Here is a 119857-nt window from a genome sequence, read left to right on the forward strand (position 1 = left end):
CCACATTAGTCAACTTTCAGTTTCAAACAAGTTTGTAGCGATTATTTGCAACAATTTGCCTTATTCACCCGGTGGCCAGAACGAGGCTACATTGTACACTTGCCTTCACACAGTCCAGCAAATGGTGGTAAAGCACTCCGTTTGCAAACTGCAAAAAAAAAAAACTCACTGAAAAAGAAGGTGGTTACTCTGCCCATAGATATTAGAAAGCTATCTAGCTAAGCTAGCTAATCACTGGAGGCCAATGGAGAAACAGGTGTCCCTGATTGGAAATCAGACAGGTGTCTCTGATTGCCGGCAAGTGTTGCCCATAGAACTACTGAATTAGTATATATTATTTGATTGTTATATTATTATGTCTTATTTGCATTTTCATTTATGTTGATATTGTACAGCACTTTGTAACTTTGTTTTGAAAAGTGCTACATAAATAAAGATTATTACAGTGCTGGCCAAAAGTATTGGCACCCATGCTAAAGTTGACTGAAAAGAGGAATATAAAATCATCTTTTGGAAATTGATCTTAATGCCTTAAGTGAAAAATTAGGAAATATCTAACGTTTAAGGACACCAATTTTCTTAGTGAATGAATAATGTATCATAAATAAATAAATGTTCTTCCTTAAAATACAGGGGTCATAAGTATTGGCACCCCTATGTTAAATTCCCATATAGACAGGCAGATTTTTATTTTTAAAGGCCAGTTATTTCATGGATCCAGAATACTGTGCATCCTGATAAAGTTACCTTGGCCTTTGGAATTAAAATTGGCATGGGTGTTATTTCAGTTAGCCTATTAGCTGGTTTGATGCTCATTGAGTTCAATGCAAATCAAAATTAACGTAACGTAGGTCTTGAAAAAAGGACACTTAGGCAATGTATTTTTCATTTTTGTAAACTTAATACTTTTTGAGAAATTACCAAAACCAAGCTTTTTTTCCCTATCAACATCCATTAAAGGACAGGTTCGGTATTTTACACTTAAAGCCCTGTTTTCAGATAGTTTATGATTAAATAGAACGTTTAAGATTGAAATTTGGACACATGCTGCTGTCCTGAGAATTTTCGGTTTCTGTGGTAGCGCCCCCCCTCCTCCAGAACGATGCATAGGTGCACTGGAACAATCCTTCCTAAAACGCATTAAACTTTCGTTTACAAAGACGTGAAACTCACCGAGTGGTCAGGGGTGTTCGCTGATATGCTCACACAAAAATCGCTGCAAAAGACGCTTTCCAACAGGTTATTACCATGTTGTAAAATTGTGGAGCTATTTTTCTAAACGCCTCACACCCGTACATTCTTCCGTTGAGAGCTTGAATAATAGACACTCCAGCCCAGTTGGTGGCGATAATGCACCTTACACCGTCTTGCCAATTACAAGCAAATCACTGGCATTTCATTGAATACACTAGCCTGGGTGTGAGGCGATTTTGTGCAGTTCCGAATTGCGGGAAAATTCGTGGCAAAAAAAGTTGTCACAGACTTCCTTTCAACGATCCAGAAAGACTAAAGTTGTGGCTGGAATTTCTGGGGTTGGATGTGAGCACACCTGTTGAGAATCTGCAGAAAGCTGATCACCGTGTCTGCATTTTACTGAACTTCGCTGGAGGTCAAAAGAAATTGCCCAAAAAGCTCTTTCGCCTGAGAAATACAGCGGTACCCACATTACCTCCTGGGACGACAGAGTTGGAAGAACTTGGGGTAAGAACTTATTTGTTATGTCCATAACCTGTCATGTTCACATCATAAGCCTAACACTAACTCTAGCCTACATGAATAATTTGGCTACATGATTTTGTACGTTTACTATTTTTTTGGCTGTGGAACTTTCATGATGAAAACGTAATGATTCACGTAGGCTATCATTCACATCGTGCAAGTTCCAAGACATTTTAGCATTAGCCATGGTTGGACGTGACAATAATTTGGATAGCGTAGTAGCCTACGATACCGCGACTGCATAAGACTACAGAAAGAAAACAAACAACCCCATATCCGTTTCCGGCAGCGGAGTAATACCGTACTTCACAGCACATCCAATACAAGTCAATGGAGTTGGACAAAAACTACGATAAAACCTGTTGGAAAGAATCTTTTGCAGCGATTTTTGTGTGAGCATATCAGTGAACACCCCTGACCACTCGGTGAGTTTCACGTCTTTGTAAACGAAAGTTTGATGCGTTTTAGGAAGGATTGTTCCAGTGCACCTATGCATCGTTCTGGAGGAGGGGGGGGGGGGGGCGCTACCACAGAAACCGAAAATTCTCAGGACAGCAGCATGTGTCCAAATTTCAATCTTAAACGTTCTATTTAATCATAAACTATCTGAAAACAGGGCTTTAAGTGTAAAATACCGAACCTGTCCTTTAAACAATCTGCCTATCAACATCCATTACACTATATACATTACACTTTTAAACTATCTAATCTGTCTCAGGCTTTAAGCATACAATCTGGCTCTCTTAGGACTGCAGATCCTTTTCAACTATTTAACTATTCAGCCATTCCAACTGTCAGTTATCATCAACTATGCCTCGAGCCAACTATATTAAACCACCACCTACCTAGCAACCAACATAGCAACCATTGAAATAAAGCATCTATGTCAGTTTCCATAGCAGCCAACATGATTACCCTAGCAACCATCATATAAACAGCTTTATTTAGCATTGCAACAACCATGTCAATCTAAGCAAAACCATTGTAACTATCTCTACGTTATCTGTTAAACACTGTATGTTTTTGTAAACTCCTTGGAATTACATTTTCTAGTTATTATTACTAATGTAGGCTACTTAAACTTCACTTTAAACTATTAATTCTAATAGTATATTATAGAGTCTTTATTGTCCTATAAGGATATTCTTTTTCACACATGTGTTCTAATGATAATATAATGTTTATTGAAGACAAAAGTATCTACTAAGAAACATCAACATAAACAATTTGTGCCCAAGTCAGGCTAAGCTTGGTAGTAGAGGTAGTTACTTCCCTGTTGTATAAGCCACACACTGAAAGTCAAGTCCACCAAGACAATATATATCAGCTAAGCGGACAAATGCCTTTTCCTGAACCCCCTTAAACTGCTTGTTTATCCATCTTAAAAAATCTAGTTGGTATTGTTTTTAGATTTTACAAGAACACTAGTCTCTTTATACTAAAAACAATACCAATTAGATTTTTGATCTTAACAGAAGATAAACAACACTTGGTTAGAGAAACAGTTTTTGCAGTGAGGTGAATTAGCAGTTGTATGTGCAAAAACACAACTGATTCACATCATGTCTGCAATGAATATCTTGCAGTGATGCACTCAACAGGAAATCTTAGGCCCAATAAAACTGCATCAGTGCATTTACAGAAGCAAAACGTACAAATAAGAGGAACATTTTCACTCTCGCTGTGACTTTCCTGACACACTGAAAGAAATTATTCAAGGAAAAGAGAAACAGAGAACAGACATGGGGATGTGAAACTCAACTGGTTTTAAACACACTTTTATTCTCAGTGGCAGTTCCAACTGTTGCAGCATCAGAAATCTAAACCATCACCGAGATATATTTAGCTATATGCTAGAAAACAATTAAAAACAATATACATCATTAAGAGTGAAATGAACTAGAATTAACTAAACATTTTTTTGGTTTCCATAAATTAATCAACTAGAAGAGTAATCAGTAGCGTGCGGTGACCATACATTTTGGTAGGGCAGAAAGTCTGACTTTAATAGCCTATCATTTTGAGCTACATTAAAATTACATATTTTACAGGACTTTGCTGTATGCTTAAATCATGTCACAGTCAGAATTGTAGATCAGTAACCCATCAGTTAAGTTTGCACCGTTCTCATCACGTTAAACCAGCGAAGCATAGCAACGTTGCTATGGGTAAACAAAACTATTTTTTTTGTGTTCTGTCTGGTCTGCTAACTATCTAATATTTTTAAGTAGTTGGGTTTTATAACTGCAACTCAAGACAATTGGGTGTTATGGATAATTGTCTGACCACTCGCTGTAGAAACTAGGCTATATTATAGGATATATAGCTCATTCTGAATGCAGCAGCCTATGCCATACCTTTGAACACTGTTGCCTTCTCGTTTTTGCGCTGTCAAAAGATGCTATTAAATCCACTAGAAGCTAGCTACTAAACCAAGAAAGACACCAGGGTTAGCTAACGTATCTTCTAATTTCAACCTCTCAAATTGTTTTTTTTTTAACAGAAACTCAACACGGTTAACAGGTGCAACACTACTCACCATTTCTGCATCTTGATATGAAACGATAGGCCTAATTTATAACTGGCGGAATAATTTGAGCAGTTTTAGAATATGACCATGGGGCAGACTACTTTATGACCATACAGGCGTCTTTTAGCGTGGATTGCAATCCTCATTGAAGCCGCCAGGGTTATGCGATAAATTATTGAGGAATGCGATCGTCGAGGTGCCCTGCCCCAACATTGCATGACACATTAAACTCAACGAGAATCGCCACCATCATCCAAAAGTTGATGTCAATAGACCAAAAATAGTTGGAAAGCCTACAGAAACTACAGATAATTAATGTGACAATCACATTATTAAAAGTAGACTTGGAGCAATGATTTACTGAGGAACTATTTTTTGTGGAGGATGCTTCAGGTAGTTCGCTGCCCGCACGCTCCTGAGAGTAATTATGCTAGGTCTAGGTCAGTGGTCGCCAACCCGTCGATCGCGATCGACCAGTAGATCTTTAGGACTTGCCCAGTAGATCTCGAGAATAACAGGATTAAAAATCACCAAATTCCCACATGTTCGCCAACGTTTACAGGGCGTAGCCTACATTTCAGCGTGGGATAGGATAGCGCATGATTTATTCAAGACCTAGCCATCATAATGCGAGAAATTTCTGCATATGGACATATTTACAGTGCTGTCTGATAACGTTAATCTAATAATGGAGCAGCGTGAATGCGAGACCGGACGAACCAACTTCTAACTGACAGAAAATAAAAAACAAAAGTTTAGCGATCAGGAATTTGTTCTCCATTTGAAGAATGTAATCGATTGCGGACGTGCACAGACACGGAGTGCATTGTAGGCCTAGGCTTAGGTTACTTTCACTTTCTAGAGTATGCATTAATTACGTGAAAGATGCTTCATACCAAAACAGCGATCAAACATCAAATTTATCGGTAACGCTTTAGAATAACATGTGCTTATTAGGTATTAACAGTGCATAATAAGCAGTTAACAATTCATTACTAACAGTTAGTTAACTGTTGTTATCCTTTAATAATATTAACTAACTGTTAACATGCAGCTTGTAAGTGTTAATAAGCAGCCTTTTAAGTTACTTACAAGCATATTTGTTAACAGTTGTAAGTGTTAACAAGCAGCTTGTTAATGCTTGTTAATGGTGTATAAGACAAAGAGGTGGATAACTAATACGCTTATAAGACCTTTCTTACCTATTTGTAGTACATTTTGCAGCCCCCCAATCTAAAGCGAGGACCATGTAGCCTATAGTTCCACAAGCCCTACCTCCTATCTCTCTATATACTGTATCTCTCCATCTAGCTTGGTTTAGCTGTGAGAAATGCACCTTAAAAATTGTTGCAGTGAGCAGGAATTGAACCCCAGTCTCCCACGTCAAAGAGTGCATCGCTACTTGTTGAGCTACACTATTGTTCCTAATTTGCTGATGAAAATTTTCATTTTGATTCTATATTCCGATGTTCTATATCATACTAGCTATGCTTTTTACCAATATGTTTCTGATGGAAAAGTGGTGTTTAATTTCCTTAATCTTTGTTCAGTGAACGCATAAAACAGTTTGTCAGTTTGTCAGCAGTCTAAAGATATGCCAGCTTTGTATATAGTTTGGTTACCTAGCAACCGAGGCTTAAAGACGATAAGTGGGTGCATTCAAAGCTCTGGTTCAAAGTTGCAAACATAGGCGAACGTTCGTGATCGATTTGAAACAAGTTTCAGTTTGCCTTGAACAGAGGCGAACATTCGTGGTCTGTTTCTGCATTAATTAAACACCACTTTTCCATCAGAAACATATTTGTAAAAAGCATAGCTAGTATGATATAGAACATTGGAATATAGAATCAAAATGAACATTTTCATCAGCAAATTAGGAACAATAGTGTAGCTCAACAAGTAGTGATGCACTCTTTGACGCGGGAGACCGGGGTTCGATTCCTGCTCACAGCAACAATTTTGAAGGTGCATTTCTCACAGCTAAACCAAGCTAGATGGAGAGATACAGTATATAGAGAGATAGAAGGTTGGGCTTGTGGAACTATAGGCTACATGGTCCTCGCTTTAGATTGGGGGGCTGCAAAATGTACTACAAATAGGTAAGAAAGGTCTTATAAGCGTATTAGTTATCCACCTCTTTGTCTTATACACCATTAACAAGCATTAACAAGCTGCTTGTTAACACTTACAACTGTTAACAAATATGCTTGTAAGTAACTTAAAAGGCTGCTTATTAACACTTACAAGCTGCATGTTAACAGTTAGTTAATGTTATTAAAGGATAACAACAGTTAACTAACTGTTAGTAATGAATTGTTAACTGCTTATTATGCACTGTTAATACCTAATAAGCACATGTTATTCTAAAGCGTTACCAATTTATCATGACATATTGTCACAAACACTTACTCCAATTAGAAAATCAAAACCAAAATCATGTAAGTAAAGACTATGTAAAGTGTTGTTATCTCATTGACGCCTGTATAAGGGGGTGGGGATGTGATATTTTTGACCGGATACATTTGCCTAAATAAAAGGCCTTAAATTGGAAGTATTTTAGCTTTGATTTTCATTTGACGCTTCAAGGTAGATCTTGCCTTTGTTCAGGGCGAGGTTAGGGATCTTGGGCTCAAAAAGGTTGGTGACCACTGGTCTAGGTGATAGATTACCAGTAAATTCAAACTGCCCAATTGTGATTATGAATGGCAGGTGATTAAAGCACAGAGTAGTTGGCATTGTGTTTGATATTGTGAAGTTGATATTTGTATTTACATACTGTATAATTCCCTGTCAATTAGTCACCATAAATTGCTGTATTTTCTTCTTAAATCAACTGATTCAATTTGTTTCCATACACAGCACAAGCTTTTTTGTATTCTAAATAAATCACTGTACAACAATGTTGTAGCCAAATTCTTGGTACACATAGAAGTTAGAACAGGAACCTTACAAGAGAAACCTAAATCCATTTTTATTATTGAACAACACATCAAATACATGTAATATCTAATATAGACCTCTCCAATATAAGTCCCGCCTCCGTAACTTCCGTATCCATCCAACTTCCGGGCGTCGATTGTCTATGGGAAATAACATGGCGTTTCGAAATATCATACCGGTAAAACATCTGTAGGTAGCGAAGTAGAAAAAAATGGTGGGCCGATTGGCCTACACACTTCTGCCATCTAGTTTCCACTGGGTTTTTTGATTGTCGGTGCCGTTAAAGTAGAAATATATCAGTAAGAAGCACTAAGCTAACGCACGCTTCAGACGCCGCGACTCCCCCAGTCAAGGTTGCATAGCAATAGACATTTGACGACCGGAAGTTGGATGGATACGGAAGTTACAGAGGCGGGACTTATTCTGGAGAGGTCTATTAGCAATTGACCTGTCGCCAAGCGCCACCCTTAGAACGCTGATGAGCCAATGACAGTCCAGCCTCAACGGGACTCGGACATCAGCTCGGACAACTCCATAGTAAACAACAGGGAGCAGGCATAAAATGACAAATTAATGGTTATTTATGGAGTTTATTAACTCAAAAAACCCAGACGGATAACCATGGTCAAACGTTTTGCATGGGGGACGTGTAATACTGATAGCCGGTACCCCGAGATGCTAGAAAACGGGGTATATTTCCATCAACAGTAGCCTACAGGACGTCTCTCGCGTTTCCAACAGCTCGATAATGTAGCAGCTAGGCTACTAAGCCAACAACGTGGGCACAGGTTCCCTGTTAAATCCCAAGATGAAAATGCTCATTAACCAACTATATTCTTACTACATCAAATATTAACGTAACCTAACATATCTTAGTATCAATCTTCCACTAGCTAGCTAGCTAGCATTAACGTCAGTGGTTTTTGCAGGTGATTTGCACGGCTACTCGCCACAACTGCTCGTCACCTTGTATGTATTCTAGTTTTGAAAACACCCCTCCATAGCATAATTAAGTCCCTTTTGATAGCTTCTGGAGGAAAGTAAATCCTTTTATCGACCAAAACGTCCTCAAAGCCTGCTTTCATATACTGTCAGCTGCCATTGTCCACAATGTATTTCTATACAAGTCTGGTTTGTTTGTCCGAGTTTTCACACGGTAACAATGGGGGGCGGGGTACAAGTACAAGTGTGACACTTTTTTGCAACACTACTGCAGTGAGCAAATTATCTGCATCTTTAGGATGCAGATAAGGGCCAGGGGAAAGGGGGTTGATATGGATGCCGGTTTAATGAAATCATAGTCATAGACACATAGTCATCCTTAAAGACGACTACATAAGGAATAACTGTCTGCTGGTCATTATCGGAAACAGGGTGAAATTGACTGCAATTGACTCGAGTCCAAATGGTTGTCATTAGAACATTCCCTTGAACCTTATTCTTGCTCAAATGGCCAGCAACAAGAGATAGGGTAAGTCTTCCTTCACATAATAATAACAGTAATAGACCTCTGAAGTTCGCCTACAAAAAAGCAGCCATCTTTGACATCCTGTATCTGGCGATTTTTCCTATGGGAAAATAACATGGGGATTTTGAATTATCACACCTGTTAAACTCTCGCGGGGATGAAAAAGTCTGAAATGCAGACGTTTTCCTGAACACACTTTTGTCCTCTGCCTTCGAGTGGATACTGTGATCTCCGGTACGTGAAGGCGGCACACTTAGATTATTGCTACCCCAGAGCTAACTTGCAATGCAACTTGCCATAGGTAGTTAGCTTCAATTAACAACCGGATCTCCTTATATGGGCAAAGATGGCCGTTTCGGTTCTTTTTTGTAGGCAAACTTCAGAGGTCTATTATAATCAGTGAAGCAGTCCATCTTGCTGCTGGTGATGTAAACATGACCTCCTATACTTCATAAAACCATTCATTATATCCATAGCTAACAAGCTAGCTAGCTGCCAGCTGCCACAAAGTAAGTTAGATCTGCTGTTTGATGACACAAAGAGTTCAAATTTATTTGCAATTTTCATTGACATTATTCTGAAAGGCATACAAAGTTGGAATGACAGATAAATAGATCCATGACTCCCTTTTTCCAAACATTTAACAAATTGACATAAATTGCCTATCCCAATATCAAGCCTTAGGGCTCTATCTTACACCCAGCGCAACGCAAGTCTTATCTTACACCCAAGGCAATGATGGATTGTTTGCCATGCACTCCAGTTAAATTGAACATTGTGCCCATGGGCATGTGAATAAAACAAAATAGGTGTGGTCAGGTGCATGATTAAAAAAAAGTGCTATCTTACACCCACTAAAAACGCCACTGATCAAGAAAAACATGGTGTTAGGCGAAAGGCGCATATAAAGCACAGCTATTTTGAAAGATGAATAACCTTAGGCCGGCTGCAAACTGCCGGCGTGGTGTAAGCGTGTCAGCTGCGTGGCGTGTCCGTTTTCATTTCGGTTTCCATGTTAACAGGTTAGAGGTTGCACACTGCCTGCGTGACATGCACGTCTCAGGTGCGGCTCGAGCCGCGCTGAAAACGTGTGCATGCTAGAAATAGGACTGGCGCATATTTTTTACGCGACACACAAGTGTGTTTGAAGCGTTTCCATTCAAAAGAGACAGTGAAGATGTTTCAATAGGCAGGAGGGCCGCCGTAGCGCCGCATCATACTTTTCTGATGTGACATTTCGCACCTGACACACAATAGACATGCCACGCTCACGCCACGCTGGCAGTCTGCAGCCGGCCTTAGGATTTTTATTCAGTCATTCTAACATTATGTTGAGGCTATGTTTTTGATTGTAACCCCTTGTCAGTCAGTAGTGAAAGTAAATAGCTATGTGTAGAACTGTTTTGTTGTTGCCTATGAGACCACGGTGAAATTAATGAATGTGAGGGAAGAGTAAATGGCTGGCACCACCAAACGTTGATTTCAAATGGAACTAGGAATGCCCTGTTCAGAACTAAGGGTGTTGGGCACTCCTGGGATGGGAATACAATCCTGGAATATATGATGGAATTGACAGCAGATTAATTCTGATTGATTAATTAATTATGATGTCACATCCATGTAAAACCGAGTTGGATGCGTTTCAGTTGTTAACAAGTTGTAAGAACAAAATGCTACCATTTGGTAGCAAAATGTATTATTAGTAGTAGTATTTTACACAAACAAATGTTGTAGCAGCATAGCAACAACTTAGCGACATAGAGGTTGAACCAACAGAGGTTGGACAGTATTGTTTTCTACAACTGATGTAATAAAACGCAAATAGGACAGAACAGTGCATTTCTACGGCTCTCATTAACTGTTAAATGGGTGCAGCTATCTTGGAAATTTGAACTCGGGGGGTACTTGGGGTTTGAATGAGCTGACAAGTAGGATTACAACTTCAGGGGGCGTTCCATTTTCCATCCAAAAAGTTCATATGTGGATCAAGGGTGATCCAATCCAAAATAGCTGAGGTAAAAGAAAAACGGATTACCTGGTCCTAAATAGTAAAACATGGAATTTCCAAATCCGGATTGTTTTTTGAACAACAACTATTATGTATGGGACAAAAAAAAATCAATTCAGTGCTGAGCATTTTCACCTATGTGTGCTAGACATCTCTGGTTGTTTGTGTTAATTTCTTTTATGTTCTGCTTTTAGACAAAGCGTAAACAATTGTAGAAGAACCTCTTCTCCTCCGACTTATGCACCATCAAGCAATGGCCTTTGCTTCCGGTAGGAATGACTCCCAGTATTTTGTCAGCTGGAAAATAATAGAAAAATACAGTTCAATTATACCACATGTACCACCTCCTATGCAATGTTATGTATTCCATTGACAAACCAATATACCTGTTCTTGTGAATGTAGTAAGACCTGCAGGTATTTTAGCATCTGTTTCTTAAAATCCTTGGCCTTTTCTTTCTGTCGGAGAAATGCAATCATTTATAGTTTGCCCCTTTCTGAGTGTTTACTTAATACCAGACAGATATACCATTCATAAAGAAATCAGAGTTATATTAATATTCATAAAGAAATTAGAGGCATGCCTAAAACTAAATGACTTCTTAAAGAAATCATAGTCACACCTCAAACCAAATGACTTCTTTTCGAACAGTTACTGAAATCCTTTCAAAGTCTCTCTCATACTGAGTCACCCTTGCCTCCCACTGTGAATATAGGACAGACAAAGAAACTGTGTTAGTTTACATGTGTGGTCACATTTTCTCACTTGATAAAATACAGTATCTAAAGATATTTTGAATTCAAAGCAGTTTATTACATTTACAGTAGTGTACATTATATGAGCATTTCAAAGCCTTACCTCTGTAATTTCATCCTTAGCTAGCTGTAGCTTCTCTGGCTTGTTGGCCCATAACAGCTTGGCCTCAGCTTCACGTTTCTTCTGAAGTGTGTTCTGAGCATCCTGCCAGCGCTGCCACATCTTAATGCGCTGGTCAAAACACCCCTGATAGAAAACAGACCAGAAATGCACTAAATAACTACTTTTGTATCTGTATGTTTGCATAATAACCAGACAAATCTGAAAATGCATTTGAATTTGTATTCCAATCCATCTGAACTCTCTCCCATTGTCTGTGATTTCCAAAATCACCACAACCTTATCCTTTATGAGACGCATTTTATACAGTGACAGACAGAGCTGCACCCCTGAAGTAGCCTGGCTAACACCGGACCGATACTCAAATCTCATCTGTGGTTGAGAATGGGTCTGGGGACCTCCCATTCACTTCAGACTTCCAAGGATCCTAACCAGCAGAGAAATTACACTTAAATTTGTATAAAACTTAAGATACAATTTGTATTAAACCCAATCTTTTCGGAAGTACAACCAATAGATATTTCTTGTAAACTGACATGTTATTTGCAGAGGTGGAAAGTAACGAATTACATTTACTCACGTTACTGTATTGAGTAGTTTTTTTGTGTCTTTTGTATTTTTTAAGTAGTTTTTAAAATTGCAAATTTAATTTTTTACTTGATTACGTTTTGAGTGAAGTTACTGAGTAAAATCACGCCTGGAACCACTAGTGACAATGATCAGCATGTACTGTAGTCTACCATAGGGCACAAATCAAGCTGGTGCTAAGTCTTTCTGAAATAGATGGAGATGGAGGCGGATCACAAGATACCTCTTGTGTAACCTAAATTGTATTTTCCGCTCTTTCAATGGGTTGTCTCAGTTCGTTTTAAACACTAAACACTGTGTGCTCTGTGTGTTCACTAATTCACGGATGGGATGAATGCAGAGACCAAATTCCTTGTATACTGTATGTATACCTGATTTACAGTGGGGTTTCGTGTTTTAACATTTGTGCTCACCTTTCTTTGGAAAGAAGTTTATTAGCAGTAACTGAAACAACTGTTGTTTCCCCTCATTTTGATCTCTCTCTTTTTCCTACTTTTGCCTTTTTGGTAACCCGACTTGGCTTTCTTGGTGAAAGACATTGCACCAGCAGCATAACAATTAGCGGTCCACTACTAGCGATGCTCAACTACATAAACAAAATGAGATCGAATATGAATCGTTGTGCAGGTGGACTAAACCATTTTGCGCTTTAGCAAGGGAGAGTGGAAGTGACCTTAGACCAGGGGTGTCAAACTCATATTAGGTAGTTGGCTGGATTTATTGAAATGAGACCTCTTGGGGGGGCGTCATTATAATTTTTCTGCATGGGTATCGGAGTGTTGTTTGATGATATCACTTATGAGCAAACAAGTACAAATAATGCACTGCTGTCATATACCGCTATTTCTCTCTTAAAATACTCTACTTCCATGTTTTTACGCTTTTTCCTTCCTGAGGATGGTTTGTAGTTTAATCAATTTATCATATCATAGAGATATTGCTTATTACACATTGTTGAAAACAACTGGATGTGAATATCTTTTTTACTAATTTTCCCTTCCTACCCAAAACATCTGGCCCCCGGGCCTTATGTTTGACACCCCTGCCTTAGACAGTCTTCACTATTTTTTGTGTACAAAATCCAGTCAAACTTTACATTTCGTCTGACATTGATTTTGACATTTAATTTGGAAATGAAAATATTCAGATAAAATAAAATATATTCGAGACTTTTCAAGGGCCCTCTCCTCCATTGGTGCCCTAGTAATCAGTCCCACTTTCCCCCCAGTCCGACGCCCTTGGATCTGCTGAACTCCTTTCCAAATAGAGTTTCTCTCTGAAACTCAACATGGGCCTGCCTGCCTCAGCTGCCTGTGAGCAGCTTTTCAGTTGTGCTGGATTACTGTTCACTGCAAAGCGAGCAAGGATAAGTGCAAGGATGAGCGCAACTAACTTTGAAAATCAACTGCTGCTCAAACTTAAAGGAGAACTCTTTCACATAGATCTCGTTTCTCAAGGTGACCAAGTACTGTTGGTACGAAAACCCCCCCGAAAACAATCAGTTTTACCTAGCTCGAGTTTCTGCAGCCAGCAGCTAAGGCACCCAGGCAGCTACAGCGCTACACTCTAGGACCATGAACATGGGGGCTCACAATATTTTAGTACTTTTTCCACCTCTGGTTATTTTAAAATTCTACTAATGGAGAACTGGACGTAAGCACAGGGTACATATGGTGGTTGCTTTGCTAAATAACGTGGTTACTATGGTCCGGTATCGGGCGTGTTTGCATCGCTGTTCAGATCCGGCAGAATCTTTCAATACAAACACGACTTACGTTTAGCCAGATCTGCGCAGCGCCGATTCGATCGAACGTCAGATTCTGCTGTTTGGAAATTTGTATCGAAACTTGTAAAAGTGTTAGCCCGTGGTAAAAGTGTTCACAGGGTTGTAAATTTGTTTTAGATTGTAATTTTGTTTTATGACGTCATTTTGTGGACATTGTAAATATGCACCCGGAAATGTAAATTTGTTTTGCACTTTGTAAATTTGGCCCCGCAAAAGTACATTTGTTTTGCACTTCTCGGCCACCGTAATACTGTGACCATGAAGATACCTGTAAAAATGGCGACATGCGTAAGGTTTGAACAGAACCAATAATACTGATCTCTCTCTATTTCCTGTTTTTGCCTTTGTTTTTTGGTAACCTGACTTGGCTTTCTTGGTGAAAGACATTGCACCTACTAGCGATGCTCAACTACATAAACAAAATGAGATCGAATATGAATCGTTGTGCAGGCGGACTAAACCATTTTGCGCTTTAGCAAGGGAGAGTGAGAGTGACCTTAGACCAGGGGTGTCAAACTACAGCCACACAGTTCCAGGTTTGGTGGGTCCAATGGGTTTATTTCACATGAATAGTGTGAGCAGTCAAGTTGTAGCTAACCATTGGACTGTATAGTGTGAGCAAATAAATCGTGACCTTTGGTTTTACGTCGTATGAAATTTACAGTGTGAGTAGGTATTTAACAAAAACATCACTATAATCACACAGTGTATGCCCAGCTTAACTATAATATTTCTAATAATTTTTGAGTTTTCAGTGGCGTCCCATACGTTAGTGTCAATGACGATTATTCATACCCTAACTGCTCCCAGAAGACGAATGTAATCAGCCAGCAACTCAGCAAAAATGAAGAAATCATTTCCAGCCTGCTCCTGATGCAACTGTTCAATCTTGTCTTCCACTTCCGCCAGCTGACAGAGAACACGTGAAAGAGCTGTATTGTCCTCTGAGCTGCCCAGCATCCCAATACTTTTGGCAAACATCGCTGTATGAGCTGACAAGTCTGATATGTGAAGAAAGCACAAGTTGTATTCAGCCAAACAGTCTAGACTAAAATGATTTACTCATTTACTGATTCATTTTGTATTCTGTGTTCTTAACAGCATTTTCGCTACCATTGAAATGCAGAGAATTGGGGTTCTCACCCTTTCTATGATTGGCAAGCGAATCCACCAAGACATGAAGTTTCCTTAGCTGCTGGTCCTCACCCTCCACTTCCTGAAGTTTTTCCTCAAACCACTGGAGCAGCACAAGGAAAAATACTAACAAAGTAGCCCATCAACAGTCCAATATCACAGGTGAACCACAAAAAGCTCAAGATGGAAAATACATGTGTTTAAATGTTAATTTCAAGGAAAACAGTATAAAAACCGAGCTGAATCTTACATACTATATCTGATTCGTTCATCTTTATGGTCATTTTGGTGACAGCATCTGTGGCCCTGTTTATGATCTTTAAGAAGCCAGCGCCGCTGAATGCTTGTGTGTTCACTGCCCTGGGTAACTGGTGAAATAAAAAAATCAGCTTATGAAACTGGCAACTGTCAGAACAACCAACCACAGACAAAAGCCTCCATATATAACATAAGTAAGGGATAATGGACGGTTCACAGAAAGAATTGCATGTTCGAGGTGGTAAAACTGTACATAACCGAACATAACATAAACAGAAAATGCACCTCTTTTTGTATTCATAATATGTTGACATAATGATTACTGGGGGCCCAGCACCGAAGGTGGACTTTCTGTTTATGTCACATTGTCATGACAAAGACATCCTCTGGTAATGTCATCCTGTTTAATGTCAAGTTGTCTTAATAAGGACACTCCAAACTAATTTTTGGCCCTATCATGACAGTCTAAAGCGCATCGTCACTAGTCAAAAGCTTATTCAAATTTAGTAGGATGTTCAGTCCACATTGGGAGTGTTTTCGTTATCAAACGTCGAGTGCATGGCGCAACAAGGTGTTCCTAGGTTTCTTAATCAGTCATGGGTGTGTTTGGGGCGTAACATCACTTAAACCAATGAGAATGACATCTGTCATTCCCTTTAATGGCGCAAAGTGCGACGTCAAAGAATGCATAGGTATTTTGACAGTCAACGGCGCATTTGAAGGAGTCTGCTTGCGAGACCGTATGGAACAGTCATAAACCATGCGTCACTAAAATCTAGCATAGCCTTTATGCATTTGCACTCGTCTATTATTTGAAATAATTCGCAAAGTGAAACTAACTTCACCATGGTGTCAGTCAACGACAAGGCAGTTATACGCAGTAAGTTACTTTCACTATTGACTGACAATGGGTTACCATCAAAAACATAGGCTGGAAAAAGCAACACTTTTTCGAATGACTGAATAAATTGAATTTATTGAATTGAATTTATTTATTGAATTCTTGAATCTCCCCTTGGGGATCAATAAAGTATCTATCTATCTATCTATCTAAAACGTTTATCCTGCAAAGGAGTTGCTTATATCTCGTGATAGTGCGTCTTCAGCTGCGCTCTCGCCTAATCACTTTTAACAGTCATTACCAATTTGCAAATGCATTGTGAAATGCATTTCGTAATATCCTTATTCTAATTATGTTTCCCATTGTAGCCTAATCGTGTAATTTCTAATGTTTTGCATGGATGTGCGCTGGTGCACGTTCATGGAGGATAGAAGGATGGTGCGCTGTGCACCCGCCAATATGACTGTTGACAATGCGCTCTTAAAATAACATAAAACAACTCGCCATAGACTTCTGACCAGGTTTCTCTTGGTCAGTGGCATAATGCATTTTAGGTGGTGTACAATAGCGATTTTTAGACAATGCACTAGGCCACTCCCTAGGTTGTTAGTTACCGCACCACTGGGCGCATTGTTTAAAAAATAGACGTGCAAAATAAGAAAATAAACTTTGCGCCGGGTGGAAAACGTTTTACACCATGCGCCAGGGTGCAAAATAGGGGCCTTAATGTTAACTTATCATGACTAAGACAACTTCAACACTTTGATTAATGTCAAGTTGTCATAATCAAGACAACCCAAATAATGTCAACATGTCATCACAAGAACCGAATGACACTTAATGACAAGTCATACACGTTTATGACTTGTTTATAATGTTTATGACACATTCATGACAGTCTAATGTCATAGTTATGACATGTCACTCTTATGTAGATACCTGATATGTCTCATGTCACTCTTATGTAGAAACCTTCAAGTAAAGTGTTACCAAAATATGTTGTTCAATATGATGCAAATCCCCAGTGATCAACAATCGCAAGTCCAGTTTATTTATATAGCACATTTCATACACCAAGGCAATGTGCTTTACATAGACAAAAGTAAATAAAAAGTAGAACCATGAGAGAAAGAATAACTGTAAAATAATAAGAGTAAAATAATAAAGAGTAAAATACTTGTTTAAAAAATCTAAGAATAAGAATATGAAAATGAAATTAAAATAGAGTTAAAATACATTAAAATCATAAAACACTGAGTGCATCTGATAATAAGTAAGATCAGAATAAGCATTAGATCAGATCAGATCAGGAGAATGAACTGAGAACAGTTTTGTCTTCAGTCAAGATTTAAAAATCAAGGAAAGTGAGAAAATTAAAAACCACTCCTACCTCCTCTTTTTCAAGAAATTCTCTTACATCAGGGTCCTGCAACAGTGACGGATGACACAAAACCCTTTGGAGAAACCTGGGAGAGACAGATGGAGCTGATATGACTAGGTATTCATTCACTTTTAAGAAACCTGGGAGAGAAATATGGAGCTGATAAAGGCTCAGGTGAGGAAGATATGTGTGACCGAAATGTTGTGTTAAGTACAATAAAGTATTTGCATGCGTAAAGGACAGTGTGTGGGATTTCTTCAACAAACATTGGACAATAACCTCCACCATCATCAAACATGTTCTGAATAGCCGCATGACTCAGTCCACCTCACCGTGATCACAGAATTCTGAATTTAACCACTACATCCCTAAGTTTACAGAAACACCTATTCATTTTCATGAGTATGGAAATGAGGAACCTTAACTCTGGCAACAACTGCTTGTCTATTACATGGCCCAGAATACCTTGCATGTCTTTACAACAAAACAGCTCACTAATACATATTTTCCCATAAATATATGAATTTGCATACTTGTAACATTTTTAATAATAGTTTTGAGATATTGCCACTGCTCCAACACTGAAAGGCACTTTTAGAATCCTTGGATCAAGCCAAGTTCAACGTAGCGTATTCCACTGACTGCTCACGTAGGTGAAATGCACCGAGCAAGCACACTTCGCAGGTCCATCCGGAAATGCATTCTAGTTTTAAATCCAATTCCAAAAGATGTAGACAGTAGGCCCGAGGCAACATGTCTTCTTCTTCAGCAACATGTCTTCTTCAGAACTAGCTGAATAAACTGATATAAATGCTACAAGCAGAAGTGCATGCACAAAATGTACACGTTATAAAGGGCATAATAAACAAAAAATACTCCATTTATTATCTTTGAGTTCAGTTGAAAATAAGGAACTTTTCATATTGAGAAATATGCAGAAGTGCATGTACAAAATGTAGCCTAGGCCTACAGCACATTTCAATGAAGTGCATAATAAATAGAAATAGCCTATCTCCATTAACTAGGTTATGTTCAGTTCACCTGTAACAGTGTAAACAATGTTTAGCTCGTAGATTAAACTTGAAGTGCTTTGGGGATATTTTAATTCCATGTCGACTGAGCCGACACCGGCGCCGACATGAGTGCACTGTCACTAACCACGCAAATCAGCGCCAACATTTTTAACTGGCAAACACTGGATGAACAATGGATTGTATGGAGCGACACCGACAAAATAGAAGTGAATCATTATTTACACGGCAGCGACAAGTGCGATACTGGTGTGCGGAGTTGTATTAAGAACAATAGAATCTAATGTAACTGAATGTCAAAAGCGGAGTGTGCTGCACTCATGTCGGCGCTGGTGTCCACAGCACTTTATAGCACCATTCAGACAAGGTCAGAACTGCGTTGGTGTTTATTATCTCCATGACTACTGGCTAGGCAGTATCTTTTACTGTCTATGGGCAGAAGCCTATTAGGAAGTGTCTGTGGCAGTTTGAGGACAAGAAACGGTGCATCAAAGGGTCAAAATAGTACCAGCAGTGTTGAAAAATAGAGTTTGGTTTTGACATGTGTCTGTGCCCTTTGCACTTAAACTCAATACTGCACCAATTAACATAATTATGCTCTCAAACAACTGTTTGCTTCCTTTAAGTAATTGCATAGACAAGACAATATTTGGGTAACAAACATTGTACTACAATTGGCAGGGTATATTGTTCAGAACCAACCCAGAAACTATTGAGCAATTTATGTGTTCCCAAGAGTTTTTAGTATTCTTATCACCATACTACCCACTGATTAAATTTATCAGGATTTTAACTAGCTGGTTAGTACATTTTCACCTCGTCTTGCAGCTTCACAAGAAGCAGTTTATGGTTTATCTTTCCTATATTATGAACAAAGATTTTGCGACTGTGACTAGTTTTGATGTAGCCTAGAAATCTAGACGCACCCTAGCGGCAGCAAATGTAATTTGCAGCCAGGGTAGTTTAGCAACTCTCCGTTGGCTTTCGAGCTGGAAAAATCAAACTTCGGTCAGGCCAGCGTTTCTCAAACTGTGGGTCGCGACCCACTACTAGGTCGCGGAGACATGCCAGGTGTGGCACGATTTGACGTGAAAAACAGGAGTTTTTTAAATTTATTTTTTATGTGTAGCCTAGGCCCAGGTAGCACCCGATGCGCAATGGACGCACTGTGTTATTCATAGGGAAGCGCTCGTGTCAAGGCAGCTTAGTTAGTCCCGACCTGAATGAGATTTTGAACGAGGTTGTGAGAGTGGTGAATTTCATCAAGACCCGGCACTACTGTTTTACAGCGAGGCAAGGTGGCTTTCCCGAGGTAAAGAGCTGACGCGTGTGTTTGAGCTCCGAGTCGCCTCTTCTTGGAGGAAGAGCGCATGTTTGAATCTGCAAGCACGTTCACTAATGAATATTTCTTGACGAAGCTGGCCTATCTTAGCGATATATTTGGAAAGCTCAATGAGTTAAATCTCCAGTTACAAGGCAAAGACAAGCACCTACCTCACCTAGCAGATAAGATTACTGCATTCACCAAAAATCTTGAGGTATGGGACAGGCGCCTCGATCGCGACAGTATTATGCCTTTAAGATCCTGAGTGAAATCGCTGAAACGTCTGCTTCGGGAGCCACTCTTGTGATCCCATGTATTAAACAGTAGGCCTACATCACATCCCTGCAAAGTTTATTTCAAAAATATTTCCCAACCAGCAGTGCTCAGTATGACTGGATTATGGATCCATTTAATGCAGCATGTTGGTATTTCATTGAATATATTGTACAATGCTGTAAAATATTGGCCTATGCTTCCTAATATGTTGCTGGAAAACAGAGATATGTGTGTTTAATTTACAATGGCACATTATGTATTTATTTATTATTATATCTGCAGCACCAGCTTTAACTGAAGAGGATATATTTAGAACTCATTATTTCAATAAATTTGACAATTTTAAGCCTACCACTTTCTTAGAGCGATGAGGGACAGGTGGGGCTCGAAAATGCCCCCTTGATCAAAGTGGGGAATGAAAGAAAAAGTTTGAGAACCACTGGGTCAGGCCAATCACATCGTGTAAAGAGTCGGTGGACAGGCTTAACATATTGACCACAGAGTTGTAACGGTTACGCGTGAATTCCCTGCTACTTGAAAACAAAGAAGATGGATGCTGCTGCTGGCGAACAGCGGTCTTTGAATCGCGACTCGAGTTTTTTGTTAAGTTTGCCAAAAGTTTGATCAACTAACCAACTAGCTCCGCTGGTGGGAAAACGCATGGGACTCATGAGTTGTAGCGTTATCCCATTGCGTGCAGAGGGAATTTGAAAGACAATCGTTCATCCCGCCCCTCTGATTCAGCACTGCCAATGGTGAGTTCCCAGACACTACATCTTCATGTGGGTCTGGATCGTCAGGCTAGTTTTGATGTGCTTCTAAGACATATATGTTTCATAAGTCATGGTGACGGAGTTACTTGGTAACTGAGTAACAAATGTTCCTATTGTTAAAACAAGATTTAATTGTGTCATGTATTCATTAATTATAGTATGTTTTATCATAATGAAAGAAAAAAAAAGAAAAATACGACAGGCGCTCAGTCCAGCACATTCTCTCCGTAGAAATAGATCAAGCCTGTCAATCTGTCTCTATCCTCCACTCTTGCAACTCAAGTCAAGTCAAGTTTATTTATATGGCGCATTTCATACACAGAGGTCATTCAATGTGCTTTACATAAACAAAACCAAACAAAAATAACAAATAAAAGCATAGAAAGGCAATATAGTCAAATAATAGTTAAAAGGTAAATATCATAATAAAAAAGAAAACATAAAACACAAGGTAAAATAATAAAAAAAAAAGAATAATTAGTAAGCAAAAAACAAAGGCAAAAGTAGTAAAAAAAAGTAATAAAAGACAAGGTAGAATAATTATCAAGGCAGATTCAGAATTTGTAACTCGGCACAGTTAGCAGAAAGCATCTGAGAACAGTTTAGTCTTAAGTCTAGATTTAAAACTGGCTACAGTTGGGGCCTTTTTGATGTCATCCGAAAGTTTCACCATGTTTAGTTCTAACAGTAGGTTTTACTAGCAGGTTTTTCACCTGGGACCTAAGAGGACGAGAAGGTGTGTACTGCTGAAGCATGTCTGACAGGTAGGTCCTGCTCCATTTATAAACAAGCAATAGTGCTTTAAAGTCAATTCTGTGACTTACTGGAAGCCAGTGCAAGGACTTAAGAATTGGAGTAATGTGGTCAGTTCTTTTAGTTTTTGTTAGAATCCTAGCTGCTGCATTTTGTATCACCTGAAGCTGTTTAATAGTATTTTTAGGAAGGCCTGTGAACAGTCTATTGCAGTAATCAACCCAGCTGGAGATAAATGCATGAATGAGTTTTTCTAAGTCATATATTACTCAGCCCTCTGAGTTTGGCCATATTTTTGAGGTGGTAAAAAGCTGATTTAGTTATCGCTTTCATGTGGCTGTTGAAATTTAGATCACTGTCAATTAATACACCAAGATTTTTAACTGTATCCTTTGCCTTCGACCCTTTTGTGTCAAGGAGAGTGGCAACCCTAAGTCTTTCTTCCTTTTTACCAAATATAATTACTTCAGTTTTTTCTTTGTTCAGCTGAAGAAAATTTTGAGACATCCAGGTGTTGATTTGTTCTATACACCGACACATAGATTCAAGAGGACCTTAGTCATTTGGTAACAGAGCTAAGTAAATTTGTGTGTCATCTGCATAGCTATGATATGAAATCAAATTATTTTGGATGATTTGTCCAAATGGGAGCATATAGAGGTTGAATAATAGTGGCCCCAAGATCGACCCCTGGGGAACACCACACGTCAAGGACGTTGGTGTTGAGGTACAGTTTCCGATGGCAACAAAGAAGCTCCTTTCTTGTAGATATGATTTTAGCCAGCTGATAACTATGCTGCCCTACAAAGCAAAAAGGCAGTAACTGCATTTTTGGTCAAAAATGAGTTATTATCATTTTCATGACATTCAAGGCATCCTTTGTTATGTGACAAAACATCTTATCTCAAATGTGTGTCGTTTTGGAGAAAAATGGTAGTCGTTTGTACAGTAACTCCAAAAAGCCCTATGAAACAAAGCAAGAGTACAGTAACATCCATTACTGCATTCTTGTTATGTTTTACCTAACAAAAAATAACCGTTTTGCTGCGCAGTGAAGTTACTGTTTCCATGGTGAACACACACAGCTGATTTCGCGGCATCCTCACGACGGGACGGTTTTAACATTTGCGATTATAATACCCATGTTGTGTGAAAATGTCATCCAAATCCGTAGGCTACAGTACTTTTCGAGTTATCTTACTAACGAACCGTATATATATATATATATATATATATATATCTATGCTAACGAACATACAGAGACAGAAACAGCACCAAAAGATAACCTAGGTCTAACCTAGCCTAAAACTTCTAGCAGCTAAAGGCATCAGGCTATCCCATAACCAGGGCTGTACGTTAACTTTTTTTGCAAGTAGCACTGGTGCTACAGAGGTTAAAAGTTTTGTAGCACCAGCCACAAATTCTGTAGCATCGATATAAAACCTCTAAAATCTCTAAAAACAATCAGTTCATCACAGTTCATCAATTGTGGTTGGGATCTAGGCCTACTGCAACTGGATTGATAAAAGACCATGTACTTGTAAACATCTCACCTGGCTACATTGTGTTTGAGATGAACAAAAGCTATCAGCATGATATGTTATTTAGTTGTTGTGTTTTTGTAAAAACAAAAAAACAATCCCTGACAGTTCCATGCAGTCAAGACAGGTCATGCCATTGATTTTTTGTTAATTTTTCTTATTCATGGAAATCCGTTAATTTATTTTTGAATAAGTAAAAGATATGCTGAAGATTTTATTCCACTAAGATTTAATTCACGTTTAGTTCATATTTCTAAGTTTTTAGATTAGTGTAACCCTACATTCAACCTTATTGTCATTGCACGAGTGAAATACCGTAATTACAGTGGTGCAAATGAGTAGGCTAACTGACATGTCAAATGCATCCCTAGACTGTTCCATACACATAAACTACAGTAGGTAGCCTAGATAGCTGAAGGTCTGTGGCTAACGCAGTCGTAATTAAAGTGTCGTGAAGGTTTTTTCGGAACCGATCTTGTATAGGTTATTAAGCACTACTAAGCGAGACTGTTGCGCATGAAGTGGGCTCATATTTGACAGATAGAAGCGAACGTCCCGGTGGACTTTTTTCTTCTAAGTTTTAGATCTGAATGGTGTTGTTTGGATAAGTTGTTCGTTTTAAACTGAACTAAAAATGCAAAGCAACAAGGCGATTGCCACAAACTTCTACCTCTGCTTGCCTAATCTAATCACCTCAGCCCGGCCCGGTCGGAAGATACTTTCGCTTTAGGCTAAACATATCTATCACTTGTTTGATTCGCGAGGATAATTTGCTAGGTGTTGTTTGTTTTGGAGTTGGATTGTTTGGATACTAGGCCTACAAACAAGTAGACATAGTTTTTAATCGTGTAGACTGCAACTAAGTTGAAATCAAAGTAGCCTACATCGATTCCCCTCTCACAGAAGTAGTCTATACATAGCCTACGCACTTCAAACAAACAAACGTTTCACCGGGAGCCTACACCGGGCTCGTAACGAAGAGCTCCGTTCACGACGCGCAAAAACAGAAGACAGGTCTATTTTTTTTTTTTTACGTAGCCTAAGCGCCGCTATCACATCTGGTGTAGCCAGTTGCACTGATCACAGTAGAAGGTAATTGCTGTAGCCTCCCTGTCAGTCTCACACGCATGCATTGTATTGCAATAAGCAAAACTGTATACTCCAGTGCTACCTTGGTAAATCATCCATCGCACAAACTAATTTTTTTGTAGCATGTGCGATATGTCGCACTGTACAGCCCTGCCATAACATCCAAGCAGCCAGCGTGATCTTCTTCGCTCTTATTAGCCTACATGAACGGCCTCTTCTTTTTTCATAGGCTAATCATTCATGGCATTGTTGTCCAACAGGAGAATATCACTGTCCATAAACACAACTATCAGTGTAACAGTTATTCTTTAACGTGACAGGTGTCTGTTCAACTTAAAACACACTCTCTTCGCGGCCGCTGTTTGAAGGATGTCCGCTGTTTAGAGAAGTTAGCGAGTTGTGAGCAAAACGGACATCTTTCTCTTTACTGTCAACAAAAACAAACTTCTGCAGTGCGAGCCGGCAGGTATTTACGCCCCCCCCCCCCCCCCCCCCCCCCTTAGCTCTCAGGCTCAAACACATTGGTTCCTGTTCCTAAGCATTTATGTAGGCTATTGCACGGTTTCTTCTTCTGAATATAAAATTATATATTTAATTTTGATTCCCCTTAATCTGGTATTCCCTGCCTGTGAGCAATGTTGTAGAGGATGAGGACTAATAGGCTAACCATATGAAATGTGGTGAAATGTGTGGTCTTAGTTATCATCATAAGAGTTTGAAAAGCCTTAGAAACACTTAGGCAAAATGATTTTGTTTTGCTCTGTTGAATTGGAGTTTAACTTGTTTATATTGCTCCAAAGAAAAGTTGTTTTGCATTAACATTAATGGCATTTGTGGGTATAGCAGATACTATATACATTACAGATACAGAAACACCCCTAGACACACATTAATCTACTCAGACATAATAATGTGGTCCTATTCTAAATGAATTGTCCCCATTTGGGCCTTTATACAGCTTAGCAATGTGAGACGCCGTTACAGTACCAGGTCAGCTTTATTGACCTAAAATGGTCAAATTAGTTTGGGTTTGGTATATCCATGTTCAGGAAAACAAATGGTTCCAATTATTTCAAATACAGTGTATCTAACACACCCAGAGCCCAAGTTGTGGCAAAATAGTTTTTGGAGAATCTGTAGTTACTGCCTTTTTACTTGGCATGGTGCCACGTTTTTGGTAAGTAATACAAAGCTAGAAATACAGTAACTGCAAAATAGGGGTAAAATATAAAATTAAATATGAGGATTGATATGTACAAAAAATAAGCTAATATAAAGTAACAAAACAGCCACATGTGCAATAATCTACCTACAACTATTTAGGCTGGATGACAGGATAATTTTAAAGTCATTTTTCTCAGTTCTGCACTCTGCGTAGTTACTGCCTTTTTGCTTTGTAGGGCAGTATGCCTGTAAATCCAACCCAGTGTTCTAGTCTGTGTAGTAAAATATTGTGATCAACAGTGTCAAATGCTGCACTAAGGTCCAGTAGCACTAGGACTGATGTTTTACCTGAATCTGTGTTGAGGCGTATGTCATTGGAAACTTTAATGAGAGCTGTTTCAGTGCTGTGATTTGCCCGAAAACCAGACTGAAAGTAATCAAAATACCCATTTGATGTTAGGAAGGTGGTTAATTGATTAAAGACTACTTTTTCAATAATTTTGCCAATAAAAGGTAGATTGGATATGGGCCTGTAATTGTTTAGCATGGAGGCATCCAGGTTATTCTTCTTGAGAAGTGGCTTTACAACAGCTGTTTTCAGTGACTTAGGAAAAGTGCCAGACAGCAGTGAAACATTTACAATTTGAAGGACATCCGCCGCAGTGAGGTGAAAAACAGTTTTGAAGAAATTGGTAGGCAGAGTGTCTAAGACAACGGTTCTTAACTGGTCTGGCTTTGGGACCCACAATTTCCCATGTTCATGAAGTCACGACCCATATATATTTTATAGCGTTCAAGACAACAGATTTGGTGAGCTACATGCTAAGAAAGGCGAAGTGCCTGTAGGCCTATTTGTTTGGAACATTCTGTTTGCATACATTTGTGAAGTCTCCAACTGATGTCACCTTAAAGTACTTGACAGGTCTGTCTTTGACAGGTGTACTTTATTATGAGGCATTTTCACTCATGTTCCAGCAATTGTGGATTCTGCACCATTTCGTCTCAATTTAAGTCTATTTGAAATGGGCGATTTCTTTCTTTTTTTTTAACCACAAGCTCCGCGACCGACCCAGAATGGTTCCGCGACCCACTTTTGGGTCCCGACCCACCAGTTAAGAACCACTAGTCTAAGACACATGTGGAAGAGCTGAGATTCTGTACCGTTTTTTCAAGTGTTTCGTAGTCTATCAAGCTGAACTCTGACATCAAGTTTAGTTTCCCTCTGTTTGTTGCTGGAAGTTCAGGTTGTTGAATTTGTAATTGAGCAGATATGTTAAGTCTGATTTAGTCAATTTTACCTTTAAAAAAAGATGAAAACTCATTGTATTTATTAGTTGAGAGAAGTTCAGGCGCTAATTGTGAGGGGGGGTTTGTTAACTTATCAACAATGAAAAATAGAATATGAGTGTTATTTGAACTTCTATTGATAATGTTAGAAAAAAAAGGACTGTCTTGCTTTGCATATTTCAGAGTTACATGTGCGGAGCATCTCTTTATGGATTTCATAGTGGATCTGAAGTTTGTATTTACGCCATTTTCTTTCAGTCTTCCTACACTCTCTTTTTAGAAGTTTAACTGCTGGATTTTGCCTCCATGGTGCTTTCTGTTTGTCCTTAACTTTTTTGAATTGTAATGGAGCAATATCATCCATAATGTTTGCCATTTTTGCATTAAAGTGATCAAATAAGTCTTCTACAGAGTCTGACAGTTGACTTGACTTTAGTGAAAGTGCTTGCTCAAAGAGAGTACTCATGCTATATGTATGTAAGTGTGTGTGTGTGTGGGGGGGAGACTGGGAGGTCAGAAGACTGTTAATCTCACAGAAGACTGATATCTCACACAGAGCATGACGTTTATTGCCAGAAGATAATGCCTTATACAGACTTTCCTTCGAGAGGAGCAGGTAGAGGGGACAGTTGGTAAGCGTTCTTTTAGTCTTTGTAATAAACTCTGGGTTCGCTAACTACGTTGTTGGTGCTTCGTTTTATGTGTAGGGACCTTGAGCAAGCTACTGACGAGGTTTGATGCCGTTTTGAACGATATTACTGGTTAAAAAAATGCTATTTGGGAAGCATTTCGCTCATGGCCCTTAGCTAATCCACTGTTTGCTATTTAGGGCTATAGCGTATACCGGAGCAAGCTCTTTAGTGGTTGATCAACGAAAAATACGGTTTATGTGATGTGTTTTAATGTAGAAAAACTGACTTGATCAATTTTCGCTGGAATTACACTTTAAGGTTGACTCACTCAGCTTCAGCTGCTTCCTGTATTTTAAGATAACAGAATGCTTCAGTATGATTCCCACATCAACGTCAGGCATGACTGATTGATAGAGCTATACAAGAGCACAGAACATGTTTGTTACTTTTATTGTTTTAAATAACACAAAATAAACCCGAGCCACCATGTTATGTATATTGGACCTGAGGTTAGGTTACAACATGAGTCACGTGATAACCTATGAAGCAATCATAGGGCAGAACAGTTGAGACCGTTTTCGCCAAACTTTTTCTATCTATAAGTGTTATTAATATGAATGAAGTCAAATGATTTTACGAGAAAGTGCTAGATAAGTCTCTTTATTTTAAAAACAATACCAACTACATTGTCTACTCTTAATATAAGATTAATAACATTTAGTTAGATAAGCCATTTTTGCAGTGTACAGGCACTGAAGATTTCTAGGAGACTCATTACATGATTTTACTACTCTGATGGTTATCCAGGGGATCAAGGTAAACTGAATGCAGAATGTGTAGCCAGTTCACAGTTGATGGGTTTTTTCCATCAGCCTGACACACACATTCACTTACAACTATAGCATTACATAACAGTTGCAGTCCAAATAATTAAAAGCAAAAAAGATTTTTGCCATGTTGAAATTCCAAAGAAGGGGTTGACTAAAGTTGACCAGTTAAATTGATCTATTCAAAAGACCCTGGCATTGCAATGTTTTATGTACCTTTTGTACGTTATGGGGGCAGCCGTGGCCTACTGGTTAGCGCTTCAGACTTGAAACCGGAGGGTTGCCAGTTCGAACCCCGACCAGTAGGCACGGCTGAAGTGCCCTTGAGCAAGGCACCTAACCCCTCAGTGCTCCCCGAGCGCCGCTGTTGTTGCAGGCAGCTCACTGCGCCGGGATTAGTGTGTGCTTCACCTCACTGTGTGTTCACTGTGTGCTGAGTGTGTTTCACTAATTCACGGATTGGGATAAATGCAGAGACCAAATTTCCCTCACAGGATCAAAAGAGTATATACTTATACTTATGTGACATGTGCTCAGTTAAATATTTCAAGATGATACCTCTCCAGAGCAGCTCTCCTCTTCTCAACAAATTCTGCAGACGAGGGGTCTTCTTTCCCTACTTTCAGTTTTGTCATCCCTGTTGTAAAACAAGACACACTTATATTAAACACAAAAGTAATGAAACAAACAGTAGATGCAGATTTTTGTATTAGAGAAAACTTTTACCCAAAATGCTTTTCTCTGGTGGTGGAGGGACGATGTAACCATTCTGAGAGAGTTTCTCCGAGAGTTTCTCATACAGCCCAAGGAAATCACTGAAACGCCTTCTTACTACAAAGGTCTTGCTCTTAAACATTGGTAGTGTAGTCTGAGGAAAAGGCCTTGTGGTTAATTATTTGAGACAAGCAGATGTTGCATTCTCCAATCATTTTCATAGGGCTAAAATAGTAGGGATATCTAGTAGGAACATGGAAATGTATACAGAAGTACCTCAATTTATGGTTATTTAGTGTACAAAGGGCTAATGTACATAGATAAATACGTATAAGTGTTACAAATTAAAGTATTTTCACGTCACTGGTGATACACAATTTTTCTGATGTTTTGCCCCACATGCTGGTCATCTGACTTTGAGTTATCTGGAGGTAATTGCTCAGCACATACTTCACACGTCAGTTTGCTTTGAGCAAATGAGGGGGTTCGTCATTGCCTAGCTACAGTAGCATAGCAAATGCAGGTAGTGACAAAGCACGTTTTACATTCATTTACATTTACATTTTTTTAAGTTGCCAAAAGTTTGACCAACTAACCAACTAGCTCCACCGGTGGGAAAACGCATGGGACTCATGAGTTGTAGCATTATCCTATTGCGTGCAGAGGGAATTTGAAAGACAATCATACATCCCACCCCTCGGATTGAGCACTGCCAATGGTGAGTTCCCAGACCCAACATCTTTATGTGGGTCTGGCTCGTCAGGCTAAAATTTACAGTTGTGGTTGAATTTGCTGGTACCCACTGAGAGAATAATAATAATAAAAAATAATAATAAGCTTTATTTGTATAGCACCTTTCATACACAGAATGCAGCTCAAAGTGCTTTACATTTGGAGCATTTAACACAATAATAGAGAGCAAAGATGTAATAATTCAAACAAACAAAACAATAAATAAAACATCCAAGATTTAGAATTAAGTAAAAATGAGAATTCACAAGATGGTAAGGAGATATAACTAATGCAGTCAAAATAGGAAGACAGTGTAATTAGCAGCAGCAGAATGTAAAATAATGTGAAGAAATAGGCTACAAGATAAAAGTGAGTTAACTAAAAGCTCCCATATACAGGTATGTTTTCAGTTTTTTTGATGTTAACAGAATTTGTCTGTTTGATGTATAGAGGCAGGGTGTTTCATAGCTTTGGTGCATAATGCACCAAAAGCAGCTTCTCCTCTTTGTATGTGGAGCACTTTGGGCACAATTAAAAGATTAGCATGGGAAGATCTAAGGTTACTTTGTGGTTGATAAGCTATTAAAGGCTCTATATGAAGGTGCTATGCCATTTAGAGCTTTGTAAGTAATTAACATAACCCTAAAATCAATTCTATAGGAAACAGGGAGCCAGTGCAGTTCAGCTAACACAGGGGTGATGTGCTCTCTCTTCTTGGTCTTAGTTAAAAGTCTAGCAGCAGAATTTTGTATGAGTTCCAATTTCTTTATATGATTTTTTTGGAGACCAGTAAAAAGGTCGCAGTATGGCAATGTTTCTCAGGTGGGAATAGGCTGTCTGGGTAACTTTACTAATATGGGGCTTAATTAAGTGATGAAATTCAAAGCTATTTTCTCAGGTATAGTTGCATATTATTTCTGAGAAAAGGTTTTTCTCTTTCTGTGGAAGGGTACCAACAATTTTAGCCACAACTGTAACAAAATATTAAAAGGTGCTATAAGCGATGTTGGGTAACGTCACTTCTGTTTGCGTTTAAACAAAACAAAGAGCTAGCTAGCCTGCCCCTCCCTCCTCCTCCCTCGCAATTGAAACTCTCCTGAACGTGTTTTCCTGAGTTTCATGGTCCAGGCTGCACCAGGCTGTTTTTGTTGCCATTTTTGGAGCCTGGGCTGTCTACAGAGATTTTTTTAGTGTATTCAGGGGATAGGCAGCTAGCGGATGGTGAGGAGATGATTGCTGTATGTGACCAAAAATGTTTTAGCCTAGAAACTGCATATCATTAAACCCAACAGTAAATTAACTAAATTCCATAGCCTAGGTAGGGTAGTAACACAAACTTGAGAGGTGCAAGTCAGCAAATCAACTTAATATTCTACTATTATTTGTTGCTATGTGGCCATAGCATCACACTTGCAGCCATGCCTCCTTGTAGGCTACTTATCACATGACAGCTGCTGGTTGAAAGCTGTGTGTGTGTGTGTGTGTGTGTGTGTGTGTGTGTGTGTGTGTGTGTGTGTGTGTGTGTGTGTGTGTGTGTGTGTGTGTAAGGAGAAAAACACATAGGCTACGGAAAGCACTATACTTTGCGCACACTAACATGAAATACGTGTCTTATTTCAAAACAACACAGAAATTCTTAATGGATTTAATTGCCAGACTTTCACAGAAACCCGCTTCATCCCTCTCTGGTTTAACACTAGACCACAGACTGTAAAAGAAAACATTGGCAGCGAAGCATGGGAGTTCGGAGTTCGTACGGGTTTAAGCAAAAGTCTGTGAAATCCTTCCGACAAGTCTGTTTGCTGCACTGCCACATAGATATTGTAGTTGTCGAACAGAACTACAAAAGTGGAATGAATGAATGAATGTCGCCGCCAGCAAATTTCTCAGGGGGGAAAAAGCAATGGTAGAACCAATGAATGAACGAGCGTATAAAGCATATATTAAGACGTGACTAAATGTAATTTATAGATAGATAGATAGATAGATAGATAGATACTTTATTGATCCCCAAGGGAAATTTCAAGACTTTATGACCTTATATGGAAAATCCGGATGTTTTTTATGACTTTTTAAGGCCAAAACTTCTTATTAAATTGAAGGCCTTTTATGACCCCGCAGAAATTGAAGGCCTTTTATGACCCCGCAGAAACCCTGACTACAGCTGGAGAAGGAATTGTTTCCTGTTGTTCACCTCTTGATCTCTGATGACTCTCAGAGAACATTCTCTACATCTCTACATACTCTGTGAGGGTGGATGATTCAGTTGATTGACTAAAGTAGGCTACTGTAGGCTGTTAATTATTCAGGATTATTACTTAACATTTTCACTGTGCACTTCATCTAAATGAATGAAACTGATGTTTCCAAACTAAAAATGTTATTTTCTTCAGACACTATGACCGAGAGAGAGAGACATATTTCAATTTTTGGACTTCTACAGATTTTTCCGGTCAAAGTCCAGTAATTACCGAATAATGGGAACTCTTTTGATGTAAAGTGGCCAAGAGAAGTCTGTGCATACCGAGGAACTTGAAGCCATTTTTCCTTTTTTTTAAACAATAAGGCAAAACATATGTAAATGATTAAAGTTCTGTAATACCTGTGTGGATACTCTGTAGGCCAAATAGGCGTTGATTCCGTCACCTATATAAAAAAATAATAATTATAAATAAACAAACAAAGCCATGCTTAATGTAAAAATTACAGCATTTGTTTACATTTGGTAAATCTTTAAAATATCACATATAATTAATTTTTTTATATGCAAATTCTGTATTGTAGCAGCAAATAACATAATTACTGCCAATAATGTAATAACTTGTCAATAGCATTAAAACAATTCTGAACCAATAACGTAATAACTTCTTGATAATAATCTAACTACATTACTGACTGGTTATTATATAATTGGCTGGGTTAAAAAACCCTTCAATAATGTGATAACTGGAGTCAATAATGTAATTATTGCATAGGGTGCCTTTAAAGTTTTATTCATAAAAAGCTTTATTACATGGAACATTGTCTAGGTTTAGATCAGGGATGGGCAACTAGCGGCCTGCGGGCTGAATGTGGCCGTCGTCCTCACTCAGTGTGGCCCGCGGATCAATTATCGAATATCATTAAAATGCTGGTTTCACATTTTCACCCTAGCGGCAGCAAATTACATTTGCTTCCAGGGCTAGTCTAGCAACTCTCCGTTGGCTTGTGAGCTTGAAAAATTAAACTTCTATCAGGCCAATCAAATCGTGTATAGAGTCGTTAGGTGGGCTTAACATAATGATTGATGAGTTGAGTTGCAACGGTTTGGCTTGAATTCCCTGCTATTTGAAAACAAAGAAGATGGATGTTGCTGTTGGCCAACAGTGTGACACGAGTTAAGCTTTTTTTTAAGTTGGCAAAAGTTTGAACTAGCCAACTAGCTCCGCTGGTGGGAAAACGCATGGGACTCAGCGCTGTCCTATTGCGTGCAGAGGGAATTTAAAAGACAACCGATTATCCCGCCCCTCGGACTGAGCACTGCGAACGGTGAGTGCCCAGACCCTACATTTTAATGTGGGTCTGGCTCGTGAGGCTAGGTTTCACAGGTTTTTAGTGAGAACAGGCGCGCTCAACTTCCAATATGAGAGCAATTTCGGGTGCAAGTTATAAAGTGACAAATTAGAGTAGAAAAACCGCACTCTCAAGTTTTTTCTCATTACTTATTTATTAATGGCATGTCCACAGACGCGTTTCGGCCTAAGCCATCATCAGTGTGTAGTGTGAAAACCAAAATGAATGCTTTTTATAATTGAAGGGGTTAAGGGTTACAGGTGAATCACATTAGGTCATCAGTTGAGCTGCACCCAAGTACATTTATGCCTCCTGTATTCAATCCCTCGGTCCAGACTTTCTGCCGGTTGGTGGATCAGGATGTCTCTAACCGATTCACAAGAGATCGACATTTTTATCCAAACCTTTCTATCAGAGAACGTGAAGCCTTGTGGGCGCTTAGCGAAGATGTTTCCATTGTGATAAAGCCTGCCCACAAGGGTGGCACAGTTGTAATACAAGACAAAGACTCAGAGAATAGTGGTGTATGTGAGAGAGAATACTGTACATGCCCAACAAGTTTCATGCACTCCGGTCTTTCAGTGTCCCGGAAATCATTGACACAAAATCACTGAAGAAAAAAAAGAGCTAAACCTATATGACCACCGCTTCACTGCATTAATAAATTAAATAGAAGCAATATTGAAAATGCATTTGAGTATAGAAAATAGTATCCTAGGCAGATGGGTCAGGCCCTTGGATCTGCTCGAGGTTTCTTCCTACATGTATCTCCAATTCTAGGGAGTTTTTCCTTGCCCCTGTTACTCATGGGCCTTCTTTGATTGTTTAACACTCTGTAAAGCGCCATGAGACATGTGCAATGTTTTGGTGCTCTATAAGTGATATTAAAATGAAAATTGAATTGAAATTGAAATTATTTCATTTCTGGGATATTGCATCTTTTGTAACTCTTGTGACAACTGTTGATGACATATTAATAAGGTGATTTTCATGATCAGCAGATCAAATACAATACACCCAAATGTCAAGCCCAAGCATGACTGAGCTGACAAAAAACACTTGCTTTATGGGCAATATGCTGTATTTAGTGGTGGTGGTAGCGTAGTGGCTAAGGTGCTAAGCTAGCATGTACAAGCCAGAAAAGTTGTGGGTTCAATTCCCTACTTCCACTGTTGTGCCCTTAAGCAAGGCAAATGTACATGTACAAATATGGTTTCCGAGAGGCAGAGGACCTCGTCTGTGCTTATCCAGTATGCCATTTCACTCTAGAATTCAACACTGTACTGTACACTGATCAGCCATAACATGACCACCTGTCTAATATTGTGTTAGTGTCCCTTTTGCCACCAAAACAGCCCTGACCCGTCAAGGCACAGACTCTAGAATCTGGCACCAAGATGATAGCGACAGATCCTTTAAGGCAGAGGTGGGCAAACTACGGCCCGCTGCACACTTTAATCCGGCCTGCCGAGCAATTCATTAAGTTAACATAGGCTGCTCGCTATTTTTTCCTGCTATAGATGACGTTGTGGTTAGCTTTACTGCAAACTGCTTTTCACTCTTCTTAGAAAAAGTTTACAATGTCAATGTCAAACAGCATGTTACATAAGGATGATACGTTTTGGGTCCTCTCCATTGCAGCAAATCTAACTTGAACATTATGCTACTCCATTTGAATGGGAACGTGTCTAAGCGAACAGGAGAGGGAGAGAGAGAGAGTGGCAAGTTCCAGCTGGCTTGTCATTGTTGATAATAATCACCTTTTTAATATAAGAAACTTAGTAAGTAAGTAAATCATGAAGGCAACAGCAGGTCCCACTACTGACCATTTACAAACTGAGAGAGCACAGCCATAGGCACCACACTAGCCATAGGCTATGAATGGAGCTGAGAGAGCACAGTTTATCCACTCCTGCTTCAAAATGTCTCCATGGATTGCACTTGTTTGTCCATCCACTATAGATGCTTGATTGGAGGCCAAGTCAACACCTTAAACTATTCCTGAACCATTTTTGTTTTCTGACAGGGCACATTATCCTGCTGAACGAGGCCACTGCCATCAGGGAATACCATTTCCATGAAAGGGTGTATGGTATGGTGGTACATGCATCCAAGGGTGTAGGTTTGGTCTGAGCTTTGGTGGGGACACTACCCACTAACCCCCCCCCCCCCGAAAAAAAAACAACAAAAAAAACACTCAACTCTTTCACCAGCCACTATAGATATATAAAATGATTAAAATGTGCTACTGTCCAACTATCCATTATTAAAATGTGCTACTGTTCAACTTGATCTAACTACACTGTGTAGCCTACATAATCTGATTTTATGTAGGCTACAGATATGTAGGCTATATTTAACATTTACTTTCTATTTGGTCTGTTATGAAATCATGCCTATTTAAGCACAGCTCAGTTTTAAGAAACTTAAATACATGCATGCTTAGCATTTTGTGAAAATAAATCATTAAGGCTACATTGACAAACTCTTAACCGTGATCTGCCTGTATATTCTCTGATTGTAATATTTACAGATATCTAGGCGATGTAAGCACAGCTCAGTTTTAAGAAATGCAGCCGAAAGACCATGTTGAATTTTTCTATAATTTATTTAAAAATTATTACTCTGGAACAGCTAACTATACACGGGAATGCATTACACCTTTGTGTTCGGTAAGGTCTGCTGTTTATTCTGATATATGGTTTGTCTTGTGTTGCGTGAAGAGTGTGTAGGCCTACGATATTCCACCGAGACGAATGGATGTGGAGATGGGCGCAGAGAATAATTATTAAATCTCTTGAAGTTATTTTTCTCACGAACTGTTTATCACAGCAAACAGTGGCTAGCTAGCACCGTTTAAAAGCTGAGAAAAGGCTCTTTCATGTGACACATGTGTGATGAGTAGCCTACTTCTCGAGGAGTTCAACAGAGAAGAATGTGTGAATTTGGACGCACTTCATGCTTGTAGTGAAGTAAAGTAAACTTCAAATCAGCGCGATTTACCCTTATAGGCTACTGCACATTACAAGATCTGTACGAGGTGATCCGCAGCACTGAAGTGAGAAATGATTTAACTCTTTTTTCCCCATTTCAACCTGAATATTGGTGGGGACATTTCAGTCGTAATTTGATATTGGTGTGGACACGTCCTTCGGTCCCCACGCAAATCTACGCCCCTGCATGCATCAGTGAGACTTGGCCACCCATGACCCTGTCACCAGTTTTTCCTTCCTTGGAACACTTTTGATAGCCATTCACCCAGGCACCCATTTTTCCTACTTCTAACACAACAACTTTGAGGACAAAATGTTCAATTGCTGCCATATATATATCAGCCACTGATGAGTACCATGATAGCACGTAATAATCAGGTGTTTTTCACTTCACCAGTCAGTGGTTATAATGTTATGGCTGATCGGTGTCCAATTAATATCCATGGCTCACCACACACATTGTTTTCGTTTCCTTCCTACTTTTACAGCGTGTTTTATTCTGTTGTAGTGTTATCCAGTTAAATCCCAATCTTTATTTTTCAGTACTGACTAATTCAAAGATTGGATTTTCACCTCACTCAGTTCCAGTAAGCTGTGGCTTACCATTTTGTGACACTTACCGACTTTCTCTGGGTTAGTCACAGAGACATTAAGCTCAAACTTGTCTTCTTCTTCAACCTGCTGAAGAGAATGCACACACTGACTTAAATTAATTACAGTTAACATAAATCCCACCAAACAATGCAGCACTTCTGAATGAATAGTTAACTAATAATATATCTGATGTGTATACTTTAACTGGGCTACCTCTTCCAGTATTTTTTGCCGTTGTTCGGACATGCTTGAGGAAGTAGAGGTGGAAGAAGCAGATGGCAAGAGCCTGGAAGGTTCAGCTCTCTTTCTTTCAATTGCCGGACTGTCCAGTGATAATTCAACAGTGGCCTCTTTAAGGGGAAAAGAGTAGATGAAGGTCAAAATTCCAAAAAATCCTACAACATACAAATCTTGTTGCATGAAAGAACATCTGAGGTAAACAACTAATGCTGGCACAATTAGCACAATACCAATACAACCACATGGGTCTGTACCAGGCATGCCTGTAAACACTATCATCACCCCCATAACAGGTGCAGGAAAACCGCCATATTTTCTCTGCTGATAAATGCTTACAGGGAAATGGGTTATAGTAATACCCAGATGACAGAGACCATGCACAGACATTAACCTGTCCAAAATAGCATTTTTCGAGCTCTGAACCTACAATAATAATCAATAGCAAATATAAAAATATTTTTTAATGTATATATATATTAATGTAATATACAATACATAAAGTATATAAATATATATATAAATATACTGTATATATATATAGATAGATAGATAGATAGATAGATAGAGTTAGAGTGAGAGACAAATATAGAATTACAATCCAGATGTTCAGTGACCTTGAGGAAATGTTCTTATGAGGCCATGAACATACTACAGTGCCTTCAAAAAGTCTTCACTCCCCCCCCCCCCCCCCATAGTTTCTCTATTTTGCATGTACACAGAACACAAAAAAAACCCATTAATGAATCATTCAGGTGGCTAAGCCTGTCAGTATCACATTTTGGTAGGCCAGTTTTTTTTTTATTGTTAAGCTCATTGTTCTTGCTTGGTGTATATAAATATGACTATCAATCAGTCTGCTTACACTGTAAAGACCTGTCTGACAGTGCAGCAAAACACATTTTAATATTGGTCACATTGGCCACTGCCTTCAGGTCATAACTTCTCATACAACTGACATGGCACCAAGTCAATAATTACGTGGCAGCAATGAGCCTAAACAATACATGTACGAGAACAGAATAATGGATTCCCATTTTTTTGGTGTTGCTAATCCGCAAAATACACATATGTTCATATACTTTATACATAACCTTGAGAGAATGTGCAGAGATACGCATGTTTTCCTTAAATCTGTCGATTATATTCTCGAAAAATCACACTGCAAAAACTGCTTATCTAATCAAATCTAACCAAGTCTTATTAATCTTATATCAAGATTAATATAAAGATAATATTTAATTATTATTATAAAGAGACTTACTGTACCTAGCGCTTTCTCGTAAAATCATTTGACTTAATTTAAGAAGAGTTTGATTTATTTTAAGACGTCTCATCCTGAAAACAAGCCAATTTGTCTGCCAGTGTGCAAAGTGTTCTGCACTCTGCAAAGTGTTCTTTCGAGAGAGCGCTAGGTAAGTCTCTTAATACATTTTTTGACACTTGGTTAGATTTTTTATTTATTGAATTTTCTAACCAGTGACAACAAACAAATCAATGTTATATGCTTAACCTTTGGGTGTGTGAGTAGGATGACCCAAGTGGTGGTGGAAAAAAAAAGAAAATGTGCCAGTCAGGATGTTAATGAGGATTCACGCTCTTTTATTGGCAGCTCAGCGAAGAACAAAAAAGACAACTAACTTCAATAACTCAAAAAGGAAAACGAAAGAATAAGACAAAGATCATGAATCAATCAAATTAATTCAGTTTATTAACTCAAAATACACAAATCAAAATGTGCTCAAACAGGGCCAATTAAAGTCTGAGCCTTAAGTGCCCTCAAAAGCTCACCCTGCTATGCACTACATTTTCATGCAGCTAATAAACAGTTTTGAATCAGTTTATTGGGAATAAACTAAATATGCGTGTGTCTTGTAAACACCTTATTCTGATTGAAATAAACTGAAAAAGGCCATATTTGGTTTACACTGCGTTCCAAATTATTATGCAATTTTCAAGTCATCAACCGTTGTGTACCGAGTGTAATTTGAATTTTATTGAACAAACCTCCCAATGACAACAGTATTAAAAAAAAAGAAATAAAAACTCAAAATGCACTGTTCCAAATTATTATGCACAACAGCGTTTCAAGACATTTTATAGGTTGTAAAGAACTAAAAATGGTCATTTGTTGAATTTTCCTAGGATAAGTTATTTCAATCAAAAAACATCTTAACAGGCCAAGTTATATGTTAACATAGGACCCCTTCATTGATATCACCTTCAAAATTCTTGCATCCATTGAATCTGTGAGTTCTTGGAGAGTGTCTTTGCAGGATGTCAGAATAGCCTCCCAGAGCTGCTGCTTGGATGTGAACTGCCTCCCACCCACCCTGATAGATCTTTTGCTTGATGATGCTCCAAAGGTTCTCAATAGGGTTGAGGTCAGGGGAAGATGGGGGCCACACCATGAGATTCTCTCCTTTTATGCCCATAGCAGCCAATGACCCAGAGGTATTCTTTGCAGCATGAGATGGTGCATTGTCATGCATAAAGATGATTTTGCTATGGAAGGCATGGTTCTTCTTTTTGTACCACGGAAGAAAGTGGTCAGTCAGAAACTCTACATACTTTGTCGAGGTCATTTTCACACCATCAGGGACCCTAAAGGGGCCTACCAGCTCTCTCCCCATGATTCCGGCCCAAAACACGACTCCGCCACCTCCTTGCTGACGTCTCAGTCTTGTTGGGACATGGTGGCTATTCGCCAACCACCTATTACTCCATCCATCTGGACCATCTAGGGTTGCACGGCACTCATCCGTAAACAAAACTGTTTGAAAATTAGTCTTCATGTATTCCTGAGCCCACTGCAACCATTTCTGCTTGTGAGCATTGTTTAGGGGTAGCCGAATAGTAGGTTTATGTACACTTGCAAACTTCTTGAGTATCCTACACCCTGAGGTTTGCGGGACTCCAGAGGCACCAGAGGCTTCAAATACCTGTTAGCTGCTTTGCAATGGCATTTTCTGCTCTATAAGGCAAGACACTACAGGTGAATAGGGTAAACATTTTAACAAGCAGATATCACGATGAAACTTCCCCAGTTGATTACTTACATTAATATGAGAAAAACATGTATTACAAGTTTTCTGTCACGAAACCTGAGCATTGGATACAGCCAGGTTCAAAATTATGTTTTCATTGTGTTCAGATATTAGATAGGGAAAAATGTACAGAGGGATTAATGAATATCTACTTTTGTTATCCTGTCAATCAGAATCGATTTTTGCCATGTTTTTAGGCATAAAATGTAATGTAAGTCAGGCTAGAAATAATATATAAACAAACCCCTCTGTAAAAATCTTCTACATATAGTTAGGCATAAGTGTAGAAAGTTTGGTGTATGTAAGTGCTTCTGAAGTGGAGTTTTCGTGCTCAGAGTAGGAGAGGAAACTCATTTTGAGAAAACAGCCTTGAAAGACAGCCAATGAGATTCTGTTCTCAGTGATTGGTTGCTGATACAAAGGAAGTGTCCATATATGGATCACGTAGCGTGATACAGGAAAAACAGAGCTTTCCAACAGTACCACACATGATATGTTTTGGCTCACGGTCGCAGGAGTGCATGCAAGGTTAGAATGCTAACTTTTGCTGAATTTAGGAGAAATATACAGGCGCGAGTAGACACAATATAATGAAATAAACACTTAAATGTGTAAATCTGACTTTTTTTGTTGTAGTAGTGTGATAGAATACATGCTAAGGTAACATACTAGCTCAAAATCTCGAAATTGACCAGTGCATGAAAAAACAATGTTTTCACCTGCCGTGTCTCGCCTAGTCCTTGTAGGAAGCGTCCATTGTTTTTCCAACCCACTTTAGATTAACTTCCAACAAAATTACGTCTCACTGCAACGATGCACCATCTGGTGGACAAACGACTACGTATCACCAATACTGGAAATGCAGCCATGATGATGATGATGAATATTTGGTTTTCCATTAATCCTACTGAATTTGTAATTATGTATCGGCCGTTCTAATTGCCGATACCGATAGTACAGCATGTGCGTGCCTGTGTGTGTGTGCGTGTGTATATGTGTGCACCACCATCTACAGGGCAATGAGTGTACAGTCACTAAATGTACACATAACTTAATTTTTTTAGACCCCCCCATGGATGAAATTCTACGAAACTTGGCATACCCCCAGAGAATGCCCGGTTAATCATACACATAAAATTTGGTGCAGTTCTGAACATCTTAACTGAAGAGAGGGGCGATTAAAGCAGAATAATATTGCATTTTCATTTTTTACCGGGGGGGTGCAAATCACAAATGAGTGATTATGGGCTAGGTTGATGTGGGCCCTTGAGACCAACATACCATAAAAGTTTCTTCATCCTCGGTGCCACGGTTCAGGTAGTTATTTAGGAAAAACTGCATTTTTTGGGTTTCGGGGGGCCCAGCACGGAGGGGGTGTGGCCCCCGAGGACCAAACAAAATTTTTCCGTAAAAGTCTAGTGGGGCTACATACCCACCAAATTTCATGTGCCATGTAGCATTGTTATAAAACCTTTAAAATCTCTAAACAATCACAAGTAGGGCAGTTCATCACAGTTCATCCATTGCAACTGGATTGATGAAAGGTCACTTACACCTGTAGGCTACATTGTATTTGGGAAAAGCAAAAGGTATCAGCATACTGTTATATTTTTATTTATTTATATATTTATTAATAAACAAAAACATCTCTGTCAGTTCCATGCCATTTTCAACAGCTATCAAAAACAAAGGTCATTTTTGGATAGATGGATTTTTTGTGAATGTTTCTTCTTCTGCATAAGATTTTAGTCATCTTTAGTTCATGTGATACTTTATTGTCAATGCACAAATTAAGTAACAGTAGTCTGAAATGAAATGCTGTTTTACATCTAACCAGTGGTGCAAATAACTGACATGTCCAAATGGGCCTTGATGAAATGCGTCGCTAGACTCATACACATTTTAACGGGCCAAAGTTGAAGAGCTGTTGTCCGTTGTTGTTCGTGCAAATATACTGTAGGCTGATTCATGTTCCCTTGCATTGTGTAACTGAGGTCCATTGCTTGTCTGGCTTTCACCAGACCAAGCTCAATCTTTTAAGAAATCAAAAAATAAATAGCGGGCAGATCAGGCTGGGTTCACCCAGCCTAGTCCGATATTGTTTAATTTTCCGATTGAGATATCCACGCTCTGGCTATTCTAAATGCAAAAATGCATCAGGGAGTTATGACAAAACTGTAACTAACAAACTAGATCCTAATAGAAAGCTGTTAGCTTCCCTAAGCTACAGGTAGGCCTATAAGGTAGGCCTATTTACAACATAAATTGTCAATAGGCTATGCTGGCGACACAAATAAAATCTCCTTTGGAAACCAATGGCTTACGCCTTACAGTATCAAGCGGACTTAAACTGCCATATCGTGCGAAAAGTTGTAATAAAATTCACGCAGCTCCATGAGTCAAGGAAAGCGCGTTGAAGTAGCCACTTCTAAATGGGACCCACTACACAGTAGCTTAAGGTGTGTTGCTAAAGCAGCCATAATGAAATGAAGGTGTCATTGTTTGGATACTTCACACACACATGCTTTTTAATCTCACAGACTACAACTACCAAGCTGGAATCAAAGCACATTGATTCCCCTCTCACACCCTGCACGCACTTCAAACAAATAAACAGGCGTCTCAGTCTCACGCATGTATAGGCAAAACTGTATCAGACCGGTGTAACGTTGGTAAATCTTCCATTGCACAGAATGATTTTTCTAGCACGCGCAACAAATGACAGTCGAAAGATACAATTACAGTGCTGCTATCAATTTGCTTGGTATAACCGCATTTATAGTTTTCTACAAATGCAATCAAATTGGCCTCCATCACTCAACCAACGCTAACGGTAATATTATTGTACCTAGGTCCGTATTGATATTATAAGATTTACGTACCTGCAGTAAAAACCAAGCATGTCCGATAAACATTCTCAGATTTATTTCGGCTTCAAGAAGAAATGGGAATTACATTTCATGTGAACATCGTCCTATCCTTATTAGACGTTCTCTGCGGTAAACTACAGTCCTTGTAGGAAGCGTCCATTGTTTTTCCAACCCACTTTTAACTTCCAACAAAATTACGTCTCACTGCAACGATGCGCCATCTAGTGGACAAACGACTACTTATCTACTGGAAATGCAGCCATGATGATGATGATGAATATTTGGCTTTCTTTTAATCCTACTGAATTTGTAATTATGTATCGGCCGTTCTAATACCGATAGTATGTAAGTACCTGTGTGTGTGTGCATGTGTATATGTGTGCACCGCCATCTACAGGCCAAAACGTGTACAGTCACTAAATGTACACATAACCTACATTTTTTAGATCCCCCCATGGATGAAATTCTACGAAACTTGGCATACCCCCAGAGAATGCCAGGTCAATCATACACATACAATTTGGTGCAGTTCTGAACATCTTAACTGAAGATAGGGGCGATTAAAGCAGAATGATATTGCATTTTCATTTTTTACCGGGGGGGTGCAAATCACAAATGAGTGATTATGGGCCAGGTTGATGTGGGCCCTTGAGACCAACATACCATAAAAGATTCTTCATCCTCAGTGCCACGGTTCAGGTAGTTATTTAGGAAAAACTGCTTTTTTGCGGTTCGGGGGGCCGACTTATTCGAACTACTCCAGTAATCGTTTCAGCCCTACCTGGAGGGCCTGTTTTATTAAACAGGCAGTGAAGACTATACAGGAAATGAGTGGAAGATAGAGATGTTGAGTGGGTTAAGGACCTCATGTCAGACTCGAACCTGGGTCCCTGTGTGTACTGGTGTGGTACAAAATGCAAATGTTACAATAATTATTTTCTGTATAAAAACATATATTAGAATATTACCTGCAAATATATCTTGTTCCTCATCTCTGGTACGACTGTCAGAAGAAGAGTCAGAGTTTGGACTTGTAACTTTCATCACACAGTCCTCAGATAAAACGTCAGATGGAGGATTGTCCAGGTCATCACTCAGAGGTCCAGTGATTAGGGTGTTTTTAGCTTCTCGGCAGATATCCGTTGAGTCGGAGCTCTGTAGCTCATCTTTACCATTGAGCAACTCACTAAAAAGATCGTCAGAAGAGTCACCAAAGAGGTCTCTCTGTTGTTTGCTGGCAGGTTCACTTAACAACTCTGAAAAGTTGTCACAAGGAGGTTCTTCTATGATATCTGACAGTGGTTCCTTGACACACACAGCTGAGTTTTCACCAACAGCACTCCCTTGCTCAAGGAGGACTTCTACCACTGGTATGTCTTGGCTATCACTGACAGGTTCACTAGTTGGGTTGGTCTCTGTCTCTTGAGACAGGTCATTAGTTGGACCAATGTCTGTCTCGAGTTCACATTCATCCAATATCTTACCAGGGCAGTCAGACTCAGCACTCCCTTGCTCACGGAGGACATCTACAACTGGTATGTCTTGGCTATCACTGACAGGTTCACCAGTTGGGTTGGTCTCTGTCTCTTGAAACAGGTCATTAGTTGGACCATTGTCTGTCTCAAGTTCACATTCATCCAATATCTTACCAGGGCAGTCAGACTCAGCACGCCCTTGCTCACGGAGGACATCTACCACTGGTATGTCTTGGCCATCAATGACAGGTTCACCAGTTGGTTTGGTCTCTGTCTCTTGAGACAGGTCATTAGTTGGACCATTGTCTGTCTCGAGTTCACATTCATCCAATATCTTACCAGGGCAGTCCGACTCCGCACTCCCTTGCTCAAGAAGGACATCTACCACTGGTATGTCTTGGCTGTCACTGACAGGTTCACCAGTTGGTTTGGTCTCGGTCTCTTGAGACAGATCATTAGTTGGACCATTGTCTGTCTCAAGTTCACATTCATTCAATATCTTACCAGGGCAGTCAGAATTAGCACTCCCTTGCTCAAGGAGGACATCTACCACTGGTATATTTTGACTATCACTGACAGGTTCACCAATTGGGTTCTCCGTCTCTCTAGACAGATCATAAGTTGTACTATTGTCTGTCTCAAGTTCACATTCATCCAATATTTTACCAGGTGAATCAGTCTCGACAATAAGGGGAGTTCTGACATTGTCTTCTGGTTTGCTCACAGTACTCTGTGGTGTCCACAAAATGCTATCAGGTGCCTTGTTTGGTTCTTCCTTTGGTTCGATGTCAACAGGTTGTTCACCTTGTTTGTCAATTGCATCCATGTCTAACTTGATTATGGAATCAGTTAAAGGATTAATGACATTGTCAGTTGGTAATTCAGAAAAGATGTCATCTGGAGCATTGTTGGCCTCTGCCCCAATCACATCCTCCTGCAAATAGCAAAGAAAAGTCATCATTCTCCCAACCCCTGATACTTAAAAGATATCTTAAAGGTACATCACAAGAAATGTCTTAAAGATTTTTCCACAGGGTATTTCTGGAAGGTTGGTTAGAGTATGAGAGTATATCTGGAGGCACTGTCTCTGGTCTTTCTGCTAGTATTTTTGAATTAGGTTTTGAATTTAAAGGGATACTTCACCGATTTGCATTAAGCTTTGTTTCACAGAAACCCGGTAGTATTTTCTAAAAATAGACTCAACCTGGGGCGGACTGGTGGTGTCAGTGCTCACGCTGTGCACCGATGGACTAATTTTATACAGTCTATGCTATAGACACACAGGCTGTGAATGTCAGCGATGCCAGTTTCTTCTTGAAGAAATCGCGAAATCAGCCGAGAAAATGGCAGCATGTGTAACAGAGCACCATAGCTTTGCGCCACACATGGACAGAGGGGTCCCGGAGATCTATTTCAGGAGGATTCTGAAGGCAAGAGACTGGGAAAAGGCAACCGTCTTGTTTTTCCTGCCTGTGTTTGGAACATCAGCCGATACCTGGCTCCCGACGGACAGTAGGTCAACTATAAGCTGTTGATGCTCAGGATGAGCTACAATAAGTTTGACATTGTTCAAGTATAAGTATACTCTTTTGATCCCATGAGGGAAATTTGATCTCTGCATTTATCCCAATCCGTGAATTAGTAAAACACACCTCACAGTGAACACACAGTGAGGTGAAGTACTAATCCTGGCGCAGTGAGCTGCCTGCTACAACAGTGGCGCTCGGGAGCAGTGAGGGGTTAGGTGCCTTGCTCAAGGGCACTTCAGTCGTTCCTACTGGTCGGGGTTCGAACCGGCAACCCTCCGGTTACAAGTCCAAAGCGCTAACTAGTACTATACCTGAATATAATACGCAATCTCTGTGGACAGCCCAGGCTCCAAAAACGGTAACAAAAACAACCTGGGCAAACCTAGGAGAATATTACAAACTGTTTTATTGGCAAAGGGAGGCTTAAGAAGGTATTACTTCTATTTGGTTGAGTGGCGCATGTAGATACAGCGACTCCTTGCTTCTCCTGAACGTGCAGTGTTTTTTTGTTGTTAAAATGTGTTTTTCGGAATGTTTATCGCATTATTTCAGTCTCACACTTTAATTTAATGTTTATTGTCTATGGCTATGTCTATGTCTAAAGTATGTCTATGTCTGTATTTAAAGTATGTCTATGTCTGCATGGGAAAGTAAGAAACGAAATTTCAATTCTTTGTATGACCAGTGCATGTAAAGAAATTGACAATAAAAGCACACTTGACTTGACTTGATTACAAGTAGGGGTGCCAATAATTGTGAGTGACGTGGTTTTGTTAAACTTACTTATTTCTTTATGAGATTTTCCTTTTTCGCTAAATAAATTTGTTTCCCTTCAAGGTTGGATTTTCTCACTGTTTTCATTGTGAGATTACAATAATTCACCAACAAATACATTTTTTATACCGGTTTTTAGTCAACTTTAGCAGAGGTGGCAATAATTCTGGAGGGGACTGCATGTCAGAGACTTGGTCTCAAATTTCCTTTTGGTGCGACTGTCTGAACTCCCATACCAGATAGTAGGGGTGTCACAATTCTCCAAATCCTCGATTCGATTAAATTTTTGATTTTATAGGTCACGATTCGATTCGATTTTTGATCTTTGTTTATGTGACCCTGCAAGGCGAAACCAGTCGTTTTGCGCACGGTGCTATTTTGAGAAAATCCACGATTAACAAAAGTACGGGTTAAAATGTCGAATTTCACGTTTTAGTATAATTTGACGGTATACAGTCTAAACTTTCATATTGTGAACAAATTTCACGGATAAACATACGTTTTGACAGTTAAACCCTGACTTTATTTAGGTGAAGATTCAACACATTAGCAGTCATTGCCTTTGTCCACGCCGCTATAAGGTTTTACGGTAGAGTTAAAATTTACTCATTAGGCTACTCATTACTCATTACTCAATGTGTCAGCTCTCTATCGTTCTTGGCAGATGTAACCAAATATGAATGTGAAAGACTTGCCTTTCAGGGCACAAACGGTCAAAAGCACAAACTTTTAGAAACATCATTGCGTCATTTTAGCGACCAGGAGAAGTTTTTCATTGACGTAGGCTAGGCTAGCACATTTTAAAAAGTATACACAATCTGTGTACACATAACTTCCTCTCCCCTTACTTCCCCCGAAATACATTAATTATATTCTATAATGACACCTTATGACCGTCCCAGGTACTACTATGGGGCAGAAAAAGACACTGCACGGTTGAAACTGCACTTAGTCAGTCATCCGCTTCAAAATCACGCTATCATAAGGCTAATAATAGCTGTGCCCTCACACTATCGCACGTGACAATGGCGTATCTGGCGTATTGTGACAGGAGAACCATGCCAACTTTGGATGCGATTATCTTAGCGATACTTTTTGCAATACCCTCGATATACATATCGTTGGAAAGCTTCGTTTTTGGCCGTTCATGTGAGCACAATAACTTAATTTTGTAAATTTTACCAAAGCGTCTGGTTTCGCCTTGCAGGGTCACATATTACTATTAATGCATTCCTTATATGTTGTTTCCTTTTTTTTTGCCCTTTTCCTTTTCTCTTTTGGGGGGGGCTTTTATTTTGAAACCGCTTTTTATTTTGAAACCGTTCCAACCGCGAGGTTGTAACGTAAACAGAACAAACATTAGGCTAAACAGAGACGTGAACATAGAGAAATGAAACAACAAAGAATGATAATTTGATTGTTTCAGCACACTCCGAAGAGACCCAAGGTTAGTGTTCATGAAATATGTACCTATCAATGTGCATTTTAAGCCTTAAAGTAATTTTGGACTGTAACTAGCCTAGATCATCTTTTCACTTGCTAAGTTGAGTAGGCTAAGTTAGTGTTAATTGACGTGAATGAACGACAAAATACTTCCACACGGGTCATTTCAAAGTAGCAAGAGGGGCTTCGATTTCGGTAGGTTGATGTGTATATTTTAATTGGCTGCAGCCTAAAATTAGAGGAGTGTTGGCTGGGGCACCTGCACCGTACGCCGGCGACCCGGGTTCGATTCCCGCCCGTGGTCCTTTCCAGATCCCACCCCTGCTCTCTCTCCCATTCGCTTTCTGTCTCTCTCCACTGTCCGATCATTAAAGGCATAAAAAGCCCCCCCAAAAAAATATACTAAAATTAGAGGAGTGTTGATGCCGCAGTTCAGCACGTGCGTGCGTGTTTGTGCATCTTGGCATACATGCTGGACGTGACATTGGGGGTGTGGCTGCATCATCGATTCTACTTTTGAGTTCGAAGTTCGAGATTGAGATGCATTGACACCCCTACCAGATAGTGATGGATGAAGTGATGATGGCTTTATAAAAATGCACCAACAGGAATTGCTCACACGGAACCTTTTCAGTTGCCTTCAGTTACACTTATGAGGCCGATGATAGTGGTGTTATCTGCATATTTGTGACTAAATGGTGGTGCGATATCAATATAACTGTTCACACAAAACGTAACTTCTGTCTACAAACACCTTGTAAATATTTTGTCACTCATCATGAGTCACTTATGACAGGTTTTAGGCAACCTGGAAATGTCCATGTCCTGTTAATAGCAATAGCAATCAATTATAATAAATATATCAGCAAGCGGCAATGTGGGAGAACACTAGCAGAACACTAGCAGAAATGGAATTGCCATGGCATGAGCAAGCACTCACAGCAACTTTCATGGCAATTCGATAAAGAATGGCTGAGATATCAGCTCATTCACTTTGTTACAGCGCTCCTAGGGGCCAAATTAAACCAATGTCTTTGTGCGTGCCCACAATCAGGAACCAATTCCCTATACCAAGTTTGGACTTCGTACATCAAAGCGTTGCTGAGATTTGAGCTCACTTCTTGTATTGCAGCGCCCCTCTATAGAGGCCAAATGATGCCAATTTCCTACGGTGTCCTCACAATCAGATACTTTGTCCCTGTACCAAGTTTGGACTTCATACATCAAAGCGTCACCGAGATGTTAGCCCACATCCTGTTTGGCAGCTTTGTCGCCATATTTGATTGGCTGTCACAGGCAAATAAACTTGAAATTGAAAAATCTGACATGTATCGTTTGCGTGGCTCGGTCTGAAGATCATCTCCGCCAAGTTTCGTGAAAATGAGATAAAATTTGTGACCGCTGAAACTTTTCATAGAGTTTGGATCAAATCCAATTGCGGTGGTCCAATATGGTAGAAAGTGATGTGATCGGTCCAGGGATTCCAACGGTGCCTGATATGTGAAAATTAGAGCCCGACCGATCTATCGGCGGGCCGATATTATCGGCCGATATTAGGCATTTTCCAAACTATCGGTATCGGCATTTATAATGGCCGATAAATGAATATTTTAAAAATAAAATAAAAACGGACGAAACACCCTTCAACCATGTCATGAGTGTTGGCGTTGTATAGTTTGTCCTCCAGAGGGCACTCTACACCGTCCCTGCTGGCAACACTCGTGTATAACGCGCCACACATCCTGCAACCTGCTGATCCAGCCAGAGTCGGGCAGAGAGAACCAGTTATCCGCGAGTGAGATCATCAGTGAAGTGTGTTCATGGTGATTTGGTCACGAGACATACATTGCTTGAAATAACAATTAAAAGAACATCCCCATCAGTTCTCTTAACTCAAATAACCATGACAAAATTCGTGAAAACAATGTCCAGTTTTGCTGCTGTTAAATAAGCCGAGAGTGAAGCGGAATTAGCTAGTAATTACGTTACGTTGTTACAGTGTAGTTGACTGTCCTTTTAACTTTTGACAATGTGACTGAAGATGTATTTCTTTAATAGCGTAACAGTTATAGCAGTGAGACGTATCATCTCTCCCCAGTCTGTTATTTTGAAAGCGTATGTTTTACAATTTGCAGTATGACGTTATCCATTGCTAAATTATGGCTCATCATAGACTAGCTAACCACAAAGCTAGCTAATGCTATGAATATCAGTGGAAGACCGCTAACATTAACATTAATGAGCTTGGAAACCACAACGAACTTATTCTGCCTAAATAAAGTAATGATTTATTACTAGTATATCTGTAGTTACAGTCCCTGCATTGTAAAATGTAAATTAGACGTGAGAGGAGTGAACATTTAGACATAGAGAAAAAGTATCAAACGTAGCTTGTGCAAAACGTAGCTTGTGCATAAAAGTTAGCTTTTCTTTTACACGTGTGTGAAATCCAATGACGCCAAGTGTGCGCTTCAGACTGTCGTTTAGCCGCAGCAGAGTTACATAATGGATTTAGATCACTAAATAGTAGGTTTTAGAAGGCAGGCAGCAACTGATGATTGATAATGGTTTGATGTAGCTTGATGGAAATAATTTTAAAAGTGCAGGTAAAGGGATAAGCAAGCTGACCTTTTAATTATAAGGTAGCTTATAAGGCAATAGGGACTAATTATTACACACGCACACTCAAACATTTAAGAGTGACCTTTATCTTGTTTAATGATAATACAAATGATGATGATGATAATAATGTCATCATTATTTTTTGTAATTGTTAAGTCTTAGTTCAAAGTTATATTTATGAAACTTGTTGTTGTTATTGTGTTTTTGTTCAAAAAACTAAGTTTCATATCTTAAGTTTCTATTTTTATACATTTTATTTATCAGAACTTTAATATATTTCGATGTTCCTCTGTTCCACTGTGACAATATTATTTAAAAATAAACAAGTTTGTTTTTAAAATGCATTATCATATTATTTTAGTCAATACTCATAAATAACTACAAATAACTAATGTTAGGGAAATCTGTTAATGTTTTGTTGTGCGTTTCTGAAAAAAAAAATATATATCGGCCGATATATCGGAATATCGGATTTTTAAATCAACAAATATTTGTATCGGTATCGGCCTTCAAAATCCTTTATCGGTCGGGCTCTAGTGAAAATCGGACGCACCGTTCAATGGTCACATGCGTGAATGCAATCCAGGTTCGACCCATTGGTGGCGCTAGAGTGTTGGGCATAGAGCTCTGGAAATTGGTGAGAGTGATCATGGGACAGTGCTGAATCAGTGTGCCAAATTTCATAACTTTAAACCCAGCGGTTCAATTTTTGGCCAGATTTTGACCTGTTGGTGGCGCTAGATGGCTGGGTTTAGAGGTCCGTAAATGAGTGTGAAAGGTCAGTGTCCCGAAACTTTCTGCCAAAATATCTGCACTTTTTAGCCAGGCATTCTATAGACTCCAATGGCGGAAGTATAATAATAGGAAAAGCTAGTAACTCAATGGGTGCCTTCGCAGCTTTGCTGCTTGGCCCCCAATAAATATAGCTGCAAGCAGCAATGTGGGGGCCTAGCAGTACACTAGCAGGAATGCCGTTGCCATGGCATGAGCAAGCACTCACAGCAACTTTCATGGCAATTGGATAAAGAATGGCTGAGATATCAGCTCATTTACTTTGTGAGAACACACAAGGACATTGGTGTAATTTATAAGTATAAGTATAAGTATATATACTTTTTTGATCCCGTGAGGGAAATTTGGTCTCTGCATTTAACCCAATCGGTGAATTAGTGAAACACAAACAGCACACAGTGAACACACAGTGAGGTGAAGCACACATTAATCCCGGCGCAGTGAGCTGCCTGCTTCAACGGCGGCGCTCGGGGAGCAGTGAGGGGTTAGGTGCCTTGCTCAAGGGCACTTCAGCCACGGCCCACTGGTCGGGGCTCGAACCGGCAACCCTCCGGTTACAAGTCCAGAGTGCTAACCAGTGGTCCACAGCTGCCCCATAGTGGCCTATAGGGGCACTGTAACAATCAGCTACCATGTCCCGTACCAAGTTTAGACTTCATACATCAAAGCAGAGCCCGTCTACGGAGAGCCTGGCCACTCCGTATTAAGTCCCATTGTACTGAATTTTGGTTGCAGTTCCACCAGATTTCCACTGGGGGCGATCGCCATGAGTGCAGAATGAATGGGAGTCAATGGAGCTAGACGGCAAAATTTGTCTCTTTCACCTGATTGTCGTTGACAAATTTCAGATTTGATTGTAGTTTGTATAACTTCAACATGGGTTATAGGTCAAAAGTTGAATGAACGAGTACTTATGTCCTTTTGATTTCTTACAGGTTGGGTCGTTGTTGCCCATAACACGCTAGCATTGTGCTAATGAATTACGTCATTGACACATTTGAAAGGCTTTTTAGAACAATTAAGTGACTTTAAAAAATATAATACTCAACCAAGTGTATTTTCTTTGCCTCCCCTTTCGAATACAATATTCAAATTACTTGAAAAAAAAATTATATCCCGAGAAAAGTGGATTTTGAGGGGTACAGCTCCATAGACCTCCATGCATTCTGCACTCGTGGACGAGCGCCCTTATGTGGAACCACAGAAGGAACTGCAACCAGTTCAGAGACCGGAAGTTTTCCGAGAGTGGCAGTTCTCCCCTTATTAGACATTCTCTGATTAAAGCATTGCTGAGATATGAGCTCACTTTCTTTATTACAGCGCCCCTAGTGGCCAAATGAGACCACTTTCCTTGCATGTCCTCACAATCAGCTAACATGTCCCTTTATCAAGTTTGGACTTCATACAAAGCGTTGCTGAGATACGAGCTCACTTCCCGTATTGCAGCGCCGCCTATAGAGGCCAAATGATCAATGCCAATTTCCTAGTGCGTCCTCTAGGGTGGTCCTTATTTTGATAGAAAAAAATAATACCTGATTTTATTATGCTCTGACCCCCTGAATATGTTACATTTGTTGAAAAAACATTATTTGCAAAGTTTTATGAGTTTTGGAGAATATTTAGAGGTAGCTCAATTGACTTAAAGTTAGTTAATACAAGTCAATGGCATTTGCATGGGCAACATCAAAAATGTCCTTATAGTCTGAGGTAAACATGTTCTTTCTTCTTCTGTGTTTCTGACCTTCTTTTGGCGTTCTTTTTCAAAGCCGTCCATTCTGTGAACAGTTTTTCAACCTTCTTTATTATATCTTGCTTGTAGCGCAGAGGAATTCTAGCCCTATCCCGGAATTTCTCCACTTTCTCCACGTTTCTAGTAGCAACTAACTTAACTATCTCCTTCTGCTGCAAATGACAATGAAGAAAGTAGCTGGACGTGCTGTTTAAAAGGCAGCTTTGCTCCTGTAATATTATCCTGAGTGGTTAACAAATACAACTTTCTTCTATTTGATGCCATCTCATACAGGAATGACCACTGAACACTCGGTGAACAGTTGTCTGAGTCAGTGCGCAATACTGTTTAATGTGCTCAACTTCTGCAGTATGCTTCTTCTTTCTTGAGAAAGCTTAAAAGTTTTGTAAATGTAAATCAGGTTTATAGGCCAAGTATACTTGCATATACAAGGAATTTGGTCACTGCTTTTATCCCATCCGTGAATTAGTGAACACACAGAGCACACAGTGAACGCACAGTGAGGTGAAGCACACACTAATCCAGAGCAGTGAGCTGCCACAGCAGCGCACGGGGAACAGTGAGGGCTTAGGTGCCTTGCTCAAGGGGCACTTCAGCCGTGGATGTGGGCATGGGAGAGTGGTGCTCAACCACTTCCCCCGCCCACATTTTTCCTACTGGTCGGGGATCAAACCAGCAACCCTTCGGTTCCAAGCCCAAAGTCCTAACCAGTAGGCCACGGCTGCCCCTATTTGCTGTATGATATGAGACAAACATTAAGAAATTTTCAATGAAAGTTTAAACATAAGTACTATTATAACCAGGCAACATTCAGAAATTACCTGGCTTCATTCTTAGTTTTTATTGATAGCTTTTTATCAACAATGGAACAAGTCCCTATACCAAGTTTGGACTTCATACATCAAAGTGTTGCTGAGATATGAGCTCACTTCCTGTATTGTAGCACCCTCTATAGAGGCCAAATGATGCCAATTTCCTACTGCTTCATCATAGTACAGCAGCCATGGGGTCAGACCTGGTTTTGTCGGTTAAAGTATTTTTTTTTTTGTAGAATCTTGTAGACTATGTATCTGTAAGATTTAGGAGGGTGCCCAGTGATATCCCTTGGGCAATTTTGTATATTAACCCTTTCTTGTTCAATGTGTTGAATACAAGGCGAGACACTACAGGGGAATAGGGTAAAAAAAAATGTGCCGAAATCATAAAAAAATAGGAAAAGCAAATCATATGAAAAGCAAATCAACTCGAATAGAATTGAATAAAATACAGTTTGCAGTGTGATAGTTGTTCAGACAATACTTCATGCATTCAAATTGGGACAAAGTAACCCTTTTCTATGTCAAATAATGAATTAATAATTTCAGATATCGCCTGTAATAATTCTAAATATGTACACTTTTCCTCTATAGTTCTGATAATTGTCCCTGTCCAGTTCTGGCTCATCCTACCCTAAAACATGCACAGAACATTGTGCAAGGCACAACATTAACCTACACAACTGCATCTGTTAGGGCTACAAGGATTTTCACTCTTGCAGCCACATCTGATCCATCTCCAAAATGTAGACTGGTGGCCCTCAGTAACGAATCAATGAATCTTTCTTCAAATGGCAGTTGAATTTCCAACTGAAGTATTCCTCCGTTTTCGGTTCCAAATACTTCAATACTTAAAAATGAATATTCTCTTTTTTAATGACGAGTTTAGGCTCTGAGCATAGACTGCTACTGCAATAAAGAATAAAAATAAAAGTATATTTTATATAAATTAGAACAGTAACAGACACTGTAGAAATCAGCTAAAAGAGGGCAGTGTAGGCTATAACAGTAGTCATTTACATAGCTTTGTACCTCCACTCAGCGGCCATATTGTAATGCTTTTTGGGCACTCATCAGGCATCTACTGTATTTCGGCGTGCACAGGACTTCACGACACCAACCTTGCTCCAGCAGCGAGATCACAACACATGATTGGCATGATGTATTCACAACACACCACATGATTAGCACAATGTATATGTACATTTTTGCTGCAGAAGGGGCGGGATGTGTGTAGACAACTGCGTTACAAACTAACCCCATGTATTTATATGGAGGATTTTTTGTCTTCTCATTAGAAAGTCTCTGGTAAACCTCCCTCCACACCTAAGAGACGTGCTAGTGAGAGATGCACCCATGGGTGGATTAGTTTCCTCTCCCACTCTGAGAATGAAATCTGCACTTCAGAAGCACCTACATACACCAAACATCCCAGTCATATACCTAACTATATTTAGAAGGCTTACTCAGAGGGGTTTGTTGATATATTATTCCTAGCCTGTTTTATATAGCATTTTATTCCTACAAACATGGTGAAAATTGGCAGGGCTATTGGCAGTATTTCCTGACTTACAGAATAACTAAAAGAGATATCCAAAATTCCATGTGTAAAAGACTTTTCATCTAATATGTTAACACAATGAAAAAATAATTTTTAACCTGGCTTCATCCAATGTTCAGATTTTGTCAAGAAGTGTCAAAACTGTAGTTTTCTGAGTATCAAAACTGAGCACCTTACCATGCACACATAACTAAAGGACTACTGTTGGACTACTTTTGCACCTTCACCATGACACTCACTCTCTTGAGCACCTCACCATGCACACAGGCCCTGTCACTACAAGCGTCTCATGCTTGATCACCCTCAAGCACACTGGATTTTTTACATTTAATTTATATAGTATATTTAGTATTTAGTTTTGTTAGTTTTTCTTATCTCCTACTGTCTCTATTGTACAGTGGAGTTTGGTTATATGTTTATACTTATATTTACCATTTCTGCTGTAAGTGCATGTTGTGTGTGATGTCTGTATGCTACTGAGACTCCCTGAATTTCCCCTTGGGGATCAATAAAGTATCTATCTATCTATCTAAAACAGTTTTGCCGTTTTTGAGGAAATATTTGCCGTTCTCATGCAGGAAATACAGCATTTTGGACACTGGAAACTGCATTGTACAGCATAGTAGCCTACTGTACTTTACTGCAGAAATGCAGTATTTTGGACATGAAAATACTAAAGTACTGCACTGTATTGCACTGTAAAAACTGCAGTTATTTTTTGCAAAGGAGGTTATTTGGTAGTATTGATAAATGCTGCAGATGCACAAATCTACATAAAACAGATACATTAACTTACTTTGAAGTAACTAGGGCTAGTTTACAGCATGACATTTGTTGTGCATATTAATAAATTGCACTTAATGAAATTATTTTTTTATCCGATTACTCGATTAATCGATGAAATAATCGCTAGAATATTCGATTCCAAGAAGAATCGATAGCTGCAGCCCTACCCCAGACCCGTTACCGGATGAGAGTAGATTTAGTCAAATTTTATGAATCAGTGTCTCCACTGTATAATAGGGTAAACCTACTAGTTGATAAAAAAGGATTTTCATATCCAACACTATATCTGCCTTTTCCAAGTACCGGTATGTATCCTAAATTACTGATGTGTGAAATAACATAGGCTACCAGAGACACTAGGAAAATATCTATAGGCCTATCATGCAGTTGATAGCACCATACACAGTGTTCCAAATGATTATGCAAATTGGATTTTTTAAGTGTCATAAACATTTTTTTTTTTATTAAACTCATGGATGGTATTGTGTGTCAGGGCTCTTTTGATCATTGAAATCAATCTCAGACACCTGTGATAATTAGTTTGCCAGGTGAGCCTGATAGCAATAAAATGTATGGTTAAAATGGATAATAATTTAACTTCAAGACTACTTTTAGTTAGCCATGTAACCCATCTTGGTTTTAAACAAAGACACTATCCCCTCCCCCAATGGAATGCTAATGTGCTGGTTTAAGGCCTATCACTTACACAAGACAAAGGATGCTTCCTTGATATAATGTATCCATGTATCATGAAATGTAAATGTATTCATGTCTGGTATCATTTTGATAGTCTCATTACATGGATTGTAATGATGTGATTGTGAGAATGTTTGGAACATTCTATAAGTGATATTTCTGATATATAAGATATCTCTCCTCATGCTATTCTGACAAGAATTCATAGGTGTGAAGTGGGTGTGAGTAGGTGTGTCTGATACCAACTGTAGAACCAATCAAGTGGGCTTGTTCTTGGCGCCACTTTGTTCTTTGTTTAAACCATTTAAAAGTAACTAAACTGCAATGTTTGTGAGATCAGATTCGGATTTTCTAGACTTGGACTAAGGATGTAGCGGAAGAGAGGAGTTGGCTCTAGGCCAACCTAGGCCTTTTAGGCCTGGGCTAGGCCTACATAGACCTTTTTTGTACCCTCTTTGCCTGTAATAGAATAAACTTGATTCCTGAGTTTTTCCTGAAGTTCGCCAGTCTAAGATTAATATTAAGTAATTAGTCACCTACAATTACTTTCATGGAGGTTCCAACCGCAGAGATAATATACTTTTGTCGCTGATTCTAAGACGCCGCAGTTTTTTTTTTTTTCTTTTTCTCATCGCTCTGGTGACAGCTCCCAAGTTAAGGACGCTTTTTATCTGCATTTCTTCTTTGGTGATGAACGAAGGTGGATCTGTAAATCCGGGCGGTTCCTACTAACCACAGTTTGGAATGGGCGGTAAGATATCGGAAAAGGCATTCTGAGTGAGTAGACATTTTGGCAAAACCGTAACTTAATAGTGGACACAAAATTGTGCTTCCCCGATTTTGGCAATATTTTGGCAAAACCGTAATTTAATAGTGGACATAAATTTGTGCTTCCCCGATTTTGGCAAAACGTCGCACAAGACGAATTAATCCATATTTTGTAAAGCGTCTATATATGTGTTGGATTGAAGTCCAATGGTGCCTCTTTATTGGATATAAGGAGTAAATAGATTAGCGAGTGTGCTAGGCAGCTCAGTATTAAACACGGTGGTTCGTGTGCAATCTATTTTTCGCGGGTTTTAGGGACATCATGTCCTAACAAGCTACGTAGCTTATGCCCCTCTTTGTTTACAGAACATTTTTATTCCTTCACTACCAAAACAGAATATTAGACAGAACTTGGTGCTGCCCTTTTTGTTTTTATCACCAAGAGCGTATGAGCGGCTAGAATCCAAGCTAACACTAGTCTTGTTTTGTTTTTGAGTAGATGTGGTGTTTTGTTTTAGGCTACATCTACACTCAGATGATGAATCCAGGATTTTTGTCGTAATCTTTTTCAAGTGTGCAAACAGCATAAGCTCAAACAGCATAACCTCAAGAGAGCATGGTTAGGCCTCTTTTAAGTACGCCTGAGCTAACTAGCTGCCGCTAGGGGCGTCTAGATGTCTTTGTGAGCTAATATGAGCTAACTGAAAAGGCTTGACTAAACTTCTTTTGTTCTTTTAAGCAGGAAATTCTTCCTGCAGCCCGTTTAAAGTTGTCCTCCAGCTCCATGGAGCTGTGTGTGTCTGTGTGTCCAGTATGAATGAATGCGCGTGTGGGCCGGCCCTGTGTGTGTGAAATTTGTTTATTTCGTTATATGTGTTTGTTTCCATTTTTTGTTTCAAGTCCTTCTTTGTTTTCTTGGGTCAAAAGTTTTCACACCTTTTGCTATCTTATCTCACTGCCTTTGTTCTAGCAGCACTGTATTCTATAACCAACCCCCCAGCTTCTCCCCCATGGACACAAAAGGAACTTCACTGGGGAGATATGAACCTAAGAGGAGTGATAATGGGAAACCATTGTTGATTTCAACCATTTTCTTTCTTTCATTTAATTTATCTTTTAAGGGACATCTTTTGGGTTTAACATGTTAAGACATATTTTTTTTTTATTTTTGCTTGTATGCCAATGGGAAATGTTTGCTACATGTTTACGCCTTGTTTGATGTGGGCAAATGTTCAATTGAAAGGATTCATACCCACAACTTGAGTTTCTTTATGTTTGAAATTACTTTTTATTTGTTTTTAGTGGTGTATTTTCTTTTCTTCATTCATATTGGGATCACAATCTGTTATAGTTAAGAAACTATAAAAAGGGGGAGATGGATAGATGGACTTGAAATACTTTCTTTAAGTTTACTGGTTTCATTGCTCAAATGGTCATTTTTTTAAATGCCTACTGTTTTGTTTTACTGACCCTCACTTCTAATGCAAAATCTCTTTAAAAGACATGCAGGGGTACCCTACCCACGTGAGTCTGTGGATTATTTTTCTTTTAAACATCTAAACTTAACCAAAGTTTATTTATTTTCTTTATATTGGCCTTTTGCCAATAGATGCAAATGTGTAGTCTCTGTTTGGAGATAAATAGCCCTGCTATGTTAGAAGACCCATGCTGTAGGTGTGACTGTCTCCAATTGAGAAACTGAATACATTAGCATACTGTTGTTGACTTGTGAATCTGCATTCACGAGACACTGTTTGACTCTGTTTACACTCATGCTAATGTCTCCCAAGTTGTTGTGAATCCACTCTTCAGAATCTCTTTCATGCCAGAAGGGACAAAGGGAGGTGTGACATGCCTTTGTCTTCGACTACCACTACGCAAACATCTCAAGAAGATCCTTTCAAGATGGCGAATGGCTCCACCAACCAGGCTCAGCTACCACGCCAGAGCAGCAGCCGTGGAGACCAGGCCATGCCACTGGACGAGATTGATGGACCAGACAACTCTGCCCTGGGCTCAGGTACAGCCAGCAGCAGCGGTCGGGGCTAGGCCATGTCATGAGACGAAACTGGACGAGGCTCAGGAACCACAGGTCCAACGGAACCTGTGGCAGAAGCAACTGCCATGACTCTGGAAGCAACAAAACTGGACTGACTGAAAGCAACGAAAGGGGGTGCCGAAAGCAGCATCGCACTCCGCATCATCAAAGACACTCATGGCCCATTGTTCATGGACTGTTTGGACTGACACAAGGGTGCACGCCGAACGCGGCCTGCCATGCACACCCTTTGCACTCGCATACACTTACACTGAAACAATGCAGACACATTCAAGTTTCATAAGAGGACCCTTCTTCAACGGAAGAGTAACGCAAGAAGGGATGTATGCTGAACGCTGCTTTCCTTGCTCACGCACACACTTACATTGATTATGGACTGATTATGGACTTTATAAAAAAAAAAAAAAAAAGAATTGTAAAATTGTTCAAGAAGGCTCATGTTATGGAATCTTATTTTAAACTTCAAGTCATTCAGACTTGAAAAGGGGGAATTGATAGCAATAAAATGTATGGTTAAAATGGATAATAATTTAACTTCAAGACTACTTTTAGTTAGCCATGTAACCCATCTTGGTTTTAAACAAAGACACTATCCCCTCCCCCAATGGAATGCTAATGTGCTGGTTTAAGGCCTATCACTTACACAAGACAAAGGATGCTTCCTTGATATAATGTATCCATGTATCATGAAATGTAAATGTATTCATGTCTGGTATCATTTTGATAGTCTCATTACATGGATTGTAATGATGTGATTGTGAGAATGTTTGGAACATTCTATAAGTGATATTTCTGATATATAAGATATCTCTCCTCATGCTATTCTGACAAGAATTCATAGGTGTGAAGTGGGTGTGAGTAGGTGTGTCTGATACCAACTGTAGAACCAATCAAGTGGGCTTGTTCTTGGCGCCACTTTGTTCTTTGTTTAAACCATTTAAAAGTAACTAAACTGCAATGTTTGTGAGATCAGATTCGGATTTTCTAGACTTGGACTAAGGATGTAGCGGAAGAGAGGAGTTGGCTCTAGGCCAACCTAGGCCTTTTAGGCCTGGGCTAGGCCTACATAGACCTTTTTTGTACCCTCTTTGCCTGTAATAGAATAAACTTGATTCCTGAGTTTTTCCTGAAGTTCGCCAGTCTAAGATTAATATTAAGTAATTAGTCACCTACAATTACTTTCATCAAAGGAAAACTACTTAAGAAGGATGTTCCACATTATTAAGCATTCCACAGGTTTTAAGCAATATGGAAAAGAAAAAGGATCTCTCTGCTGCATAAAAGTGTGAAATTGTACACTACTTTGGACAAGGTATGAAAACATTGGATATTTCCCAAAAACTTATGTGTGATCATCCTACTGTGAAAAAATTTGTCGCTGATTCAGAGCACAGGCGGGTTCGTGCAGACGTAGGCATAATAAGGATGGTTTCAGCCAGTCAAATTCATAGGATTAAGACAGGGCTCGAAATTAACTTTTTTTCTCAGTGTCCCGCAGCTGTCCCGAATTCTACTTGGCACTGTCCCGGACTTAACCACCAGTGTCCCAAATTCAAGTTCTTGTTTTTTCCCATTCTACGTAATAAACAGCATAATAATCAGTAACTTGCACCACCTAATTAACTCATTCTGGTCCACCATAAGTTCTGAACACTTAATTTATTAAACACCATTTTATTAACATTAATTGTCTGCTGTTTCACACAACACTCATTTTCAGAGGTTGCGCTTTTGACTCTTTTTTGAGGTTGCACTAGACGTTCTCATTGTCCATCGCTTTGACGGACAGGTTTGTAAAACATTCCGTCATTAATCTATTTTCACGTGTCTTTAATTTCAATGTCAGTTTGGTGTGATGTCATGGCCACAGATCTAAGTGAAAACAACAAGTAGCGTGGGAAATTACCACAAAGCTGGCTAATTTCTGTCTAACTTTAGGCTACCGAAGTGAAGCTGTCAGATAGGCTACTCTCCGGTATTCATTTCTTTTCTCAATTACCTAGCCTATAACTTAGAACTGCCACAATGAAATGTCAAATCATCATGAAGTGCTTTGAGCGGCTTGTCATGTCACATATCAAATCCATTCTCCCCCCCACCCTGGACCCCTTCCAGTTTGCATACCGAGCCAAACGGTCTACAGAGGATGCAATCTGCTCTGCCCTCCACCCAGCACTCACCCACCTGGAAAAAAGAGACTCATATGTGAGATTGCTGTTTATAGACTTCAGTTCTGCATTCAACACCATAATACCACAACAACTCATCTGCAAACTTGACAAACTGGGACTCAGTACCTACCTCTGCAACTGGCTACTGGACTTCCTCTGTCAGAGGCCTCAAGTAGTACGTGTTGGCAACAATACCTCAAGCAGCATCACACTGAGCACAGGGGCCCCCCAAGGCTGCGTGCTCAGTCCTCTGATCTTCACCCTGCTGACGCATGACTGCACTGCAACCTACAGCAACAATCACATAGTGAAATTTGCTGACGACACAACTCTGGTGGGTCTCATCACCAAGGGCGACGAGACTCAATACAGGTTGGAGGTCGACCATCTGACCACGTAGTGCAGGGACAACAACCTCCTGCTGAACGTCAGCAAGACCAAAGAGATTGTTGTTGACTTCCGGAGAGGTCACACCCAACACCTGCCACTGACCATCGACGGTGCTGTGGTGGAGAGAGCGAGCAGCACCAAATTCCTGGGGGTGCACATCAGTGAAGACCTCTCCTGGACCACCAACACTGCATCACTGGCGAAGAGAGCTCAGCGCCGCCTGTACTTCCTGCGGAAACTCAGGCGAGCAAGTGCTCCACCAGCCATCATGACCACGTTCTACCGAGGCACCATTGAGAGCATCCTCTCCAGCTGTATCGCTGTGTGGGGCGGAAGCTGCACTGAATACAACAGGAAAGCCCTGCAGCGCATAGTGAACACAGCTGGAAGGATTATTGGTGCTAAACTCCCATCCCTGAAGGACATTTACACCACCCACCTCACCCGCAAGGCGACCAAAATTGTGAGTGATGCAAGTCACCCCGCTCACAATCTGTTTGATCTACTGCCCTCTGGGAAGAGGTACAGAAGCCTGCGCTCCCACACCACCAGACTCACCAACAGCTTCATACACCAAGCTGTTAGGATGCTGAACTCTCTCCCCCCTCTCCCCCCTCCCCCCTCCACCCTCAGCTACATATCATCCTGGACATTGGACCCACAATGGCCGCCTTGCACTACTCCACTTGCACACTTGTACACTTTGCACACTTTGCAACTTGTTGTTGTTGTCCTGAAAACACAACACTTCTGCTGCTCTTACATAACTTGCACCACTATGCCACTTTCTTTCTTACTTAGGTCAAACAGAACTACCTCAGCCTTTTATTGGCCTGACTTTGCACTACTATTTTATTGACTGTCTATTAGGGGTGTGAATCTCTCATGTAAAAGACGATACGATTCGCATCTAGATACATGGGCACGATTCGATACAAGAAAAGATACATGTTTATAAAAAACGATTCAGTACGATTCAATGCGATGCGATTCGATGCAGTTCAAGAATGGAAAGCATTCTGAAAGATTTTTTATCATTTGCTCATGGCGCACATTAATTTTATATTATCAATTATCATGGTCATGGTTGTCAATTAGGCAAAAAAATGTGTGAATATGATTATCTAAACTGAGGTTTGTTTCATATACTGTATTGAAATGAAAAAAGATTAGTCTACATTTCAGTCAAACACAGCAGCCAAATACAACATAAAAATACATTTTTATAGACTTTATAGATCTTTCACAGATTTTATAGAGTTATATCTGATTGTTTTCATGGAGCTGTAGCCTTGTTGAGGTAAGACAATACCGAAATAAAAGTGCTTAAGAAACTCTTGGCCTTTTCTCATATAGCCTAGCCTACCCTACAAGCATAAAATAGGCCTACAAATCAATGAACTCTCTGGGCTTATTTTGTTCCAACAGTAGACCTAATGCAGAAACCTATAATGCCACAAGTCTGAGTGAATATGAACAAAATCATTGGCTAATATTTGTGCATCGTTTTAGCAGCAAGAGCCAAATTATTATTTAACATTAAGGAAATCCCTTCATCAAAGGTAAGGCTACTCTACAGACTATCGTTGCTGTTTAGGAATGCTATAAGTGTTTAATTTCGCGCTGGATTTCGAAAAACAAAAGCCGACCGAGTGCAAATTGTCACATGCTTAAATTGCAGTAGATGTATGGGTAATGAGGTCATTTGACAACTTAAGGCAATGAATGTAACCAAAAACGAACTGCATTACCCACAATTCCGTACCACGTATAGTTTCAAAACCGGAAGTGGGATGAACGCGCTGCTTGGAACGTGAATGAGAGAGCAGAAAAGGTTGTTAACCGATTCATAACAAGTAAATCGATATAACGACCGGTTCATTTCAGTTTTTTTCCGATACGGGGCTTCACGTATCGATGTAGCCGTATCTTACACGTTAAAAACGGATACCGATACGTATCGGTTAATCTTTACACCCCTACTGTCTATGCACAATTTCAACCAAATTTTGCTGCTCTTATTTCTTCATTGTATGTGCCCTCTTATTTACTTATTTTTTGTTTACTTGAATGTTATGTTTGTCTGTGTACTTAAATTGGTGAAATATGTCTTGTCTTCACCGTTGGGATAGTGAGAAACGTAATTTTGATCTCTTTGTATGTCTGGAGCATGTGAAGAAATTGACAATAAAGCTGACTTTGACTTTGACAAATGCTAACTTAAATAACTATCGTGTAACTATGAAACTATCGTTTTGTCAAATCGCAGTTGCAGTAGGCCTAGGCTATTTAGCTCAGCATGGTATTGGTGACGTTTCGTCTGTCACTGACAGAAAACACGCAGCGTTTTAGTCAGAGGACTGTCATCTCGTTTTTTTTAGAACACCAGTGTAACCTCAGGCCTACACTATCAGTCAAAAATATTCGCAATGTCATGAAAACAAATGGCATTTCCTAGCCTACCTGCCTGCTAGTTAGGTCAGTTAACCTCTATATCGGAAAGTGATAGTTAAGTTAATAGGCCTACCGCCTGTGCCCTATGTTTGTGTCGGCACATGTGTCATTTAATATTTATTTTTATACAAAACCAAGATGGCGGATTCGTAAGGAAACACAAGCACCCATCCCATTTGGATATATTATATTGTATTTGTACCAAAAATGACATTGTAGCCTACAGTGATTCGAAGAGCAGTATACAGTGTTGTAAGGCTGCGTGTATAAAACCGCTACTTTATAGATCAGCTAGCTAACGCTGCTTTTGTCAGCTGCCCGGTCAAACGGCAAGTCAAATTACGCCAGGTCAAATTTTATATAATTTTATTCAGACAAGAAAGATACGTTTAGATTCCCATGTGAACAGGTTAGGAAAAAATACCTATTTTGAAATTTGCTTTGCCAATTTTATACTGTCCCAGAGTTGTCTCAGACATCCTTCTATTGTGTCCCGGAGGCATTTTTTATGGTCCCCGGGACTTCGGGACATCGTTAATTTCGCGCCCTGGATTAAGAGAGCAGCTGCTAAAATGCCATTGCAAAGCAGCAAACAGGTATTTGAAGCCGCTGGTGCCTCTGGAGTCCCGCAAACCTCAAGGTGTAGGATCGTAAAGAAGTTTGCAAGTGTGCATAAACCTACCATTCGGCCACCCCTAAACAATGCTCACAAGCAGAAACTAATTTTCAAACAGTTTTGTTTACGGATGAGTGCCGTGAAACCCTAGATGGTCCAGATGAATGGAGTAATGGATGGTTGGTGAATGGCCACCATGTCACAACAAGGCTGAGACGTCAGCAAGGAGATGGCGGAGTCATGTTTTGGGCCGGAATCATGGGGAGAGCTGGTTGGCCCCTTTAGGGTCCCTGACGGTGTGAAAATGACCTTGGCAAAGTATGTAGAGTTTCTGACTGACCACTTTCTTCCATGGTACAAAAAGAAGAACCGTGCCTTCCGTAGCAAAATCATCTTTATGCATGACAATGCACCATCTCATGCTGCAAAGAATACCTCTGGGTCATTGGCTGCTATGGGCATAAAAGGAGAAACTCATGGTGTGGCCCCCATCTTCCCCTGACCTCAACCCTATTGAGAACAGGCAAAAGATCTGTGAGGGTGGGAGGCAGTTCACATCCTAGCAGCAGCTCTGGGAGGCTATTCTGACATTCTGGCAGCTCTGGGAGGCTATTCTGCAAAGACATTAAAGCAGAAACTCTCCAAGAACTCACGAGTTCAATGGATGCAAGAATTGTGAAGGTGATATTAATTAAGGGGTCCTATGTTAACATGTAACTTGGCCTGTTTAAATGTTTTCGATTGAAATAACTTTTGATTTCATTTATATCACCTCCTAATGCTGCAAATTCAACAAATGACCATTTTTAGTTTTTTACAACCTATAAAATGTCTTGAAACTCTGTTGTGCATAATAATTTGGAACATTGCACTTTGAGTTTTTTATTTTTGGAAAAAAATACTGTTATCATTGGGAGGTTTGTTCAAGAAAGTTTGAATTATACTCTAACGGTTGATGACTTGAAAATGATACTGACTGTCATTTGCATCAACTATTTAGGAAAATCTGAGAAATATGTAATTTGCATAATAATTTGGAATGCCGTGTACATAGGTTAGGCCAGTGTTTCTCACCCGGGGTGCTGCAGAAAGGTGGCTGACACTAGGCTAATAAAATGAAATGGGAATAAATGAATGCATAATTTTGGAATTTTTCTTCTAGCTTTATCACGCAGTTAAGTAAATGACATCTACAAATATTTACAGCTCTTGATAGCGGATTAGTTGTCATAGCATTGTGTCGCGGTTAATTAGCCAGCAACATGGACAGGTTTTTGAAAAGAAAAGCTCCAGAGTCTGATAGTCCTCTTCATCTGAAGTCCTCTTCATCGTGTGGTCATTCAGTGAAGGAGGTAGAGATCTAGCAAGACTAAGAAACGACAGTATGATGACAATTACCTCACGTTCGGATTAATCTTCCAGGGGTGGCTAGTATCACGTTACAAGTAGCGTAACGCACATGAGTAAAAAAGTACGGCAACTTTCCATATTCCTTTTTCAAAAATTTACTTCTACTTTCACTCAAGTACATTTTTGAGCAAGTAATCTACTCTTTACTCTGCTACATTTTCAATTGCCTTTCGTTATGAGTACAAGTTTATTATCGGAGGATAAAGTATCACAAGGGAGAAAAGCACACCCCTCCCTCGGTGCACAACGGTGTGGGAGAAAAGAAACAGGGCTTCAGAATGCATCGTTACGACGCCCTGCAATTATAAAAGTAATGACTGCCCTGACCATGTTGTAGCAGCCTACTACACTACTATTACTCTGTATGAGAGCTGTGGACCAGGAGCTACGTGTGTGTCAGTCATCCATTCCTGAGAAAATAGAGCGGTTGTGTGCATCGTCTCAGGCCCAAGTCTCTCACTGAGTAAGTCACACTCCTGTGTGCGTGCGTGCATGAGTTGTAGTATGCTACATGCGTTATTCATTTGTTGGTCTTCAGAGACAGTGGGTGTGTTCGAAACGGGTAAAGTTGCTGCCTTTTAAGACATCTAACTGGGGAGTGAGGCAGCAAGTGCAGTTCGAAACCAAAAAAACAAATTCTGCTGCCTTCTAAGATATCAAAGAATTCCCAAATAATGGTCATTTTTGGAGGCAGCATCGATGCACACTTCATGCTCCCTCCTACCCATAATCCCTTGCGGCAACGTCTGAAACAGCTGTGAAAGGTAAACAAACATGGCGGATGACATCGGTAATGGCTGCTGAATCTGTTTAAAATGTAATTTGTGTGACCTTATTTTGCTTAGATTTGCAGATTTGAGATGAGGAATAAACAATTTACTATTATGCCATTGTTGTAACCATTAATAGCGTCTGGTCTGATATATCTGCTGGCCGTAAAACTAATTTATACCGTTAGCCTTCTAGCTTACGTCAGCTAATTTAGTTTAACGTGAGGCCAAAGATCCTTGATTACTAGCAAGATAGAGCAACGTAATTCGTTACTATGGGAGCAAAACGGGACAGTTCCGGTCTGCATAAGTAGGAGTGTCACCTTACGTCACTAAATAAACTTTCTCTCTTAATAAGCAATAAGAACAGATAGACATAATTGTGTTCACAGTATTATTGTTCAAGTTCAAGTTCAAGTTCAAGTTTATTTATATAGCACATTATCATACAAAATGTCATTCAATGTGCTTAAAAGAAACAAAAATAAAAATAAAAGATTAACAGCAATAATAATAGTAATTAATACAATAAAATAATAAAATAGATCAAGGGGGAAATAAGACTGAATGAATAGGAGGTAAAATAGAAATTAATAAACAAAAATAAAAAATAAACTTAAAAACTAATCAATAAATGCAGAATGAAAAAGTTCAGTTTTTTGTTTCTTTTTAAAACATTCTAGTGTTGGGGAAAATCTGATATCTATTGGAAGCTGATTCCAGCGCTGTGTGGCATAATAGCTAAATGCCATTTCTCCTTGTTTGGTTTTAACCCTGGGGACTATTAATTGACAGGTTCCAGTAGATCTAAGCTCTCTACTAGGTGTATATTGGGGAAGCATTTCAGAAAAATATTTGGGGCCAAGTCCATTCAGAGACTTATAAACTAGGAGTAGAACCTTGAAATCAATTCTGAAATTAACTGGGAGCCAATGTAAAGATTTTAAGAATGGGTGTAATATGATCTCTCTTTTTAGTCTTGGTTAACAGTCTAGCAGCAGCGTTTTGAATTAATTGAATCTGTCTAATGGACTTCTTGGGGAGGCCAGTTAGGAGACTATTACAATAATCTACCCTACAGGATATGAAAGCATGAATAAGCTTTTCTAAATCCTGTCTAGAAACAAAATCTCTGATCTTAGCTATGTTTCTGAGATGCCAGAATGCTGATTTAGTCATGCTTTTGATGTGATCATTCATTGTCAGGTCCTCATCTAAGATCACTCCCAAATTTCTTACTTGAGTGCTAGTTGTAAGTGCTTTAGATTCTAAGTAAGCACCTATTTGTGCTCTATCTTCTTTGTTACCAAATAAAATAATCTCAGTTTTGCTGATTAAGTTGTAAAAAAATTCTGCTGCATCCAGTTATTTACTTTTTCAAGGCAAAGACATAAGGAGTCAATAGGACTCAAGGATTGTCTATAATCATGTATGATACCAATGAATCATTCTTTAGGACAGTGTTTTTCAACCACTGTGCCAGGGCACACTAGTGTGCCGTGAGAGATCATCAGGTGTGCCGCAGAAAATTACCCAAATATCACTCACTGGCCCAGAAAAGCAACTGTTGCATCAAAGAATTTATAACCACATACTCTCATTGATTGTATGATTGCACTATTTGTGGTATGCAGGCATTGTACAATGGGGGCCCCATATCCAGTATTCACAGAATCAGTATTCACAGAATCATCACATATCCAGTTCATAACAACAATTAAATTAGATATAGCCACCTACAAATTAAACAGAGGGCGCTTGTTTTATTGAGCAGGTCTTGCATAGAAGCCATAATAAGGCCATATTTGTGTATTATTTGAAATTTTAGGCTATGGGATGTTTATTTTTTTCTTCACACAGGATGTTAGTGTGCCATGGGACATTTTAAGTGTCAAAAGTGTGCCGTGGCACAAAAAAGGTTGAAAAACACTGCTTTAGGACATGATATGAATAATTTAATTAGTCATGTGAACCGAGCTAACGCTAGCTTAAAATGCTATACAAGTGGATGGGAGTAGCTATGGCAATATAGCTATGCGCTAACAAGTGACTAGTAGTTGAAGGACTTCGCTTAAACTTAATATACTGTTGCAAATTCACTTGAGTATAAACTATCCACTTTAACTAATGTCAGTGATGTTATTCAGCTAGTTGTCATTTCAAAGAAATTACACTTCTCCGTTTAAAATGTTACCTTAGCTAAGAGGCTAGCTAGCATGCTAACAACCGGACAGTAACTGGCAGCAGCATGGTCTGATATTAAGTTATTTTATTACAAATCCGAACACTAAAAAATTACACTTTTAGGCTTGAAATGATCCCAAACACTTACAGATTATGACAAAATTTTCCAAAAAACCCTCAACAAATTCAGAAAGACATAATGACCAATTTATTGGTAAAATTCCATAAGTCTCCATTGACAGTGCAGCGAGGGTTTACTCTGGTCTGCATAAAGGGGGATTTCCCCCCCCCCTCCCCCTTGCAATAATCGAATGCGGAAATTGTCGAACGTTTGCGCCTCTCGCTCCGCTTTAACCCTCTCTGGTCAGGCCTTTGCTAACATCATACCGTAGTGTTAACCAAAGATTCTAGAGTGCTACGCTCATTTTTAAAAGATGCATTTAATCCAAAGTCATGTCTAGTAAGACAGCTCTCTATGTAGGGAGGGAGGCAGTAGGCAGCTGTCTTCCGTTTCAAACAGACCCACTGTGTGTATTCTAATGATAATCGACACTGGGTTAGGCTATTACAGGGCTTAAAGCAAGGACATTTTCTGTGCCTGAAGTTAGGCTATCAGGCATTTTTGAAGATCTAATATTATGTAGGCTAATTGCCTACTTTCAAATCTCGGCCCACATCTGAATTCAGGCACAGTGTTTTTAACAGTTAGCCTTGATATCTAATGTGCTTTGATTTAAGCTTTAAGGCTGTTGGGCAAAGCTTATAGTATTGTGCCACCTGCCATAAATCAATTTGTAAAGGCAATGTCATTTTAAAGCAACGTTATTAACCGTTCTTCTCTATAACATTCTAACCGGTAACCATTTAGAGGAGAGGCCTTGGAACACTGGAACAGCAACGAACTGAAATGAAAATCATTCCATTTTCAGTCCCTGGTCAGGGCTAAAACATCTCACCAAGTACAAAAGTAACACACCAGTCACTGTCACTGCTGACGCCTCGCTGGCATAGGAACTAAATCATTTATTTGCCCGTTTTGAGGTTAGGAGCCCCCTCAGACCGAAAACCCACACACACTCACTCTCCAGGAACATCAAGTGAGCTGTGTGTTCTGTAAACACTAGAAAAGCTGCTGGGCCTGACGGAGTACCTGGCAAAGTACCGGTACTCAAAGCTTGTGACAGCCAGCTCTCAGCAGTTGTCATTAGGATCTTCAATCTCTCCCTGATGTACGCCACCCTCCCACCTTGTCTCAAAACAGCTACCATAATCCCTGTCCCCAAAAACCCATCCATCTGTAATCTCAGTGACTACAGACTCATCGCATTAACACCTGTGGTCGCTAAATGCTTTGAGAGACTCATGTCTCAATACATCAGACACTGCTCCCTCCTGCCTTACTTTACACACTAAATGCCCATATACTTAGCTATTTCCACATAGGTTTTCATGGTCCTACCAGCTACCCCACATACCATTTCAGTTGCATGAAAATGACACACAAATACAAACATGCCTTGTTTTATCCTTATTATTGTCATGGACATTTGTTTTGGAGACTTCACTTTTTGGGACAACATGAACAAAGGATTATATTTCTAAAGAAAATACTGATTGATGGCAGGTGTGTCCCAATAAAAGAGTTTTTGAGACCCTTAGTATCACTTTTTTCATGTTTTTTTCTGAAACTAAGGATTTCTATAAAACCAATGAGACTGTGGTACAAACTTTTAATGGTTGAATCTTACTGAGAACATATTTGTCTTCCATTTTACAAAGTTTAGTCAGGCTAGGAATAATACATTTTAAGATATTAATGTCAAAACATGGCCTCCAAGATAAGGCCTTTAAGAGAGTGTAAACAATCAAGGGCAAAAAGACTATGTAAACTATATTTTACAGGTTTAAGTTATAGAACATTGTGTAAACAAACTTTGAGGAAAATTGGAGTCGGTGCTGCAACCATTTTCCTGGATTTTGTCTGATTTGACACGGAATGACCCATGACAGAGCAAACAGATCCACTGATGATGCCATCTCCACCACCCTCCTGTCCCACCTGGACCTCTGTAAGGACGCACAAGGCTGTGTGCTTAGCCCACTCCTGTATACCATCTACACCCATGACTGTACTCCCACCCATCCCACCAACATAATAATCAAGTATGCAGATGACACCACCTTGGTGGGCCTCATAACTGGGGGCGATGAGTCAGCCTACAGGGATGAGGTGCAGCAGCTACCTGAGTGGTGTGCAAGAAACAATCAACATACGGAAAATAAAAGAAGTGGCTTCAGAAGGCACAGGGCTGACCCCGCTCCCCTCCATACATGGGGACTGCATGGAGAGGGTCCACTCCTTTAAATTCCTAGGGATTTGTTTTATCTGTGGACCTCTCCTGGGTAGGAAACACCACCACACTGGTAAGGAAGGCCCAGCAGCATGCACTTCCTGAGAGTCCTCAGAAGAAGCAACCTAGAGGAGAGGCTGCTGGTGAGGCTGCTGGTATCATTTTACTGTGCCACCATTGAGAGCATGATGGCACACCCAATCACCATGTGGTATGCTGGCTGCTCAGCGGCCGATAAAAAAAAAGCTGCAGAGGGTGATCAGGTCAGCCGAAAAAACAATCATTTGCCCCCTGCCCTCCCTGGATGACATTGCCAGCTCCCGATGTCTTTCTAGGACAAAAAGGATTATTACAGACCACCTCCACCCCTCACACCACTTGCTCACCCTGCTGTCCTCCAGAAGGAGTATAAAAACCAGAACAAATAGACTCAAAAACAGCTTCTATCCACGGGCCATTAAAACACTTAACATACACATGAACAAGTGAACCTCTGGTAGTATGTAAAGCTGTTTGTTGGTGCGCATATCCAAGGCAGGTGCTGGAAAAAAGTGCTAGGCTATCAAATGGAAAAAAGGGTGGAATGTCCGGACACTTGCTCCCATCAGGAATTTTTATTGACTTTCACCAGTGTGTAACGTTTCGAGCTTACGTTCTTCATCAGACTTGAATCAGACTGACTGTCGCCATATTTATTTAAACAAGTACAAAAGGTCACATGACCCATCAGAGTGATAGGCTTAAGCCATAATTACATAGATTTACAAAACACCGTCAAACAACGTCATAATATCTACAAAATGCATAAAAACATTTATATAATATACTTTGTATTTTTTTTTATAAAAATAAGTAAAAGCTTCCATGACCCTATCAGAATACTTGGCTGTGCATCAGGCCGCATTAGGCCGTCATAATAAGTAAACATGATATTGGCGTCTATTCAGTCTACAGGTTACTCATCATACACTTATATAAAGGAGACCACATTCACATTTATAAAATATAACCATATCCAAATAGCAGTTCACACAGTCAAGATTCAAGACAGAGTCAAGACACAACATCACATAGTCAATTACAGTTACAGCCTGATGCACAGCCAAGTATTTTGATCGGGTCATGGAAGCTTGTACTTATTTATAAATAAATTTACAAAGTATATTATATAATTTTTTTTTCTATAACACCACTAACCACTCGGTGAGTTGCACAGTTTTGAAAACGAACGTTAAGGGTTGTTTTAAAGACTGTTTGTGCATGCCCATAATGTTTGTGCATGCCCATAGGCAGCCACTCTGAAGCAGTAAAGGCGATTCAATACGAGTCAGAAAAGTCGAGACAGGACCAACAGGGCTTAAATTTCACTGCGGGATTGCGGGTATTGCGCATAATTTGTTCAAGTCCCGCAACTCTAGCCATCATAATGCGAGAAATTCCCGCATACACTTTTACAGCCTGTCTGATGACGTTAATATAATCATTAAGTGGCGTGAATGCGGTGCTATTGACCGGACTGATCAACTACCGAGTTGAATTGAACATAGCCTCATGCAGACGCACGCGCACACACACACGGAGAGAGAGAGAGAGAGAGAACCACTTTGCGCTTACGCAAATAGGCTACGCTACCATGGCAAACTTTTACATCTGGAAAGAGCTCCTTGGTAACTATCCTGCTAGCTCAGGTCACGGCAACACTTGATCCCAGAAAGATTGTCTTCGTCATGTTAGTTTTTTGAACATTTATTGTATCTAATGACATAGAAAACATAATGATTTGCATACACATACCGCACTATGCACAACTTTTATTCACTAGCGACTATAGCCTAAAACCGTCAGGTTGAAGGGAGGCTAATTACTCCATAGAATTACTCTCACGTATTTTCTTAAAGTGACAGGCACTCAATTACACCTACTCATCACCAGTGTGCACTCAATTAGACCTACACACCACATTAAAGATATGCCTAAGTGTTATAGGTTAAACGTCAATATGAGGCATTCAAATTACTAAATATGTTTAGCTACTAGTAATTACTAGTAAAATGCTATACTTTAAAAAATGCTTTATTAAATAAATACACTCTATATGAATTCAAAAATATATGATATATCACATAAGCTATCATTTTCAGTGTGTGTCTGTGTGTGTGGAGAGAGCAGGGCTCCAGAGTGCGACCAATTTGGTCGCATGCGACCTAATTTTTCAGAAGTGCGACTAAAAGAAATCGGAGGTCGCACCCGTGCGACCAGCTATTCGAGAGAGGAAAAAATGTGTCTGCATTGAAGCTCTACCTTTGGTTCAATAACAGACAAATATTTGGCCAATATCGTGGTTTAAACAAATCACAGATAGTGAAGGGCGGGACCTCCCCTCTGATTGGCCGTGGCCCAGTGCCTGTGTGTAAATTTGAAAATGCGTGTGCTGCAGAGAGAGAGAGAGGGAGGTCAGAGACCCGTCAGATAAACAGAGTGGATGTAGTTGCATTACAGTGTGGTCACATAGGCCGAGATAAATGTCCCCTCTCCCCACTGCCTTTCAGCGGCTGGCAGCAGCAAACCGATCAGACGAGCCCGAGATGATGATTACGTTTATCGTTGCCTACGATAGGCCTAGTGAAACCTCCCTTCACCAAGTTCAGTCCGAAATAATTATTCACCAGAAAAATTGTTTGAACGTAAACCCGACGTACAGGAATGCCACTTGCGCCAAATGTATAGGAGTCATTGCAGATGATAAGACGTCTTACAATTGCGAACAATGCATACAAGGCCTTCGCGAACGACAGAGATACAGATATCGCCGAAAAGGAGTACGTCATTGACCGCAGTTACATGCAGGGAGTAACCCGGTTTTCAACAGCAATATTCGTTTTGCACGCGAGTTGTGTAAACTCATTCTGATGGCATCAATCAATTTAATCCGGTATTTGGCGCAAACCGAACATCGCTGCTACATTTAAAGCCCGAATATTCCCTGCATGTATACAGACAGTGGTCATTGTGTACGGTGAATTGAATGGACACATTTAGATCGAGCATGGCAAGTCATTGCAATAGCCTATAATAATAGGCCTACCATTTCGTTACTGCATTAACCATGTTCTTATTGAAAATTTAAAAATACTAAAATTAAAGAGTAAATTGCATTGTGGGGCTGTCAAATGATTATTGCAATCATCATTGCAAAATCACATAAAAATCCCCCAGGCTACTTGGAACATCTCTTTAAATTGTGCTCAAATACATTTCTGGAAGATGCTAGCATGGCGAGCTGGTTTAGCCAAGGCCTAAAGATCATGAAGGATAGTATGTAAAACATTGAGCCATGAGATGTGCAGTTAAGCCCTTAAAAGACGTGCACTGTTAATTTACTCACTGTTATTTTTATTTAATACAAGTTTAAATTTCAGCTCAGTGAAGCACTTTAAGCACCAACACTTCATTAAGTTACTTTTCTTGTAGAATTGTAAATCATAAGTCATAGGACAACCTATATAGGACAGTAATTAAGGCAAAAAAGTGAACCTGCTGCGGTGTTAAATGCGATGTGGTTGAAAATGTGGGTGCACCTAACTTTTGTGCTGGTGCACCTAAGAAAAAAAGTTAGGCGCACCAGTGCAACCAGTGCAAAAAGTTAGTCTGGAGCCCTGGGAGAGAGTCAAGCAGAATCTAGGATGTCCACTGTTGTGAATGATCCCACTACAGTATATATTACTGATGACGTCAGGGTGGTGGGGGCCCCAAAATCAAACACTTTTTAAAAAAAGTATCGAAGAAGTATTGAAATCGCAATTCTTGACTTGGTATCAGAATCGACCCCCCCAAATTGTGTAAATCCCCCCTACATGAATAACCTAAGGGGGGAATTCCCCCCCATTTTGAAAAATGAATTTTAAGCCCTGACCAATCATCAAAACTTCGGTGTCCACCACTCTAGTTCATCTAAAACAAACCAGAAAAGGGACTCAAAGTGCTAAATACCGGAATTATCCTTTAACACGACTTGATATCACTTGTGAGGATGATAATAATAATACATAAATAAAGATTTAAAGGTGATCTAACCGATGCCTATGGTTGGGCACCGAAACAATGTTCTAATATGGCACCGGTGCCGACGCAAACGGTAGTAACTGCATCGAATAACAACGTGGATTTCGGTGCCTCATTTCGGTGCTTAATAAATAGTTTTTTTGTATTTTTTATACGAGGCATCACTGCATGTCATGCGCCATCTCTAATGTTTTGCTCTGATAGCAACACAGCCATATACAGTTAGCTAACATAAACACTGTATAAACCAGAGGGGTGCACCACATAGGCGAGTGGACAGTGTTTGACAGCTTGTGTGAGCCCAAGTAGCTTACTTTAAAGCGATATCGCAAGCTCCTGTCAAAATCTAACAGTGGGCCTAACTACACACAAGCAAAAGGCTATGAAACAACATCAACAGTAGCCTATATGTTACAAAATATCCTTGCTAATGCGCTAACTGGCATTTATTTGAAATGTTATCAGCAAAGTTGTAAGGTGAAAACTGTATTTCACGGTGTGTTCTAAACAACATAATGGCATGATATTAATCTTTTATGTGCATGAGGCCCATAGCATCACAATGAATTTGAAGATCATGTTAAAAGTTAGCTGGCAAAAACATAAATATGTAGGTTACATACCTGATGTCACTGAGCTGTCAAAGAGGCTACGAAACCATCTCCGTACTTTATCGCTAATTAAACTCAGCTGACTGGTGTTAGCGTATAGCCATAGTTGCTGTTAAAATGCCTAGGCTAGCGCTGGGAATCTAAACACTTCAACACCGACATGTAGCCTAACATGTTCAAAACTATTGCGTGTTATGGGTTAAGACATGAAATTTCTTGAAGCATCTGGGAACACACTGAATTAACTGGAAAGTAGAGTCCCTGTTAGATTAGCTTGCTTGCAAATGCCGTTGTCCATGACCTGGCAGTTTTATGGAAAGCGGTCTTAACATACCATATGGCAAACCGCCTACACTGGATAAACTAGAAAGCAGAGCTTTAGCCTACCATTGTGTGTGCATGCATGGCAAGCTGTTTTAACATTTAATTATTCGTAGGAGCAATGAGATATTGATAGTAAATTGAATATAGGCTAACAGTTCAATTTCATGTTCAAATTTGTCTTATCAATAATAAAAAAAGCAGTTCATGCTTTAGACCATTTTCATTTAAAACATTTTAAAAACAAAGTACCGGTACAGGCACCGTTTCGGCACCGGCACCGTTTTAAAAGTATCGATTTAGCACCGGTATCGGATAAAACCCAAACGATACCCAACCCTACCGATGCCACACCTTTTTTAGGCTAAAACATTTTATGTCACTAACTGCAAACATCACCTAACCATCCGCTAGCTGTCTGTGCCCTGAATACACCTTAAAAACATGCGATCTCTGTGGACAGCCCAGGCTCCAAAAACGGCAACAAAGATAACCTGGGCAAACCTAGCCCATAAAAACAACAAACTGTTCCAGCAAATCACAGACGAGATGCGCGTTTAGGAGTTTCAATTGCACGGGAGGGAGGGGAAGGAAGTAGCGAGCTAGCTCTCTGTTTTGTTTGAAAGTCAACAGAAGTTTGCACCTAGCATCACTTAGAGCACCTTTAACTTTGATGACTTTGAAGGCAAAGGAAGTGTGAGAGGAATTTCTGTGTGAACCATCTATCATATGAGTTACAAGATTCAGTTCGATGCCTAACTTCACAAAGTTAAGTGTGAGTCTGCGCAGTACTGGGGGGACCAACTGAAAAAACGTTCAATTTGTGTCAATGCCCTCCCATTGAAAACAACGGAGTATGTTCGTCCATTTCTTTTACTGTCTATGGTAACTGAACTGCACGCACAGAGATGAGAAGGGTATGTATCATCTAACTTTGGGGGAGACAGCGAATAAGCATATTTCCCAATATGTTGGCGTGTTCCTTTAAGGTCTAGTGTGGCAACCTTGGTCAACATGTAGAATGAAAGTTAGGCCAAAGTAGGCTAATTGTGTAGCCTATTTGTACCTATTTATTGAACTACTTTTTACTGACACAATAATTGACTGGTTTTGACCATAGAAGATCATATTTGTGTAATTAGTCCATTGGCCAGATGAGATGTCGGTACCACTCAAGGTGGCAAAGGTTGCTTATAATTTTTGACATTGCATATTTGATTTCATTATGTTTGGTATCATGTTAAAGAGGACAATCTAAGCTTTCATTCAAGTCCTTTTGTGAACACTTTGGACAAATACAGCAGACCCTGGAGCTCTTCAAACTTTTAATAACACACATTTTTCTGCCATTTCCTCCTAAGTCATATTTTTTCTTTTAATCCTGTGGCATCAGGGAGCATTAGAGATACAAAATGCAAAGACTGCCATACTGGCATGACTAAGGATTCAGAAAATGTATTATTTACCCATATTATCTCATTCTGTGGTGGTGATTTTCAACTTTCAGAAGAAAGGTAGTTTTGCCAACCTCTGAGGTTTCCTGTGCTATTGTACGCTTGCTTGAGGAGATGGAAGCCAACGCCCCCCCTCCCAGCCCGCCTCTCTCGGGGAGACACTCGCGTTCCCTGAGCGGCTGCTGGTCGAGCAGGGGGAGGCGAATTTGCCGGTCGGGCTGGCTGCTGAGACCCCCGCTGGAGATTTTGCTGCGGCCTATCCAGGCAGCTCTCTGGGGTCTCACAATGATGACCAGCTGTCCCTTGTGGCCTCTGAGAGCAGCTCGCTGGAGCAGAATCTGGAGGAGAGTGTAGGGAACGATGCGCTCTTGGGGGAGACCCTATTCAGCGCGATCACCCGTCCAGGGCTTCAAGCCTTTCTCTGCCCTGCACAGGGCAGAGGAGCAGGGGCTGACCCACCTGCCCAAGGTGGAGGAGGCGCTGGCTGCCTACCTCGCTTCCCAGGGAGCATCAGCCCATAGTCCGGCCATTTTGCCATCTAAGCCGCGCAGGGCCACTGCCGGTCAGGCGTCTCTGCCGTGGCGCTCAAGACCTTCCTGCCCCGGCAGGAAGCGATCTCCCGTCCCACTCCCTCCACTAGCTCCAATGCCAGTACATCAGCAGAGACAGAGGTGCAGGCAGCACCCGCAGCAGCAGCCAAGATTGGCCGGTCAGCCCCAGCAACCCCGGCTGTGGGCGGGACTGTGCAGCTATATTAAATTCAGTGAGGCGTGGTGGTTTATGGGATGAGTAGTTCCTTCGCTCGGAAATGAAAATATGTAGACAGTCTTGTACCTTTGACTTTTTTTGGATTTTCTCTTCGTTTTTTCACTCGAAATGATATGTTGTATGCTTATGAGTTATGCCGTAGCTGGTTAGCCTAAGACATGCTGTAAAACTCTTTAGATACGGATTTTTCCAAACGTCAATGGGACAAATTAATGGGAATCTTACATCCGGCACCTAACCGCATTTTGTCTGTGGGCGGGATTGTGCAGCTCTATAGCCGATAGAGGGTCGCGAAGAGAATGTAGAAGTTCACCCTGTTACGAGTTGATGAACCACTGAAACGATTTTGGAAACAATATTTTAAGGTACAAAAAACTCTTTGATGTTGCTTTAAAATGGTAACATAATAAAATCAAATATGCAAATATGTCTTTAACAAAGGCCAATAGTAAGATAGGCACCTGCGTCAAAAATGTGTTTTTTCAATGGGGGAGGGTAACCGCTGATAACACTAATTTATCTGTGACTCCAGAAGGGTTATCATACAAAAATGTTAACTACAGACATGTATCTTTTCAAAAACTATTAGCAACCTTTGCCACCTTGAGTGGTACCGACATCTCATCTGGCCCATGGACTAAATAGCCTATATGGACTTCTAGTGTAATACTATGGACTTCTAGTCTAGTTTGCAAAATACCTCCTGTGTGTGTGAATACTTAGATTTCCATTGAAGCTTTTTTTCAGTCTTGGACTGGGACATTAGCCTAAGTTTTTTAATTAATTTGCTTCTGTAAGTGCGGGACTAAACCGCACAGCCAACACATAATCATAAAATCCAAGCTGATTGAACAGAGTATCCAGCCTAATGTTGGCACCTTTATTATTTATTTATTTATTTTTGTCATTGTCAAAGGAAGTCATTAAACATTTGGCAACTGTTCTGTACACCATTAGCCTAAGATGTGCGCATGTATCGGCTCTGAAAACAACTCTGAAAACAACCTAAAAAAACTAGCAAAACTTTTGTATTGGTGGCTTAGTTTCCATTATCACTAGAAAAGTTTGTTTGTTTACTCAAGTTTCTTCTCAGGCCAATAGTGATATTTTCTGTTGGTCTCAAAGTATTTTAAATAATTGTCAACTGCGGACTTGACAATAAATGGTGCGAAGTGGCTATAAATCGTTGTTGTGGCACAAAAAAACAACATTCGTTTCATAGGCGTACGAGTTAGTGGACTGGCCTGCCAGGCAGTTTTTAGGCTTCCAATCACTTCCTATCTCGCAAGTAGCCAAGGCTGAGATATTTGAGCTATTGTGTCGCCTCACAATAAAGTTTCAGAGGAACGAAATTTCTGAAGTTACTCACACTTGCCACAACACATTCGTTTTCGTTGCTCTCCTCGTCTCTCATTTCTGTATCTAAATCCATGTCCTCTGATTCAGGAAAAGGCGGAGGTGTGCGTTCAGAACTGGTCGCCATCTTGAGGATTGATTCATCATTGGCTCGAGGGCAGCGCAAACGTGGAACCGAGTATCATTTTACACCAGGGGGCAGGCTTTGTTGTGATACATTCAACAGGTCTGGGGCTGCTCGATTATGACTAAAATCATGCTTCTCTCTCTATCTCTCTCTCTCTCTCTCTCTCTCTCTAGGAGCAAGTAAAATGGTGGGGCTGTTAAGCTCTTAAAATAGGGACGATCTTGCTTTTTGTGAAAGAAGCATGAAACTTTCAGGGTTTGTTCTTGATGACCTAAGCTTTAATTTTAGATCTTTAGCTGTAATATGTTGTGACACTACAGGTGAATGGGGTAAAAATGTTAAATAATAGATATCACCATGAAACTTTCTCAGTTGATTAATCATGTTAAGCTAAGAAAAAAATGTATTGAACGTTTTTTATATTTTAATGTTTAAATATGCAAATTAGGCCTTATCTCATTAAAAATGCGCTAATTTGCATACATTTTAAAAAACAAAATCAGATTGTCTGATAAAGCCAGGCTCAAAATATTTTTTTCATTTTGTTGTCATATGAGATGGGAAAAGAATTACTGAGGGAATTATGGACATCTACTTCTATTATCCTGTAATTCACCTCAGGCCCGTCGCAAGAGGGGGGCGAGGCCCTGTGCGAACTTGACGGGTGCGAGGCCCTTTTAACGTGCATGGAATCATGCAATAGCCTACTTTACACGTAACTTAGGCTACTGTCGGTGTATATTTAGTAGTAGGATAATACATTGACATGTCTTTAAGAGGGGGAATGATATATAACATTATAGCAGGCACATAAATCGTTGGCCATAATAAGCCTTTTATTATCCGTCACATCAACAACACAGACATACATGTTAACACAGACATAGCTAAAGGTGAACATTTTGACTTGAAGAAAATGGTCATGAAGTATAGGCTATTATACTGAACGCAATTTGTCGATATCAAGCGCACGACATTCAAACTAAACTATTGAAGATATGTGCATTACATAAACTGACAAATGAATAACACGCATAACATAGATTGACTCACCATAGCCTACTTAGAAAAAATCGACCTTTCTGGCTTTCGTTGCCGCAAACTCCGCAATTAAATCATTGTAACTCAGCTTGCAGGCAACGTCATTTTCAATTGACAGAAGGGCGAGCCCACATAGTCTGTCCTGTGACATTGAGGTGCGCAAATAATTTTTGATAAGTTTCAGCTTTGAAAAGCTTCGTTCCCCCGATGCCACAGTTACTGGAATTGTCAGCCTGAGCGCAATTTCACAGTTGGGGAATGTGCCTTCGATCCCCTTAAGGAAACGAAGAGTGTGGAGCGCAGTATCTGTCCCCTTAGGAATTATGTCTCTAAGTACCTTCAACTCCTGGAAAAGGTCCAGTGTATTTATGTCATGCGATTCAGACGCGCTCATAGCATCACCCAGTCTTAAGGCCTCGTTATACTCGCCGCACCGGACCGGTAGCACTGTCTGCGCACTGACTGCGCAGATCTCCCTCTTCCATGCCACATAGTTTTGGTAGGCCTATATCAAAAAGAAATCCAAACATTTCCCCAAACCCCTGCATTTCCGTAAAACGTGATCTTAGAGCAGTGAGAGCCTGATCCACGACAACAAAAAAATAGTCTGTTTTTCCCCTTCGTTCTGGCTCGCCTTCCCGGCCGCTACAAGCCTGGCTGACCGCTACAACAAGCCCGCTACAAGCCTGGCCGGCCGGCGGCCGCTACAAGCCTAGCCTACGCAACGACGTCATGAAATAAAATTAAAAGATATTCATTTTTATTTACTTTGTTTTTAAATCTTAAAGAATGTCTATGCAGATTTAAATGAAATACAGTTCTTTATTTTAGAGACATATTATATAAAGAGCAGCAATAAAGATTTAGAGATAAATCTGCAACATCATTGGCCAGGTGCGAGGCCCATCAGAGCGCGAGGCCCTGGGCGACCGCCCAATTCGCCCCCCCCTTCCGACGGGCCTGATTCACCTGTACCACTGTGATATGAAATTTCTAGGCCCGAAATTAGAAATGGGTGTATCTTAGGATCTAAATGTGATAGAAATGTAAACTAAATGTTTTTCCATGTTTCTGGGCATGAGGAACTCATCTATAGCATTGATAGCACTCTAAGAGGTCAACATCATTAAGTGCAGTGAAGATCACTGGCAAAACATCTACTTCTGTTATCCTGCATATATATAGCAGGGTATTTATTTGGGGGGGGGGGATTAATGATAAAAACAGCAGGGGAAGGGTGACATGAATACTTCGAGCAAACAGGTATTTACATGCAACTGCGAAACTGAAGTTTTCCAAATAGTTTTTGTGATTTTCGTGTAAATGAGAGGCCAAACCACGTTGAAATATCTGCGTTTTCCCTTCGTGTAAACAGGATCTTATTTTCCCACAGTTCTGGGGTAGAGGGTGGGGCAATGGGTGTGGCCTGGGTGTGGTTTCAGAAGTTCCGGCACTTGGGAACCTATAGGTTGTGTGCTGCTCTCTCTCTCACTTTCTCCTTTGACTGTCCCACAGCACAGAGCGATAAACAGCAGACTCAGTTCTTCAATTGAAGAAGAAATATTGATTGCCTTTGGAACTGGAAGCCATTTCTGTTATATATGCATTCACAATGTGGTTACTGCACTGGGTCCTTCCACTGGTTCTGCACTGCTAGCATTTCATGCTTTCACTGGCTGTGATACAACATCTGCATTCAGTGGCCGTGGTAAAAAGACTGTCTGGGATACATGGCGTGTATATCCAGAAGTTACAGAGGCTTTCCATAAAATGTTGCATATGCCACAAGAGTTGAGTGATCTTTCCTTGTCTCAACTAGAACGTTTTGTGGTGCTGATCTACAGGGTTCCCACGGGTCATGGAATTTCTGGAATATTATGGGATTTTAGAAAGTCTATTCCAGACATGGAAAGTCAGGGAATTTGATCATTTTTGGAGCACAGTCATGGAATATCAGGGAATTTTGTTGTATCAGTTTAAAATATAGGCTACTTGCCAAAATACATTCTGCCCTACAAAGGCTAAGAGCAGTATCTGCACTTTTTCAAAAAACATTTTTTTGCACAAATAAGAAGTACATGATCTGCTCTTCAATCTGTTAAAATGTCATATGGCTATACATTTCTTAGCTAAATTTACATTTTTAGTTTGCAGTTTGTATAGAAAAGTAGTATCTGCCCTTACTGCCTTGATTTCAATTGCCATTACTGCATTCTGCCTTTGTTTCACTTGCCCTTACTCTAATAGGGTGTGTGTGTGTTTGTGTTAGGGGTGGGCGATATGGCCTAAAATTCATATTGCGGTATAATTTGGGACACAGACGGTAAACGGTATATATTGCGGTGTGTGAATTTCAATATAGGTCAAGCAGGTTCTTGCATAAAATAGTCAAGATTGTTACTTATTTAAAATTTATTGTGCAAAACTGCAATTATAGAGAACATTATAAAACTTTAACTTCCAAGCAGTATACATTCAAAACAAGGCAATGTCAATTTTAAAGTGAAACATCATTCCAGTGCAAAATACTCCTTTCCCTTACTTTTCTTAGGACTGAGTTTGTTTTGGGTTGGGTTTGGGTTTGACTGGGTTTTTGAGGAACATCGCTACGCATTCGTTGGCTTTCCTCATATTCGACAACGTGTTTTGATTTCAGATGGTAGAACAGATTGCTTGTGTTACCTCTCTTTGCTGTCACTGTTGACCGGAATATTTTGCAGATTATGGTTTTCTGCTCACTATCCGACACTTTAAATCCAAACCATGTCCATATTATGGACGTTGCACCAGTTTTTAACAAGACATAGTTAGCGTTCTCCCACGCAGGGCATGCTGGGATACGGGGGCGAACATTTGGGGGTTTATGTCTGTATCTCTCCTAAGTTATAAGTCTAAAGTTAGCGTCTTTTTTTTGTGACATGTTTCCCTTTTAGTTCTCCCTCGTGTGTGATCCTTTTTGTGTGGGGGGCTGCGTCCACCCGTGTGTGTAGCCTACTTGACGTGCTCCGTGTGTATTGTCTCCTGGGTCTGTGTCCCTGCTCTCGTTCTCAGCTAATAAACGTTTTGATTAGACAACTGTCTGTGTCGCTATCAAATCGTTACAATACCTTCACCGCTCGCAGCCATTTTTCCACACCTGTGGCCTCCTTGTGATTGTTGCCGGTCCCAGCAGGCCAAGCGTGTTGCAATTTGATGACATAATGACCTATCTGACAAAAATCTCTATTGTTGGCCAAATTTTTATCGCATACCGATTATACCGTTTATATCGCCCAGCCCTAGTTTGTGTGTATGTGTGTGTGTGTGTGTGTGTGCGCAGGGACAGACTGGGACTAAAGAAAGGCCCTGGACTTTCTTCTAAAAAGGCACACTACCATTCACACTCACACACACATTAGGCGTCTATCATGATACAGTCTCACAATATTAAATGCCAGTGAAAGTATCATATTCAAAATAGTCAGTCAGATTTTACAAAAAGTAATTAACATATACTTTAATAAATATAAGCAGCAGTGTGCAAAGGTGTCAAAGGTTAGGTTTTGGTGTGCAGCAATGCAATATTGCTTGACATGAAAGTCTACAAGAATACCCGATATTTGATTTTGTTCCATTTTAACATAAATGTTTATAAATGACAGAGTTGCCATTGTTAAGGCATCAAGCAGCATATCTTCACTAAAAATGTAGTAAGTACCTCCTCAATTAATATAAAAACTGAGTGATTATGATCACTTGTTACACTTACTGCAAAATGTTATTGTATGGCCACGTAAGTATAAGCAGTAATGCAAAGGCAAAGCGCAGTATAACCTATAAAACTACCAAATTTTGCCTAAATGTCAAAAAACAAAATGTTTAATATTCACCTCACTTTGATCTATCTAATTATACCCCTTTTTGTTGAATATAATTTGATGCTTATACTTGGTGTAAGAAAAACACAAAAAGCTGTTTTTCTCAGCTTGGCATTTTTGCAGATACTACTCTTTGACTTTGTAGGGCAGCATTAAAGGGACACCAGGCAACGTTTTCGTGTTAATTAATCATCTTCGTAAGTCGGTATATGGTTAAATGACTCATTACGGGGCGAATGAAGGCTCTCTCGCCCGCCCCTACTGCCTGTAGGAAGAATATCCCACTTGCAAGTTCGGTGTATCCTACCCGCCGACCGAAGCAGGATCCGTTTACAGCACAGAGGCAGGCTAACAAAACGCTAGAGATTGTTGCAAACGTGTCAGAGCCGGCAAAGAAGCAGCGAAAACCCTTGACAGAAGACGCAAAGAAAAGGAAAAGAGCTTCAGACCGAGCGAGGGGGAGTTTCGTAGAGAAAAAGCACCAGGCTTGCCTGGTGTCCCTTTAATACAAATACATTTCCACGCAGAATTGGTGTATATCTGGCTATTAGCTGTATGGCTTCCTTAAGTAGCCCAACTGTGTTTATTCAATGCCTCATCTCCCGCTCTAAAAAAGATTCTTGACCTCTGTGCGGGTACTCTGAAATCATTGGTCGCTATATTGTACTATTCATTATATAGTAAGTCATGGAAATTCAGGTTTTTTGTCAGGGAAAGTCAGAGAAAGGTCATGGAATTTTACATCTGACTTAGATCCAGGGTTCCCACTCTATGACAGAACAAGTGCATGCTTAGAGGTAAATGAAGCAAGGAAACAACTTTTTATCCAGAGTTCAAGATCCCTGGAAAACATCCCCCCTACACAAGCTGCTTTGAGGCAACACATCAAAAGAGCAATGCACCAGGCTAACATAATATGGAACCTTGCCTTGGTTCCTAGCCCACAGTTACCAAGTCCTTCAGACTGGGGTTGGATTGATACAGATGCAGGCTGGCAGCCTTGTTGGACAACACTCCCTGAGGCATCACAGGCATGCTATGAGCTTGTGCACTGTGGTTGTAAAAAGGGTTGTACCGTGCACTGTAAATGCAAAAAGGCAGCATTAATGTGCACAAGCTGCACAGCTGTTTTGTAGGCCTTTTTCTCACCCCCAAAAGCTAAGGCCTCTACAACAACTTTCACTGTACTTTTTAGAATGCTGATATGTTACCTGTTCAATGTTACATTGGGGATTTGTGATAGGAGTTCAAGTTGTGACTTTTTGATAGGAGCTCAAGTTCAAGTAGGGCTAAATTTTTGTCATGTCCATATTTATATGGAATTGTTTGGTGAAATGATACATTTTGTACTTGGATTTGCCCAATCATTGGATCTTTTGCCAGTGATCTTCACTGCACGTAATGATGTTGACCTCTTAGAGTGCTATCAATGCTATAGATACGTTTCTCATGCCCAGAAACATGGTAAAACATATTTAGTTTATATTTCTATCACATTTAGATCCTAAGATACACCCATTTCTAATTTCGGGCCTTGAAATTTCATATCACAGTGGTACAGGATAATAGAAGTAGATGTCCATAAACCCCTCAGTAATTATTTCCCCATCTCATATGACAACCCTGATAGCACAGGGGCGTTGAATCCACGTTGAATCAACCTCCGCCGCTTGAAACAAACGTGGATTCAACGCCCCTCAACTTGCTATCTGGGAACAAAATGAAAAAAATATTTTGAGCCTGGCTTGATCAGACAATCTGATTTTGTTTTTTAAAATATGCAAATTAGCGCAATTTTAATGGGATAAGGCCTAATTTGCATATTTAAACATTAAAATATAAAAAACTTTCAATACATTTTTTTCTTAGTTTAACATGAGTAATCAACTGAGAAAGTTTCATGGTGATATCTATTATTTATTTTTTTTACCCCATTCACCTGTAGCGTCACAACATATTACAGAGGTCAATGACCTCTATCTGACCTCAGAGGTCAAACTGAGAATGCCTCCAGATCTAAAATTAAAGCTTAGGTCATCAAGAACAAACCCTGAAAGTTTCATGCTTCTTTCATAAAAAGCAAGATCGTTGAGCTTAACAGCCCCACTAAAAGTATTCATGGGTTTCATCAGATTCCTTGCTACATATGTACAATCAAGCACCTACAATAGGGGAGAGAAAAATCAAACAGTAGTCTACAGTAAGGAAGAGACAAAATTAGCCTAACATGTAGCCTAAACATACATGGCTTGTAATATAGCATAAAGTTTATGATGCAATTCTTTCACACAAGCTTATGTCACAGACCACTGGTGGTGCAAACAATTGTTTCACACAGACCATTGGAGGTACAAACAATAGCGGAGTTCAGAGTTGTGGACTCGAGTCACATGACTTGGACTCGAGTCAGACTCGAGTCATGAATTTGATGACTTTAGACTCGACTTGACAAAATCTAAAAAGACTTGCAACTCGACTTGGACTTTAACATCAGTGACTCGTGACTTCACTTGGACTTGACCCTTTTGACTTGAAAAGACTCGCTACTTTCCTCGAACCAAAATATCAAAAAGTATGTTCACACGACACTGACCGCTCTATCTCCTTTTGCACCTGTGTGCATGACGTGTGTGGCACGACATCCAATCAAATTAGATCCACGTTGTTTTGATCTGACAGCATCGATATGTGAATGGCCATGAACACAATCATCTACGATACACTAAAAACAAGGCTTGGTTGCCGCGACTTGCCGCGAACCTAGACAACCGTTTTGATTACATAGACTCATAGCCTATACCTCGGTTACGGTCTCGTTCAGTAAGTAGGCTAGCCAGCAACATTAACTTCTCTAACATTTAACTTTATAACTACCCAGATGTATTTGTAGCCTGTGATGTACATGTAGGCTACTTCCCCATCAATAATGTGTAAATTGCCATGAACGCAATCATCTACGATACTAGAATAAGGCTTGGTTAATAACTAACTTGCCGAGAATCTAGACCGTTTGATAATATTAGACTCACCCTCAGTTACGGTCTCGTTCAGCCTGGCATTGTCTTCGTTGTTAGGCTACTATGAATCCAGCAACATTCACTTCTCTAACATTTAACTTTTTAACTTTAAGATAATATGACGTGTAGGCTAGTATGAGATAGGCCTACTTCCCCATTGATAATGTGTGAATTGTCATCATCTACGTTGCACTAACAAGGCTGGTTATAATGAATAAAACTTGCCGACACGAAAGGGTAGCCTACAGCAGCGTTTCTCAAACTGGAGACATGCCAGGTGAAAAAAAATTGTAGCCTAGGCCCAGGTAGCACCCGATGCGCAATGGACGCACTTGTTATTCATAGGGAAGCGCTCGTGTCAAGGCAGCTTAGTTAGTAGGCGAGTTCGTCTTGAGGCAGATCTGTGCAGATCTGACTTGATGTGATGCATGCTGGGTTGAACACAATGCATACTGGGATGGACGCAATGCTTGCTGGTTAGAAATTTTGTCCGACTTCTGTCAGCCGGGGAGGGACTTACCACCGTGACACCATGTCACATGGCCTTAAAATATCGCGGGAGTCTTAGCCTGCAGACAGATCTTGCAGTTGCCTTCCACGAGCTGCACGAGCTAAAACACACCATCATGACGTCAGTTCAAAGACGTGATAGGGCCATTTGGGAGGAATGTCCTCATGACGATTTTGACGGCAGTCTCATGCTGCTTCCTTATGTTGGAATATGTGAAAATAAACAGAAATCGAAGGGATACCTTCTTATACGTGATTTCTGCAACAATGGTAGGCTAGCCTACTGAAAACGTTTGGATATTCTGTTATTTTCTGCTGTTGGCTAAATAAATAGACACACATATAGGGAAAACACTTGATATTGAATTTATGTGCTACAAAGCAGGCCTGTTAACTGTATGACAACAGTGGTTTATTTACACTACATCATAAGAATTAATTTCGCCAGTTATCATGCTCATTTTAATGAGTAAGAATGAAAGTTCTGCTGTGTTTATTGCAAACAACATTCCGCGATATCTCCCGCGAGTCACGTCAGGCAGACTGTAGCCTTTCTGTCCGGGATGAGCTGCCCTCTGTTGTAGCTCCTCCCGGCTAGCCTCTGAAGATCACGTTTACGTAGAAAGCCAGACGAAAGTCAGACTCAGTCAAGACGAACAAGCCTATTCACGACCTGAATAAGATTTTCAACGAGGTTGTGAGAGTGGTGAATTTCATCAAGACCCGGCCCTTAAAAGTGCGTCTATTCTCCGCACTTTGCGAGGAGATGGGAGCTGACCAAAAGGCTGTACTGTTTCACAACGAGGCAAGGTGGCTTTCCCGAGGTAAAGTGCGCGCGTGTTTGAGCTCCGAGTCGCCTCTTCTTGGCAAACTCTACTCCAATATCATCCGGCTGCGGACACAAATAGGCGTTCCCGTGCTGGTGACCAAAACGCCCCCTTCTTCGTCACTATCAACAACATCCGGCTCCCTTCTATGGCAAGCGATTTTATCATTTACCCGCTAAGTTTGACTATCTGGAATTAACATTGTAGATATCAACAACGTCTTTCTGACTAGTCGCAATTACATTTTGGATAGTTGGAATTGTCATTCAAGATATCTGTAACGTAATTGTGACTAGTCGAAACGTCAGATAGAGATATCTGTAATTTAGTTTTGTATGGCAAGCGATTTTATCATTTACCCGCTAAGTTTGACTATCTGGAATTAACATTGTAGATATCAACAACGTCTTTCTGACTAGTCGCAATTACATTTTGGATAGTTGGAATTGTCATTCAAGATATCTGTAACGTAATTGTGACTAGTCGAAACGTCAGATAGAGATATCTGTAATTTAGTTTTGACTAAGCAAAACTGAATTACAGATATCTGTCATCATGTCATTGAAAACAACATTCAACTCGTCACACATCTTAAATGGCAATTGCAGATATCTTTAATTCAGTTTTGACTAGGCATAATGAAAGGTGAAGATATCTCAAACGTCATTATGACTAGTGCAAATTATTGTGCAAGACGTTGCTCTTTAGATCCGTAGCAGAGCCCGTCTACTTATTAGACATTCTCTGTCCGTATAGCTTATTTCCCCTCCCCAACATAGGCTAATCGAAGAAGAAGTGGGCTTATTTCCTTATTTCTATGAATGGAAGAAGAAGCAGTCATGGCTGTAATGTCTTGTTGACATCTAAAATTACTAAAACTCAGGGACACCGTGTGGTTTATTAGACTCTCACGTTATCAACTGGCTTGATCTCTGTTTCGTAGCCTACATAAATTAGTAGGCCTAGGCTACTAAATGCACCAGCACCATCTACAGGAAATTCCATTCATAATGGTGTTGGCTGTAATCGAAAAAATCAAAGCAACATTGAATCATCAATTCTTGCTGCCAGCTCCTGTCTTGCATAGGCTGCAGCATTAAAAAGACGATTGAAAACTCCTTCGCCCTCTGGCTGCTCTGACATGGTGCTAATTACAAAGTTAACAGGTGCTATGTGATTTGATGATTTGAACAACAACACGCTCTTCTCCCGCCTAAAGTGGGATGCGGGCCTAATTTGCATAGCAATACAGATATCTCTAACGTCATTTCGCCTAGTCAAAACTCTAATTCAAGATATCTATAATTACATTTTGACTAGGCAGAATGAAAGTTATAGATATCTCCAATTTCAGATATCTCTAATCAAAACTCATTCAAGATATCTATAACTTGATAATAGATATCTACAATCAAATTATGACTATCCCTAACTCCAGTTTGAGATATCTACAACGTCATTTTGACTAGTCAAAATTCCATTTACAGATATCTACAATGTCATTTCGCCTAGTCAAAACTTAATTCAAGATATCTGAAAAGGAACATGTAGATATCTTGAATTGAAGTGAATTAAAGATATCTTCAACTGGAGTTATGACTAGTCAGAATCAAATTGTAGATATCTCTAACTGGAATTACAGATATCTACAATTCAATTGCAGATATCCGTAATTCACATAGTGGATATCTGCAACTGAATTGTAGATATCCGTAATGATAAACCCCATAGAAATGAATGGCAAATGTGGCGTCATTTGTCCTAGGAAGAATGTCTTTGTGGATATCTGAAATGACAATTATGGATAGGAAGAATTCAATTGCGGATATCTAAAATGTTCATTTTGACTAGGCAAAACTGAATTACAGATATCTGCAATACATATCCAGTCTAGCGGGAAAATGTTAAAATCGCTTGCCATAATAGTGGCGTCATTTGTCCTAGGAAGAATGTCTTTGTGGATATCTGAAATGACAATTATGGATAGGAAGAATTCAATTGCGGATATCTAAAATGTTCGTTTTGACTAGGCAAAACTGAATTACAGATATCTGCAATACATATCCAGTCTAGCGGGAAAATGTTAAAATCGCTTGCCATAGTTTTGACTAGGCAAAACTGAATTACAGATATCTGTCCTCACGTCATTGAAAACAACATTCAACTCGTCACACATCTTAAATGGCAATTGCAGATATCTTTAATTCAGTTTTGACTAGGCAGAATGAAAGGTGAAGATATCTCAAACGTCATTATGACTAGTGCAAATTATTGTGCAAGACGTTGCTCTTTAGTTCCGTAGCAGAGCCCATCTACTTATTAGACGTTCTCTGTCAGCTAATTTCCCCTCCCCAACATAATCGAAGAAAAAGTGGGCTTATTTCCTTATTTCTATGAATGGAAGAAGAATAAGCAGGCATGTCTTGTTGACATCTAAAATAACTAAAACTCAGGGACACCGTGCAGGTTTATTAGACTCTCACGTTATCAACTGGCTTGATCTCTGTTTTGTAGCCTACATAAATTAGTAGGCCTAGGCTACTAAATGCACCAGCACCATCTACAGGAAATTCCATTCATAATGGTGTTGGCTGTAATCGAAAAAATCAAAGCAACATTGAATCATCAATTCTTGCTGCCAGCTCCTGTCTTGCATCAGGGTTCCCGCGGGTCCTTAAAAAGTCTTAAAAAGTCTTAAATACAACTTTCGGTTTTTAAGGCCTAAAAAAGTCTTAAATTGTCTGGAATGTCTTGAATTTTCGAAAAGGAGGTATTACATTTGTGTATGGGACCGCCGGCGAGTGTGAGAGAGCGAGTGAAATGTCTCCATCTGGTTTCGTATATTTAAAACGGAATTGTATAAGTGACTATAAGGCTACGGGAGGAAGTGTAGTGGTTGCAGAGTGAAGATGTTTTCACGGGTGTCGTTAAAGGTGTGAAAATGGTAAGAATATGTAAAAATATGCCTTACGTTTTCGTGGTATAGCCGAGGCCTGAGAGATATGTAGGCCTAGGTAGCCTACGCGAGCGGTAGAGTGAGCGGGAGAAAGAGCTGGGTAAGCCAGTTATCGATAGGGTGGCCATACGTTCGGATTTAGGCCGGACATTTTAAAAGTCCTGTCCAGCGCAGCCTCAAGCCGGACGTTCATGTGTCCTCCTTTTTGGAGTTGCGCTGGGCTTCTAGAATCTTTGCTCGGACGCAGCATCGTTTCACAAACTATGGGCGTGAAGACTGCTGGTTAAATTATGCATGGTGCTTCTGCTGCGCAATTTATAAAGGAACCACGGACCGACAGAAAAAGAAAACAAACGTTTTCTCAATCAGGAGGAAATACACATTAAGTTAATCTGTTTGCATCTCTCCAGCGTGTTTTGCTGGCCTAGCCTAAGTAAATCTGTCTAAGTTAGCTGCAGCTTGCTTGCCAGCCTTTCCCAGTACTTTACAAAAGTTGTGAAATATAACCGCATATTTTTTTGTATTTTGAATGTCGGCGACTGGCTACATAAAAAAAACGCATCTGTAATTGTATTCATAATATGTGCGTGCTTGAGATGAAACCAGCAGTTTTTCAGCAGGAACATGCGAGGAGGGGGTTTAACTTTTCCCATACATTTTTTTAAAACAAGTCAATGGTTTACAATGTTTCAGTCAATCTTTGGTTGGTTTAAATACAACTGGTGTGCAAAATGTAAATTAGATTACCTTTGATTTGCTGTGCTATGGGACAATAGATGCCTAAGTTAATAGGCCTATTACAATATTTAAATAGCTTAGTCTACCTTTGAAAAAACTATTGAAGGGAATCCAGTCCAGTAAACATGTCTTTGGCAAGTAGCCTAGGCTACTACAGACAGGTGAAGAACAGCCTCAGCCAGTAAGCACAACCAAATATGTACAGCCAGCTTCAAAAGAAGCAGCCCAGACCCTAAAATTGGGCATTCATAGCTGTGAAGGTAATTCACACACAATTATTTTCTTTCACCAAAATATATTTGGTAACTTCTGTAGACATCCCAAATGGGGTGGGTGTTAAAATTAGTAGAAAAAAAACTATTGCATAAAACTGTTTTAAGTTGTATCTTTTTTGCCATGGTATAGTCTTAATTTTTCCATTTAGATGTCTTGAAAAGGTCTTAAAAGTCTTTAAATTTGCACTTGGAAAATGTGCAGATAGCCTGTTGCATAGGCTGCAGCATTAAAAAGACGATTAAAAACTCCTTCGCCCTCTGGCTGCTCTGACATCGTGCTAATTACAAAGTTAACGTAACAGGTGCTATGTGATTTGATGATTTGAACAACAACACGGTCTTCTCCCGCCTAAAGTGGAATGCGGGCCTAATTTGCATAGCAATAGGGAGGGAAAGTGAAAACCAGCGCCCCAAGTGGTTGCGTTCCTATCGAAGAGCAGCTCCAATGTTAACCCTTAAAGGTGTAGGTTTTTGAACATTCTAAGTTCCGCAACAATTGAAGGTTCTAAAATTCTATGTTGAATTCAATGAACCCAGATATTCTTTAGAACGTTCATTTCTCAACATTCCCATCACACCGGTGTGACGGTACTCCTTTAAGGGTTAAGTCCCATAGACCTATTTAAAAAAAAATACTGTGAAGCCAAATCAGCGATCTTATCCACCAAAAATATTTTTCAGTGTCTATACAGTAATAATCTTCTAACTGTGAAAATGTCAGACCCTAGTTTGCCTTATTTAAAAAAATCGAAATTGCTCATTTTGTTTCATAAACGAACTACAAAAAAGCCACGTGACTTTACCCTTCCACGTTACTCACGTAGCATGGTTTGTTTAGTAGCCTGGTTAGCATTGCCACTTAACACTTACTGCCAGCTCTTCATGTGAGTAGAAGCACAACACTAGTTATCCAGACATAAAGGTTATCACCACGCGGTTTACATCACCTTCCGTTATTACAAAAATATGTAAGCCAGTTAAGCAAATTGCCGTATTGATCAATTAGAGATTAAGCGCCCAAACCTGTGACGTCACATGCAACTGTAGTTTGTTATCACCATGTTACGACAAAAACTCAAAACAATTCAACTGATCCTAAAAATAAGGTATGACCACTTGAAGCAATAGAGGTGACCCCAGTGCCTAACATATGGAAGGCATTAAATTAAGATCCCAATGTGCACAGAGATATATTTTTTCTAAAAAAAAAAATCCCATCCCCTCCGCTAAACTCTAGGAACGCAACCACTAGATGGCGATGAGATTACTTTCCCTCCCTATACAGATATCTCTAACGTCATTTCGCCTAGTCAAAACTCTAATTCAAGATATCTATAATTACATTTTGACTAGGCAGAATGAAAGTTATAGATATCTCCAATTTCAGATATCTCTAATCAAAACTCATTCAAGATATCTATAACTTGATAATAGATATCTACAATCAAATTATGACTCCTCCTATCCCTAACTCCAGTTTGAGATATCTACAACGTCATTTTGACTAGTCAAAATTCCATTTACAGATATCTACAATGTCATTTCGCCTAGTCAAAACTTAATTCAAGATATCTGAAAAGGAACATGTAGATATCTTGAATTGAAGTGAATTAAAGATATCTTCAACTGGAGTTATGACTAGTCAGAATCAAATTGTAGATATCTCTAACTGGAATTACAGATATCTACAATTCAATTGCAGATATCCGTAATTCACATAGTGGATATCTGCAACTGAATTGTAGATATCCGTAATGATAAACCCCATAGAAATGAATGGCAAATGTGGCGTCATTTGTCCTAGGAAGAATGTCTTTGTGGATATCTGAAATGACAATTATGGATAGGAAGAATTCAATTGCGGATATCTAAAATGTTCGTTTTGACTAGGCAAAACTGAATTAGATATCTGCAATACATATCCAGTCTAGCGGGAAAATGTTAAAATCGCTTGCCATACCCTTCGCCTACTTCTTCGCCTCCTGAATGCGACGTACGACAGATTTGGGTTATAGCATTCGCTAGATAGTTAACCTTTCTGAAAAAATTGTTTTAGAATAACACTTAGAACACAAAGAGTACTAGAACTAGGACAGGTAGCGTAGAACTAGCGTTAGCGACAATACAGAACGTCAGTCGTATTAGGGCTGAGCTACACCAGGCGCGTAACTGAAGCGTTCCGTGCGCGACGCGTAAAATCCATTTTAGATGAATGGTCTATTTTTTTCGAACGTACGCCCCACTGTCACGTCTGGTGTAGCTACTTCCATTGATAATGGAAGCGAATTGTTGCAGCAGACGCAACGCGAACGGAACGCTTCAGTTACGCGCCTGGTGTAGCTCATACCTTAGGGCTGAGCTACACCAGGCGCGTAACTGAAGCGTTCCGTTCGCGTTGCGTCTGCTGCAACAACTAGCTTCCATTATAATCAATGGAAGTGGCTACACCAGACGTGACAGTGGGGCGTACGTTCGAAAAAAATAGACCATTCATCTAAAATGGATTTTACGCGTCGCGAACGGAACGCTTCAGTTACGCGGCTGGTGTAGCTCATACCTTAGCCTACAGTACAAGATTACATTTGATCTACGTGTAGGATCTAAGCACAAGCAGACGTCAGCTAGCATCGAGATGCTTGTTTAGGTGTAATTTCCTGATTACAGTAGCCTAAACTACGATAATTTCAGGGAGGCTCCATGGTAGCCAAATCTAATGAGAATGTTGGGGCTGTGTAGTTATCTCTGGAGAGAGCATGGGACTTTGTACCGTTCTAATCCAGATACCATAGGCTACACTCCCCTCCACATTAAATGTTCTCAATAAAGATACAAATAAAAATAATTGTTCTCAAACTATTTACTTTTAATATATTCACAGTATGGTCAGTTGTACATGGTAAGAACAATAGTGTTGTTTTTGTACTTTTGAACAGGCAAAAACAGTATTGAAAAAACTCAGGCTATAGTATATATATATTTATTAAGAAACAGCAGTTCAGTTAATGCTTTGAGCCAGAGAGCTGGCCGATAGCATCAGGGATCAGTAAAGAATATTGAATTAATGTATTTCAGTGCATTGTGCCCAATTCACAAATTCAGTTACTTGCAAAGATTCAAAAATAAAAACATAATTAAATAATAATAATAATAATAATAATAATAAAAACACTCTTACACTAGGAGCTTATTCACTTGTAGGCTAACAAGCCCCATACTGTAGGCATATAACTGATTTGCCAAATAGGCTGTGAAACCCCAAAAACCTGTTCTGCCAAAGCATCATTAATGGAGGGGTGGAAGGGCTTTGCAAGTGTTTTGAAAGATTTAGATAGATAGATAGATACTTTATTGATGCAAGGTCTCAGTAGCATACAGACATCACACACAACATGCACTAACAACAAAAAAAGTAATAAAAGTATATAATATAAAAAACACAACTAAGCAATAAGGACAGTAGAAGATAAAGGGTATACTAAAATACAAATTATACTGAATAACACTAAATCTAAAACAAGTCTAAAACAGTATCCATAGTGTGCTTAGGGGTGATTAAGCATGAGGCGCTTGCAATGACTGAGGCAGGGACTGAGCCTGTGATTCTCTGTGCATAGTAAGGTAAGGTGCTCTGTGAGAGTGAGTGTCATGGTGATGGTGCAAATTAGTAAGTCCAACAGTGCAAGAATAAAGTCTAGAGACCAGCATAAAATAAATATGGACATATAAGAGAGTAGACAAGGTAATATAAAAAAGACAATAGAAAAACTATATCAGTGAAGAATGGGTTGACGTAATAGGGTTACAGCCGTTATACGAGTATTGATTATAAAGCATTAAGTATTAAGTAAAGGTATAAGTGTGGCCACAATCCGGCTGTGGGGTGGAGGGAGGGGTTATGCATATGTGCTAATATAGCATGCAAACAGTGAAGCAGTAAGACAGTGGTAAAAAGTGGCTAGTGGACAGACAGTACAGCAAGATTTTGATACTCTGTTATAAACACCTAGCATAGACATATCAAGACACAGTGTTTCTCCAATAATTTGTTGTAACACTTCTGGGGGGAAGATTGGCCTGTCACTTGATGTGCTTGATGGAGAGTGTGAGAATGGTCCGACAGCTTGTCCTGTAAGACTAGAGAGAGAGAGAAAGAGAGAGAGAGAGAGAGAGAGAGAAAGAAAGAAGAGAAGAGAATAGATACCATAGATTAGATACCATATTCATTAGCACCAAATACAAATAAATGGCCAAGTTTGTTTTTGTAGCCATGTTAGAAAATGGCAAAGTACAGAGACAGTATGTAATACCTTTCCCTGCTTGCTGTCTGGAAGGTGGTGCTGAACTGGGCCGATGGAGACGATGGGAGGGGTACGCCAGCTTGTCCTGCAGGGCTAGAGAGAGAGAGAGAAAGAGAGAGAGAGAGAGAGAGAGAGAGAGAGAGAGAAAGAAAGAAGAGAAGAGAAGGGGAGGGAGATTCATTAGCACCAAATACAAATAAATGGCCAAGTTTGTTTTTGTTTCATTTGTAGCCATGATAGAAAATGGCAAAGTACAGAGACAGTATGTAATACCTTTCACTGCTTGCTGTCTGGAAGATGGTGCTGAACTGGGCCGATCGAGACGATGGGAGGGGTACGCCAGCTTGTCCTGCAGGGCTAGAGAGAGAGAGAGAGAGAGAAAGAAAGAAGAGAAGGGGAGGGAGATTAGATACCATATTCATTAGCACCAAATACAAATAAATGGCCAAGTTTGTTTTTGTTTCATTTGTAGCCATGTTAGAAAATGGCAAAGTACAGACACAGTATGTAATACCTTTCACTGCTTGCTGTCTGGAAGGTGGTGCTGAACTGGGCCGATGGAGACGATGGGAGGGGTACGCCAGCTTGTCCTGCAGGGCTAGAGAGAAAGAGAGAGAGTTTTTTTTTAACCATCTTCATAAGCAACAAATTAAACTAAATGGCAAAGGACTTAATATAGTAAGTGATACCTTTCACTGCTTGCTTGAGAGGGTGGGAGGGGTCCGCCAGCTTGTCCTACAGGGCTAGAGGGATTACAGAGAGATGAATAACAAACACTACTTACCCTCAATTATACCTGCCACCAAAACGTAGCTTCACATCGACCAATGTAATAGTGTGCCATTGCCATGCTAGCTAGCACGGAGGTATAACCTATGGGTATAACGCAGTCCTGGTTACTGGGCCACAACCACACTCAGAACACGGAAGCAACGTGGATTTTACGTGCTTACGTCTACGTGAAATACATTGTGATTGGCCCATAATTGAGCAGAAACGTAAACACGCCGCACGCCACATGTGGAGAAAGGTAGGGAAAGTCAACTTTGTCGTCCCCCACATAAAATAATAGTTCGAGGTTTTTTTTCGATTAAAATATGCTCATATTGATTAATACCATTTATTCATGAGTTCAAAGCCTAGATAGGCCGATTTTTGTGCAATTTCAACCCAATTGAAAGCGAAATTAGCCTGCAAGTAAGTTTAAGTAGGCTACCCAACAACAATATGTGGTAGCCTATCCTAATTAGCTTACATTATTGTTCACGTTATGGTTTAATTGTCAAAAGTAGTGCCCTGTGTGCTACAATTCCAGCCTTCCAAACCTTTTACAATTATGTGTTATGTTTGGCTTTTACAGTTATGTGTCATGTTTGGCATTACATCAGTCATATTGCTAGCCTATTTGTTTAAATATTTTGGGTCTTCCTGTACAAAAAAATATCTGCATTCAAAAGACAAAAACGACTAGGCCTACTGCCATTTTTCTGAAGTAGAATGCAGTACACTAACATTTCAGTAAATATTGCACTACGTAGTGCAATTAAGTTTTTTCCTTGTATAAAGTACTGTATTTTCCTGCATTTGAACTGCACATATTCTTCCAAAACTGCAGTGTTGACAGTTGGTTATATATTTTTTTTGTATTGTAGTATTTTAATATTTACACACTGTTACACCTTCATTGTGCTTCATCCAGCCAAAACACAATCTGTGGAGCCTGGCCCTGAAGAAGAGGAGCACAAACTGTCTCAGAGTACAAAAGAGGGTTAGTAGATACAGTTAGAACAAAATTATTCATACCCCTGGCAAATATTGATTTAATGTTAATTATGTTAATAATGTTAATGTTAATGTTAATGTTCTCTTGACCAATAATGTTTGTTCTGACTGAAACGGACACTGCCACATGCCAAAAGGTTGTAAGACAATGTGATGGAATAAAAAAAACAAGCATTTTTATCTTTTAACATTTTTAAGCACACAGAAGGGTGGAATATAGCTTATTATAGCTTAAATCACACCTGCACACTGCAAGCATTCCAAAAATATATAATTTAGGCCACTTACATAGATCTATCCTTCTACAATACCCTAAAAAGTACCCGCGTTCAAAATAATGCGTCACTCTGAACCGTGATCTCATCCTGGCACATGGTTTTATTAAGCACACAGAAGGGTGGAATATAGCTTATTATAGCTTAAATCACACCTGCACACTGCAAGCATTCCAAAAATATATCATTTAGGCCACCTACATGGATCTATCCTTCTACAATACCCTAAAAAGTACCCGCGTTCAAAATAATGCGTCACTCTGAACCGTGATCTCATCCTGGCAAATGGTTTTATTAGCCCTTAGAACCCGATTGACGCAAAGTGCGTCAAAAAACACACCCCTTCTTCTCTGTTATATTGCTCTGGAACGGTTCATCGCAGCGAGATGAAACCTTTATTGCACGACAGAGCAGAAGTGGGGCTTTCCAACGAGACTACACACTTGTCTGTACGATCAAGTATGAAAATTAAAAAAAATCATGAAATTAAATCAAATTGCATCATATTTACAGTCTATACTTCTCTGCGTTCACCTGCACACACATTACTCTAGTTTGAATTACTCGCGAACCCGTGATCGCATCGATATGGCAAGCATATCAGATGAAAGAGGAGGCACAGGGCTATCCATTGGTACCATGTTTATCGATCCTTCGGGCTTATAAAACCAGACGAAGTGACTGCAAAATAATAACGTCATGTACACAAACCAACGCTGCACACTCATTACTCTCGTTTGAATTACTCGCGGACCCGTGATCGCATAGATATGCCACGCATGTCAGATGAAAGAGGAGACTCAGAGCTATCATTTGATACCAAGTACATCCTTCTGGGTTATAAAACAGACGAAGTGACAGCAAAATAATAACTTCATATAGCTGGACTTACCCCACGTTTTTGTCTGTTCTTGTGGCAAAGCATGTTTATAATCCAATGCTATCATGTGTTTCTCTAAGGCAAAGCATGTTTATATTCCGGTTTTGAGATCCTAGCAAATTCCTGCATGGCATCCAATTCAAGGCTCACATTGCATCCCAATTTGTTCAACAAATAAACACCTTTTTTGCCTTTACTTTGTTCATGGCAATGCAGTAAAAAGTTGAGAATTATTATGACAGCATACACACAGGCACGCAGGCTAACACATAACCTCGGGTCAAGTCAGGTCAGATCAGTTCGTGTCACAGATATGGAGCTCAGAAAGGTCACTATAAAAAATGGCATTTATTTCCGTAAATCACACAGCAAATATTTCTGTAAATTGCTCAGCCCCAGAGTATCCCTCCAACATCGCAATTATATTGCCCGATTCAGGACAGTCTGCCCTACAACCACATGAAATGCATGTAGAGCTGTGAGCTTGCTATGGTGAGATACATGTCAAAATATAAGAATTTTTATAATACACTTTTTATATTTTAATTCTTTAAAAATCAAAATAAAATCAATGCTAGTATTAATACATGAAATGATGGCAGATCTGAATAGCCTAGACTCTCCTGAAAAAAACAATATATAATATATGTGTGTGGCACTTACAATGACCAGAATAAATCCTTATGAATAAAGGTAGTGAAAATGCCCTAAAAACAGCTTAGGGTTCTAAGGGTTAAGCACCAGGTAAGGACGCTGGGGTACAGTGCCTCTCACACCACACACACACACATACACACACACCCCGATTTTTTTGCAGACACAATGCTTTGCGTTTCAGCTAGTGGGATGAAACTTTGCACACTCCATGTGGGTCATGTGCAGAAGGTCAGCCTCGTAGCTCCATGCTACCACCCAAAACTCCACCTCTGAAGTGGGAGTGGTCAACTTTTTTTATGTTTTTCCTTCACAGTTTTTTTTGTGGGTGTGTCAGAGATCCCACCTTTGGAACAGTTGTCAGGGGCCTCAAGGCGGTGCCGTTCGTCTTGGTCCCATCCCTCTAGCACCTAGCGTTACCGCGCCAGAAGAGAGAAACCTTGTACGTTTCGAACAGTTTATCTCCTTCCGGGAATAATCCACCGACTCCAAACTGAGCCTGGCTTGTTTGTGATGTCCCGTTGTTCAACATATTCTGATTTCATACTTATCGGATCAATATAAGTGAGTTTTTTTGGCTAAAAATGTAAAAATGGCTAAATGTTAGCAATTCCACTGCTTTGTTATTTTGCATAGCAACCATCATATGTACCCTAGCAACACCCTAGCAACCATCTTAATTACCCTAGCAACCACTTGAATAATGTCAAGCTAGCAACCACCATAGCAACCAACATGCTTACCCTAACAACCACCATAGCAACATCAGTCATATTGCTAGCCTATTTGTTTAAATATTTTGGGTCTTCCTGTACAAAAAAATATCTGCATTCAAAAGACAAAAACGACTAGGCCTACTGCCATTTTTCTGAAGTAGAATGCAGTACACTAACATTTCAGTAAATATTGCACTACGTAGTGCAATTAAGTTTTTTCCTTGTATAAAGTACTGTATTTTCCTGCATTTGAACTGCACATATTCTTCCAAAACTGCAGTGTTGACAGTTGGTTATATATATTTTTTGTATTGTAGTATTTTAATATTTACACACTGTTACACCTTCATTGTGCTTCATCCAGCCAAAACACAATCTGTGGAGCCTGGCCCTGAAGAAGAGGAGCACAAACTGTCTCAGAGTACAAAAGAGGGTTAGTAGATACAGTTAGAACAAAATTATTCATACCCCTGGCAAATATTGATTTAATGTTAATTATGTTAATAATGTTAATGTTAATGTTAATGTTAATGTTCTCTTGACCAATAATGTTTGTTCTGACTGAAACGGACACTGCCACATGCCAAAAGGTTGTAAGACAATGTGATGGAATAAAAAAAACAAGCATTTTTTATCTTTTAACATTTTTAAGCACACAGAAGGGTGGAATATAGCTTATTATAGCTTAAATCACACCTGCACACTGCAAGCATTCCAAAAATATATAATTTAGGCCACTTACATAGATCTATCCTTCTACAATACCCTAAAAAGTACCTGCGTTCAAAATAATGCGTCACTCTGAACCGTGATCTCATCCTGGCACATGGTTTTATTAAGCACACAGAAGGGTGGAATATAGCTTATTATAGCTTAAATCACACCTGCACACTGCAAGCATTCCAAAAATATATCATTTAGGCCACCTACATGGATCTATCCTTCTACAATACCCTAAAAAGTACCCGCGTTCAAAATAATGCGTCACTCTGAACCGTGATCTCATCCTGGCAAATGGTTTTATTAAGCACCAGGTAAGGACGCTGGGGTACAGTGCCTCTCACACCACACACACACACATACACACACACCCCGATTTTTTTGCAGACACAATGCTTTGCGTTTCAGCTAGTGGGATGAAACTTTGCACACTCCATGTGGGTCATGTGCAGAAGGTCAGCCTCGTAGCTCCATGCTACCACCCAAAACTCCACCTCTGAAGTGGGAGTGGTCAACTTTTTTAATGTTTTTCCTTCACAGTTTTTTTTGTGGGTGTGTCAGAGATCCCACCTTTGGAACAGTTGTCAGGGGCCTCAAGGCGGTGCCGTTCGTCTTGGTCCCATCCCTCTAGCACCTAGCGTTACCGCGCCAGAAGAGAGAAACCTTGTACGTTTCGAACAGTTTATCTCCTTCCGGGAATAATCCACCGACTCCAAACTGAGCCTGGCTTGTTTGTGATGTCCCGTTGTTCAACATATTCTGATTTCATACTTATCGGATCAATATAAGTGAGTTTTTTTGGCTAAAAATGTAAAAATGGCTAAATGTTAGCAATTCCACTGCTTTGTTATTTTGCATAGCAACCATCATATGTACCCTAGCAACACCCAAGCAACCACCTTAATTACCCTAGCAACACCCTAGCAACCATCTTAATTACCCTAGCAACCACTTGAATAATGTCAAGCTAGCAACCACCATAGCAACCAACATGCTTACCCTAACAACCACCATAGCAACCGTGTTATTTTGCATAGCAACCACCATATCTACCCTAGCAACACCACCAGCATATATTTTCTAACAGTTTTACCTTTACATCCTGCAGAAGTTCAAGAGGGATCTCTCGTATGCAGTGGTTATGGATATGGTTTGCATGGCTGAAACTGCTTTGCCTTTGAATTGGAGCTCAAAACGTATCATATGTGTACCTCGTTCGCCAATATGCAAAATAGAGCCATGTATTGATATATGTCCTCCAAAGTTTGCAGGAAAGTGGGACATGTCCTATTGTATGTTAAATCACACCTACAACTGATCGTATGATATGCAAAAGTCTGCAGGAAAGTAGGTCAGGCTTTCAGAATATATACAGTGGGACATGTCTCAATTCATGTTAAATGTTAAATCATTTTCTTCATAATTAAAGGTTTGAAGACACAGAGGACGGTGGTGCAAAAGAGAAGGAGGGCCAGCCGGGCCTCGTGGAGTTCAATCAGTGGCAGGGTATTTTTTAGCCTGACAGTGTAGCTGTAATGTTAAAGTTGGTGACTTTGGAGAGCTAGACGGTAAAGATGTGCACCCGCTAATTTTGGGTACAGTGAAGAAAGAAAGGGAGGGAGGCTGCTTTTAAAACGGGTGCGAAATCACGATAAATGACCGGCAAAACCTTACTGCTGAACAAACTAGCCATGAAGATGAACAATTTTTCAGCATGTTCTAGTTGGAATATAGTAGGCTAGAAGCTAATGTAATAGTGTTATTTGATGCGAAGATGACATTCAATGGAAGAACAATTATTTTAGTATGGTCACAATCTGGCCCTGAGTTTTGATAAAAATTATACTGACATGGCAACACATGGTAATTTCATTTTCCTAAATTAAGGCCTTAAAAAGGCCTAATATCCTCACGTAGCGTAAATCAGACAAGGATTAAAGTTCTCCGTCGTACGACGGATTTCCGTCAATTTGATTTTAGAAATGTCATATTTGAGATCGATGCAGATCCGGTGAGAAAAAAAAATAGGAGGGGCGTCTTTTCTTTTCCTTTTTTTAAGGCAACTACAAATATTAGCTCCGATGAATGAATGTGTGTGATGGTAAATATTTAAAGACCTAATAGTGTTCTTGAGAACTTTCTGTGTCTCAATCAGAGACCGCTGAAGAAGATACGTCAGCCATGAGTTTCGCTTTGTTTATGTTGTAGCTACACGCTTGTCTCATTGGCCTGGGGCGGTTGCTTAAAAAAAAAAGAACACGTCGGGAGGACGGTCAAAGTTGGATTATAGTGACACCATCGAGACAGCTGATGAGGTTGCCCAATCCGTTTAACTTTTTTGGATATGATATTGTGAGCTGAGCTCTATGTGCGAATTTGGAGGCTGTGTTCTTTCCGTGCATCAATGTAGACAATTTCTTACTATCGCGAACTCTTGTCAGGGGAGGTCATTCATCTTGGGTGTCACCTATGACTTGAACAGATAGCCTGCTGCCACCCGATGGAGCCTACTATTATTGTTACAGTTTTTGATCAATGCAACCAGCGTCGTTAGACCTGGGCATTCGGGGCTATAGCCCCGGATCCTCTGGGGATAGCCCCGGATCTATGGGCCGTCAACAACAACAACAACAAAAACTCTAATCGTGAATGAAATAAATAGCCCCGTAGAAGACTTTTGTGTTTTGTGTCCATTGTGTGCAGCATCGCAAGAAAATCTGACGTGATCTGGGCAGGTTTAGAATAATTTGTTGCAAAATGTTGCAATTTCAATTCTCCTCTACGCTATTACGCGTTGCTGTTTCGTGCTACTAACTAGCCTTAGCGAAATAAGTGTAGGGGAGAGTGAGGTAAAGTGAGACACTGGGTAATGTGAGACAACCCCTGTATCTAGGCAACAGAACACATTTGTGCCCATGTGACCATTTTGTTTCCAAGCTCCTCCCATTTCCCCTTGGCCATAAAGGAGAGAAGCTCATTTAGCTGAGGTAAGCATGCTTTTTCCAACAAAATGTTTTTTTTGCATGTAAAAGTAAATTTTCTTGCTGTCAACTTAATCAACTGTTGTGCCAAAGCAAATTGATTCAGGTAGAAAAACTTATATCATACCTGTTGATGAACTACCAACATATAAAACCATGTGATGATGCTAGCTGAAGGTTAGCCTGAATTGCTAAGAAAGGTCATTTTTTCAAAAATAGGTGGGGTAAATTGAGACAAATGCTGTGGGGTAAAGTGATACAGTGTCTCACTTTACCCCACCATGAGGCACAAGTTAAGTTTATTTTTAAACATATTTTAATGTAATATTACATTGCATATGTAATTTAATATTGATTACATATTAATTAATATGTAATGTTACATTTTTATTTTAAATGTCATAAACATTGTAGAAAAGCCATCATGCCAAGGCAATACACCAGGAAGACAACCTGGGGCAAAACACCCCTCGAGGAGATGGAGAGTGCAGCCGCTGAGGTCAAGGAAGGAAAGAAGTCTATCAGAGCAGCTGCAAGGGACAGAAATATATAAGTCAAGCCTTTTAAGATTCATAAAGAAAAAAGAGAAAGGGGAAGTAAAAACAGTAGCCTGGGGTGCAGTAGCTAAGGCAAAGAGAATTATTACAGATGAGATGGAGGAGGAGCTTGCCAAACACTTGAAACAACTAGCTGAACAGTTCCATGGCCTTCCTCCAGTTAAGTCCCGTCAACTGGCCTTTGAATATGCAGAAAGAAACAATATCCCTGTCCCTGACAATTGGACAAAGACACAATGTGCAGGTAGGCTAGGGTGTGCAAGAGATCACATGATTCTGTAGGTTAATTAAGGCCAACTGATCTTGGCACACAGCTAAATCTTATAATAATGAATTGTCTACTCTAGGTGAAGATTGGTTTCGCAGCTTCCTAGCACGTCGCCATCTCTCTATCCGAACTCCAGAGGCAACATCCCTGGGAAGGGCTACAGCCTTCAATAAAACTACAGTCAGGGAGTTCTTTGACAATCTGGCTGTAGTGATGGACAGGTGACAGAATTAATTATTTAGTCGCAAATGCTTTACGGAGGCATTACCTGTAAGATTTGGCTTTGATTCTGATAAGGTTCTTACTTTGCCTCTCATCTTTAACAGGCATGCCTTCCCTCCACAAACAGGTGTCTTTACAGTACAAAAGCCACAGCAGGTAAACTACACATACACTAGAGGGCATATTAAAGAGCTAGCACATATTAAAAATGCTGGTACAGATTAGGTTAAGAGTATGGTTCTAGTACACATTAAAGTGCAGTGCACAATAAAGTGCTGGTGCATATTAAAGTGCAGTGGACAGTAAAGTGCTGGTGCATATAAAAGTGCAGTGGACAGTAAAGTGCTGGTACATGTATAATGCTGTGAATCTGTGAACTGGACATGAAAAGAAATGCATTGTACCTTTAGACCAGTAGTAGAATACTGGTTGCACATGCCATTGATTCTAAACTTTCTATTTGATCAGGTTGTGACAGAGACAGGAAAAAAGCAAGTTGGTTCTGTCACATCGGCTGAAAGAGGAGAACTGGTGACTGTGGTGTGTGCAGTGAATGCTGCTGGGAATGCCATACCTCCCATGTTTGTCTTCCCCAGAGTCAAGTTTAAGGATTGCTTCATGACAGGAGCACCTCCAGGAGCCAAAGGTACCGCCACCAGAACGGGATGGATGAATGAAGACATCTGGCCTGAGTTCCTTGATCACCTGATACAACACACTAACTGCACCCCTGATCGTCCCATGCTGCTAATCCTGGATAATCTAAAAGCTCACATCTCACTCAAGGCAATAGAAATGTCCAAGAGCAACGGAATTGTTCTGCTCACCCTCCCACCCCACACATCCCATCGCATGCAGCCTCTTGATGTGACCGTGTATCACCGTGTTCAAGACCCAATACAGCCGTGCTCTTGATGGGTGGATGAGGTCTAACCCCGGCAAAACAGTCTCCATCTACCAGACTGCAGGACTTGTGAATGAGGCTTTCATGTCAGCAGTGACACCGCGTAACATCACTTCTGGATTTAGGTCCACTGGGATTTTCCCATATAACCAAGACATTTTCCCTGATGAAGCGTTTGCACCATCCATGGTGTCAGACCGGCCAAACCTTGAGCTGCAGCCTGCCACTGCAGATGATCTGGATGGTCCACCCCCTGCAGATGATCCACCTGCAGACGAACCACCCGCTGCAGATAATTCACCCGCTGATGCTTATCCATCCACTGCGCATGGTCCACATGGATGTGCCTCGCCAGTTGACTCAGATGTGCCACGTGTTCCCAGCCGACTTGGATATGTGTCTCCTCGTGAAATACTACCACTTCCCAAATGTCCCCCCAGAACACAAAACAAACGAAAGCGTGTGAAGACAGCCATCATAACTGATACTCCCGAGAAGCAGGCAATTGAAGACAAAAGACAAAAGAAACTTGCGGGGAAAAAGCAAAATAGCAAAGAAAAGGGAAAACCGAAAAAGAAAGCAACAAAAAGGAAAATCGTAGTTAGCAGCTCTGAGGAGAGTGATGTCCCTGTCCCACTTGATAATGACGAAGAGAGCTCTGAGGATGAGAGAAACAAGATCCAGGAAACAAAGATCTGTCTGTGGGTGACTTTGTCATGATTAACTTTACAGCCAAACACAGGAGCGTCCGGTATATTGGCATGGTTGAAAAAGTTGAAGATGAAATTCTTACCCAATTCCTTAGAAAAATTCAGGGAAACACAAAAGTGTGGGAGAGACCCACATTTGCTATTAAAGAAAAAGATGTGGCACATGTTCCCAAAGCAGATGTGGTGAAGAAGCTGCCTCAACCTAAGAGGCGTGGAGGGACCACACGTAGAGAACAACTCTTCATCTTTCCCTGCAATCTTCAGGGCTGGAATGTGGAGTAGTTGTAGAGGCCTACTGTATTTGTAGAGAATGACTGATGCTCTGATTGTGGATCTAGTCCTGTTGAGTCCCAGGCTGTTCTAGCTGGCTCTAAAGGTCCTGTGTTCTGACCCTGAGACTGTGTTCTATTTGCTAAGTCTAAGTGTCTGTGTGTTCAATTGTACATAGGCTCCTGGCATTTTTATATTAAGACTTTTATATACATATAAAAAAGGGATATTTTGTAGTGTAGGAGTTGAGTTGCAGCAAGTTGATTCATACCTCTCATTTGAATGTTAATAAAATATTTTGAATTACATTATGTTGTATTTGATTTTGTTTAGAATTACTTTCAAGTGTTGTAGGAAAAAATGTGCTTAATAGACCAATTCCAATGATTATTTTACTAGTCTGGCATTTGTTCTGGGATGTGAGGTTGTCAGGCTAGCTGTCAGGATTCTAACCTGTTACAACATATTAGAGCCCGACCGATAAAGGATTTTGAAGGCCGATACCGATACAAATATTTTTTGATTTAAAAATCCGATATTCCGATATATCGGACGATATATATATTTTTTTTTCAGAAACGCGCAACAAAACAGATTTCCCTAACATTAGTTATTTGTAGTTATTTATGAGTATTGACTAAAATAATATGATAATGCATTTTAAAAACAAACTTGTTTATTTTTAAATAATATTGTCACAGTGGAACAGAGGAACATATATTAAAGTTCTGATAAATAAAATGTATAAAAATAGAAACTTAAGATATGAAACTTAGTCTTTTGAACAAAAACACAATAACAACAACAACCAAATCAAAGTTACCAGTATTAAAAGACTTGGTAAGCTTCATAAATATAACTTTGAACTAAGACTTAATAATTACAAAAATAATGACGACATTACTATCATCATCATTTGTATTATTATTAAACAAGATAAAGGTCACTCCTAAATGTTTGAGTGTGCGTGTGTAATAATTAGTCCCTATTGCCTTATAAGCTACCTTATAATTAGGCCTACAATGTCAGCTTGCTTATCCCTTTACCTGCACTTTTAAAATTATTTCCATCGAGCTACATCAAACCATTTTCAATCATCAGTTGCTGCCTGCCTTCTAAAACCTACTATTTAGTGATCTAAATCCATTATGTAACTCGTTAATGCTGCTGCTGAACGACAGTCTGAAACGCACACTTGGCGTCATTGGATTTCACACACGTGTAAAAGAAAAGCTAACTTTTATGCACAAGCTACGTTTTGCACAAGCTACGTTTGATACTTTTTCTCTATGTCTAAATCAGACCTCTCAAGTCTCACGCATTGAGCGTGAGACACACGCATTTCAATGACTTCACACGCTCACACGCCACACATGGCATTTCTCACTCCGAAAAATAATTAACTTGCCCGCACAGAAATTTCTAAGGGCTATATTTTACAAACATGTCACACAACGTTGCTGTCTGTGCGCTCATTCAGTTCAGAGAGCTGCTGTTCAGTTACTAACCTATCGGCCAATCAGAAAATAGGATTTTTCAACCAATCAGGAAATAGTTTTGTTTTGATGTGGGTCCGCAACGTGGAGACTGCTGGTCCGCGGAGTCGTGGAGTGAAATTAGGCCCGGTGCTTCGTCTGATCAAGATACCGCGGACCGACAAAAAAAGAAAACAAACGTTTCTGCTATCGATGTCATTAAACATGGAGCCATACAATAAAGTGGTGGTAGGCTATGAGCGTTCATTCAATGCAGGCGTCTGCGCGAGAGAAACTGAAACTAACCGATAACGTTGGTATCAAAGCTCCGCTTCAACCTGTTGAATGCTATTTAATTGTTTAAAGAGCAGAGACATGTATAATACACTGTATAGCACTGAGTATTGTATAGTCAAATTTGAATATAACGTGGCCAAAAGCTAGCCTTCTTTCTATCTGTTAAAGATCAACAGATCAGTGATTTACGCCTATCTGCTCGCCAAAAAAGCTGGTATTGTGTTTCCTGAATCCTTACATTCAGGCATTCAAATTAAACTTCATTAAAAAACATGTATTTTTTTCTCCATTTCCTACCAATGTATGATGCTTGCATGAGGGAAACATCCCAAAACAATAGCACCCATATAATTCTTGCTGTTTTGAGAAGTATTTCTTTTCTTATGCAAGCATCATGCAACCATGCAAAAGCAATGAAACTAATTATATTTTACATTAGTAAAGCAGTCCTCTGATGTGCATGTCACAAAACATTTAAGTGAAAGTGCATGTATAACAATATAGGCATAATAATGATTGTGATAATGATAATTACAATTTGATATGGAGGGAGTGGGGTTGGGTACGTGTAGATGAGCCCTATGACCCCAAAGTCTGCCATGACTGGGCCTCAGGTCAAAGAAGTTTGAGAAAGGCTGGTCTACATAACCTGCATCAGATTGAGGTTTGCAGTGATGCGCCTGAAGGCACGGGTTGAGGACCCAGTCAGTTACGTCACAATATGCACATTTGTTTAAATTCATACCTACGTAATCACCATGACCAAAATTGTACTTTTTTTTTACTTTGAATCTTGAAAAAAAAATATTGACCTACCTACCGACCCATTTTTTTAATTTTTTTGGCTGTTACTGCAAACGAGAATATTTTTAAGGATGGCCTCATGACTGTGAAAATGGCTGACATTGAACCACAGTGCTTTAAATGGGAGCCCCCAGTATCAGTCATCAAGGCATCAAAATCTGCCACAAACACTTACAACACACAACATCACTCATAAACACACACACACACACACACACGGACAGAACCACCACTGTTCAAGAGACCATTTTGGGGCTAAATGTGCTTTTTCTCATTTGGTTGTTTTCTGTTTGTTTATAGAACAGAATGAGCCACTGCTGTTCAAAGGGCCCATTTGGGTGAAATTATTATTATAATTTATGTTATTATTATTTACTATAGGGTTCTAGAATAAATAAAACAGTGTGTTTGAAATAATGGAATTTGTGCTCTCTCATGAAGCTGGGTCTATGGGACATGGGGAGGGTGGGTCTGTTGATCGGGGGGAGGGGACGTGGCGCCAGAGTAGTTCAAGCAGACATACTTTCATGTACTTCGATCAGGGGGGAGGGGGCGTGGCACTGTGCCAATGCCACGCCCCCTCCCCCCTGAGAAACAAAGTCTCACTCCTTGTAAACTTCAAAACTTGAGAGCCCTGGTCTAAATGTTCACTCCTCGCACGTCTAACTTACATTTTACAATACAGGGACTGTAACTACAGATATACTAGTTATAAATACAGTAATCATTACTTTATTTAGGCAGAATAAGTTCGTTGTGGTTTCCAAGCTCATTAATGTTAACGTTAGCGGTCTTCCACTGATATTCATGGCATTAGCTAGCTTTGTGGTTAGCTAGTCTATGATGAGCCATAATTTAGCAATGGATAACGTCATACTGCAAATTGTAAAACATACGCTTTCAAAATAGCAGGTCAGGGAGAGATGATACGTCTCACTGCTATAACTGTCACGCTATTAAAGAAATACATCTTCAGTCACATTGTCAAAAGTTAAAAGGACAGTCAACTACACTGTAACAACGTAACGTAATTACTAGTTTATTCCGCTTCACTCTCGACTTATTTAACAGCAGCAAAACTGGACATTGTTTTCATGAATTTTGTCATGCTTATTTGAGTTAAGAGAACTGATGGGGATGTTCTTTTAATTGTTATTCAAGCAAAGTCTCGTGACCAAATCACCATGAACACACTTCATGATCTCACTCGCGGATAACTGGTTCTCTCCCTACTCTGGCTGGATCATCAGGTTGCAGGATGTGTGGCGCGTTATACACGAGTGTTGCCAGCAGGGACGGTGTAGAGTGCCCTCTGGTGGACAAACTATACAACGCCAACACTCATGACATGGTTGAAGGGTGTTTCGTCCGTTTTTATTTTATTTTTAAAATATTCATTTATCGACCATTATAAATGCCGATACCGATAGTTTGGAAAATACCTAATATCGGCCGATAATATCGGCCCGCCGATAAATCGGTCGGGCTCTACAACATATGTTGTTATGGTAGTTTCAGAGTGGAAAAAGTAAGTGGATCAGTTTACCCCTAGTTGGTTCACTTTACCCCGTTGACTTCTCTGGTCTGCCTCACTTTACCCCTAAGCTGGGGTAAAGTGAGACACAAGACCACTTTTTTTAAAAACATCATATTTTCACTGCCCTTCATCCTGAATACATTCTGATAATTACAATAACAAGGAAACATCCTGAATTAATGGGAAATGTGTAAATTTAACTGATATATCATTTTAGCTCACTTGGAGGGGAGCAAATGTAAAAAATGTCTCACTTTACCCCACTCTCCCCTACAGAAAGACAAATGGATATTAGAAGTTTCTTTAGAGAAAAAAAGGGCAGAGCAGGGACAAGAAGTGGAAACTCACAGTGTGTCATCATCTCCCGCAACCCAGTAGCACATTTCGATCAGCTCAGTTTCAATATATCGTGATTTACTATTGAATCACATGCGCAGTAAATATGGTAAACCTGACCTCGTTTGAGGGGGCTTCCAAGCAATGCATGTTGGGCTTGATTTTGACAGAATGGAACTTTTTCTTTGGGCAAAAGTTCGTGATAGCCTACACAACCAAAATGCATTGCTTTCAAGGCACCCATAGCCCATTAATTGAAGGGGATGACGTCCAATTGTTTATCCCGAGACGAACGCTCACACCTGTGCACTTGACAGAGGTGCATGACGATGTTTATTCTACAGGCTATTTTAATGTCATATTTTGGGTGTTGTATGTGGTGCACTTTGGCAGAAGAGACGTTCTCCTTACACGGTCTTTAAACATCAAAATATTCAGAATGCCGTGACGTGAGTCATTACAATTGGCCTTCCTTTTCATTCTCAAAGTAGGTTAAAATTGCATGTTCATCAGCCCGATTTTCTAGCCCCGAATGTTTTAAATAGCTAACGACGCCCCTGAATGCAACTAACAGTATGTGTAAAGCGACGCAATATAAACCGTAGCCTATGCCTATCCCGTCTGTTTTTGCGACGGAAGGTTTTGACTGAGCATGTTAACATAAAATAATAATATCGCGAACTGTTGAGTAAGGGGGTCAGTCGTGTTTGTGACGCACAGACAGCCTTGTAGCCTATTTTGCTTAGGCCTCATTTTAACGACAGTAGGTTGTGAGCGTATGTTGACAAAAATTAACCATGCAATTAAAATAGTCAACTTAAAACTTTGCTATTATTAATGTATAGCACAAAACCATAACCAGTAGGCCTACCAGAACCTCGCATATTAGCGTCATGATTTGTGTGCGTCTATTTGGCAAGGCCACTAGCTGTCATGGATGCGTTGCTAAAGTCAAGTCAAGTTTATTTATATAGCGCATTTCATACACAGAGGTCATTCAATGTGCTTTACATAAACATCAATGTGCTTTACATAAACAACAATAAAAAAGGGAAAGGTGTCAAAAGTTAAAAAATAAATGGAGATGGGCGGCTGTTGGAAACGGGGGAGAACTAACAAGCCATGGTGTAAAAAAAATAAAGTGCCAGGGGTTTGCTTTTGCGCGGTTTGCTGCAAGAAACTTGTTCATGGATGCAATAGGAAAATGTTTTAGCACGCCAACAATCAGAAGACCGCCATAAGGTTAACGTTCTTGCACATCTTCCTAACTAGCCACCACGATAGAGGTAGGCTACGTTTATCTATGGCTGACCGTGTTTGCGCTCAGAAAGTAGGCTACGCATGTTCTTTCATAGCGCAACACAATTGTCATTATCAGATGCGCAGACCTCCTGCATGAGCGCAGTATTGCTGCTCATTGGAAAACTTGAGTTGTCTGTAAAACTCAAAATTACCATGTTTTCATAAAATGCAGATGAGGCAACAAATGGAAATATGAACAATATCTAGACTGTTCTGATTCATTACTTTGATGAGGAAATGTCAAGTCTTGCAAACTTGATTTTATAGATTTTACTTAGTGTTGAATTGCATATTAACAAGAAAAAAATATCCCCTTTAAACACTGAAGTAATTAAATAAGTGTAAGTTAAAGCCTTGCTACAATATTGCTGCAGTAGAAAAGAACAGCAATGGCTAATCAGGGATGGTATTGAAATATTGTTTTGTTCAACAGGAAAACTCAATCTCAATCAAGAACACTCTCAATTCGCCTTATTCACATGGCGGCTAAAACGAGGCTACAGGGTACACAAACCATAGGATTGTTATGTTCTATGCATTCACCTGTAGGTGGCATTAATTACATAGTAACTTAGTACCCTGTAGCCTCGTTTTGGTGTTTATTTGTTGCTTTACTTTGCTGTTTGCATCTTTTTGTACATTAAAAACCAATAGGTCGCGACCGCAAAAGGGGTGCTATCTCTATAGGTAGATATAAACAACGTATGACTTATGGCCTGAAAAAAGTTCAGTCAAACGATTTTTTTTTTTCACTTTAATCCCTGAAATCAACTAGGTTCTATTCCGTGTAAATTTGTCCATGAAGCGGGACATTCAGTCACGTTACTACCACGACAAAGCTTTGCGTTGCCACTACACTGCTGTCATGTTCATGTTGGCATGTTCAAACACTTGTAAATAGTAATTATTTGAGGTTTAATCTTACCTTTAATATTATTTATTCTATCCGAATGGGGGCGATGTAGGTATTAAATTTCATCTGAAGTGGTATTAAAAAGGTCTTAAAAAGTCTTAAATTTAGGTCTGACAATTCTGGGGGTACCCTGTTATTGTCACATGCATATAGTTACTGGAAGTAAGAAATGCAGTGAAATTATGTCTGGTGTCAGCCTATTTGTGCGTTTATGGGGGGGGGGGGGTGATGCAAGGGATGCATAAGAAAGGTGGGGGAGGATTGGGATTGGGGGGGGGGCACCAACAAGGAGCACCCAAGAGCAACAGGGGCAAGGAAAAACTCCCTTACCAAGGAAGAAACCTTGGGCAGATCCACGGCTCAAGGGGCTAACCCAACTGCCAAGGGTCTTGGTGTGTGTGTTGGGAGGATGACAGGGGAGATGGGATAGTGTGCTGTGTATGTGGGGAGAGGGCAGTGTGCAATATGTGTGTTGGAGAAGCTTCCTCATGAGACAATGTGCTGTGTGTTTGGGGGGGGGGGGGTAGTGTGCTGTAAGTATGTTGGGGATGTGTGTTGGAGAAGCTTCCTGATTAAATAATGTGCTGTGTATGTAGGGGAGAGGGGGGGGGGGTGTACTGCAAGTATGGTGAAGGGACTTACTATTGCAAGCAGAGTACTGTATGTATGATGTATGTGAATGATAACAGTGAAGATGTGTGTGTGCACTTAGTCCATTAAGCAGTAAAGCACTATAACTTGTTATTATATCATTGATTGAATGGGCATTTGTTTATTAGCCTATTGCTATTGTCATAATTACAGTCTGACCAACATCTTCATTTGTTACTATTCTATGTTGCTTTGATCAGCAAAGATTAGGATAACGAGCCTCCTTATTCTTCAGCCAAGCAGGTAGGCCTACGGGGCGTTGCCTAGCAACAAGGGTCAGAAGTACACGTTTTTCGATATTTTGTGGAATTATACTTATTTTCATTGAATGCCAATGTCGTGAGTCATGTACCAACTTGCTTGAACTATTTCTATACATATTATACCCAGCAAAAGTCGTCTGTGCCAGTGTTTTGCATCCTAACAATATTTTGTTTATGTTTTACTACAAAACCGTTTTAATGAACTACAAATTCGGCGCTATTGTTATAAAGCAGCGTTGAAATGAACGCTACACGTCATGGGGCATGTAGTCTAATTACAGAAATAGCTATAATTTCAAAATTACAAAAATATTTTTATACATAACATGAGAAACATGCTTGAATTATTAAGATGTATCACCTGCTTGACTATAAAGTCAAAAGCTTGCAACATTTGTAATATTTTAAAATAAATGTAATTTTCCCATTTTTGCACATGAGGTACACAAATGACAGAAACATTATTTATAACACATATCTTAAGTAATAAGCATACCAAATTTCAGACAAATCTGACCAGTGGTTCCACAATTCTGACTCAAACTCAAAAAAGATTTTTACACCTTTGAGGGGCGCTACAGAGGTAACCGGGGTACCTGGGGCATTACAAATTCTTGGAGATGCTTCCTTGCATCCGGATGAACAACATATGCTATTTTATTTCACCCTCTGAATATTTTCATTTTTCCTCAACTGGGCAAAATATGACCATGACCAATATGCCTACATTTGGATGAGCATGACATGATGAGAACGTAAAGCAATAGTTTCAACTTTGGCAAAAACATTTCACATGGACTTAAAGGCAGAGGAAGCTTTTGAGGGTTTGGGATGGCATCATCAACCCAACTTGGTGTGCATCCAAAACTGTCAGAAAATGCAGCCGAATGGCTGTGTGGATGGTACTTTGCAGGGCTGTCGCGTAGGTCAAAACTGACCAGCAGGGTGATGTCATGCAAATCATGTTTATTTCATATCAAAACACTTGCATACATCAGATAAAAGCACAATATAGATGTTATGAGGTGTTTGGTTTGCCCCGTTTGCCCCGTTTGCCCCGTGTTATCCCTGGTAAATATATATATATAATATATATGAGCAAATTGTGACAATATAATTCTAACTATTGGTAGTGCAGCTGCTGGTGGTGGTCCTACTGCTGCTTATTATTATATTTCTTTTACAGCATATAATAGATATTTTTGTGTAAAGTCAAAGAAAAGATGGCAGGTGGGAAAAATACACTTTATTATACACTAAGAAGGCAACACATAACATTAATTACAGATTAATTACACTGAATTTGTCAGTTTTATTTGGTAAGGCACAACCACTTCTTGGGAACTATGTATGTACTTCTCTCTGTACCTTCTTTGTCAAGGGGTATAGGTGTTTGTACTGGTCTGAGCGATGGTGTCATAACTTTGACTTTTTATTATAAAAAAAAAATCTTGTATGAGCTCTATCTTCATATTGTGATGACTACCATATCTTGCTTTAACATAATCAATAATGATATTATAGCAACTATTTAGTGTTTGTCAGCCACTGTTTGATCTCTTGATTACTACCACTACGCCTCCCACTATGTAGAGCTGTGACAATTGATGAATCAATTGATCATAAATTAACAATGAAATTAATCATTAGTTGCAGCCCAGCTTTGATCGACCAGCCGGTGCTTTGAACCACCAGAGAAAATCACCTGCTGAAGCGCTAAGGCGTGGGCCAGATGTGATATTGATTTGTTGATATGGATAAATGTCATAATCATGAAACAACTGAGCATAATTGCTGTGATGGTTTGTGCTGGTGGTGCCGCTCCTGCTACTGCTGCTGGTGCTCCTGCTGGTGTTGGTGGTGCCACTCCGGCTGCTGCTCCTGTTGCCACTGCTGCTCCATCTGCTGGTGGTGCCGCTCCTGCCGCTCCTGATGATGCTATGCAAAATAACATTGTTGCTATGGTGATTGTTAGGGTAAGCATGTTGGTTGCTATGGTGGTTGCTAGCTTGACATTATTCAAGTGGTTGCTAGGATAATTAAGATGGTTGCTAGGGTGTTGCTAGGATAATTAAGGTGGTTGCTTGGGTGTTGCTAGGGTACATATGGTGGTTGCTATGCAAAATAACAAAGCAGTGGAATTGCTAACGTTTAGCCATTTTTACATTTTTAGCCAAAAAAACTCACTTATGTTGGTCCGATAAGTATGAAATCAGAATATGTTGAACAACGGGACATCACAAACAAGCCAGGCTCAGTTTGGAGTCGGTGGATTATTCCCGGAAGGAGATAAACGGTTCGAAACGTACAAGGTTTACCTCTTCTGGCGCGGTAACGCTAGGTGCTAGAGGGATGGGACCAAGAGGCACGGCACAGCCTTGAGGCCCCTGACAACTGTTCCAAAGGTGGGATCTATGACACACCCACAAAAAAAACTGTGAAGGAAAAACTTTTAAAAAGTTGACCACTCCCACTTCAGAGGTGGAGTTGTGGGTGGTAGCATGGAGCTACGAGGCTGAAATTCAAGTCAGACCTTCAGCACATGACCCACATGGAGCGTGCAAAGTTTCATCTCTCTAGCTGTAACGCAAAGCATTGTGCTGGCAAAACCTTCTTTTTTGGCGATTTAACATTTAGCCATTTTTACATTTTTAGCCAAAAAAACTCACTTATGTTGGTCCGATAAGTATGAAATCAGATTATGTTGAACAACGGGACATCACAAACAAGCCAGGCTAAGT

The 119857-nt window shown here is 39.9% G+C and overlaps 2 protein-coding genes and 1 long non-coding RNA gene across 5 annotated transcripts; 1 reads left to right on the forward strand and 2 right to left on the reverse strand.

The window, feature by feature from the left end:
- Positions 1-7195: 7195 nt before the first annotated feature.
- snx1a (sorting nexin 1a) lies at positions 7196-81093 on the reverse strand. 2 transcript variants are annotated; one of them, XM_076302773.1, is made up of 15 exons: positions 80967-81093; positions 43934-45374; positions 37025-37161; positions 36838-36895; positions 32275-32318; positions 28953-29094; positions 28785-28863; positions 17539-17614; positions 15304-15417; positions 15059-15152; positions 14711-14916; positions 11524-11667; positions 11288-11368; positions 11052-11123; positions 7196-10962 (listed from the first exon to the last, which is right to left on the reverse strand). In XM_076302773.1, the coding sequence occupies exons 1-15, from the start codon at positions 81078-81080 to the stop codon at positions 10912-10914; spliced, it is 2853 nt and encodes a 950-aa protein (XP_076158888.1). In that variant the 5' UTR covers positions 81081-81093; the 3' UTR covers positions 7196-10911. The 2 variants fall into 2 exon arrangements, with proteins under 2 accessions (XP_076158888.1, XP_076158878.1); XM_076302763.1 differs by having other exon boundaries at positions 36838-36898.
- Positions 81094-97968: 16875 nt separating this feature from the next.
- LOC143139057 (uncharacterized) lies at positions 97969-99493 on the reverse strand. 2 transcript variants are annotated; one of them, XR_012990328.1, is made up of 5 exons: positions 99384-99493; positions 99114-99197; positions 98873-98956; positions 98609-98692; positions 97969-98435 (listed from the first exon to the last, which is right to left on the reverse strand). It is a non-coding gene; the product is annotated as an uncharacterized LOC143139057 (long non-coding RNA). The 2 variants fall into 2 exon arrangements; XR_012990327.1 differs by having other exon boundaries at positions 99289-99493.
- A 7505-nt stretch (positions 99494-106998) lies between these two features.
- LOC143109550 (uncharacterized) lies at positions 106999-108569 on the forward strand. The gene is made up of 4 exons (XM_076272320.1): positions 106999-107408; positions 107512-107653; positions 107759-107810; positions 108123-108569. The coding sequence occupies exons 1-4, from the start codon at positions 107261-107263 to the stop codon at positions 108567-108569; spliced, it is 789 nt and encodes a 262-aa protein (XP_076128435.1). The 5' UTR covers positions 106999-107260.
- Positions 108570-119857: the final 11288 nt, after the last annotated feature.

Source organism: Alosa pseudoharengus, unplaced genomic scaffold, assembly GCF_046254945.1.
Source record: "Alosa pseudoharengus isolate Yale_2024_CS ecotype anadromous, Long Island Sound unplaced genomic scaffold, YU_APseudo_1.1 YU_APseudo_1.1_scf_10, whole genome shotgun sequence".
In the NCBI taxonomy this organism is placed as follows: domain Eukaryota; kingdom Metazoa; phylum Chordata; class Actinopteri; order Clupeiformes; family Clupeidae; genus Alosa; species Alosa pseudoharengus.

Coding starts and splice junctions, on each gene's coding strand:
- snx1a (XM_076302763.1), bottom strand. CDS start 81,080: ATGGCGACCAGTTCTGAACGCACACCTCCGCCTTTTCCTGAATCAGAG. Junction 37,162..43,933: donor GGAACAAGATATATTTGCAG/GTAATATTCTAA, acceptor TTCCCCTTAAAG/AGGCCACTGTTGAATTATCA. Junction 11,369..11,523: donor CTAAGGATGAAATTACAGAG/GTAAGGCTTTGA, acceptor CTATATTCACAG/TGGGAGGCAAGGGTGACTCA.
- LOC143109550 (XM_076272320.1), top strand. CDS start 107,261: ATGGAGGAGGAGCTTGCCAAACACTTGAAACAACTAGCTGAACAGTTC. Junction 107,654..107,758: donor CTGGCTGTAGTGATGGACAG/GTGACAGAATTA, acceptor CATCTTTAACAG/GCATGCCTTCCCTCCACAAA. Junction 107,811..108,122: donor CAGTACAAAAGCCACAGCAG/GTAAACTACACA, acceptor CTATTTGATCAG/GTTGTGACAGAGACAGGAAA.